Raw genomic sequence first — 144,179 nt, 5'->3', positions numbered from 1 at the left:
GAAGTAATTTTGAATTTCAACATCCAGTCTGTAGTCCATGGACCAAGGAGTAACTTTGACTTTCAAGCCTTATTTCAGAAATACATTTGGTAAAGGTCAAAGCTGCCAAAGATAGAGAATCTTCTGATAGATCAGGGCAAAGCAAATTAAAAACTTTCTGGAAAAGATGTACCATTTTAAATGCCATTAGGAATATTTGTGAGGGCTCCTGGGTGGCTCAATTGGTTAAGCATCTGCCTTCAATGCAGATTGTATTTTTAAACTATTTTTAAATTGAGCTTGCGTTGTTTTTTAGGCATGCTATTGCACAATTAATAGTCTGCCGTATAGTGTAAATATAACTTTTATATGCACTGGTAAGTCAAAAAAATTAATTTGACTCATTTTGTTGCAATATTTGCTTTATTGCAGTGTTCTGGAACCAAGTCAAGAATATCTCCAAGATATGCCTATATTTCTCTACTTACTTTTGTTCAGGTGTTCTGTACATTAATGTGAGTAGTGTATTGAGGTCTCCAACTACTATTGTGCAACTGTCTATTTTTCCCTACCATTTTGTCAGTTTTTCCTTCACATAGTTTGATGGACAGTCATTGGATACATAAATATTGATAACTGTTGAATCTTGTTGCTGTACTGAACCTCATATTTATATATAACATCCTTTTTTTTTTGGTCTTCTGTAAACTTTTGATTTCCAGTCTACTTTGATAAAAGTTTAGCCATTCCTTCTCTCTTTTGGTTACCACCTGCATGGAATATCCTTTTGCATCCTTTTACTTTCAACCTGTTTGTGTCTTTGAACCTAAAATGAGCCTGTTGTAGAAAGCTTATCACGTGTTTTTATCCATTCTGCCAATCTGTGTCTTTTGAATGGTGAGTTTACATATACATTTAAAGTAATTACTGATGAAGAGGGACTAAATTCTGTCATTGTACTATTTGTTTTCTATTTACCCTATAACATTTTTGTCCCTCGTTTTCTGTATTACCGTCTTTTTTGTTTAACTAATATTTAAATTCATTTCTCATTTTTTTGCTGTATATTCTATAGTTTTCTTTGTAGTTTTCAAGAACATTACATTAACATTCTAACACTTTAATTTGAATTTATACTAACTTAACTTCAATAACTTACAAAAACCTCTCCCTTACATCCACACCCTTTTCAGTTACTGATGTGACAAAATTACCTTTCTACATTGTGTGCCCCAAAACATAAACTGATTGTTTAAAATGCATCAGTCTCCTAAATTATTTTTTGAGCTTTATTTAAATTCCAGGGATGCCTGGGTGGCTCAGCCGGTTGAGCTTCTGCCTTTGCTCAGGTCATGATCCCAGGACCCTAGGATAGAGTCCCATGTCGGGCTCCTTACTGGGTGGGGAGTATGCTTCTCCCTCTGCCTGCACTTTCCCTGCTTGTATGCTTCCTCTCTCTGGCAAATAAATAAATAAAATCTTCTATAAAAATGGGAGCCTGGGTGACTCAATGGGTTAAGGCCTCCCTCTGCCTTCGGCTCAGGTCATGATTCCAGGGTCCTGGAATAGAGTCCTGCATCGGGCTCTCTGCTCAGTGGGGAGCCTGCTTCTCTGTCTCTCTCTGCCTGCCTCTCTGCCTACCTGTGATCTCTGTCTGTCAAATAAATAAATAAAATCTTTAAAAAAAATAAAGGGATATAGAGGGGACACATGGGTGGCTCAGTTGGTTAAGCCGCTGCCTTTGGCTCAGGTCATGATCCCAGGGTCCTAGGAGTGAGTCCCGCATGGGGCTCCTTGCTCAGCAGGGAGCCTGCTTCTTTCTCTGCCTCTGCCTGCCACTCTGCCTGCTTGTGCACTCGCTCGCTCTCTTTGAGAAATAAACTAATAAATAAAATCTTTTTAAGAAGGGGGGGTGTAGATATCAAAATTATCTTTTTAAAAAAAAAGAGTGTTTCTTGGTTTGCCTCTTTCTCCCCCCTTTGTTTATTTCTTTTGTTTTTTAAATTTCACATATGAGTGAAATCGTATGGTATTTGTCTTTCTCTGACTGTTTTGCTTAGCATAATGCTCTCTAGCTCCATCCATGTCATGGAAAGGTTTAATTTTTTTTATGACTGAGTAATACTACATTGTATATTTATACAACATCTTTTTTCTCCATTTGTCAATCAGTGGACACTGAGGCTGTTTCCATAATTTGGCTATTGTAGATAAAGCTGCTAAAAACATCGGGCTGCATGTATCCTTCGAATCAGTATCTTTTTATTCTTTGGGTAAATACCCAGTAGTGTTATTGCTGGATTGTAGGGTAGTCCCATTTTTAACTTTTTAAGGTAGCTCCATACTGTTTTCCATAGTGATTGTACCAGTTTGCATTCCCACCAACAGTGCAAGAGGGTTCCCCTTTCTCCACATCCTCAGTAACACCTGTTGTTTCTTTTGTTGTTGGTTTTAACTATTCTGACAGGTGTGAGGTGGTAGCTCACCATAGTTTTGCTCTGCATTTCCCTGATGATGAGTGATTTTAAGCATCTTTTCATATATCTGTTGCCTGTCTGGATGTCTTCTTTGGAGAAATGTCTGTTCATGACTTATGCCCATTTTTTTACTTGGATTATTCGTTTTTGGATGCTCAGTTTTATAAGTACTTTACATAATTTGGATACCAACCCTTTATCTAATATGTCATTTGCAAATATCATTTCCCATTCCATAGGCTGCCTTTTAGTTTTGTTGATTGTTTCCTTTGCTGTGCAGAGCTTTTTATTTTGGTGCAGTTCTAATAGTTTATTTTTGCTTTTGTTTTGCTTACCTTAGGAGATATATCCAGAAAGAAATTGCTACAGCCAATGTCTAAGAGGTTACTGTCTGTGTTTTTCTCTAGGATTTTTGTGGTTCCAGGTCTCTCATTTAAGTTTTTAATCCATTTTGAGTCTATTTTTGTGGATGGTGTAAGGAAATGGTCCAGTTTAATTCTTTTGCATATTGCTGTTGAGTTTTCCCAAAACATTTGTTGAAAAGACAGTCTTATTCCCATTGGGTATTTTTTCTGACTTTGGCGAAGATTAATTGCATATGGTTGTGGGTTCATTTCTGAGCTTCCTATTCTCTTCTATTGATCCATGTGTCTATTTCTGTGTCAATACCATACTATTTTGATTATTACATCTTTGTAAGTAACTTGAAGTCTGCAATTATGCTACCTCCAGCTTTGCTGTTCTTTTTCAAGATTCCTTTGGCTATTCATGGGTCTTTTTGATTCCATACAAATTTTAGGATTGTTTGTTTTAGATCTGTAAAAAAAATGTTGTTGGTATTTTGATAGGGATTGCATTAAATATGTAGATTGTTTTGGGTAGTATGGACATTTTAACAATATTTGTTCTTTTAGTCTATGTGAATGGAATGTATTTCCATAGTCCCCTAAATTATTTAGAAAACTACATTTAAAGTTACAGACCAAAATTCTAGTGATACCAGCATTTGCACTTGTAATTATTTATTTTCCTTGAAATTTATTAGTCTTTTAAATCATGTAGAAAACAAAACCATGGTTTGTATACAATAATACTAGCCTTTAAATCATCCATGTATGATCTTTTTTGAGAGCTTTATTTCTCCATACAGGTGTGAGTTATAGCCTAGTGCCTGCTTATTTCACAGTGAAGGACTCTGTTGAGCATTTCTTCCATGGCAGGTCTAGTGGTCATGAACTCTCAACTTTTGTTTATCTGGGACTTTCTTGATTTCTTTCTCACTTTTGAATGAATGTTTTTCCTGATATAGGATTCATGGTTGGCAGTTTTTTTTGTTTTTGCACTTTGACCATATCAGCCTACTTTTTTCTGGCTTCCAAAGATCCCACATATATGATGATATGCTTCTTGGCTGCTGCTTTCAGGAATCTTGTTCTGTGTTTGACTTTTAAAAGCTTAATTATAATGTGTCTCAGTTTAGGCCACTTTGAGTTCATTTCAGTTGTAGTTCATTGAACTTCTTTTCTATATTCATGCCTTCATCAAATTTGAGAAGCTCTCAGGCATTTTTTCTTCAAATACTTTCTCTGCCCCTTTCTTTCTTTTCCTTCTGGAACTCCCACAATGCATATGTCAGTATTTGATGATGTCCTATAGGTCCTTTAGGCTCTATTTGCTTTTTCTTAACCTTTCCTCTGTTTCTCAGCAGAATTCCATTGTCCTATCTTCAAGTTCACGGATTCTCCTCCAGCCTGCTCAGATTTGCCTTTGAATCCCTCTAGTGAAATTTTCAATTCCATTACTAAACATTTTATCTCCAGAATTTCTTTTGCTTTCTATTGAGATTGTGTCTTTATCAATATTTATATTATTGTTCACACAGTATTTTGTTGACTTTATGTCTTCCTTTAGTTTCTTGACCATCCTTAACATGATTGTTTTGAAGTTTTGTCTATGTAGCTGCTGTTATATCAACAGTTAATATTGACTTTTTTTTTCCTTTGGTCTATACTTTCCTCTTTCTTTGTATGCTTTGTAATTTTTTGTTGTACACTGGACATTTCAATCCAACCATGTGATAACTCTGGAAATCAGAGTCTCGCCCTTTGTGAGACTCAGGGTTCAGGTTCAGGGTTTACTGATTTTGTTATTGTTATTGCTTTTTATTTTTGTAGTCTGTCTGTGTGCCAAGAATCAACCTGAGGTGTACACTTAAGGTATTTTCATATTTTTTCTGAGCCTTCCCCTGGGCGTACATGGTCACTCTCTAAGTTTTTCAGATAAGCAGTTGTTTTTTAATATCTTAGTCTTTAATATCTAGTTTCTAAAAGAGTAGAAAGTGAAAAATGAATGGGTAGGGGAGAGTATGCTTGGATGTAACATAATTTTAAAAACTTGTTCCCTGTTCATTGAGATTTGGTTATTACCTTTTATTACTATTATTGTTGTTACTATTATTAACATATAACGTATTATTTGTTTTAGGGGTACAGGTCTGTGGTTTATCAGTCTTACACAACATGGCATTTACCATAACACATACCCTCCCCAATGTCCATCACTGAGCCCCTATCCCCCCACCCCCCCACCTCTAGCTACCCTCAGTGTTTCCTGAGATTAAGAGTCTCTTATGGTTTGTCTCCCTCTCTGGTTTCATCTTTTGTCATTTTTCCCTCCCTTCCCCTATGATCCTCTGCCTTGTTTCTTAAAGTCCACATATCAGTGAGATCATATGATAATTCTTTCTCTGATTGACTTATTTTGTCTAACATGATATTCTCTGGTTCCATCCACATCGTTGCAAATGGCAAGATTTCAAGTTTTTTTTTAAATATTTTATTTATTTGACAGAGAGAAATCACAACTAGGCAGAGAGGCAGGCAGAGAGAGAGGAGGAAGCGGGCTCTCTGCTCCACAGATGTGGGGCTCAATCCCAGGACCCTGGGATCATGACCTGAGCCGAAGGCAGAGGCTTTAACCCACTGAGCCACCCAGGCGCCCCAGCTTTTAATTATTATTAATTCAGATTATTAATTCCCAACTGGCTCAGTGGTACATGAAGAAAAAAATTCTTCATAAAATTAGATTTAATACAAAATTAATGCATATTATTGTAATACAAAAAATTATGATAACACAAAAAGAAAATATCTAGGGCACCTGGGTGGTACAGTCCATTAAACAAACAACTCTTGGTTTCAGTTCAGTCTCACAGTTGTGAGATCAAGTCCCAGGTGGGCTCCCTGCTCAGGGAAGAGTCTGCTTAAGGCTCTCCCTCTCTGTCTGCCCCAACCCCACACTTTCTCTCTTAAATAAAATCATAAATCTTTTCTTTAAAAAAGATTTAATGCTTGGAATCAGTACATAAAATGAAGAAGCTGGGAGAAAATACACTTGAAACCAAAATTTACTTTTGGAAAGTGGCTTAGTATTCTAAAATCATGATCCAACTATTACACAGTATATCATAACCACAGATTAAAACATTTGTAGGGGTGGAGGACCAGTGAGAAAAGAGACGGAGGGAATTAATGCTTATCTTAATAAACTATTTACAACAAAACAAAAATGTGTATTAGGCAATAAAATGAGGGAAACTGGGAAAGAAGGAAGAAAGATCGAAAAGCTTAAATGGCTGATTGGTTTTTCAGTCTTTTTCTCCACTCTCCTAATAATATTCAAGATGAATGCTGTGATTTCCTATAGAACTTTTTGTCATGAAATATTTTGTTATCTATGCTGTCCAATACAGCAGCTATTAAAACAGTTTAAGGAACTTATTGATAACGATAAAGGTTCAAAGACAGGCAATCTGGCTCCAGAAAACATACTCTTGGTCACAATGTCTATCTGCCTTTCCATGAGCAGTAGGTCTTTAATTATCAAAATATCCATAAGTAACATTGTCTTGTTATTTATCAGTGTCGCTATTTTAATTTGGACCTTACAACATCCTAAATTATTTAATTACAAAATAGCAAGTGAGGTTGAAATGAGGATTAGAATGAATCTCAATTTCTACTGGATTACATTGTGTAAGCGGCATCTAAAACCGTTCAACATCAGTTTTTACTGAGTAGATTAATTCATTAAAAACCTCATGTTCATCGTCATCGTGTAAAACTTTAAGTTGTAACCTCACACGTCTATTTATTAATAGGCAGCGGTGTTAGATAACCGTGGAATTGAGAGGTCTCATTTATCCATCCATTTCTTTCCCCAACACCATCAAGTGTAATGCCACTAACAACCGCTAGGGTGAGACGAGAGAAGCCTCACTTTCATCTTTACATGGAATCTTGGAAATTGCACAGCACCATGACGTGCGCCAAAGACGTAGGTGTAGACGATGAACAAAAGAGAAGCCCCATCGTCGATGTGGCTTTCCCCGGCACGCCCGCCCCGGGCCGCGCCGCAACACTCCGCACCTTCGCTCGCTCCCCGCAATCGGGCGGGCCCTGGTTGGGCGAAGCGATTGAGCTGACTGTGGAGTGGAGTCTCCATCAACCGTTGAGGACCAGGAGGTGGTGGAAGGCAGTGGAGAGGCTGGGTAGAGGCTGGGGGAGGGCAACCGAAAGAGGCTGCGGAGAGGACGACGGCAGCGCCGCAGGACACACCGAGGGGAGGCTCCAGCCCCTCCAACAGGCGGGAGCCCAGCTCCAGGGGAGCCAGCAGTTTCCTCCATCTTGGTTGATGGAGGCGGGGAGCGGCGTCTGGGTCTCTCCACCGTGGCACCCGTCCCCCAAGGGCCCCTCAGGCGCAGACGCTGGAATCAAGGGCTATCCCCTCGGACGAATGGCGGAGCCCAGTTGGGGCTTCGCGGGGCCAAGTTTCCCAGCCCCACGGGGTTTGGTTTTGAATTGGTCCCAAGTTCCCACAGCAGTCCCGACAAAATGGAGGACGTCGTCTCCTCCTGCAGCCATGACGGGAGGTGGGGGGACAATTCCCCACGGGGGTGAGGCGAGGGTGGAAGTGTTCCCACTCCCCTCGGCACATTCGGGAACTCCACTTCACGGGCTGCCCGACCTCCCACTTTGCCTCGCTCTAGCCCCTGCCCGGGCTCGCCCCTCACGGGGGGCTTCAGGCATTGGACAGGGAGGGCGTTGGGGACATCGAGGCCGCGTCGCTCCTCGGGCAGGGTCGTTGGGAGCGGCTCCAGAGGCCTGGGCGCCCAGGCCCGAGCTAGGGCAGGCGTTGGCCACGGCCTCCGTCCCTCGGGCTGTGCGGGGCTCTGGAGAGCACCCTGGGACCCCCAGATACCCAGCCGGTGGCCGGTGCAGCGGGCAGCAAAACTCGGGCTGCCTGACCCTGACGGACCTGGGGGTGAGGGCGGGGTGGGAGGCGGGGGAAAGGAGGGGAGGGGACGCGGCCAAAGGCCCAGAGCCGGCCGAGGGCGTTAGCGGAACGGTAATGTCGGGGGGTGTGGTCTGCGCCTGATGGACGGCCCTCCGGACCACCCCCTCGTGGGGGTTTCCTGAAAGAAGGCAGACGTAACAATGGACGTCCCCGAGGAGCCCCCGCCCGCCCTTCCAGCCAGCCAATGAGTGCGCGGAGGGCGGGGCCTTCCCCGGCTGGGCCGCACCACCTTCTCCACCGCCTCCTCCGTCTCCTCCTCCTCACCGGCGCTAAACCCGGGACTGGACCGAGCGGAGTTGTGCGTGTTGCCGGAGGAGGGGGTGCGCCGGGGGAGGGGAGGTTCGTTCCGCGGAGCCGCAGCCAGAACCGGGTGAGGCTTATCCCCGCTGTCTTTCCAGTCCAGGTCCGCCGATAGTGGGGGTGGCTGGGAGCAGCAAAGCCTCGGGAGGAGGAGGCGGAGGCGGAGGCGACTGGGGAGGCGGAGATGGGTGAGGGCAGCCTCCGGAGCCTCCCACCGACCCGGGATTAATACCCCGCGGCGCGGCCGCCGTTGCCGCTGCCGCGTCGGGGCCTCGGGGGCTGCTCCGGGCTCCGCTCATGTCACAGGCGTCTTCGCGTGCGGCCCGAAGGGCTGCGAGAGTGAGTGCGAGGCCGGGAGGGCTGGGTGAGGCGGACGCCAGAGGCGGGCGTCTCTCGGGTGGCGGGGGCTGCCCTGGCTGGGGCGCTGGGAGGTCGCGGGGTATTTTTCCTTTCTTTCTTGCCCCGGGGGGAGGGGGGTGGCGGCGGCGGCGGTGGTGGAAAGTGGGGGGAGGGGAGCTTCAGTTTGTTCTCCCGCTCTCGGGGCTGCGCTCCCACCGAGTCCGCGGTAGCCTGAGGTCCCCAGGGTTTTCCGGTCGCGGGTGCTGCGTCTTCCCCACCCGGTCCCCTCCGTCGCTCTTCCTTTCGTGGCATTTCGTGTCTAAATCGGGCAAGTTTCTAATGGCGGACGAGCTCGTAAGTCTCGGAGTCGTAGCAACTGCTTGGGACAATTGTAGAGATAGCCCGGCGGAGACTTGAGCTTTCCCCCATCTCTGAATTGGTGCGGGGAGGGACGGGAACGACGCTGGGTGTGCAAAGTTAGGAGTGAATTCAGTTCCCTTTTTGGCGTCAAGGTAACATTTGCCCTCCAACCACCCCGCGTGGCTCTTCTCTAGTTCAAGCTTGCTGCCCTCCGCTTTCCGTTTTGTAATTTGAAGAACGAGATGTAGCTTTGTGTAGTCGTTGAGGTCCTTATAGTTTTTTTGATTTTTTTTTTAACGTCGTCTCCCCACAGCATTGTGGGGTGGGGGAGGGTGGAGGAGCACGGAATACTCCTTGATTTCTTACTCTTTACTTCCTCCCTCTGGTAGTTAGGAGTTGGTGCTGCTTCCAAATTGGCTGTAACTAAATCATTTCTCATCCTTCTCTCCTGTCGTTCTAGGATCAGGAATCACCTTCAGACTTACCTGGTGAAACGTTGCCGGATATCAAGAGAAAACATACTCTTTGTGAGTAATGGTACCCTGATTTTTTACTTAATACACTTAGTGCTGCAGTTATGCGATTTATCTTTGCTATGTTGAAGGCAAAAAGCTAATTGCTTAGGTGGACCCTGTCCTCAGAGCCAAACCTGGGTAATCCCCAGGGAAAGCGCTGGTAATGCTTGCTGATAAAAACCACTGGCGTTTTCTAGAGTTCCAAAATTGGAGTTAAGTTCGTTTCATTTTTAATACTTTGAATTTAACTTTTTGTTCTTTCACAATGGATAAAACTGTTTTTTTTTTCTTTGCTGTTGGATTAAAGAAAAATGTACTGAATCTTATGTTGTATTAAGGTTGACAGAGAGTATTTTTTGTGTTTGTCTTACACTCGAGGAAGATTTAAGTACCCTAAGTGTCTTCCCAGTAAAAGTACATCAGGAACTATATAATGTAGTAGTTACACTAATGGGGTTCTAAGATTGATCACTGAACTGGTAGTGACAGCCTGAAGTTAATGCATCTTTTCCTTGTACCAGAAAGTAATCTATGTGATGTTTCATTTTGGTATAATAAAATGTCCAATTCTCTGTCAAATATTCAGTTAATGGTTTCTGAACACCAGTCCTTGTCTGAATAATGATTTTTGGGGGAGTCTGAATAAAAATTTTATCGGGAATCTGAAGATGGTGATTTGGAAAAATAAATCACTGATTTTATATCTGTTACCTGAGATTCAGTACAGTGTTAGATCCTGCCTATTTTGTCCTTTAAAGCTGATCCAACAATTTACAGTTGGTCATTGAAAAGAAACTTGAGATTAGAAGAACTCACATTATAGTATTCCTGCCTTCCCCTTGGCCTTGTTGCTCCTTACCAAACTTGACATTGCACTTAACTCTATTCTTCACAGTACACCATTTTAGTTAGTTAGACCTAGGACATGTGGTGTCACAATGTAGATCGCTATACCTAGCTTTTGGGAATGGAAGTTGTTTCAGTTAGGTAATTTTCTTAGGATCCTTGAAGTGCTGCTATTTCACATTCTATGGAGTTTTGTGAGCTGGTGGGATGTAGGTATGGTTCTAGAGCTGTGCTGGGCATTCACACAGAAAGGGAACTAGTGGGGACTAAGATTGGCAAGGTAACAAGTCACTGACTCAGTTATTATCACCTAGAAAAGCCATTTTTCTCAGAGTATTCTGAGGTATTTGCAGCATGATGTAGTACAAAAAAAACTAGGTTTTCGTATCAGCCAGAACGATGTTCAAATGTCTGCTATGTTGGGGCGCCTGGCCGGCTCAGTTGATACAGCATGCTACTCTTGACCTAGACATTTTTAATGATCTTTTACTCATCACCCGTCTAGAGTACTGATAATTTTGTGGTTTTTCATTTTATTGTTTTGTTGGATTATCTACTTGTTTTCTTTTTTCCTTCCTTGTAATTATCACTAGAAGCTTTCATCAGATGTTTATTAATTTTTGACTGGTCTTCTTGTCATTATGAATTTGGAAGTAGAAAGCAGGTTAGAAAAATGTGTGGGGCTTTCAATTTGTGAGCTTCCCTGTAGGATGATTTTTTTCACCAAGTGGTGGGTCATCTCTTAAGTCAATATCTTTAGGTCTTTCCTTTTTTGATGGTTCCTAATTCCACAGAGAAGAGTGTTTCTGAGAAAAAAGTTTTCCAGGGAAGAGGTACATGCCTAGAAGATCGTGATCTGGTTGCCAGCTGTATGGGAATCAAGTGGGAGGAGACATTTCACACACATGATATTGAACCATTTACCTATGCTTGGTGAACCCCAGACAGAAATCTTATGTTCAATCCAAAGAATAAAAGTCTAGAACTTGTGCCAGGGTAGGAAAAAACCTGTCATCCTCAACCTGGAGGGAAAGACTGGATCTGGGATCTCACAAACTCATTTTAGCTCCTCTTTCCCCTGTTTCAGGGATATCTGGAGCTACTGGTTTCTGAGCCTGTTGAAAATTCTACAGCATGAATCAGGATGTTCTCTCAGCTTTTCCACTCACTCTTTTAGAGTTGCTTTATCTCAGATAGGCTGAGATCTAACTACTCATTCATCCATTCACTATTAAGCTTGTAAAATTTTGTTGCTTTGTTTCTTTTTGTTGCTTCTTTCTTGTGCTTTCTTTCCCTGGGAGTAGGAACTTTACCTTTGTTTATGCCTGTTAAAAGGAAATGAAGGAAGGAAATGAAGTTAGTTATTTGTGATCGTTCTATCAACTTAATCCCTTCAAGCTATTGATTTCTAGATAGTAATTTTATTTCTGATTAAATGGGAATGATGCTTGTGGCAGATACTCACTAAATAGGAACTAAACATGAAGTTGGCTTTTGCGTTGAGATTATTTTCATGTAAATATGTAAATATTTTTATAGTAAGAAAGACCTGTCTGACAGTATAAGTCTGCAGAGATACAACAGGACTTATTTTAGGACTAATTAGTGATTAACAACAGTTTTTGTAACCTACCTCTTGATTATTTTTTATAGAGCTTACAGTTAGAAGTGCCCAAAAAATGACCGTTTAAAACAATCATTTTTTTATGGTGTGATTTTTTTTTTTTTAAGATTTTATTTTTAAGTAATCTATGCCCAACGTGGGCCTCAGACTCAAAACCCCAAGATCAAGTCACATGTTCTAGCAACTGAGCTAGCCAGGTACCTCAATAATTAAATATTTCTAAGTACTTTCCTGTTGGTTTTTAATTTTTGAAGGTTCATAAAGTAAGTTAGTTTACCTTTCTCATCATGTGCTAATCTTGTCATAATCTAAACATTTCTATTTGAGCTAATTTTTTTTTTAACAACAGGTTCTTGGGGTGCCTTGATGGCTCAGTTGGTTGAGCATCTGACTCTTGGTTTGGGCTCAGGTCATGATCTCAGTGTCCTGAGATCAAGCTGTCCCCCTCCCTGCCAGTTGGGCTTAGCACTCTGCGGAGAGTCTGCTTGAGATTCTCTCTCCCCTTGTGCCCCTCAGTGGCACAAATGCATGCATATGTGTGTGCGGGAGCGTGCTCCCTCTCTCTCTAAATCTTTTTTTAAACATCTAACAGATTTTTTTTCTAAATGTAGATTCTATATAATTGTATATGTAAACATAATTGAATATTGAATGGCTGATGAATTATTCAACTAATAAGTATTTAGCCAGAGGGGCACCTGGGTGGCTCAGTGGGTTAAGCCTCTGCCTTCAGCTCAGGTCATGGTCTCAGGGTCCTGGGATCAAGCCCTCCATTGCAGGAAGCCTGCTTCCCCCGCCCCCTCTGCCTGCTTCTCTGCCTACTTGTGATCTCTCTGTGTCAAATAAATAAATAAAACCTTAAAAAAAAAAAAAAGAGTTTAGCCAGAAACTTTTGCAAATTTTAAAAAACATATTCTCAGGGTGCCAGGGTGACTCAATCTGTTAACTGCCTTTGGCTTAGGTCATGATCTCAGGTCCTAGGATCAAGTCCTGCTTAGTGGGGAGTCTGCTTCTCCCTCTCTGGCCTCCCCCCTTGCTTATGCTCACTCTTTCTCTCAAATAAATAGATAAAACCTTCTTTAAAAATTTTTAAAAACTGACATTGAAAGTAGACTTAAAAATGGTTAAAATGGTAAGTTTTATGTTATATGTATTATGCCACAAATTTTTTTTTTTCAAGTAGGTTCCACACCCATTGTGGAGCCCAGTGTGCAGCTTGAACCCATGACTCTGAGGTTAAGACCTGAGCTGTAATCAAGAGTCAGCACTTGGGGTGCCTGGGTGGCTCAGTGGATTAAGCATCTGCCTTCAGCCCAGGTCATATCTCAGGGTCCTGGGATTGAGCCCCACATCAGGCTCTCTGCTCAGCGGGAAATCTGCTTCTCCCTCTCACTTTTCCCTCTGTGCTCTCTCTTAAATGGATGAGTGAAATATTTAAAAAAGAAAAAAAAAAGCACTTATCTGACTGAGATACCCAGACACCCCTATTTTGCCACAGTTTTTTAAAAAGATAAATATATCGGGGCTCCTGGGTGGCTCAGTGGGTTAAAGCCGCTGCCTTCGGCTCAGGTCATGATCCCAGGGTCCGGGGATCCAGCCCTGCATCGGGGCTCTCTGCTCAGCAGGGAACCTGCTTCCCTTTCTCTCTCTTTGCCTGCCTCTCTGCCTACTTGTGATCTCTGTCTGTCAAATAAATAAATAAAATAAAATTTAAAAAATACTAGTGAAATAAGGATTAGACTATATCATAGTTATTTTAGTAGATAAAAGTATAGTAATTATAGCTTGGAACCAGGATTATTGGTATTTGATAGGATTGTTTTGTTACTAATTCAAAGGAAGACTTGTTTTGTTTTTGTTTTTTTTATTGTAAAGGATAAGTAGGTTAAATTGAGTACTATGAGTAAATTTTTAAAGGACTACCACAAATTGGATGATCAATTTCCATCAAATTCTGAGGTAAGCATTAAATGGTTAGTGGGAGAGAAAAAACAAAATAAGTAATAATTTTTTTCCCTAAAAGTTAGGTAAAAGTCACGAGAATTTAAAATTTTCTTTGTGTTATTTCATTGTAATAAAACTCAGTACTCATACTAGTACTTTTTTTTTTTTTTAACTATTCTCTGTTTCCTACAGGTTCTTTGGCATGGATAAATGTTCAGTAAGAGGATTAGACTTGGATGAACAGACTCCTGTTTTATTAGAGCATAAAGCCATGGCAGCTAGTCTCATGGATATAGGAAATTCATTTGGTAACCCAGCTAGTCCTTTAGTTAACAGATGTAGAAATTCATCAGTAGAAGATGATGATGATGATGTCGTATTTATTGAATCTATACAACCTCCTTCGACTTCTACTCCAGCAATAGCTGATCAAAGAAATTTTATATTTGCTTCATCAAGAAATGAAAGGCTACAAGGAAACTATTCCATGATTCTTCCTTCCTCAAGAGATTTGCCTTCTCAGAAGGGAAATGTAAGTGAGACAATTGTTATCGATGATGAAGAGGACATAGAAATGAATGGAGGGGAAAAGAAAAATTCTTCCAATTTTATTGAATGGGGACTTCCTGGAACTAAAAATAGAACCAAAGATTTGGATTTCTCCACTTCCAGTCTTTCAAGAAGTAAGGTAAATGCAGGAATGGGTAATAATGTTATCCTACAGAATCGACTCTGAAATTCCTATTACTAATGTTACAACCTTAGAAACAGGTATAAGCTCTGTGAATGCTGGGCGAGATACGAACTTAATGATTACACATATAACATCACTATAAAATACCAACTTGGGAGATGTCGCTAAAGGACTTCAGTCAAGTAATTTTGGTGTTAATATACAAACATACACCCCATCTTTGACTTCACAGACCAAGACTGCAGTAGGACCTTTTAATCCTGGTAGAATGAATGTGGCAGGAGATGAATTTCAGAATGGAGGATACGCAACTCATCATAGTCCTGGTAAGAAGTAAGAGATTTTATTTACCTTCTATATATGAAATACTTTATTTCTCTTGACTTCCATATTAAGGATAAAATATATATATAAAATATTTTATACTTGCAATCTGCTTGGTCCCTGATTTTTCAGAAATTAAGTCTATTTTACCCAATGTGTTACACATCTGAAGTGTTTTGTTTTTTTTTAATAAAGATTTTATTTATTTATTTGACAGAGATCACAAGTAGGCAGAGAGGCAGGCAGAGAGAGAGGAAGGGAAGCAGGCTCCCTGCTACTAAGAGAGCCCGATGCGGGGCTGGATTCAAGGACCCTGGGATCATGACCTGAGCCGAAGGCAGAGGCTTTAACCCACTGAGCCACCCAGGCGCCCCAGAATTTTGGGAAATTCTAAAAAGTAGCTAAACATGAGAACCTCATTTACTCTTTTAATGGAATGCTAGAATTTTTTTCTTTCCTTTGTAAAATTAATCGTTTTCTGTAGTTATGAGAATACTATCTGATTATTACAGAACATTTGTAAGAAACATGGGTAGAAATAAGAAAATGGGGGCATCTGGCTGGCTCAGTGGGTTAAGCCTCTGCCTTTGGCTCAGGTCATGATCTCAGGGTCCTGGGATCGAGCCCCGCACTTTCTGCTCAGCAGGGTGCCTACTCCCCCCCCCCCCACTTTGTCTGCCTCTCTGCCTACTTGTGACTTCTCTCTCTGTCAAATAAATAAATAAAAAATCTTAAAAAAAAAAAAAAAAGAAAGAAAATGTTGGTCACTATATCCCACTAACTAGCAGGGACTACTGGTAAAATTTTGGTTTCTTTGCTTGAATACAGTTTTTGCCTTTGTGGTTCTAAAAAATAAATTCAGAGCATATTATATATAGTTTTGTATTCTGTTGGTTTACCTAATCTAAATTTTAATATGTCATTTTAGAAATAGAAGTTTCTGTGGGACGCCTGGGTGGCACAGTTGATTAGGTGTCCCACTCTTGGTTTCTGCTCAGGTCATGATCTTAGGTCTATTAGGTTGAGCCCCACCACTCAATCCATAATCAGCTCTGAGTCTGCTTGGGATGCTCTCTCCCTCTGCCCCTCCCACTCAATGCTCACACAGGTGCTCTCGAGCGCGTTCTCTCTCTCTCTCTCTCTCTCTCTCTGTCAAAAATAGAAAAGTAGGGGCATCTCGGTGGCTCAGTCAGTTAAGTGGCTGCCTTCGGCACAGATCAGGATCCCACAGTCCTGGATCAAGCCCTTTATCGGGCTTCCTGCTCAGTGGAGAGCCTGCTTCACCCTCTCTCCCTCTGCCTGCCACTCTGCCTACTTGGTGCTCTCTCTCTATCTCTCTGTCAAATAAATAAATAAAATCTTCAGAAAAAATTAAAAAAATAAATCTTTAAAAAACAGAAGTTTCTGTGTCTATAAAATACTTCTGTCTGAGATACCCATTCCTCTACTTTTTTTTTTTTTTTGGATTTGTTTTGGATTTGTTTGATTTCCCTTCCCCTCTCCGCCCCCCCCCCCCCAAGATTTATTCATTTGAAAGAGCATGAGTGACTGGGAGGGGCAGAGGGAGAAGCAGATCCCCTCTGAGCAGGGAGCCTGATGGGGGCTCAATTCCACAACCTTGAGTTCATGACCTGAGCCAAAGGCAGATGCTTAACCAGCTGAGCCACCTGGGTGTTCTGCGGTTTCCCATTTTTTACTGTTGAAACTGTACACTAAACTGTAATGAAATTACTTTCAAAATTTAGTGAACCGTGGCATTGTTTTACATTTCTGCAAATCTCTTTAAAGTCTGATCTTATAGAAGACAGCAAGTATATGGTATCTTCTCACATCTGTTTCTACATTGAATCTGTGCTATATCTTGTTTTAAGTGTAAAACAAAAATCTTCCCTCACATAGACATTTGGTTGTAGAAGAGAGCACTGTTCCAGATAATTATGGATAGTTGTGAGGTTTTTTGACACAGCACCAAAACTTGACAAGCAGCAGTTTCTTAAAATTTCTTAACAGTGTAGAATTTGAAACCATCTAGTGAGGTTTTCATACTTTATTATATTAAGATTCATTGATCTGTGAATGAATCTTTTACCTTTATATGTTTGGTAACATTGTGCTTTAGTCAATTAAAAAATGCATATATTTGGAAAATATTGATGCACTGAACTTATGAATGTTGACACCTTATTTTAAATGTTGATACTTTAGAAAGCTGTCAAGCTGACAGTAGTGGATACAGTTTTCAAAGACGCTAATTTTCACTTGAAAGCTCAAATTTTCTCAGCAACTAATACTGTCATTTTTCTTGAAGTGAGTTTTTCTTGATTTGTTTTCAAGAAAATGTCAATAGCCAGTTTGTCATTCTTTCAAGTAAAAATGGTATTTCATGAAAAAGTAGTTCAGCTTGCAATGTAACTATTTTACACATACTTTTCCATTTTTCCTTCAGACAGCCATTGTACTTTGGTATGAAACAGAGGTGGTTTATGTAAGCCTCCCTGCTTATACATGTTTCTCTGTCGTACAAAATATTAACATATAGTCGAAAGCTTAAACTTAGTAAAATTAATAATAATTTTTACTATTTCATCACAGACATGTATTGTATAATACATAAGTTTACTGGGTTTTGTGTCCTTAGTTCTTAGGAGAAAGACTAAATCCGTGGAATTTCCCTAGTATTGGGATTATGTTTTCTATTTATGAGCCCTTTGGATTACACTTGAATTTGGGCTAAGACTTAGGTGAAATGACGGAGGCTGAGGGAGGGTCACCAGAAAGACCAACCATATGATTATAGAGTGTTGGAGGTTTTAGCCAGCCAACCTCAAGGGAGGAGAGGGATGCTGGACATTGAGTTCAGTAACATGCAGTGAGGCACCAAAAAAACTGTAGACACCAAAGCTCAATGCAGCCTACTGGTTGGTGTATTCATCAATGTGCCAGGTGGGAAATGCTCCCTGATTCCATACAGAGTAGGCACAGAATCTCTGCATTTGGGGGCTTCTAGACCTTACCCTCCTTTGTCTCTTCATTTGGTTGGTCCTGATTTGAATCCTTAATATTAAAACTGTGATTGTAAGTATAGAGCTCTCCTAAGGTCCCCTCCGGGGGTGGGGGGAGGGGGTCTTGGGAACCTCCCAGATTTATAGCTAGTTGGCCAGAAGTGTGGGTGGCATCTGAAGTGACTGGCAGTCTTTTGGGGGATTATGCCTTTAAACCTGTGGGGTCCAATGTTAATTCCAAGTTAGTATCAGAATTGTATTCACCAGTTGGTGTTGCTGTAACAACCATAAGTACAGGTGACACTTTTTCTTTTCTGTAGGTGTGTGATAGTGAAGAAATACAATTTGGTTCAACTCCCAGCAGTTTTACCTGTCACTGCTTTTGCACCATTATTGTAAATGCCAACACAGTGAAAAATGCAAAGAATCTTAGTATTATCTTGGAAATAGTTTGGCCTCACAGATCCCTGTTTATTTCTTTTTCTAATACAGTATTGAATAGAACTGGTAAGAAGAGTATAAAAAGCCTTGCCTTGTTTTTGACCTGGAGTGAGGGAAGAGGAGTATTTGACATTTCATCATATTAGCTCTTGTCAAATAGAATTATCTTTTTTATATTTATATAATCATTTAATAGTTATTTGAAGTTGTTTCTAGTCTTGGCGATTATAAAGAGGTTTTTCATGAATATTTCTGCAAACTGGCACACTTTTCTTACTTTCTTGAAGAAAGTTTCTATAGGTGGAATTGCTAGGTCAGAGTGTCAACATGTTAAAAAAAGATAGTGTCAACATTTTTTTTAAAAGATTTTATGTATTTATTTTAGAGCACATGTGTGCATGCACGTGTGAGGAGGAAGAAGGAAAGGGAGAGGAGAGAATCCCAAGCAGATTCTGCACTGAGTGCAGACCCGGTCTTGGGGCTTGATCCCATGGCCCTAAGATCATGACTTGAGCCAAAACTAGGAGTGAGATGCCCAACTGACTGAGCCTGCCATACACCCCATGTCAACACATTTTTAAAACTTTAGATCGTCAATGCAAAATTACCCCCCACCAAAAAATGGTATTACTTTCCTTACAGCATTAATTTTTCTGTATTGTAAGTTTGAGGATAGGAGTATTATTTAATGTTTGCTAAACTGGTCCTTGGAAGGTGGTGCCATCTTAATTTAATTTACACATCACTGAAGTTTTAAAAATTTATTTGCAAACTTTCTGTTCATGTTTGTCATCTATTTATTACTATGTACATCTTTCATTTATTGAGTAAGAATTAAATCTGAGAAATCATGTCATAAAAACTTGTGATCTCTGTAACAAAGGGTGTGTGTTAAACTTAAAAGCAATTGAAGACTTGAAATAATGTCTGTTGACACTGTCCTTTTGGGGACGCCTAAGTGGCTCATTCAGGCTCTGGTCATGATCTCAGGGTCCTGGGATTGAGTCCCCCATCGGGCTCCTTGCTCAGTGGGGAACCTGCTTCTTCCTCTGCCTGCCGCTCTCTTGCTTTCTCTCTCTGGCAAATAAATAAAATCTTAAATTGTAGATGTTTACTTGTGTAAGCATGAATTCCATCTTTTGTACACATCAACTCTGGACTTAAAACCAGAAACTTTGCCACCTGTTTCTTAATGTTTGCTTTCACCATTTTTCACCTTCTAGAATAAGTTGATGAAGTTGTGAATTTATTGAAAAATGTGTATAAATAAGATGCTTTTCTTTTTTAAAGATTTTGTTTATTTGACAGAGTGAACACTGGGGGAGTGGGAGGGAGAGGAACAAGGGCGCTCCTGCTAAGCAGAGAGCCCGACATGGGGCTCGATCCCAGAACCCTGGGATTATGAATCTGAGCTGAAGGCAGACGCTTAACAGACTGAGTCACTCAGACACCCCAGAGATGATTTTCAGTGTAAAGCATAGCATGGGGGACTCATGCTCACAGGACGCCTGGGTGGCTCAGTCACTTGGGCATTTGACTCATGAGTTCAAGCCCTGCGTTGGGCTCCATGGAGCCTACTTTAAAAATAAGTAAATAAATAAAAGTATAGCATAGACTGATACTATGGAAAAGCATACTGTAGTTAGATGCTGTACTATCATTTCACTCAAATTGTGGGTGTAAATGAAACTTGAAAATGGTATTTAGAAGTAGTTTTGATTATTTTTGCCTTGATAACTCTCTATCTCACTAATTCAGAAGTGTATTTTACATTTCTATATTTTCTTATAATGTGAAGTATCAGTGATTTTTAAAATGTAACAGAAAAGAAGCACAGAATAGCTCCCTTGACATTCATCTAAATGGAGACATTTAAACTATTTTGTTTGATTCATGGCAACAAATTCCTATTATTTATGAAGTATGCATGAATTTACAACATTCCTGAGTTCTCTAAAATTCTATTTTGGGGGGCAAAAGTTACAGAAGTATATCCTTTAAATAATAACACTTAGTATGGAATTCTACAAAGAATGTTTACCAAGTTGTCAGGTGAAAAGTGATGCTGAAGTTCTTTTTAAAGCTTTCTTAAATGTTAAGTCAGCTATCAAAAGGACAGTCTCTGTCATTGTTGCTGATTTTCTCTAACTTCAATGTAGGGTAGTAAAAGCTATCTAATTTTAGTATTGGCCCTAGGTTTTATTTTTGCTTGCTGTTAGCATTAGTAAAACTAAATTCTCCCAGACTTGTAGAAGAAGATGGCACCAATTTTATTATTATTATTTTGTTACTTTGAGTCAGAGTGTCTAGTTTCTTTTTTTTTTTTTTTGTGGGTTTCTTATTTATTTAAATTCAATTAAGTAACATATAGTGTATTATTAGTTTCAGAGGTGGAGTTCAGCGATTCATCAGTTGCATAGAACACCCAGTGCTCATTCCATCAAGTGCCCCCCCTTAATGCCTGTCCCCCAGGTACCACATCCTCCCACCTACCTCCCTTCCAGCAGCCCACGGTTTGTTTCCTATGATTAAGAGTCTCTTACGGTTTGTCTCCCTCTCTGATTTCATCCTGTTTTATTTTTCCTGGGTTTGTTTCTTTTAGTAATTAGCCTCATGCTGTATGTGTTCTTTGATTGCCTGTTGGAGGTGTTCTCAGCCTGGTACAATCTTTTTATCCATGACATACGCCACAGAATTAGTGTCACTGTGTGGTATGCTTCATTCTGCTGTTATAATTATGCCCACTTTTGCACACAAACTTGAGCACAGGGGCTGAAATTTGAGGAGAAGAGTGTCAGTTTGAGTCCTCGTCAATCTGTGGTGAAGGTGTATTGACTTGGCAGGTGGCAGGCTGTGGCACGCCCACTCGGTCAGGAGGGCAGCTGGACTGTGAATTTAGGACCCACAGGCGGATGGCATCCTGGATGACAGGGACATCACTGGTTTTGCTTTTAACTTTTTTTTTTCTGGGAAACTCTACCTCTCCTTCTATTCTAAATGAAAGCCTTGCTGGATAGAGTATTCTTGGCTCTAGATTTTTTCCTTTTAGCCGTTGGAATTTATCATGCCACTTTCTTCTGACCTGCAGAGTTCCTGCTGAAAAAGCCACTGATAGCTGTTTGGGATTTCTCTTGTATGTCACTGCTTTCCTTTCTCTTGCTGCTTTTAAAATTCTCTCTTTATCACTACTTTTGACCATCTTAACTACTTTGTGTCTTGTTGCAGACCTCTTTGGGTTGATTTTGTTGGGGGGCTCTCTCTGCCTCCTGGATCTGGATTTCTCTTTCCTTCCCCAGATTCAGGAAGTTGTTAGCTATTCTTTCTTCAGACAAATCTGCCCCCTTTTCTTGCTCTTCTCCTTCTGGGATCCTTGTCATGCGACTGTTACATTTGACGGTGTCGCTGAGTTCCCTGGGTCTATTCTCATTTTGTGTATTTTTTTTTCCCCCTCTCATCTGCTCAGCTTGATTATTTTCCATAACTCTGTCCTCCAGGTGGCTGATCCATTCTTCTACTTCTTCTTGTTTGCTATTTATTCCAGGTGGTCTATTTTTATTTCTGACCAGTAGCTCTGATTCGTTTTTTAAGGCTGCTGTCTCGGTGGAGGGTCTCATGGAGGTTCTGCACTCCTTTCTCAATTCCAGCGATGATCTTTATGTATTTAAATTCAGTATCAGACATGTTTCTTTCGTTTTGGGGGTTTCTTTTCTTTTCTTTTTTTTTTTTTTTTTCAATTTTTATTTACTTATTTGACAGAGAGAGATCACAAGTAGGCAGAGAGGCAGGCGGGGGGCGTGGGGGAAGCAGGCTTCCCGTTGAGCAGAGAGCCAGATGTGGGGCTCGATCCCGGGACCCTGGGATCATGACCTGAGCCAAGGCAGAGGATTAACCCACTGAGCCACTCAGGTGTCCCTCAGACATATTTCTTATCTCCATTTTGCTTAGTTCTCTTGCTCATTTATTTCTGTTCTTTCATCTGGGACATATTCCTCTGTATCCTCATTCTGTCTATTGCTGTGTCTGTTTCTCAGTGTTAGGAAAGTGATGTCTCCCACACTTGAAATTAGTGGCTTTATGACAAAGAGGTCCCACAGGGCAATGTCCGCCGTTCCCAGAACCTGGTACTTCAGGGGTGTCTCCTGCGTGTGTTGCCCCAGGGGTGTCTTACTGTTGTGGTGGAGCTGTGTTTGCCTTTAGTGCTGCCTGTGATGGCTCTCTGCCTGTTGTGGGCACAGTCTGGTCCCCGTGGTGTTAGTGGGCCAGTCAGGGGCCGCCTTGGGCTTGAGTTGAGTCAGACCAGTTGTCCACCAGAGATGAAGTAGCCCCAACTGCAGGCACTTTCCCTGTGTTGTCCCCTGAGAAGCTTTTGGTGGTCGGAGGGGCCTGTAGGCAGATTGGCGTGTAGTTGTCCTCCACTCTCCTGGGGCAGGACTCTCTCTGGAGTTGTGCTGGCCCTCCTCTGGGGTGCTCACAAACTGTCAGGCTTGTGGCAGTGCTTTGATGGATCTTGCTGAGAGCAATCAGAGAGGGTGGATCTGTTTTGCTGTGGCCTCTTGTCTATGTCAGGCTGTGGAAAGTCCATTCTTCCCCCTTACTTTAGTTTCTATGTGCTTTCTACTTCTATAAGTAGAAGGATTTCCAAAACAGGGGGAAAAAAAATAAGAAAATGAAGGTTTCTGGAGTTGAATTACAAATAAATCTAGGGCTTACAGGTTCAAATTTCATCATACAGAATTATGGCTCTGCATAAAATACACATAAACCTTTGCATTTCATCTTATGAAAATAGGATGATATCCATTAGAATGGACCTTTGAGTTATTTAATCCTTTCATTAACTTCTAGCGTTGACTTTTTCAGCAGAAGTTTTCTACTCATCACAAATCTTTATATAAACAACAAAAAACTCATCACAGAAAATACCTTTATGTAGAAATCACTCTTGCATCTGTTTTATTTTTATTGTATTATAGTCATTTCTGGCTATTATTCTGATTCTAGGGCATTCTATTTCTGATAATAAAAGACTAAGTAATTCCAATCCCTCTTGCAGAAAGTTATTGGGGAGGAGGGGCAAAATATATAAAATATGCATCAAAAACATCACAGAGCATAAATACAGTGGGAAAATGAATATCCTAAGATCTAAGAGAAGGAGTCCCAGAGAAGTAATCTGTCATTTGAAGCCGCTTTTCTCTTACGGGTGCACAATTCTAGAAAAAACACAGAGAAAGGCTGTAAGAACTTTCAACAGATTCACGGGGATACTAGTAGAAAAAACAAACAACCCCCCCCCCCAAACCTACTTCCAACCTCTGGCTTGGGTTGCTTACATAATACAGAGCCTCAGCTTTTCATGTAAGCACAATAAAAAGCAATCAGGAACATTAGAAGACAAGGCCATATCACAGAAAATGAAATGGAAAAGACCTTAGAGGTGAACCTACAAGGGATCCAGATAATAGGATTATTAGATAAAGATTATAAGCAACTATGTTTTAACTGCAGGTTGGGCATAGCCGAAGAAGAGTTTAAGTGAATTGGAAGAAATAAGAAAAAGTCCAGATTGAATCATAGAAAGGTGGAAAACCAGAAAAGAATGTAAGATGTCTATAATTAATAAAAAGCCCCATGTGTTTAATGTTCCAGGAGGAGGAGGAGAGAAAAGAGACAGAAGAGGTACAATTGAGAATTTTCTAAAATGGCAAAAAAACACATTAGCCTACAAATTCAAGAACATTTACAAACCCCATGCAGGATAAATACCTTAAGAAACCATTAAAAGACGTGTATAGAAATCATAGTCAAAATTTGAACAATCAGATGTCCATCAACAGTAGGATTGATAAATAGTTCTAGCCACACAGTAGAATACTACTGCACGTAATGTGACTGAACCTTACAGACAAGATGTTAAGGGAATCAGCCACAAAATTTTACATACTGTATGATTTTTTTTAGTGTATCTGAATTTCAAAATAAGAGAAAACTAATCATTGAAGTCTTAATAGGGATGGCTTACAGGAAAAGAAGGAAATTATTGAGAAAAGACAAGGCTTCTGGGATATTGGACTTTTTCTGTTTGTTGATCTGGGTGGTGGTCAAGCAGATATATTCACTGTAAAAAGTTTAATTGAGCCGTGTGTCTGGGTGGCTCATTTGCTGAGCATCCAACTCTTGATATGGGTTTAGGTCAGGATCTCAGTCGAGATTGAGCCCGGTGTCAGGCTCTGCATTGGGTGTGGAGCCTGCTTCACCTTCTCTCTTTCCCTTTCCCCAGCTCTCTCTCTCAAAAAAAAAAAAAAAAAAAAAAAGACTTTAAAAAATTTAATTGAGCTCCACACATAAAGATTTATATACTTTTATGTATACATTATTCTTTAACAGTCAAAAAAAAAAAAAAAAAAAAAACGCCAAAAGTGGGTTTGGTGTCTCTTTATGGGAGACACCAAAAGAACTTTTCTCATTATAGCAGACCATTTCTACAATAGTAGAAATGCTGAAATATTTTTAAGCAGAAGGGTTTAGATGTGAGAACAAATTAATAACGTCTAAAAGTCAGTAGGGCTTTGGATAAATCATGTAACTTCTAGGGCTCAATTTTCCTTGTATATAACCAGGATTTGGACTAAGTAACCTACTAGGGTCCTTCTCCTCTTAAAACATTCTTACGCTAGGACATGGAAGAATTTGATAAAAAGGTTAAGTTTAAGCTGGAGATAAAAATTCCAAAAATAAAATGAAATTTAAAAATTGATGAAATAAGAAAATTTGAAATTTGGAGAAATAAAACAGTTGTGCTATGAACAAAGGAAACATTTGTTTTATTTATATAGTCACAGCTGCTGTGAAAAAGAAATTTCAGAATCTTGGGGCACCTGGCTGGCTTAGTTTGAAGAGCATTTGACTCTTAATCTCAGGGTTGTGAACTCAAACCCCATGTTAGATGTAGATTTTTAAAAATAAAATATTAAAAAAAATTTTCAGGGGGCGCCTGGGTGGCTCAGTCGTTAAACGTCTGCCTTCGGTTCAGGTCATGATCCCAGGGTCTTGGGATCAAGCCCCGCATCAGGCTCCCTGCTCAGCAGGAAGCCTGCTTCTCCCTCTCCCACTCCTCCTGCTTGTGTTCCCTCTCTCCCTCAGTCTTCTATCAAATAAATAAAGTCTTAAAAAATTTTTTTCAAAATCTAATTATTGTCCTAAGCTGTTTCACATTCCATAATTATATATATATGTAAAAATATGCTGCCTTTATGGATATGTCCACAAAATTTAAAAGCCCAGTATTTTTGCTTAGAGTTTTTATTTCTCCCGTATTTTTAAAAGATTTGTTTATTTTTATATTTTTAATATTTTTTTAAAGATTATTTATTTATTTATTTGACAGAGAGAGAGAGAGCACACAACAGGGGGAGTGACAGGCATAAGGAGAGGGAGAAGCAGGCTTTCTGTTGAGTGGGGAACCCTATGTGGGGCTTGATCCCAGGACCCTGGGATCATGACCTGAGCTGAAGGCAGCCGCTTAACTGACTGAGCTACCCAGGAGCACCTATTTATTTATTTTTAGAGAGAGAGGATGTGCACATGGGGGAAGGGCAGAGAGAATTTTTTTTTTCTTTAAGATTTTATTTATTTGAGAGAGAGAATGGGACAGAAAGAGGGCAAGAGTGGGGGGAGGGGCAGAGGGAGAAGCATACTCCCTACTGAGAAGGATCATGACCTGAGCCAGGCAGCTAGTTAACCATCTGAGTCACCCAGGCACCCCTAGTTCTCCCAGTTTAATGCTAATGACAAATCTTGTAATTGTTGCTATTTTTTATTCCTGTTATTTATTCAATCTAGTGTGGCATCTGGATGATATATAAAAAAGTGGTCCTAGAGTGCAACCTATGTTTGTTCTATAGATGAATCTGTAATTTTATTTTCTTTAGAGTGGTTCAGAAGTAGGAAAGTTCATCAGTAATGAAACTTAGCTCTAGGTGATTAAAAAAAAACTTTATTATACTACATTCCATACTTGCCAGCTTGTCATTCTATAGAATGAAAGAATTGTATTTGTTATCTGTTTTATTTTTGCTTGTAAGATGGCAGTAACTTGAGCACCTGGGTGGCTCAGTCGGTTAAGCATCTGCCTTTGGGGGGCACCTGGGTGGCTCAGTGGATTAAAGCCTCTACCTTCCGCTCAGGTCATGATCCCAGGGTTGTGGGATGGAGCCTCGAATCAGGCTCTCTGCTCACCGGGGGGCCTGCCTCTCTGCTTGCTTGTGATCTCTGTCAAATAAATAAGTAAAATCTTAAAAAAAAAAAAAAAAAAGGCATCTGCCTTTGGTTCACGTCATGATCCCAATGTCCTGAGATCAAGTCCTGTACCAGGCTCCCTGCTCAGCAGGGACTGGTGCACACACACTCTCTCTTGTCTCTCTCTTGCAAAAATAAATAAATCTTTTTAAAAAGATAAAGGTATCTTGAAATAGGACAAAGAAAATTAGAAGCAGTAGGTAGGAATTTAGGAATGAAAATAAAGTTCTCAGTATTATACTGTGAAAGGCCTTTGGGGGCAATAGATCTCTCACTAATGACAAAAGCTTTTTTTTTTTTCTTTTCTTCTTTTTTTTTAAGATTTATTTTTTATTTTAGAGAGTGCCTGATGGAGGGTGGATGGGGGCCGGAGGAGGGGAAGAGGCAGAGAACTTCCAAGCAAACTCCCAGCAGAGCTCAGAGCCTGACCTGGGGCTAGATCCTACCATGAGATCACAACCTGAGCTGAAATCAAGAGTTGGATGCTCAACCAACTGAACCACTGAGGCCCTCCTACAAAAACTGTTTTTGAAGATAGTGATAGAATAATTCAGTTCTCTGGGGCCTCAAAGCTTCACCATCATGCAGGAGTTAGAAATGGAGAACTTTACACCCTTCCCTAGACCTGTTGATTTTGAATGAATGGATTTATATTTATATAGATGTATGTGTATGAATATACATGTATATATGTGTGTGTATAAATGCATATTATATATATGATTTTATTTCTGAGTAATCTCTACATCCATCTTGGGGCTCAAGTTCACAAACCCAAGATCAAAAGTCACGTGCTCTACCAACAGACAGTCAGGCAACCCTAGAATCTCTGTTTAAAAAAGATTCCCAAGTGATCTCATGCATGTTAAGGTTTGAGAAACACTGTTACCTTTACATAATACTGTACCATTTTGAAGCTAACAATAATATATGATGGAGGAGTCCCTGTCGTGAAGTTAGGAAAACTGAGTCTTCCCAGATTAACCTATCACCCTTATTAATGATTATGGAATAATATTTAAAGGCTGAGAAGGAATTGTAGAAATAGTTGCTTTAAAAAGTGTTTGGAGTGGGGAGTGCCTGGATGGCTCAGTTGGTTAAACATCTGCCTTCAGCTTAGATCCTGGGGAATTGAACCCTGCATCAGGCTCCCTGCTCAGCAGGAAGCCTGCTTTTCCCTCTCCCACTCCCCCTGCCTGTGTTCCCTCTCCTGCTGTGTCTCTCTTTAAAAAAAAAAAAGAGAGAGATGCATTTTGAATTTGGGGTCTCTGACTTAAGTGATGATTACCGCATTACCTGATTCAAGGGTCAACACATACTACATTTTTCACAGTAGAGTATCATTCATTGTGGATACAAAGTGGAGGGGTACCTCCATGGCTCAGACGGTTAAGCATCCACTCTTGATTTTGGCTCGGGTCATGATATCAGGATCATGAGATCGAGTGTCCCATATCCATCCTCACCCCCATCAGGCTCCTCGCTGGGCTTGGAGCCTACTTAAGATTCTCTCTCACCAAAAATAAAAAAAAAGACCAAAGTGAAGCATTCCCCTGGGATTGTGCAACAGGGCTGCCTTGCTTATAGGGCTTGCTTATAGGGCTTCGTCATTATTCTGTTGAACTTGCACAAAATGAAAATTTAACATATTTTTCTGATGTGAATTTTGACTTGTTCTATGACTTTTTCTTGTGTGTTTTGTTTTTAAGATTCTTGGATCTCCCAGTCAGCATCATTTCCCCGTAATCAGAAACAGCCAGGTGTGGATTCTTTAGCACCAGTGGCCTCCCTTCCTAAACAGATTTTCCAGTCTTCAGTCCAACAGCAACTTACAAAACCAGCTAAAATCACTTGTGCACACTGCAGAAAACCTTTACAGAAGGGACAGACAGCTTATCAACGAAAAGGATCAGCTCACCTCTTTTGTTCTACCACCTGCCTTTCTGCTTTCTCTCATAAACGTACTCCAAAGAAACGCAATGTTATAAGTAAAAAGTAAGCTGTACTTTTCAACATGGCTTCATATAGTTGAATTCTGGCAGTATAGATGTATGTTGATTGTAATTGGAGAGCTGTACAAATTCATGGATACAATTGTTGCAAAGGTATCTTCAGGTACCTTTTGAGCTTGAGTTATCCTAAGGTGTATCAGAGCTATGGGTTCATTTGTACTGTCCTTATTCTTGGCAGGAAATGGAATGTAGATATAGAAATAAATTGACCCTCCCTGCCACTGTCTTTGCCTCATCCCTTCCCCATCTTTTACCTTACTTCTACCAAGTTGTTGCCACCCTTTTTGAATGCTTCAAAAAGTCATAGTAACCTGTGATAAGGTTCTTTGTTACAAAATATTTTTACCTCCAAATCATCTCTTGCCATATTAATTAGGAACGCTTGACAATGAAACCAAAAAAGTAGGTTTTATTAGATCCAAAAATTATAGTTGATTCCTAGGATTAAATCGTGAAAAAACAAAAAATGTTTATTGTTCATGTATTTGACTTTTATTAAAGTGCAGTATTCTTAGATTATGTCTGTATCTTTGGTTTCAGAGATGTACCTACAAAAAAGGCTACTGCTGTTCCTCAAGTTGAGTCAAGAGACTCCTCTCAAGAATTTTGTAGTACGTCTTTGCCTCCCTATGAAGACAACCAGAATCTTAGAAAAAGAATTAATAAATCAAGATGTATAATCTGTAGTAAACTAACAGAGGTCTGGATTTTTATATCTTATTTCAGTTATTATCTAGGTTAACAGGGATAATTTTAACTTTTCAGTGTTATTATATGCTCTGCCATCTACATAATAATGCCCTGGATGTTAAGGGGAAGGATAAGGATATGTTAGAACTAACTCCGTTAGGAACAGATACCCTATTTGTGTGCTATGGAAAGTACACTGCTGTTTCCATGAAATTGAATATGCTCCTAAACAAAGCAATAGTTCTGTGGTGAATTTTGTTCTTACTAGTCACTCTAAATAAAAGTATAGGTTCAGGATGTGAACGATGCAACCAGTCCTTGTACAAGAACATGTAGAACAAGTGGAGTGTAGGTGTGTTGATACCCTCACATTTCTTAAGTGGTATTGCCATCTTTCCAGTTGCTGAAAGAAGAAATAGTTACACAGGCAGTCTTCACTTAACACAGTCCTTGGTGACTAAATTTGGTGTTTCCCAGAGCCTTGCAAATTGAGGACACGATTTTATCTTAGTTACCACAGAACTGAGCAAAGCAAGAACCACCTTGCTTATGTATATACAGATACCATCCTGAATATGGTATGAATATTATTTCTTTAGCCCCTCCCATAAATTTTCTAGGGCAATGAAGTTTAATACCAGAAATTCCTAATCCATTTCTTTGAAGAAGGTCATATCAAAGTCTTCTAAACCAGTTCATTTCTTCTAGTTCTTAAGTGTCTTTGGAGAAGTTATTACTGATTTTATAGGTTTTTTTTGTTGTTGTTCTATGAATCTTTTTCTTTTGTAAAATCAGTTTTACAAAGAAATCAGAGATAAAAATGAAAGAATGACAAAATGTGCTTTTCAGTCTTTTCCCTGAATATTTCTTCCACTGAGAAATTACTAGAGGTTGGTTTTTTTGTTTTGAGGGTTTTTTTTGGAGTGGTGTGGGGGGGGGTTATTTTTGTCTCTGCTTACTGTGTTAATCTGACTCATTTATTTAATAAATTCTGGCTTTTCTTTTAGATTCGCCATGAAGTCAGCGTTAATAATGTAGTACATAAACTGTGCAGTAACCAGTGCTTTAATAAGTACAGGTTGGCCAATGGTCTGATAATGAATTGCTGTGAACAGTGTGGAGAGTACTTGCCCAGTAAAAGTGCTGGAAACAATGTCCTGATCATTGAAGGTCAGCAGATAAGATTTTGCTGCCAAGGTTGTGTCAATGAATATAAACAGGTAATTCTTTTCAGTGCATTTTAAATGATCAAGTATACAGTAGCTTCTTCCTGTTAGCTTACATTAACCAAATTTATCTTAGAATCTCATTTAGTTCCATTTTTGTCGATCTGTCATTCAGCTCCCATCTTGAATGAGTTTTGAAATCTGTTGGTTATTCTAAGGTAGTTTTCCTTCTCTTCTTAGAGAATAGGTATTAACTTTTCTTCTTTCTCTCTCTCTCTCTCTTTTTTTTTTTTTTTTTTGGTATTAACTTTTCTTAAATGTTTGGTAGAATTCACTTATGAAGCCATTCCTGGACTTTTGTTCAGAGTTTTTTGAATATTGGTTGAGTTTTGGAAGATTATATATTTCTAGGAATTTACCCATTTCTTCTAGGTTGTCTGTATGTTGGCATATAATTTTTTGTAATATCCTCTTAAAATCTTTTGTGTTTCTGTAGTGTCATTATTCTCCATTTCTGATTTTATTTGAGTTTTCTTTTTTTCTTGATAAGTGGCTCAGGCCTTATCAATTATTCTATTTTATCTTTTCAAATGGTCTTTTCTATTGTGTTTTTAATCTCTGAATTTATTTTTACTCGTTATTTTCTTCATTTTACTGGCTTTGGACTTGCTTTGTTCCTTTTTCTAGCTCTTTTAAGTTTATGATAGATTGTTCGAGATTTGTTTTGCTTTTTTTTTTTTTTAACATGTATCTTTATTTTTTTTTTTTTTTTTAAGATTTTATTTATTTATTTGACAGACAGCACAGGTAGGCAGAGAGGCAGGCAGCAAGAGAGAAGGGAAGCAGACTCCCTGCTGAGCAGAGAGCCTGATGCGGGGCTCCATTCCAGGACCCTGGGATCATGACCTGAGCCGAAGGCAGAGGCTTTAACCCACTGAGCCACCCAGGCACCCCTGTTTTGCTTTTTTAAAGTAGACCTGTGTTGCTATAAACCTTCCTCTTCCCAAAACTTTGGACCATCTTCATTTATAATTTTCATTTATCTCCACTTTCATTTATCTCCATATTTATTTTTATTTTCTCTTCATATCTTCATTGACCCATTCATTGATTTTTTAGTAGAATGTTTTTTAGCTTCTGTGTATTTGGTTTTTTCCCATTTTTTCTTACAATTGACATGTAGTTTCATACTCTTGTTCTCAGGAAAGATGCTTGATATGATTTCAGTCTTAAATTTATTGAGACTTATTTTGTGGCCTAACATGATCTGTCCAAGCAAGTGTTTTCTTGTGTACTTAAAAATAATGTATTCTGCTGATTGGGGATAGAATGTTCTGTATATGCCTGTTTCACCCATCCAGTCTAATGTGTTATTCAAAGCCATAGTTTCCTTGTTGATTTGTAGTCTAGATGATTTATCCATTGATGCAACTGAGGTGTTAATGTCCCCTCTAGTACTCTATTACTATCAATTTCTCTTTTATTTCTGTTAACGCTTATTTTATGTATTTATGTATCCTGTGTTTGGTGCATTGATATTTACAGTTGTATGTCCTTTCTTGCTGTCTTACCTTATGATTTGATGGATTTCCTTAATGTTATGCTTGAATTCCTTTCTCTTTATTTTTTGTGTATGACAAGTTTTTGATTTGTGGTTACCATTCAGTTCATATTTAACATCTTAAATGTATAGCAGTCTCTGTTAAGTTGATGGTTGCATTATTTCAAACACATTCTGAAGGCACTACATTTTTACTTCCTTTCCACATTTTATGTATATAATGTCATATTTTACTTACATCCTTTTATTTTGCATATTCCTGAACTAATTTTTGTAGATGCAATAGATTTTACTACTTTTGTGTTTTAACCTCCATACTGGCTTTATAAGTGATTAATCTACTACCTTTACTATATATTAGCTTATACCTGTGAATTTTTTTCTTTTCCTAATTTTCTGCAACTTATGACCTTTTCTTTCCAGTTAAAGAATTCCCTTTAACATTTATTGTGGGGCCCCTGGGTGGATTAGTCAGTTAAGTATCTGACTCTTGGTTTTGGCTCAGGTTGTGATCTCAGGGTCTTGGGATTGAGTTCTGCATCGGGCTCCATGCTCAACCAAGAGTCTGCTTCCCCTCTCTCTTTCCCTCTCCCCCTGCATTCCCCCAACATATACTCTCTAAAATAAATAAATCTTTAAAAGAAAGAATTCCTGGAGTGCTTGGGTGGCTCAGGCACTTAAGCTTTTACCTTTGGCTTAGGTCATGATCCCAGGGTCCTGGAATGGAGCCCCATGGGCAGTCTGCTTCTCCCTCTCCCTCTGCCCCTCCTCTCCACTCTTATGCTTTCTCTCTCGCTTGCTCTCTTTCTCTCAAAGAAATAAATAAAATCTTTATTTAAAAATTCCCTTTAGCATTTCTTGTAAGACTGGTTTAGTGGTGATGAACTCTAACTGTTGTATGTCTGGGAAACTCTCCTGTTTGAATGATGATCTTGTTGGGTGTAAAGTAGTCTTCGTTATAGGTTTCTTCTTTCAGCACTTTGAATATATCATACCACTTTCTTTTGGTCTGCAAAGTTTCTGATGAAAAATCAGCTGATAGCCTTAGGTTTCCCTTTTCTGTAACTATTTTCTTTTCTTTAAAAATTCTGTATTTATTATTACTTTTTGCCATTTTCATTATGTGTCTTGGCATGGACCTTCTCGGGTTCATCTTGTTAGGGGTTCTCTGTGCTTCCTAAACCTTTTTACTTCCCCAGATTAGGGAGGTTTTCAGCTATTGTTTTTGAAATAAGTTTCTTTCTGGCATCCTTACATTGCAAATGTTGTTATGCTTAATGATGTTACTAACCTTTTCTTGTTATTTTTTCTTTTTTCTTTCTGCTCTTTAGCTTGAATGATTGCCAGTACTCTTTCAGATTGCTGCTCTGTTCTTCTGCTTCTTCTAATCTGTTTCAGTTACTGAATTCTTAAGCTCTGACTGGTTCTTTTTTGGTATTTTCTGTCCCTTTGTTGAAGTTCTTACTGAGTTCATCTACTCTTTTCTCAAGTCCAGTGAGTATCTTTGTGAGCATTACTTTGACTTCTTTGTCAGACATATTGCTTATCTCCATTTCATTTAGCTTTTTTATTGTAATTTTGTCTGTTCTTTCATTTGGGCCATATTCCTCTGTCTCATTTTATCTAATTTTCTGTGTTTCTCCATACTAAGAAGGCCAGCTACATATCCTCGTCTTGAAAATGGTGGTGTTATGTAGAAGTCCTGTGGTGCCCTATAACAATTTCTCCTAGTCACCAGAACCAAATGCTCCAGGGGTGTCCCTTGTGTGGGCTGTGTGTACCCTCCTGTTGTAACTGAGCCACAATTGCCTTTAGTCCAACCACCTATAATGACCCACTTTATTTGCTGTGGGTGCACTGGGCAGGGTTTGCTCTGGGTGCTCTTGAGGAACCTGTCATGGCTGCTTCAGGCATCTATTGTGGTCTCATTGATGGGTGGGGCAGCCATCAGCCTAGCAGTCTGCAGTTTCCCTTTCTGTCACAGCTATAAGTGCATTAAAGGGCAGGTCTTGCTCCCTGTGCTGCCAGCTAAGATTCCCAGCTAGAAGAATTGTAGGCATGGTGGATGGGCTTATTTCCCCCAACTTTCCCAGGGTGGGAATAGCTTTAGAGTGGTGTCAGTCCCCGCCGAGGCTGCGTGGTTGGATGGGGCAGGGCACACCGTGCTAGCAAGGTAAATGGAGAATATTTGTGTTGGCCCTTGCAAATGACCAGTTATCTAAGTTAGGGGTGGGAGGGAATGGTACCCACCAGCACTTTTCTTTTTTTTTTTTTTTTTAAAGATTTTATTTATTTATTTGACAGAGAGAGAGATCACAAGTAGGCAGAGAGGCAGGCAGAGAGGAGGAAGCAGGCTCCCTGCAGAGCAGAGAGCCCGATGCGGGGCTCGATCCCAGGACCCTGAGATCATGACCTGAGCCGAAGGCAGCGGCTTAATCCACTGAGCCACCCAGGCGCCCCCACCAGCACTTTTCTTAGAGTAATCTGTAGATCCTGCCCCTCTGGCACACCTTCTCAGACAAGTCAGTAAATCTTCATGTGTACCTCAGATGCCTTTCAAACTGTTACTTCTCTTCTGTGTCTCAGGTCATTATTTGGTATGCTGCCTCTTTAAAGGTGGGGACTTAGTTTCCTATCACCCTCCAGCTGTCTGGAGTTAAGCCCACTGATTTTTTTAAAGCTTCCAGAGTTAAGCCGCACTGATTTATTTTTTCTTTTAAGGCAAAAGCATTACTTTTTTTCAAGCAGAGATGAGCCAGACACAACATGGTAGGAATATAGGGGGTCAGGGTCAGGATATAGGAGCACACCTTCACTCTGGCCAGACATCCCAAGAGGGTGCAGAGGGGGGATAGGGCTAATGAGCCCTAGCACAAAGACCACCACAGTCCCCTCCCCTGGGAGGAGTCTCTCCTAGGAGTCTCTCCCTACTCCTGTAGTGGTAGAGGGTGGAGTGCAAGGAAAGGGGCCTGTTCCTAAAGTGGTTCATATAAGCGCCACTGATTTTTAAAGCTTCTGGAGTTAACCCTGCTGGTTTTCAAAGCTATACATTACAGCAACTCATCTTCCCAGTGCAGATTCCCAGTGCCAAGGGTGCCCTGTGTGGGGTCTAAGCCTTTCTTCTCCACACTTGTGATGTCCCTCCTAGTTGTGGTTAGTTACACCAGGTATTGGGTTCCCAAGTACATCTCTTTTCAATGTGGGCTTCTGTGATGAGCCATGGAAGATGTGTTCTGCCAGTCTTTAGGTCATTTCCAGTTAGTTGTGTTGGGTATAGCTGTTCTCTTGTTGCATCCATGGAACAAGGTGAGCCCAAAACCCTCCTGCTCTGCTATCTTCCATCAATTGGTACCATATAATTTTAATGGGAAAAGTAAGATCTTTTTAACAAGGTTGGATGCATTTTTGGTTATTTGGAAATAAATGAGCTTTGACCCCATTTTTTTTCCCCATACAAAAAAAAATTTATTCAAGATGGGTCATAAATGTAAAACCAGGAATATTCGTAACCTGTATTTCACCGGATGAGGATATTAGTGGTTAGTTTAAGAGAAAAGTAACTCTGAAGTGGGCAAGACTTATTATAGAAGAAACAATAGGTGTCTGTAATTAACTTTTAAATTTTTAAAGGAAGACTTCTATATGTTGTTACCTTTATTATTTTCTTTATATATACCGTACCTCATTTTCAGTAAGGCTTTTGGATGTGGCTTATAGAAGAGAACAATGAACAGTTTAAAATAAGCAAAAATGGGGCACCTGGGTGGCTCAGATGGTTAAACGTCTGCTTTCGGGCTAGGTCGTGATCCCGGGATCCTGGGATCAAGTCCCGCATTGGGCTCCCTGCTCCTTGGAGAGCCTGCTTCTCCCTCTGTCTCTCTCTGTCTGTCTGTCATGAATGAATAAAAATCTTTAAAAACAAAATAGGCAAAAACGATTTAGCATAGATGTTATCTTTTCAGAAGAGTACATGGCAGGGCGCCTGGGTGGCTCAGTGAGTTAAAGCCTCTGCCTTCGGCTCCAGTCATGATCCCAGGATCGTGGGATCCAGCCCCACATCGGGCTCTCTGCTCACCGGGGAGCTGGCTTCCCACTCTCTCTCTCTCTGCCTACTTGTGATCTCTCTGTCTCTCTCAAATAAATAAATAAAATTTAAAAACAACGACAACAACAAAGGAGTGCATGGCAAAAATACAGTAAACTAATTTGGTAGTGAACCGGTATTTTTATAAGGTCATATATTTTTTACAAGTATTTTTTTAATGGATGATTTGCTTATATCTGCTTAGACCATGACTTTTTGTTAAAGGCAATGAGCTCATAAACTTTACACACATGTAATGTGTATCATCTGAAGAGCATGAAGCTTGCACATAGATGACCCACTTTTTACTCCTAAATGAAAACCAAAGGAAGTAAAAACAAGAAAATACACATAGTCAAAATAGGCAGCAATTATATATCCAGACTTTCTTGAATTACTATATTGTCTGCCACTCCCATCCCCAAGAGAAAGTCTCTCCATTCTGCTATGTATATCTCAGTGATGCAAAATACCTCATAAACAGTTGGCAAATACAAGAATATTTCCATAAAATATAGATGTTTTATAAATGATGTACCCCCCACCACATTAATGGTTAGTGACAGGCCTTTTCACAATAAAAAGTCTTAGTAATAGAAGAACACTTTAAGGAAAAACTGAAATCCTGCAGTCAGTGGTTTATCTGAGAATAGCATACACAGTTATGAATGTAAAGATTGAATCTTGATTTTACCAAATGACTTAACCAGGGGTCATTTTTTTCCCCTAAGAACATTTGGCAACATCTAAATATTTTTCACTATCCTAGTTGGCGTCCACTGGGTGGGGGTCAGGGATGCTGCTAAACATCCTGCAATGCACAGGACAGACCCTCACAATAAAGAATTTTCTGGCTCTAGTTGTCAATAGCATGACAGTTAAGAAATCCTGCAACAGAGGATAAATAGGTGGCTGGATGGTACACATGGTAAATACACTGAGGAAGAGGAAAACTAAATTTCTATCTTCCCCGTTGAAAAGCCAATTTGTGATGCCTGAAACTGAGAGGAAAAGCCAGTAAATAGTGATAAAACATATTACTTTGAGATTTGGACAAAAACACCAAGTGAATCAGCTAATAGTGGTAAAAATGATTAACTTCTGGGAAAGCAGAAATGGATAAAGGTGGAAGGGAAGAGCTGCTTAATTAACCAGATATAGCTAGGTGTTGATTTATATTAAATGTATATTCAGTTTTGATTGAATAAAACTTTTACAGTATGTTAAAGACACTGAAGTTCAGAGAAAGTATCTTACCCCAAGTAAGATTTGACTTCAGTCCAAAACCTTAGTTTGCTCTATTGCACCTGACGTGAATATTTAATTATACATGTGCCTTAATTGCCCTTAATAAGCGGTAGGTTCCCTGAAGCCAGGATCTATATCTCATTCAATTTAGTAATCTTCAGAATTAGTATACTGCCTTATATGTGGGGTGACTTAACCACCTAACTGCTGGGACACTTCTGAGAGTGAAGAGAGATTCTGTCAATAAATACAGTGCTCTTCATCTTGGTACCTTTCTTTTCAGTGTTTTAGTTAAACTGGTGCCTGCTCACCTGTTTTTACTTAGCCTCAGTTTTCATTCAGGTCATCAGTAAAAATTTTGGTTGTGAGAGATGTAGTACTGCACTAGGGTATTTTTGAACTTCACTTTCAGAGAATTTCAGTTGAATGTCTCCAGAAAGATGCCTGAAGACACAGATAGGAAAAGATGTAACCAATTTAATCTTGGAACCTAGAATAAGCAGAATACCCGTGAGAGTTTAGATGAGCCACCTTTGTCTTCTTATTATCAGTTCTTGATATTAGACCATATTCAGTAATTACAAAATGATCACAGGTATCATTGCTCGCGTTCATGCCAGTAATAACAGCTAACATAATTTTACTGTTGTGCCAGATACAGTTTTACATGTATTTCTGCATTTGATCATCTAAACAGTCTCCCTAGTTAGGTGCAATTGATGCCTTCATTTTATTGCCAAAGAAACTGAACCTTCATTGGTCAAGTAACTTGCCCAAGGTCAGACAGTTGGGACATCGCCCATCCATTGAGAATTACAGCTATAACAAGTTGAATATCTGTTCATTACTGGGAAACTCAGGAAGGAGAAACGACTAAACTTGAGTTTGGTTATATAAAAGATAACGCTAACTATAGTAATTGGCCTTCTTTTGGCCTTTTTATATGCCTTTTCAATACAGTTTCATCCAATCCCATAATTCAATGAATAGATTTTGGTGACTTCCAAAATATATCTGTAGGTGGTATTTCCTTTTTTCCTTTTTTTATTTTAATTTTTTCCATTTGTGTGTAGATAGATCTTTTTTCAATTATAGACTAATACATCCATCTGTAATCTCCATTTGAATGTTCCACAAATACCTCAAATTCCTTGTCTAAAACTGAAACTCCAGACCTGTTTTCGCTCTGTTTCCTCTATCAGTAAATGATCCCACCATTCAATCAGATGCCCAGGCAGAAACTTAGGGTCATTCTTTACTCCTTCCTCTTCCTTAGCCTCCAGAGCCACTCAGTTACCAATAATCCAGATATCTCTCAACTCTATCCTGTCTCTGTTCCTACAGCCCTAGATGTATAGCTACCATCATCTCTTGCCAGAATTAAACTACCATAGCTTCTGATTGTCTCTGTATCCTTGGTCTTCCTTACAGTTAGAAATCCATAGTATGGGCATCTGGGTGGCTCAGTCGATTAAGTGTCTGCTTTCGGCTTGGGTCATGATCCCAGGGTCCTGGGACTGAGCCCCCACATCGGGCTCCTTGCTCAGTGGAGGGCCTGCTACTCCGTTTCCTCCCCGCTTTTGCGCGCTCTCTCTCTCTCTGTCACTGTCTCTCTCAAATAAATAAATAAAATCTTCAAAAAAAAACAACCCAGGGGCGCCTGGGTGGCTCAATGGGTTAAGCCTCTGCCTTTGGCTCAGGTCATGATCTCAGGGTCCTGGGATCGAGCCCTGCATCGGGCTCTCTGCTCAGTAGGGAGCCTGCTTCCCTCTCTCTCTCTGCCTGCCTCTCTGGCTACTTGTGATCTCTGTCAAATAAATAAACAAAATCTTTAAAAAAAAAAAAATCCATAATACAATCAGAGCAACCTTTCTAAGTATGAATTTGATTATGTTGCTTCTGCTTTTTTTACTTCATGCTGCCAGTGTTGCTTTCAGGGTCAAATCAAAACAAAGCTTTTAGTTGGTTTGGTTTGTTTATAGAATTTATTTATTTTAGAGGTAGGAGGGGTAGATAGAATTTAAGCAGACTCTGCCCTGAGAACAAAGCCCGATGTGGGACTTGATCTTATAATCCTGAGATCATGACCTGAGCCAAAATCAAGAGTTGGACACTTAACCGACTGAGCCACCCAGGTACCCCCAAGGTTCTTAGTTTTTTAAACATTATCAAGTGCAGTGTTCAAGTTGTGCTGTATACAAAAATATTACAGCTAATAGGGTGCCATTCATGTTCCATACATTTTTGTTATTTTGATTTTTTTTAGATTTTATTGACTCTAAAATAAATTATGTGTTTTTATTAAATGGAATCACACAATATGTGATACTTTGTGACTGGCTTTTACATATCATACTGTCTTCAAGGGTCATCCATGTTGTAGCATATAACTTATTTTTATCACCAAATAGTATTCCATTGCATGGATAACACCCACATTTTGTATTTATCTATCAGTAATGGACATTTGAATTATTCCTACTTTTTGGCTATTATGATAATGTTGCTATGAATAATTTGTACAAATCTTTGTAGACCCGCATTTTCATTCTGGTATTGGTGGGTCATATGGTAACTAATTAAGAAATTGCCAGGAGGGGGCACCTGGGCGGCTCAGTGGGTTAAAGCCTCTGCCTTCAGCTCAGGTCTTGATTTTAGGGTCCTGAGATCTAGCGTCTCATTGGGCTCTCTGCTCAGTGGGGAGCCTGCTTCCCCCTCTCTCTGCCTGCCTCTCTGCGTACTTGTGATCTCTCTCTCTCAAATAAATAAATAAAATCTTTAAAAAAAAAAAATTGCCAGGCTATTTTACAAGGCACATGTACCATTCTACATCTGCACTAGGAAGGTTTCAGTTTTTTCACATCTTTTCCAGCACTTGTCATTATATATCCTTTTATTATAGCCGTCATAGTGGTTGTGAAGTGGTATGTGGTGGTTTCGATTGTAGTTCTTTGATGACAAATGATTAGCTTTTCATGTGCTTATTTGGCATTTGTGTATACATTAATTTTAAAGATCTTTTTATTTATTTATTTTGAGAGAGAAAGCGTAAGTGGAGGGGAGGGGCAAAGGGAGAAGCAGGCTCCCTTCTGGGAACCCAACGGGGTTCGATTTTAGGACTCTGAGATCATGACCTGAGCTGAGGGCAGATGCTTTACTGACTGAGTCACCCAGGTGTCCCTCCTTTCAACAAATCTAAGATAAAATTGTAATCTATTTCTCCCCAGATGATGGAAACAAAATCAAAAAATTTGTCAGCATCAGAAAGCAGAAAACGGAATGCTGTCCGAGAAGAAAATGAAAGAAAATTATATGGGCCATTGAATACTGTTTTAGAAAAAAAAGAGGGAATACCGAATAAAAAGGAAAAGACTCCAGAGCTACAGGTTCTGGCAGAATATAGCACAGATACATCACTGATCAAACAGAGTGTGAATTTAACTTCTTCAGTGTTAACCATAGCTGATAAATTTCAAGAGCCACTGGAAGAGAAAAAACCAGAAGACTGCATTGTATCAGTTGTACTTTCTACAGACCCAGGTACATGGCCCCGAGTTTTAAATACTAAACAACGGGACATTCTTGTTGAAAATGATCCTCCTCAAGTAAGAAACTTTAACTTTCCAAAAGACAGTACAGGGAGGAAATTTTCAGAAACTTACTACACACGAATTCTTCCAAATGGTGATAAAACCACTAGGTCCTGGTTACTTTATTCTACTTCAAAAGATTCTGTGTTTTGTTTGTATTGCAAACTTTTTGGGGAAGGGAAAAATCAACTGAAGAATGAGAATGGGTGCAAAGATTGGCAGCATTTATCACATATTCTTAGCAAACATGAGGAAAGTGAAATGCACATCAACAATAGTGTTAAGTATTCAAAATTAAAATCTGATTTGAAAAAAAATAAAACTGTGGAATCTGCAGGACATGGATTACATGAGAATGAGAAAAATGATGGTGTGCTGTTGTTGTACACATAATATACCTGATGTGGTTCTTGACGTAGTAGGGTCTTAAATTTCTTCAGAAAAGATCCGTACCCTAATGGTCAGTACCATTTTTGTTGGGAGGATCCTAGAACTCAGCAGTTTGTTAGCAATAAGTATAATAGCAAATAGTAAAGAGTGTTTCTGTTCCAAATTCTAAAACTAATTGGATTCAGTAGTAGTTAACGCAGATATGAATAAAGTCAGTTATTTTTTCATTCTGTCAATTCATACCTTTTAAAATTGGCATTTGAAGACTGACATTTAACATGTTTGGTTAATTTTCTGTTCTGATTACTTTGTAAGGAGAAAAAGGCTTCAATTTATCAGTACTAGTTTGAACAAGATACTGTGTGACTGTTCTCTTCATTATTATAGTAAAAACTTTCAGAAACAGTTTGAAAGTAGAATGGAGTCTGAAACTGCAGCTTTTTGCTATTAAACCAAATATCTGTGATTTATTTCTTTTGGGCAAAACATTTTTTTATTATTTGAGCAAAACAGCATTATTTGTTACATTATATGTTAAGGTGATTAGTCTGTATTTTATTGGTCTTAATTTATAAATGTCTTAGCTTCTATTGTATGAGAACTATTAAGAATAAAGAGTATATACTATTTTTATGTTAGTACAAATCTGAGAAATATTAAAAATAATATTAAGTCAACCTTTAGGTATTGTGGCAATTTTTTTTCCCTCTGAAGGAGACTACATGTTTTAATTTGAGAAATACACTAATGAAAATTAAGGATCCCTGGTTTTTTTTTTTTGTTTTTTTTTTCCAAAGAACACTGTTCCCATCACTATATTTAGTAATTCTCCCTTTGTATCTGATTTCGGATACCAGCTTTATCATATATTTAATTCTTACATACACTTGGGTTTTGTCTCAAAGCTGTGGAATAAAATGGCAGATGAGCAACGACTAGAGCAGAACAGGGTGCATTCTTTTCGTTGGGGTCACACTAGGAGTCCCTGTAGACTCTCTGTGACGGCAGTGGGTAAAATTAACTTTACCTAGGAAAATCATTCTCATTAATTTAGAACCATTTTGGTTTTTGATACTGGACCGTTTCAGTCTTTCAGAGTTGGATTTGAATGAAGCTTTGGGATGTTGCCAAAAATCCAGTTTACTCTTGGAGGCCTAAGAGGATACTCTAGAGAATGTAATATAACACAAGTTTTGAAGTTCCTTTCCTAATGATTAATGGGCTCATTATTTCATTAAAACTTAACAGTTAATTGAATGACATTATATTAGAAAGACCCTTGGTATCGGTGGTTATCTGAGTAAACTAAACTAATGAAATCAACTAGTGGCTACTTAAGATAGTTTGCTTAAAACGTTGAATTTATGCATCGAGAAAACAAATCATCTCCTTTTAATTCTCTCATTTCTGGGGCACCTGGGGTGCCTCAGGCAGCGAAGCATCTTCCTTCAGCTTGGGTCATGATTCCAGCCAGGGTCCTGGGGGCTCCAGTCCTGCATATCATGCTCCTTGCTCAGCGGGGAACCTGCTTCTCCCTCTGCCTGCTGCTCCCCCTACTTCTGCGTATGCACCCATGCTCTCTGACAAATTAATAAAATCTTTAAAAAATTGTTTCTTCAACATACTGCATACCTATAAGGCACAATAAGCTCTTCATATTGTAATGAAGTAAATATGAAAAATTCAAAAGATGTAGATGCTGGGTTTATCCATGTTCCCCATAAATTTAATTCAACTCTTTCGTATGTGAAATTTTTCATTATAAAATGTTGAGGGAAAAAAATAACTAAATTCAGAACATAATAAGAATATCTCTAGGGAGGGGAATAATGTTTTTTTCCATTATCATGTTTTTTAAATTATAAAATTACTATGTTGTTACTATAGAAGGAAGGAAGAAAACAGTTCAGTCTTGTTTATCATCTGCTTCCCCTGCTGAAGGACTTGTCATCAGTGATCTGGACTGCACGCAGGGTTTATTTTCATCTTTCTAATTTCATTGAGAAAAGGCATTAGGAAACATCTGCCATTAATTTAATATGAGAAATTAGGAAGTACAATTCAGAAAAACAGTCCCTAAGTAATGGCAGTTTATTGGTTTTCTCTTTTCACAGAGGACAAGTGAAATTCATAAATTTTTTATATGGACAATGTACCACTTGCTACATAGAATGTAAAAGTAAATAAGTGAAGTAAAGAGCTCAAGTTCTGTAGAAAAAAATAATGCTTTATCATTTCAGGTCATGTCACTCTTCTGATTCAAAGTTTTGAAGTTCCCCTTTGCTTTTAGTTTAAAACTCCCAACTCGGGGTGCCTGGGTGACTCAGGGGGTTAAGCATCTGCCTTTAGCTTAGGTCATGATCTCTGGGTTCTGGGATTGAGTCCCACATAGTGCTCCCAGCTCAGCAGAGAGTCTGCTGCTCACTCTTCCTCTGCCGCTCCCCTTGCTTGTGTTCTCTCTGTCTCTCTCTCTCAAATGAATAAATAAAATCTTTTTAAAAACTTCCCAACTCCTTGGCACATAAGTATCTGCAATCATGAGTGGCAGATAATAGGGAAAGAGTTTGTAGACAAAGATGACATGAAGTACAAAATTGTAGACGTGAATAGTGCTCTATAATTTTGAATTCTAAAGTGTGACCATGTTAGAATGAGATTAAGAATCTGAGAATTTAGGGGCGCCTTGGTGGCTCAACAGGTTGAGCATCTGCCTTTGGCTCAAGTCATGATCCCAGGTCCTGGGGTAGATCTTCACTGCAGGCTCCCTGCTCAGTGGGGACCCTGCGTCTCCCTTTCCCTTTGCCCTTCCCCTGCTCATGCTCACTCTTGAATAGATAACATCTTTTAAAAAATAATTTGAGAATTTAAGCTGAAAGAAAAGACAAAGCTAGTTAAGGAAAATAGTGTTGTAGTATTGTGGACAAGGTTTTCAGAAGCTAGTGATTTTAAATGTAGAGAGTAGATGATTATGAATAATGTTCTGTAAGTCACATCTAGAATGAAGAGCAGTTAATCAGTTTTTTTCTACACGTGAATAAAGCAAGGGGAAACCTAAAACCTGGGAAATCAGACTAACAGCCCACACATACGGACATTAAAAAGACTTTCATGGGGCTCTTGGCTGACTCGTGATTTCATGATTTTGCGTTCAAACTCCCTGTTTCAAGCTGACTTAAAAAAAAGACTTTCAGGGGCGCCTGGGTGGCTCAGTGGGTTAAAGCCTCTGCCTTCAGCTCAGGTCATGATCCCAGGGCCCAGGATCGAGCTCCACATTGGGCTCTCTGCTCAGCAGGGAGCCTGCTTCCCTTCCTCTCTCTCTGCCTGCTTCTCTGCCTCTCTGCCTACTTGTGATCTCTGTCAAATAAATAAATAAATAATCTAAAAAATAATAAAATAAAATTTTAAAAGGCTCATAAATTATATGCTTATAAATTAATAAAAAATCTAATAAATCCCTAGTAAAACAGATCAAGGAATTTTTTTTTTTAAGATTTTATTTATTTATTTGTCAGAGAGAGAGCGAGAGTGAGCACAGGCAGACAGAGTGGCAGGCAGAGACAGAGAAGCAGGCTCCCCGCTGGGCACGGAGCCGGATGTGGGACTTGATCCCAGGACGCTGGGATCATGACCTGAGCTGAAGGCAGCCGCTTAACCAACTGAGCCACCCAGGCGTACCCAGATCAAGGAAGTTTTAAAAATAACCAGTATCTAAAGAATTACTGGAGGGATCCCTGGCTGGCTGTCAGTAAGGCATGCGATGCTTGATCTCAGGGTGGTGATTTGAGCCCCATGTTGGATGTGGAAATTACTTCAAAAAAACAAAAAAACTGGAGATCCTATGGACATTAAAAACAAAAGGTTATGAACACCTTAGGTCAAAGAATTTGACAAATTTGACAAATTTGAGGTAGTACACAAATCCTTTGAAAACACAACTTACCAAATCTGTGCCAAGGGGGGCACCTGGCTGGCTCAGTCAGTTAGTTGTGTGTCCAATTTTTTTTTTTTTAAAAGATTTTATTTATTTATTTGACAGAAATCACAAGCAGACAGAGAGGCAGGCAGAGAGAGAGGAGGAAGCAGGCTCCCTGCCAAGCAGAGAGCCCGACGTGGGACTCGATCCCAGGACCCTGAGATCATGACCTGGGCAGAGGCTTAACCCACTGAGACACCCAGGTGCCCTGTGTGTCCAATTCTTGATCTGGACTTGAGTCTCTGATCTGGACTTGAGTCTCAGATCTCAGGGTCATGAGTTCAAGTCCTGTACTGGGCTCCACAGTCTCTGCACTGGGTGTGGAGCCTACTTCTAAAAAAAAAATCTGTCCCAAGGAAAAACAGAAAATCTCAATAGCCCTGTCTTTATTAAACAAATTGATTCCAGAGGCGCCTGGGTGGCTCAGTGAGTTAAAGCCTCTTCCCTCCGCTCAGGTCATGATCTCAGGGTCCTGGGATCAAAACCTGCATTGGACTCTCTGCTCAGCGGGGAGCCTGCTCCCCGCCCCCCCCACCCCCTTCTCTGCCTGCCTCTGCCTACTTGTGATCTCTGTCAAATTAAAGAAAAAAAAATTTGAAATTACAAGCTTTTCCACAAAGAAAACTGTAGGGTCAGATTCTATTTTCTGATGAAATCTTCCTTAAGGAAGAAATAATACCAATCTTAAAAATATACACTCCCAGAGAATATAAGGAAAGGGTATTTCCCAACTTGTCTTATAAGGCCAGAAATACCCTGATAAAAAAACCTGACAAGAATAATATAAGAAAAAAAAATTATAGACCATCACTTTTATACTACTGTCCTAACCAAAATATTCGAAATTGATTCCAGTAATAAAAGGGATGAAACATCGTAACTAAGTAGGGTTATTTCAGAAATAAAAGGCTAGTTTAACATTTAAAATAATTGATGCAATTTACCATACAGTAAGAGGAAAACAATACAAGCCATCTTGACAGTAAAAAAACATTTGATAAAACTCAACAGCCATTCATAGTAAAAACTCAGCAAACTTAAGAATAGAGGGAAATATTAGGAAAAGGGGACCCTCAAAAAACCTCTGCATTTAACATAATAGTGCAATAACAATTTTCTAAGTCAAGGGACAAGACCAAAATGTACACTATTACCACTTCTACTCAACGTTGCTTGAAGTTCTAGTCAGTTTAATAAGTCAGTTTAATAAGGCAACGTTGCTTGAAGTTCTAGTCAATTTAATAAATAAAGGTATAAAAATTGGAAAGGAAGAATAAAACTCATTTGCATTTGACATGCCTATCTATGGAGAAGGACTAAAAGAACCTGGCAAACTATTAGAGTTAATAAGAATTTAATAAGGAAATTAGTTGCAATGTCAATTTTTTTTTAAGATTTTATTTATTTATTTGACAGAGATCACAAGCAGGCAAAGAGGCAGGCAGAGAGAGAGGAAGGGAAGCAGGCTCCCTGCTGAGCAGAGAGCCTGATGTGGGGGGCTCGATGCGGGGCTCGATCCCAGGACCTTGGGATCATGACCTGAGCCGAAGGCAGAGGCTTCAACCCAATGAGCCACCCAGGCGCCCCACAATGTCAATATGTTTTTTAAACTGTACTTCTGAGGTGCCTGACAAGTTCAGTCAGTGGAGTATGCGAATCTTGATCTCAGGGTTATGAGTTCAAGCCCCAGATTGGGTGCAGAGCTTACTTGAAAAAAAATTTTAAATTTTTAAAATTAATCGTAGTCCTATATATTAACAATAAATGGTTAGAAAATAAACTAAGTGCTGTTTATAATAGCATCAAAAAATTACATACATGGAAATGTTATTATAAAATAGATGTATAAACTCCACACATTAGCCTATAAAACACTGAAGAAAACATGAATAACCATTTTCCTAGATTGGAAGACTTACATAAAATATGTCAGTTCTCCCAATGCTGATCTAGATTCATTACTGTCCCAGTCAAAATCTCAGTTTTTGTGGTTTGGTGGAAATTGATTAACTGATTCTAATGTTTATAGGAAATAAAAAGTCTTAGAATAAGAGCAAAAATATGGGTGTCCAGCTGGCTTGGTCAGTAGAGCATGTGACTCTTGATCTCAGGATGTAAGTTCAACCCCCACATTGGGTGTGGAGATTACCAAATAAAATCTAAAAAAAAAAAAAAAAAGCCCAAACATTCTCAAAACAAATTTGTGTAGGATCTACCTATCCTGCCCTATCAATATGTATTATAAAACTACTTAAGTCTGATTTTGTGGAAAGGACAGCAAATAGATCCATTAAGTACAGTGGAATAGAGAGCCCAGAAACAAAACTACACATGTATAAACACCTGGTCTACCCTTACAGTAAAGGTACTACTGCAATTCAATGAAGAAAGGATAATTGATGGTTTTGTCAAGAAATAGTGCTAGATAAATTGGATAGCCATATGAAAAAGTAAACCTTATCTCCTATCCACACCATGCACTAAATGTATTCAAGATTGATCACAGACTTGGGGCACCTGGGTGGCTCAGTGGGTTAAAGACCTCTGCCTTCGGCTCAGGTCATGATCCCAGGGTCCTGGGATCTAGCCCCGCATCGGGCTCTCTGCTCCACGGGGAGCCTGCTTCCTCCTCTCTTTCTGCCTGCCTCTCTGCCTGGTTGTGATTTCTCTCTGTCAAATAAATTAAAAAAAAAAAAAAGATTGATCACAGACTTAAATATGAAAAGTAAAACAATAAACATCTATAAGAAAACAGAGGAAAATATTTTCATGACCTCGGAAGACACAAATTTTTAATAAAGATTTTATTTATTTGACAGAGAGAGAGACAGAACGAGTCGGGGGAGGGACAAAGAGAGAAGCAGGCTCCTTGCTCTGCAGGGAGCATGGACTCCATCCTAGGCCCATGGGGTGGTAACCTGAGCCAAAGGCAGACCTTTGACTGATTGAGCCACCCAGGGGCCCAAGACACAAATTTCTTAAACAGTACTCAAAATGCAATGAGCATAAAAATAATGCCTGGGTGGCTCAGTCAGTTGAGTGTTGCCTTCACCCCGGGGTCATGATCTCAGGGTCCTGGAATAAAGCCCCACATCAGCCTCCCTGCTCAGTGGGAAGCCTGCTTTTCCCTCTCCCACTTCCTCTGCTTGTGTTCCTGCTCTCGCTATCTCTCTCTCTCTCTCTGACAAATGAATAAAATTAAAAAAAAAAAAGGCACGGATCACCTTTACAAATAAATAAAATAAAAACAGATTGGCAAATTGGTCTTCATTCAGAATTAAGATCTAAGAGATGGCAGCAGCCGTGGCAACGTAGTTTTTGGATTATCCCTAATCACCAGTAAAAACAGATAGCAAAACCAAAACCCCTTAAAATAAAACCATTTTTACTACAATAGATGACAGGGTGGTCTCACAAACGGGTGCCAGCCCTCTGAATGAGGAAAAGCAAAGCAAGAGGCATTTGATAGATCTGAGAATAGAAGAGCCTCAAGAGAGGCAACAAGTGTTAACTGGAAGATACAGCAGGCCGGTCCGAGAACTGACAATGGAGGGGGTTTTCCTGATTCAGTAACTGATGCATGTAAGGAGTCCATAGGAAGACCACATAAATTCCGGAAACTGAACAGTTAAGGGTCCCTCCAAGGACAAGGTCCCACACAGAGAAATCAAAATTAAGCAGATTAGGACCAATAGAGCCCAAGCAAAGAGAAGTCTGGGTGAAAGTGTAAAATGGGAACAGAGTCAAGTAATCCGAGAAAGCAGGCTGAAATCGTGTTTTTTTGTTTGTTTGTGTTTGTTTTTGTTTTGTTTTTTTATAAATTTATTTATTTTTTCAGCGTAACAGTATTCATTGTTTTTGCACAACACCCAGTGCTCCATGCAATACGTGCCCTCCCTATTACCCACCACCTGGTTCCCCCAACCTCCCACCCTCGCCCCTTCAAAACCCTCAGGTTGTTTTTGAAATCGTGTTTTAACACTGCACAAGGACAATAGATGAAAGCTCTCTGAAGTACAAAAGCTATCCTGAACTACATTTCCTAATAATTCGGGAAAACTAAATTCAACCTACAAAAAAACAACAAAAATATCAAAGCCAAACCCTAATAAAATTACTATAAAAGAGAATAAGGAACAGAAATCCGAAGAGATAATGAAAATATGCTAGAAATACATGCTCAGAAAACATCAAAACTGCAACATATTACTTAAAAACAAGATTCAAAAAGGAAGAAAATGAATTTGATAGAACCTTAATCAGAGAAAATCAGAGAAATCAGAGAAATGAAGGCACAGATGTCAAGAAAAAATTGGAAATAAAAGATGTCAGACATAAAGACTAAGATAGATGGAACACAAGAATGAACAAACACAACATATAGTGCATTAAAAGAGAAAGTGAAATCGAATTTTTAAAAATTTTTATTATTTTTAATTTTTTTTAAAGACTTTATTTGAGAGAGAGAAACTGTGAGTGAGAAGGAGCAAAGGGAAAGGGACAAGCAGACTCTGTGCTGAGCATGGAGCCTGACTTGGAGCTGAATCCCAGGACCCCAAGACCATTATCTGAGCTGAAATCAAGAGTTGGATGCTTAACAGACTGAGTCACCCAAGAACCCCTTATTTATTTTACTTTTAATTACGCTTTACACTGTTAAACTTGAACTCACAGCCCCAAGATCAAGAGTTTCATGCTTTACTGACTGAGCCAGCCAGGTGTCCCTAAATGGGGGATATTTTTAAGAATAAAAAAGAAATGCAGATCACACCCAGTGGCCCATCAACCCCATGCCCATGACTCATGAAGATAAAAGATTTTCCCACCCTTGGAGCCATGGTGGACCCATGGAGACACCCAGGGTATAGCTGCTATGAGAAACTACCTGAATAATGGAAGTTGAGGTGTGTTGAATCAGAATTTTGATTTGTCCCCAGGCTTCATATCCACTGATTCCTCACGACTGAGTGGGGGATGTACCCTCTTGCAACAGTGTTGAACCTTCAGATTTTGGGAACTAGTGTATCTTTGATATATATCAAGAACATTCTATTGTGGATCCAGAGGTAAAGAACATGGAATTAAAAAAAAAAAAAAAGCCATGCACACACACTCACAAATTCAGTGTCAGTTAATAAAAGGTGAGTATATGTTCCTCATCTAGAGAATCTTGGAATGACCATGCCGATACAAGAAGCTTTCATTACTGGGAAAGGAATTAGCGTACGGAGGCATATGGAAAAATTTAAAGACAAACACTATGTCATCCGGTGTGAAGAACGGCCAAGGTGCCTTGGAAGGGGTGACCAGCAGACCTAACTGCAGAGCAGGAGGACCTTGAGAGTCTATGAAACAGAACATGTTCAAAGGACCAAGAACATGGAAAACACAGAAGTTAAGAAACACAGTGTCGGGGCGCCTGGGTGGCTCAGTGGATTAAGCCGCTGCCTTCGGCTCGGGTCATGATCTCAGGGTCCTGGGATCAAGCCCTACATCGGGCCGCGGAGCCTGCTTCCTCCTCTCTCTCTGCCTGCCTCTCTGCCTACTTGTGATCTCTCTCTGTCAAATAAATAAATTAATTAAAAAAAGAAAAAGAAACACAGTGTCTACCACCTTAATTCTACATTTGGTCAGGAAACAAACAAACAAAAACCCAACAACAAAACAAACATGCCTGTAGAGAAACTGAGTTTATTCAGGAAAGGAATACTAGAACAAGGAATGAATTAGTTTATAGCTTGACCTTTTTTTTCTTTTTTGGGGGGGCGAGTAGGAAGAACTCTTTTCATTCCAAGAAACATCTTTTCTTTACTAAACAATAAATGAGGTTATATCTTTTATATTCCTTCCTAAAATCTCACAGTATTAAAGTGAAAACCATGACTTTCTTAGACTCTACAATCTCAGAACATTCAAATGAGTTTCTTGTGGGTTATCATCCTTAATTTGCTCTGACTAGAGACAAATATTTTCTATGGGTTTCTCAGAAAAACAGTTGTCTTCAGAGATTTGGAGAAGAGTTGTTAAACTTTAGGAAAGCTAAGAAAAACCTGGGAGCTTCTTTAAACTGCAAATGTCTGATGTGAGGCCCTGGGGCCTCTACTTTTACCATTCTGCAGGGCATTTTGGTGGAAGCTGCCACTGGGTCACACTTGAAGAAACTGGGCCGGGGGAACCGATTACTTGCAGCCGAATTTGGCATATATGTGCTTCCTCTTTTCTGTTTTTGCAGCTCCTTGTGACAACAAAATGCTACCTGCCACTTCTGTTTTTGTGTTCTACAAATGGCATAGCCGTTTTTCAACTAGGTCTGATTTATATACTGTGTTTTATTACATTCCACTCTCTGTAGGCTTTAAATTTAACTTAGGAGATGGATTTTTTTTTTTTTTTTAAGAGAGAACTAGCAGGACAGCAGAGGGAAAGGAAGAAGCAAACTCCCCACTGAGCAGGGAGCCTGACACCAGGCTCAGTCCTAGGACCCTGAGATGATGACTTGAGCCAATAGCAGATGCTTAACAGACTGAGCCACCAAGGTGCCCCAGGAGATAATTTTAATTAATGTATTTAACAAGTAACACAACCTATCCCTATTTCATTTTAGTTTCTGAATAGGAAGTGGAATGTATTTTTTTCCTAATTTATGTTGTAATCAAACTAACCAGTTTAGTTGTTTCAAAGGAGACCCGGTGTTTTATAGTTTTCAATGTACAAGTCTTTTGTCTCACCAATTAAGTTTACTCATATGTATTTCATAATTTTTGATGCTGGGATTGTCTTTTAAAAACAAATGTTTGTTTTTTTAAAGATTTATTTTGTCAGAGAGTACACACAAGCAGGGGAGCTGCAGGCAGAAGGAGAAGCAGGCTCTCCACTGAGCAGGGAGCCTCAAGCAGGACTCAATCCCAGGACCCTGGGATCATGACCTGAGCCTAAGGCAGGTAGGTGTTCAAGTACTGAGCCACCCAGGCATCATTAAAAACAAATGTTTATTATTGAGCTCCAATGTGCCAATGCCTTGAGCCAAACATTTTCATAATCTTGACTCAAAGTCCTAAAGCTAATAGGGTTGATTTAGTTCAGATGTCTGCTGGTTTATCCTTCAGTCTAATATGCCTCGGCTGCCTCTGTTCTAATTTTAATCCTAATTAAAATATTCAATGTATGCAGTTGACACTCTGTTGTTTTGCTCAATTTCTTGGCTTTTTTTTTTTTTTAAAGATTTTTATTTATTTGACAGAGAAACAGCAAGGGAGGAAACATAAGCAAGGGGAGTGGGAGAGGGAGAAACAGGCTTCCCGCTGAGCAGGGAGCTCAATGTGGGGTTCATATGTGGGGCTCTATCCTGGGACTCTGGGATCATGACCTGAGCCAAAGGCAGACGCCTAACCGACTAAGCCACCCAGGTGCCCCTGCCTATGTTTTCTTATAGAATATTTATACTTTCGAGTCTTTCATTTAGGTCCTTAATCCATTCTGAGTTTTTGCGTACAGCTGTCCAGTTTTTCCAACATCATGTATTAACACCATGTTCCCTATTATTTATTCTTGCCTCCTTTATTATAGGTTGATTGAACACATAACTGTGGATTTGTTTCGGGGCTCTGCCTTTTGTTCTATTGATCTGTGCATCTATTTTTGTGCCAGTACCATATTGTTTTGATTACTATAGCTTTGTAGTATAGTTTGAAATCTGTGAGTGTGATACATCCAGCTTTGTTGTTCTTTCAAAAGATTACTTTGGGTATTTGGAGTCTTTTTGGTTCCAAACAACTTTTAGGATTATTTGTTCTTGTTTTGTGTTTACTAGCATTGGTATTTTGATAGAGATTCCATAGAATCTATAGATTGCTTTGGGTAGTATGTACATATTAACAATTTTAATTCTTCCAGTCTGTGAGCATGGTACACCTCTCCATTTATTTGTGTCATCTTTAATATTTTTCATTAATGTCTTACAGTTTTCAAAGTATAGGTCTTTCACCCATCTAGTTAAATTTATTCCTAGGTATTTTACTCTTTTTGAGCAATTTTAAGTGGGATTATTTCCTTAATTTTTCTTTTTGCTAGTTCATTATTAATGTATAGAAACACGACAGATTTCTATATATTAATTTTGTATCCTACAAATATACTGAACTCATTTATTAGTTTTTGTATTTATTTATTTTTTTCAAAGATTTTATTTATTTGACAAACAGAGATAGTAGGCAGTATCACCTACATCTTGCAAGTAGGCAGAGAGGCAGGCAGAGAAAGGGGAGCAGAAGCAGGCTCCCTGCCAAGCAGAAAGCTGGATGCAGGACTCGATCCCAAGAGCGGAAGGCAGAGGCTTTAACCTACTGAGTCACCCAGGCACCCCTAGTTTTTGTATTTAAAAAAAATATTTAGGGTTCGTCCTTCCTTCCTTCCTTCCTTCCTTCCTTCCTTCCTTCTTTCCTTCTTCCCTCTGAGAGAGACAGAGAGCACTCATGTACATGAGCAGAGGGGGAGAGGAAGAGAGAGAATCTTAAGCAGGCTTCACTCCCAGTGTAGAGCCTAAGGTGGGACTTAATCTTATGACCCTGAGATCATGACCTGAGCTGAGATCCAGAGTCAGTTGCTTAACCGACTGAGCCACCCAGGTGTCCCTAAATATTTAGGATTTTCTGTATATAGAATGTCATCTTCAGATAGTGGCAGTTTTACTTCTTCCTTACCAATTTGGAATCTTTTTCTTCTCTGATACTTTGTCTAGGTCTTTCAGAGCTATCTTTAATAAAAGTGAGGAGAGTGAGGGGCACCTGGATGGCTTAGTCAGTTAAGCATCTGCCTTTGGATCAGGTCGTGATCCTAGAGTCCTGGGATTGAGCCCCGCATTGGGGTCCGTGCTCAGCAGGTAGCCTGCTTCTCCGTCTGCCTCCTGCTCCCCCTGCTTGTGCTCTCTCTGTCAAATGGATAAATAAAATCTTTAAAAAAAAAAAAAGAGTGATGAGAGTGAGCTTCCTTCTCTTATTCCCTAATCTTAGAGGAAATACTTTCACCTTTTCTCTGCTGAGTGTGTCAGCTTGGGTTTATTATATATGGCTGCAATTTTTTAAATATTTATTTGAGAGAGAGAGAACACAAGTGGGTAGAGGAACAGAGGGACGAGCCGACTCCCCACTGACTGAGGAACTTGATTCAGGGCTTAATCCTAGGGCTCTGAGATCATGACCTGACTCAAAGGCATTTGATTAACTGACTGAGCCATCTAGGTGCCCTTCATATATGGCCTCTATTATGTTGTGGTATGTTCCCTCTACATTCACTTTGTTGAGAATTTTTATCATGAATGGATGTTGAAATTTGTCAAATGCTTTTTTTCACCTGCTAAGATGATCATATGATTTTTTTATACTTCATTTTGTTTATATAATGAGTAACATTGACTGATTTTCTGATATTGACCCATGCTTGCATCCCTGGAATAAATTCCACCTGATCATGAGGAATGACCCTTTTCATGTATAGTTGAATTTGGTTTACTAATATTTTAGCATGTATTGTTGAGGATTTTTACATTTGTGTTCATCAGAGATACTGGCCTGTCGTTTTCTTTTTTGTAGAGTCTTTGTCTGGTTTTGGTATCAGAGTAAATCTTGTCTTGTAGAGTGGATTTGGAGGCATTCTTTCTTCTTCAATTTTTTGGAATAGTTTGAGAAGGATAGGTATCAACTCTTCTTTAAATGTTTGATAGAGTTCACCTAGGAAGCATTTATCTCTGGGCTTTTGCTGGTTGGGAGTTTTTTGATTACTGATTCAATTACACTACTAGTAATCAATCTGTTCAGATTTTGTATTTCTTTCAGATTCTTAGAAGACTGTATGTTTTTAGATATTTGTCTAATTTTTTTGTAGTTGTCTCCTATAATCCTTTGTATTTTCATGATGTTGGTTGTAACTCCTCTCTCATGTCTGATTATATTTATTTAGGCCCTTTATCTTTTTCTCTTGATGAGTTTGGCTAAAGGTTTATCAATTGTGTTTAGCTTTACAAAGAGCCAATTCTTAATTTTTTAAAAGATTTTATATATTTCTTTAAAAGAGAGAGAGAGAGCATGAGAGGGGAGAAGGTCAGAGGGAGAAGCAGACTCCCCATGGAGCTGGAGTGTGATTTGGGACTCGATCCTAGGACTCTAGGATCATGACCTGAGCTGAAGGCCTTTGCCCAACCAACTGAGCCACCCAGGCAACCCACAGTTCTTAATTTCTTTGAACTTTTCTATTTTTTTACTTTTATTCTTTATGTGATTTTTTTTCCAGTGTGATCTTCAGTATGCCTTCCTTATACTTTGGGCTTTGTTCTTCTTTATCTAGTTCCTGTAGGTGTAAGAATACATTATTTATTTGAGTTTCTCTTGTATCTTGAGGTAAACCTGTATTGCAATAAACTTTCCTCTTAGAACTACTTTTGCTGCATCTCGAAGATTTCTTGTTTTCCTGCATCCCAAAGATTTTGAAATGTGTTTCCATTGTCCTTTGTTTCCATGTATTTTTTACTACTTTGATTTCTTTGTTACTCCATTGGTTGTTTAGTAGCATGATGTTTTGCCTCCAAATGTTTGGGTTTTTTTCCCCATTTTTTTCTAGTTTTATATCATTTTGGTCAGAAAAGATGCTTGATATTATTTCAATCTTGTTAAATTTATTGAGACTAATTTTGTGGCCAACATATAGTCTATCCTGGAGAATGTTCCTTATGCACATCAAAAGAATAGTGTATATTGCTGGTTTGGGATGGAATGTTCCATATATATCTAAGTCCATATGGCCTAATATTCAAAGACATTGTTTCCTTATTTTTTGTCTGGCTGATCCATTGATGTAGGTGGGGTGTTAAAGTTCCCTACCATCATATTACTGTTGATTTGTACTTTTATGTCTGTTTATATTTATTTTATGTATTTAGGTGCTTTCACGTTCTGTTTATAGGAGGTTACACACAAAGAAAGACACAAAATTCTCTTATTGGATTGTATTCTCCTATTGGATTGATTCCTTTATCATTATACAATGCCCTTCTTTTTCTGTTGTTGTAGTCTTTGTTTTTTGTTTGTTTGTTTTTTTTTCTTTTTCAAATTTTTATTTAAATCCTAGTTAGTTAACATATAATGTAATATTGGTTTCAGGAGTAGAATTTAGTGATTCATCCCTTACATATAAGACCCAGTGCTCAACACAAGTGCCCTCCTTAATACCCATTACTCATTTGGACCATCCCCTGTCCACCTCCCCTCCATCAACGCTCAGTTTGTTCTCTACAGTTAAGAGTCTCTTATGTTGTGGTCCCTCTCTTTTTTTCCCCTTCCCATATGTTCATTTATTTTGTTTCTTAAATTCCATATATGAATGAAATCATATGGTATTTGTCTTTATCTTATTTTACTTAGCATAATACACTCTAGCTCCATCCATGTCATTCCAGATGGCAAGATTTCATTATATATATCTATATCTCTATATATATATCTCTCACATCTTCTTTATCCAGTCATTAGTCAGTGGACATTTGGGCTCATTCCATAATTTGGCTATTGTTGATAATGCTGCTATAAACGTATAAACATTGGGGGGCATGTGCTCCTTCAAATCAGTATTTTTGTATTCTTTGGGTAAAAACCTCATAGTGAAATTGCGGGATTGTAGGGTAGTTCTACTTTTAACTTTTTGAGAATCCTCCATACTGTTTTCCAGAGTGGCTACACCAGTTTGCATTTCTACCAACAATGTAAGAAGATTCCCCCTTCCCCACATCCTCGCCAGCCTCTATTGTTTCCTGTAGTGTTAATTTTAGCCATTCTGACAGATGTGAAGTGGTATCTCATCATGGTTTTGATTTGTATTTCCCGATGATGAGTGATGTTGAGCCTCTTTTCATGTGTCTGTCGGCCATCTGGATGTCTTATTTGGAAAAATGTCTATTCATGTCTTCTGCTCATTTCTTAAAAGGATTATTTGGTTTTTAAATGATGAGTTTGATACTTTTTTTTAAAAGATTTTATTTATTCATTTGACAGAGAGAAATCACAAGTAGGCAGAGAGGCAGGCAGAGAGAGAGAGGAGGAAGCAGGCTCCTGCCAAGCAGAGAGCCCAATGCGGGACTTGATCCCAAGATCCTGAGATCATGACCTGAGCTGAAGGCAGAGGCTTAACCCACTGAGCCACTCACGTCCCTTGATACTTTTTTAAAATAGATTTTGGGTACTAACCCTTTATCAGATATGTCATTTGCAAATATCTTCTCCCATTCCGTAGACTGCGTTTTGTTTTGTTGATTTTTTTTTTTCCTTCTCAGGATAGAAGCTTTTTGTCTTGATGAAGTCCCAATAGTTCATATTTGCTTTTGTTTCCCTTGCCTCCGGTGACGTGTCTACTGGGAAGTTGCTACAGCCAAGGTCAAAGAGGTTGCTGCCTGTATCGCTCTCTAAAATTTTGATGTATTTCTGTCTCACATTTAGGTCTTCCATTCATTTCGAATTTATTTTTGCATATGGTGTAAGAAAGTGGTCCAGTTTTTTTCTTCTGATGCCCAGTTGTTGCTGTCCAATTTTCCCAACACCATTTGTTGAAGAGACTGTTTTTTTTTCCATTGAATATTCTTTCCTGCTTTGTCAAAGATTAGTTGACCGTATAGTTGAGGGTCCATTTCTGGGTTTTCTGTTCCATTGATCTATGTGCCTGTTTTTGTGCCATTACCATACCATCTTGATGACTACACCTTTGTAATATAGCTTGAAGTCCAGAATTGTGATGCCTCCAGCTTCGTTTTTCTTTTTCAAAGTTGCTTTGGCTTTTGTGGTTCTATACAACTTTTAGAATTGTTTGTTTTGGTTCTTTCTGTGAAAAATACTGTTGGTGTTTTGATAAGGATTACATTAAAAGTGTAGGTTGCGTGCTCGCTTCGGCAGCACATATACTAAAAAAGTGTAGGTTGCTTTGGGTAGGATAAACATTTTAACAATGCTTGTTCGGCCAATCCATGAGTAGGGAATGTTTTCCCATTTCTTTGTGTCCTTTTCAATTTCTTTCATAAGTTTTCTATAGTTTTCGGAATACAGTTCATTTACCTCTTTGATTAGATTTCTTCCAAGGTATCTTACGGTTTTTTGATGCAATTATAAATGGAATTGATTCTTTGTTTTCTTTTTCTGTGGCTTCATTATTGCTGTATAGAAATGCAACAGATTTCTGTATATTGATTTTATATCCTGCGACTTTGCTAAATGCATGTATTAGTTCTAGCAAATTTTTGATAGAGTCTTTCTGGTTTTCTACATAGAGTATCATGTCATCTGCAAATAGTGAAAGTTTGACTTCTTCCTTGCTGATTTGGATGGCTTTTATTTTGATTGTTGAGGCTATAACTTCCAGTATTACGTTAAATAGCAATGGACGTCTTTGTTTTGTTCCTGACAGTGGAAGGAAAACTCTCAGTTTTTTCCCCATTGAGGATATTAGCTGTGGGTCTTTTATATATGACATTTATGACATTGAGGTATGGCCCTTCTATCCTTACTTTGTTGAGGGTTTTTGTCAACAATGGATGCTGTACTTGGTCAAATGCTTTTTCTGCATCTATTGAGAGAATCATATGGCTCTTTATTTTATTAATGTGGTATATCACATTGATTGATTTACAGATATTGAACCACCCCCACAGTCCAGGAATAAATCCCACTTGATCATGATGAATAATTCTTTAAATGTACTGTTGGATTCATTTTGCTAGTATCTTTTTGAGAATTTTTGCATCCATGTTCATCATGGATATTGGCCTATAATTCTTTTTAGTGGGGTCACCTTCTGGTTTTGGAATTAAGATAACGCTGGCCTCCTAGAAAGAGTTTGAAGTTTTCATTCCATTTCTATTTTTTGGAACAGTTTGATAAGAATAAGTATTTTTTTAAGATTTTATTTGTCAGAGAGAGAGAGCACAAGCAGGCAGAGTGGCAGGCAGAGGCAGAGAGAGAAGCAGACTCCCTGCTGGACAAGGAGCCCAATGTGGGACTTGATCCCAGGACGCCGGAATCATGACCTGAGCTGAAGGCAGAGACTTAACCCACTGAGCCACCCAGGCACCCTGGAACATATTTCTCTGTCTCCTCTTTTTGTATGACTCTGTGTTTGTTTCTGTGTATTAAGTAGGTCAACTATGTCTCCTGATCTTGAAAGTAGTGGCCTTATGTAGAAGGTACAATTTCCCCTGGCTACTAGAACCAGGCACTCCAGTGATGTTCCCTGTATGAGTTGCATGTACCCTAGTATTGTGATTGGGCCATAACTACAGCAGATGCAGTGGTCGGCAGGACTGACTGTGAGGTCTGGCCATGACTGGCATGGGTGTGCTGTTGGGCCAGGGTGGCCTTCCTTCTGTGAGAGCAGGAATTGCTTTGGAGGGGTGGTGTTCCCTGGTCATATGCTCACTGGGTGTGGCAAAGCAAAAACTGTTTTTTGAGGGGTGATCAGTGTTAGTATGTTAGACGTAACGTGTCAGAACTGGTGTTCATCAGCTTGAAGTCAAGTAGGCTGAAAGAGAGCAAGAAAAATGGCACCCATAAGCTTTCTGTTCCCAGAGAAAATTTCTACAGATCTCTGTGCCAGTGGCACATGCCCTAAAATTAGTTAATAAGTCTTCACTTTTGGCCCAGGCCCTTTTCACACTACTGCCTCTGTGTTGGGTCTTGGAGGGGGTGAGATTGTGTGCAAGACCTTTAAGAGTAGAGTCTTGGTTTCCTCTAGGCCTCTGGCTCTCCTGGAGTTGAGCCCTGTTCATTTTCATCGCCAGACATTATGGGAATTCATCTACCTGGTTCAGATCCCCCAGGGCAGGGAGTACCCAAAGTGAAGCTTGAACTCTCACTCCTCAGGGAGTACCCTTGTGCCAGTGACATACCTCCTGCTTATGGGTGCTATGTCAGAGTTTTGGTTCTTGATTAGACAGTGTGTTTGCCCCTCCAATGCTGTGTTTTTTCTTTATATCAGCTGTGGAAGAACTGTTCTGCTAGTTTTCAGGTTGTTCCCAGAGAGAGTTTCACTATATAGAGTCACAGCCCTGCTGTGTCCATGGGAGGAGGTGACCTCAGGATCTTACTACTCTGCCACCTCCCATTTTTCTTGGAATTCCATATTTATAAAGGGGTCATTTGCCCCAAGAAGACATAACAATCTTTAACTTTTAATATGCCTAACAACAGAGCATCAAAATACATGATGGATAGAACTCCATGGAGAACTGGATGAACCCGCAATTACAGTTGGAAATTTCAACAATTTATCAGGAGTGGATTTATCAGAAGTGGATGGATCCATGAGACAGAAAATCAATAAGGATGTAGTTGAACTTAATAATACCATCATTCACTGGATATAATTGACATCAGTAGACTACTCCATCCAACAATAGCAGAATATACATTCTTCTCAAGATCACATGGACTGTGGGGTGCCTAGGTGGCTCAAGTCAGTTGAGTATCCGACTCTTAATTTCAGTTCAGGTCATGATCTCAGGGTTGTGAGATCAAGCCATGTGTCAGGCTCTGTGCTAGGGGTGGAGCCTGTTTGGGATTCTTTTTCTCCCTCTTCTTCGTCCCTACCCCTTTCTGAAAAAAAAAAAGATCACATGAACCATTCACCAATATTGATCACATTGTTGGCCATAAAATATACTTAACAAATTTAAAAGAATAAAAGTTGTAGAGCCAGGCAGAGAGAGAGGAAGGGAAGCAGGCTCCCTGCTGAGCAGAGTGACCTGAGCCGAAGGCAGAGGCTTTAAGCCACTGAGCCACACAGGCACCCCTAAATTGTATACTTCTAAATAACACATGTGTGAAAGAAGAAATCTCAAGAGAAATTTAAAAATATTTTGAACTAAGGGAAAATGAAAATGCAACTTACCAAAATTTCTGGAATACAGTAAAAACAGTGCTTAGAGAAACATTTATAGTGTTGAACGCATAAATTTTAAAAATCTAAAATCAATCATCTAAGTTTCCATGTTAGAAAACTAGAAAGACAAAAGCAAATTAAATCCAAAGTTAGCAGAAGAAAAGAAATAAGAATTAGAGTAGAAATCAATTAAATTGAAAAGCAGGTATTAGAGAAAATGAATAAAACAAAAAATTAGTTCATTGAGAAGTTAAATCAAATCAATAAGCCTCTAGCTAAGCTAACTAAGAAAAAAGAGAAAGGACACAAATTACTAATATCACAAATGAAAGAGGGGACATCTTTACAGATCCTATGGATACTAAAAGGATAATGAAGATACACTGTGAACCCCTCTATGCCCACATATTTGATAGCCCAGATGAAATGAACTAATTCCTGGAAAGACACAGTCTGCCAAAAATCACAGAAACACTACTAGACAATCTGAATAGCCCTGTATCTTTTAAAAGAAATTTGATCATTAGTTAATAACCTTCCAAAACAAAGAGCACTGATCCCAGTTAGGTTCAGTGGTGAATTCTGCGATATATTTAAGGAATAAGTTACCTCAATTCTCTACAGTCTCTTTCAGAGAGTAGAAGCAGAGGAATTCTTCCTGACTCATTCTATGAGGCCTGCATTACCTTAATTCCCAAACTAGACAAAGACATTGCAAGGAGAAAAAAAAAAACACTACAAATCAATAATTCACAGGAACATAGCTGCAAACTTTCTCAACAAAATATAATCAAATTTAATCTAACAATATGTAAAGCAAGTGACACCGCAATCAAGTGGGTTTATTTCTTTTCAAGATTTTATTTATTTATTTATTTGACAGAGGGAGAGAGAGCATAAGCAGGGGGAGCAGCAGAGAGAGAAGCAGATTCCCTGCTGAGCAGGAAGCTACATGCCGGGCTCCATCCCACCCCTGGGACCACCACCCAAGCCAAAGGCAGATGCCCAACTGACTGAGCCACCCAGATGCCTGAATCAAGGGGGTTTATCTTAGGTATGCATGGTTGGGTAATATTCAAAAATCAATTAATGTAATTGATCACATCAAAAGTCCAAAGAAGAAAAATCACATGGTCTTATCAATAGATGCAGAAAAAGCTATTTGACAAAATCCAACACTCATTTATTATAAAAACTCTCAGTAAACTAGTAATTGATGGTAACCTCCTCATTATGATAAAAATATAAGAAACCTACAGCTAACATCATACTTTATGGTAAGAATCTCAAAGCTTTCCTAGTAAGGTCAGGAACAAGACAAGGATATCCTTTCTCTCCACTGCCATTCAACATTGTTCTAGAAGTCCTAAATAATGCAATAAGTTAGGAAAAGTAAATGCAAGATATGGAGATTGGGAAAGAAGAGATCAAACTGTCTTTGTATGCAGATAAAATGATTGTGTATGTAGAATATCTGAAAGAATTGACAAAAAACTAATAAATAATCATAGCAAGGTTGTAGGATATAAGGCTAACTTTCAAAAGCCCATTACTTTTTTATGTACCAGAATGATGAAGTGGAATTTGAAATAAAAAATACAATACTGGGAGCCTGGGTGGCTCAGTCAGTTGTGTGTCTGCCTTCGGATCAGCTTGTGGTTCTGGGGTCCTGGGATCAAGCCTCAAGTTGGGGGGGGGGACTGCTCAGAGGGGAATCTGCTTGTCTTCTCCCTCTGTCCTCCCTTGCCCCATTCATGCTCACTCTCCCTTTCTCACATGCTCGCACTCTCAGATAAATAAAATCTTTTAAAAAAATACAATACCAACAGCAAAGGCAGTCCTAAGGGGGAAATACATAGCCATCCAAGCCTCCCTCAAAAAAACTGAAAAATCCAGAATACACTGTCTGTCTTTACACCTTAAAGAACCGGAGAATCAACAACAAATTAAGCCAACTCCACACACAAAAAGGGAAATAATCAAGATTATAGCAGAGATCAGTGAGATAGAAACTAGAGATACAGTAGAACCCATCAATGAAACTAGAAGCTGGTTTTTTGAAAGAATCAGTAAGATCGATAAACCATTGGCCAAACTAATTCAAAAGAAAAGAGAGAAGACCCAAATTTATAAAATTATGAATGAAAAGGGAGAGATCACAACTAACACTAAGGAAATAGACACAATCATCAGAAATTATTATCAACAGTTATATGCCAATAAGTTAAGCAACCTAGATGAAATGGATGCATTCCTGGAAAACTATAAACTCCCAAAATTGAACCAGGAAGAAACTGACAACCTGAATAGACCAATATCTAGTAATGAGATTGAAGCAGTGATCAAAAACCTCCCAAAAAACAAAGAGCCCAGGACCTGATGGATTCCCTGGGGAATTCTACCAAACTTTCAAAGAAGAAATAACACCTATTCTCCTGAAGCTGTTTCAAAAAATTGAAGCAAAAGGAAAACTTCCAGACTCTTTTTATGAAGCCAGCATTACCCTGATCCTCAAACCAGGCAAAGACCCTACCAAAAAGGAGAATTTCTGACCAATATCCTGATGAATATGGATGCTAAGATTCTCAACAAGATCCTAGCTAATAGGATCCAACAATACATTAAAAAGATTATCCACCATGATCCAGGTGGGAATTATACCTGGGTTGCAAGGGTGGTTCAACATTCGAAAATCAATCAATGTGATAGGACAGATCAATAAGGGAAGAGAGAAGAACCACAGGGTCCTCTCGATTCATGCAGAAAAAACATTTGACAAAATCCAGCATCCGTTCCTGATTAAAACGCTTCCAAATATAGGGATAGGGGGAACATTCCTCAACTTCATCAAATCTATCTAGGAGAAATGCACAGCAAATATCATCCTCAATGGGAAAAAGCTGACAGCCTTCCCTTTGAGATCAGGAACACGACAAGGATGCCCACTCTCACCACTCTTGTTCAACATAGTAATAGAAGTCCTAACGACAGCAGTCAGACAACAAAGAGAAATAAAAGATATTCAAATTGTCAAAGAAGAAGTCAAACTCTCTCTCTTCGCAGATGACATGATACTTTATATGGAAACCTCAAAACACTCCACCCCGAAACTACTGGAACTCATACAGCGATTCAGTAATGTGGCAGGATACAAAATCAATGTACAGAAATCAGTGGCTTTCTTATACACTAACAATGAAAATACAGAAAGGGAAATTAGAGAATCGATTCTATTTACTATAGCTCCAAGAAGCATAAGATACCTGGGAATAAACCTAACCAAAGAGGTAAAGGATCTCTACTTGAGGAACTACAGAACACTCATGAAAGAAATCGAGGAAGACACAAAAAGATGGAAGACCATCCCATGCTCATGGATCAGAAGAAAAAACATTGTTAAAATGTCTATACTGCCTAGAGCAATCTGTACTTTTAATGCCATTCCGATCAAAATTCCACCAGCATTTTTCAAAGAGCTGGAGCAAACAATCCTAAAATTTGTATGGAATCAGAAGAGACCCCGAATTGTTAAGGAAATGTTGAAAAAGAAAAACAAAACTAGGGGCATCATGTTGCCTGATTTCAAGCTTTACTACAAAGCTGTGATCACCAAGACAGCATGGTACTGGCATCAAAACAGACCGTAGACCAGTGGAACAGAGTGGAGAGCCCTGATATGGACCCTCAACTCTATGGTCAAATAATCTTTGACAAAACAGGAAAAAATATACAGTGGAAAAAAGACAGTCTCTTCAATAAATAGTGTATTTTTGATATGTACAAACTGCTTCTTAAGTTTATAAGGAGAGAAAGAAGACCCAGAATAGCCAATACAATATTGAAGGAAAAGAACAAAGTTGGAGGACTAATGGTACCCAATTTTAAGACTTACTATAAAGTCACACTAATCAAAACAATACTGTATTAGAGAAAGAGTAGACAAATAGATCAATGAAACAGAATAGAGAGTCCAGAAATAGCCATCATAAATAAAGATCAACCGATCTTTGGCAAAGAACAAAGGCAATATATGGAACAAGACTGTCTTTTCAATAATGGTGCTGGAACAACTGGTCATTCACGTATTAAAAAGGAGGGAGAGAGAGAAGCTATACACCATACTTACAACCTTCATAGAAATTAACTCAAAATGGATCATACACCTAAATGTAAAACACAAAACTTTAAAAATCCTAGAACAAAAATTGAAGAAAATTTAAATGGCTTTTGGTTTGGTGATGACTTTTTATTATTTATTTTTAAAGATTTTATGTATTCATTTGATGGAGAGAGAGAGCAAGCACAAGCAAAGGGAGTGGCAGAGGGAGAGGGAGAACCAGGCTCCCTACCAACTAGGGAGCTTGATGTGAGACTTGACTCCAGGACTCTGGGATCATGTCCTGTGCCAAAGGCAGATGCTGAGTTGGCTGCGGCACCCAGGCAACCCATGGTGATGACTTCTTATATATAACACCATAGATATGATTTATGAGAGAAAGGACTGATAAGCTGAACTTCATTAAAATGAAAAACTTCTGCTCTGCAAAATACACTGTCATGAGAATAAAAAGACAAGCTCATAGGTTGCAAGAAAATATTTGCCAAAGACATCTGATAGAGGACTGTTACCAAAGTATACAAGCAACTCTTAAAACTCAACAATAACAATCTGATTAAGAAATGGGCCAATAGCTTTAACAGACACCTCAGAAAAGACATATAAATGGCAAATGAGCTTAAGAAAAGATGTTCCATATGGTATATTATCTGCAAGATGCAAACTAAAAAATGAGGTACCACTATACCCGTAACAGAATGGTCAGAATCTAGAACAGTGACAACTTCAAATGCTGGCAAATGTGTAGAGCAACAGAAACACTCATTCATTGCTGGTGGGAATACAGAGTGGTATAGCCACTTTGGAAGACAATTTGTCAGCTTCTTAAATGCTAAACACAATCTTACTGTAAAATCCAGCTATCTCGCTGCTAGCTATCTACCCAAAGGAGTTGAAAACTTGTATCCACACAAAACCCTGCACACAAATGTTTATAGCAGTTTCATTCATAACTGCCAAACTTGGAAACAACCAAGATGTCCTTCAGTAAGTGAATGGATAAATTGACTGTGGTACATCCAGACAATGGAATATTATTCAATATTACAAAGAAATGAGCTACTGAGCCATAAAAAGACAGAGGAATCTTAAATGCATGTTACTAAGTGAAAGAAGCAGTCTAAAAACGCTACACAATGTATGATTCCAATTATATGACATTCTAGAAAAGGTAAAACTACGGAGACAATAAAAACTTCAGTGATCTCCAGAGGTTGGTTAGGGAGAGGTATGAACAGGAGGTGCACAGAAGAGTTTTAGGGCAATGAAAGTACTTTCTATGGGGCGCCTGGGTGGCTCAGTCAGTTAAGTGTATGACTTTGTTCAGGTCATGATCTCAGGGTTCTGGTGTTGAGCCCTGACTGGGCTCCCTGCTCAGAGGGGAGTCTGCTTTCTCTCTTCTTCTCCCTTTGCCCCTCCCCCTGGTCCTGCTCTCTCTGTCTCTTCCAAATCAATTAAGAGAAAGCACTCTGTGCAATACTGTAATGGTGGATACGCATCTCCATAAATTTTTCCAGACCCATAGAATACACACTACTGAGTGAAACCTATTGGACTCTGTGTGATCATGATGTGTCAATATAGGTTCATCAGCTGTAACAGATGTATCATTTTTGTGGGTTATGTATATAATGGGGAAAACTGTGCATATGTAGGAGCAGGAAGTATATGGGAAATCTCTGTACCTTTTACTTTTGCTGTGAATCTAAAACTGCTCTAAAAAATGAAGTTTAGGGGCACCTGGGTGGCTCAGTGGGTTAAAGCCTCTACCTTTGGCTCAGGTCATGATCCCAGGGTCCTGGGATCGAGCCCACATCGAGCATCAGGCTCTCTGCTAGCCTGTTCCCCAACCCCCCCACTCCCCGTCTGCCTGCCTCTCTGTCTACTTGTGATCCCTGTCTGTCAAATAAATAAAATCTTTTAAAAAAAGTAAAAAATGAAGTTTAAAAGTGACAACAGTAGGGACTCCTGGGTAGCTCAGTCAGTTAGGATCTGTATTAGACTCAGGTCATGATCCCAGGGTCCTGGGATTGAATCCCAAGGAGTTCTCATCCGGCTCCTTGCTCAGTAGGGAGCCTGCTTTTCCCTTTGACTGCTTCCCCCTACCCTGCCCCCCCGCACAAGTAACTGTGCTCTCTCTCCGCCCTCTCTCTGACAGATAAATAAAATCTTAAAAAAATAAAAATAAAAGTGACAACAATAAGAAGATACTGTTATGAAGATTAATGAGTTAATAAGTGTAACACAATTGAAATAATGCCTGTCAGGTTTTGCTTTGTCACAGCTGGGAGTGGGGTGCTACGGGCATCTAGGTGGTGGAGCCAGTCACGCTTCTAAACATCCCCTCACAACAAATAATTATTTGGTACAAAATGCAAATAGTGTTGAGCTTTAGAAAAGATGCTCTAATGCTTCTGAGGTACCATGATGTGGATGGCCTGACCTAGGGAATGAATATAGCTAAAGAAAAGAGAAGGACTTCAAATTGTGGCTCTCTAACATACTAAAGATTCCTAAGGAGTCAGGATTGCCTGAGGAGTGGCCAGTGAGGTGTAAGAACACGAGGAGAATATGATAGTACAGAAGACAGAACAGTGGTTCTGGAAAGTATGAGAAAAGTGACCAATAACACTTAAGGTATCAGAATATTTTCCAAAGATTATACTGTAATTCATTTACTATGCACAATAACTCTGTTAAGTAGGTATTATTACCAAATTATACATGGTGAAACTCAGGCACGGGTCTACAATGTCAAATGCTGCTGAGAAGTCTGAGATTTGATGTTGCAACTGGTAAAGTAGAGGCTGTCACCATTGTGCCAAGAGAGATTTCAGAGGACTGGAATGTGGGACAGACATCTGATTAATGTGGCTTAAGGAGATATCAAATTAGCAAATAGTGACAAAATATAGACAATTCTTCTGCTTTCTCCGTTTCTTTCTAGTAAAGAAATAGCTAAAGGATAACATAGGTCTAGAAAGGGGTTTTTCGTTCCTTTTTTTTTTTAAGGTGACAGTTTTATCAGCAGTTTGTTTTATTTTGCAGATGGACACAGTTGAATACAGATCAAGTGACTGGTTACTTGGGAAGGTGACTAGATAACTGCAGAAGCAAAGTGCTTGGAAAGAAGATGCTATCCCATGGGTTGGCCTTCCAGGGGATCACTGGCAATTCATTCTTGTTGCAGGAAGGAAGGCTACGTATGAAATTAGGTTAGTTGATTTGGTGCTGATCGCGTGAGGCAATTTTATTCTGATTGTGCCTTTTTCTTCAGCAAAGTTAATAAAAATTGACAATATTGGCTATGCATTCATATGCATTCCTACCTCACATTTGTGGTTGTAAATTTAAAGAGTGGTGAAAGTTATTATGGGGGGGAAGGGGGAGTAAAGAAGAGGGAGAGCGGGAGAGGGAGCATAAGCTATGTTTATGTTGCCATGAGAATTTTGGAGCTGGGATTTTTGCTGAAGGAGAGGGGATATGTTCTCCAGCTTGCAAGGGATCATTGAGAATGTGCTTCATCCTTAAGTCTAGTGACACATGGGAGGTAGGAAAAAGGTACACTTTTAGGGAGGGCTGCTTGGGAAGCAATCTTCAGAGGAAAAACATATTCCAGTTAAAGCAGGAAGGTGAAGATGTTCAGAGAAAAAAATAAAAAATGGGGGATTTTCCTGATTACAGAGTGAGTTTCCAAGCACTCAATAGGTGGCTTTGGAGCAACTGAGAGGGGTATGGGGAATTGAGTCAGACTCAGGAATTTATAGACCTACACGGGGATTGGAGTCTGGGTGATTAGAATTTGGATGGTAACTAAGGTAAATAGGGATTAGTCTCGATGGTATTCTATTTTTAAATTTTTGAATAGTTAAAAATTTTTAAGGCATAATTTACATACAGTAATACTGACCCTTTTACTTTACCAAGTTTTGACAAACACATACAATTGTGTAGCCCCCACCTCATTCAGAATATAGTTTCATCATTCCAAAAATTTCCCTGTGTCCCTGTGTAATCACCCCCTACCTCCAGCTCCTGGCAACCACTGATCTGTGTTCTGTAGTGCATTCCTTTTTATTGCTGAGCATATTCCATTATATGAATGTCACGCTGTTTACCTATCACTAGTTTGGACATTTGGATTGTTTCAGTTCTTGTTGATTACAAATAAAGCCCCTATAAACAGTTGCATGTAGTTTTTTGTGTGAATACAATTTTCATTTCACTTGGATAATTAGGAGTGGGATTGCTCTTCTTAAGTGAGCATATGTTTAACCTCATGAGAAACTACTGAAATGTTTTGCAGAGAGTGAATTCATTTTTTTTTTTTTAACACTCACTGGAGTGCCTGCCCATGTCCCAGGAGATTTACTGAGCGGAACTGGGTAGTTTGGCAGACACTGCATGGCTCACAAATCTTAAAATATTTGCAGTCTGACCCTTTACAGAAAATATTTGCTGGCCCTTGTTATGGAGTATGGTCTATAGGAATTCAGAATTTCATAAACAATTTCATAGAGTCCTCCTCTGAGGCGAATAATCAATAATCAACTATCCGTTCTATAAAATAATTATTTTATAGAACAGATAGTTTTATCAGTAAATATAATAAAAATCTTGCTGTTGACGGACAGAAATAAATGTTTTGAGGTGTTTCAATCACCGAGAAATATCTTCTTATTCAATGCCATGCGTAAAATTTGCAAGTTTTTGTTTTTCCATAGTCATTGAGAATTGAGCTGGATATCTAAAAGAATATGGATATTCCCCAAATCATTGTGTTTTCACACACTGGTGCACATATAACAAGTTTTCTCATAAGTGCAACCCAACAGTCAGCTAATTTAGAAGGGTGGGAAACCGCATTTAGCGTAGCCTAGGAGGTGGTTTGGATCTGTAGCTCATTTAATATTGCGCTCCTGCGCATGTTGGTTATCATGCCGTTGGCGCCAATAATGCGCAGGCGCGTTGGCTCCGGCGCCGGCCTTTGCGGAGGGGCGGGACTTACAGCCGGCGTCTCTTCTTGTAACTGCGGCTGGTGGCAGCGCCATTTTGAACGTGCAGCTCCCGCGGCTGTGAGCCTGACCGGGCAGGGCAGCGCGCTAAGCGACCTGGTCGTCTTCTCTGACTTTTTCCTTCTATATTCCGTATTTGTAGGTATATATAGAGATACAGCTATAGCTCTAGGATTATATCCGGTCTCTGAATTGAACTCACTAAGATGATGTTAAGAGGAAACCTGAAGCAAGTACGCATTGAGAAAAACCCGGCCCGCCTTCGAGCTCTTGAGTCCGCCGCAGGCGAGAGCGAGCCATCGGCCGCCATGGCCCTCGCGCTGGCGGGGGAGCCGGCGCCACCTGCCCCGGGGCCTCCGGAGGACCACCCCGATGAAGAGATGGGATTCACCATTGACATCAAGAGCTTCCTCAAGCCGGGCGAAAAGACGTACACGCAGCGCTGCCGCCTCTTCGTGGGGAACCTGCCCACAGATATCACGGAAGAGGACTTCAAGAGGCTCTTCGAGCGCTACGGCGAGCCCAGCGAGGTCTTCATCAACCGGGACCGTGGCTTCGGCTTCATCCGTTTGGTGAGTGTAGTGCCTGGCTGGCCGGGGTGTGAGGGGAAGGGGGCGTGAAGGGAGGCCCCTATGAGGAGCTGGGCGCCGCGGGCAGACGTCCACGTTCTTCAGCCGCGGTGTCTGAGAAAGCTCTTGTCCTAGCTGCGGCCTTTGCTATGGCCTGTGAAAATCGCGGCACCTCGCGTCCTGTTTTTCCCGCGGCGCTGGATTGTCCTCTCACCCAGGGCAGCGTTTTAGCCTGGAATTTCCGATTAGTGGGCTTGGTTTGCCGTCGTTTCTTGGTTGCTGTTGCCAACGTTTTCTGCTCTGCGCGCGTCCGGCTTCGCTTGCCCGCGCTACGTAGGCTGCGGCTGACCCGGCCCAGTTTGGGGTTCTAGTTCTCTGATTCCCACAAGGGCCAGGAACGTTTTGGGGGGAGACTTCTTCCAGGCAGAATTGTGTTGTAAGCGAAATAGATAATGAATTTGGAACGGAAGCTTCGGTCTTAACCAGAAATTTCATTGGGCATGGAGGACCAACCAGCGGACTAGCTTCTTAAAAAAATTCCAAATCATTTACTTGGTTGCAACCAGACTTGGATGCGTTTAACGGTAAACCATGTTCTCACCTGACCTCAACGCAGCCCACCTTTGACTGCCTCGTTCTTAAACTCTGGAATATTGGGATGGTGTTGAATTGTTAACGTACCTAATGTAGGGTGCTCTCTTCCCAAACATTCTGGACGTTTCCACGTCTTGGTGGGGGGGTATAAATTATATACTATTTTATGTTTTACGTGCACATTTTAATGCTAAAAGAGCATGCATTTTACTTTATAGTTTAAGCCTTAAAACTTTTCCAATAACATGCAAAATTTGTGCCTCCCTTAGATTTTTTTTTTTTTTTTTTTTTTTTTTTTTTGGTAAACTCAGAGAGAGGGGCGTTTACTTTTGCAGGTCAAAATATCTACTTTATTTGGCTTTCCCATGTGCTTTGTGGTGAATTCCATCAGTGTCAGTTAAATAGCGTTACAGTAATTCGTATTTAGATGCTGGATTTTTTTTCCAACGAAATATTTTTCTTGGAGACATTTTTACACAAAGACTTCTTATGTTGTGTTGCCTTTCTAGTTTGACCCTCAAATTTTATGTGCATGGCAGTTTGTGGAAGCTTTATTACTGGAGTTTTAACATTGAAAATCGGGTTCTCTTCGGATTGGCAAAGTTTTAACATGTAGATAGAATTGATAGTAATTTAATGACATTGTATTTTTTAGGGAGAACATTTGAACTTTTTTTTTTTTTAAAGATTTTATTTATTTGTTTGACAGAGAGCTAGAGAGCACAAGTAGGCAGAGGGAGAGGGAGAAGCAGTCTCTCCGCTGCACAGGAAGTGCGAGCAGTTGAGCTGGAGCCCAGGACCCTGGGATCATGACCTGAGCCTAAAGCAGCTGCTTAACCGACTGAGCCACCCAGGTGCCCCTGAACATTTAAAATCTAAATGGCTTCAAGAGAAGGGTACATCTTCACAGGGCATTATTAATAAGACTGGGAAATTTACTTAAAATTGAAGCTAAGTAATCAGTGCATTTTAAGCATGAAATTATAAATAATTATCTTTTGGATATTAGAGAAACTGTCATTTGGTAAAATTATTTTTGATACAGTTACAAAAGTTATCTTAAAGGAATTTAGGTTTCTACAATGAAATATTTTAGGCAATTTTTAGTAAACTTTCCAAAAAGATGTTACTTAACATTTTCATAGTCTATTTAGCCTTTGGCACCCTGTTGGTCTGTTTTAAAGTTGACATTCTGGAGAAAGAACGGTAGGCCTGTATTTTGTTTTGGAAGCCTTACACTTAAAAAATAAGCCAGTTAGTAAACATTTTGACATGAAAAAATCTTCTGTCTTCAAAGCTACTAATAATCCTTTTTTTCCTTTAGTGTATTAGCCCTGTCGGATAGAACTATTGCAGTAATGAAATGCTACGTGTATGTGCTGTCCAATGTAGTAGTTACTAGCCACATGTGACTGTTGAGCACTTGAAATGTGGCAGTTGGGCTGGAGAATTTAAACTTTAAATTTTATTTATTCTTAAATAGCCCCATGTGGCTAATGGTTATTTGCTTTCAGTTTCTTTAAAAAGAATAAAAAGTCTATAGGATTATGCAATGGGGAGGTGAGGACTGCTCTTGCCTGCTCCTTTGGGATACGCTCCTCCAAACGTATCATGCGGTATTTTTGGTGTAGGCATGTTAAAAATAAGTCATTGGGAAATGAGAATTTAGCTTACAAGGTTTGACTTTATGAACTTTACTGTTTAATCTGAGCTTTATGATTAACAGGTACATTTAAAAGCCTTAAACATTTCTGAGCGATTATGTATCTTTTTCTACTTAGGGAAATCATAGTGTATACCTGATTTGAATGTAAGTAATGGTGTAGTGGCTCTAGTGTGTGGTGGTGGTGTAGTGGCCCTGTAATAGTGGTGTAATTTTATTTGATTTATATTTTTAGGTATACTTTTTTACTTGTTCAGCAATTAATCTTTAAAATTAAATAAATTTTCTTACATTGGTCGTTGTAGTTTTTTGGTTAGTTGATGAGGTGAGACAATATTTTGGAGATGGTGCAGGGTCAGCTTTGCTAGAATGTAACGGTGAGGAAAAAGAATTGAAGTGGCATTTCCTCATAAGGTCCTAATCCATATTATGAATCTATGGTACATTACGGTTGAAATTGTTTATTTTAGATACATTTTGTGGAATTTTAGACCCCAAAACTTCTTTTTTAGGATTTAACTGGTTATTGACATTAGATTGGCTAAACTAACTGAGAAGTTGTAGTGCATTTTAAAAAAAAATATGTTTATTTAAATGATCTCTACACCCAGTGAGGGGTTCGAACTGAGGACCCTGACTGAGATTAAGAGGCACATGGTTCTCAGACTGGCTCTGCCAGGAGTCCCAGTGGTGCATTTTATTTTATTTTTTTTTTAATTTTTTTTTAAAAGATTTTATTTATTTATTTGACAGAGAGAGAGAGATCACAAGTAGGCAGAGAGGCAGGCAGAGAGAGAGGAGGAAGCAGGCTCCCCGCGGAGCAGAGAGCCCGATGTGGGGCTCGATCCCAGGACCCCGAGATCATGACCCGAGCCGAAGGCAGAGGCTTTAACCTACTGAGCCACCCAGGCGCCCCCCCAGTGGTGCATTTTAAAGATAGTTTAATGTAGTTAAAACTGGTTATTAGTTTGACCTGAACTCTGTTTCTGCTTTTATCTCCTCCCTCCCCTACTTTTAGTTTAGTACTAAAACCAGATTTCTGGAGTGGTGATTCACAAAAGTGTGGGTCCTTTCCGGCAGATTCATCTCTCTCTCTAGTGCACTTACATTATTTTCCCTATCATTCATGCTAGCAATGCTGACCTTAGACCATCTCAAAAATCGTTAACTGGGATTTGTTAGAAATGAAAATTCTGAGACCCTACCCTAGATTAGATCTACTGAATCAAGTTGTGGGGTTGGGACCCAACAATCTTGTTTTTGTTTTCCTTTTAAATATTTTATTTATTTATTTATATGACAGAGATCACAAGTAGGCAGAGAGGCAGGCAGAGAGAGGGGGAAGCAGGCTCCCTGCTGAGCAGAGAGCCTGATGGGGGGATAAGGGGATGTATGGGTCTCTGTGGGTCTCAATCCCAAGACCCTGAGATCATGAACTGAGCTGAAGGCGAAGGCTTAATCCACTGAGCCACCCAGGTGCCCCAACAGTCTTGCGTTTTAACTAGCCCTCCATGTTATTCTTATGCTTGCTAAGATTTGGGAACCACTACTGTAAATAAAGAGTTAAAAATCTACTGAATTTACATTAATTTAACCACTGGGGACTAAACCCTCTCCCCTTGGGTTTTTTGTTTTTAATAATGAAATGCTGTGTGCATTTTACAGAATGTCAAATACTAGAGAAGATGTTGTAGAATCTCCTTAGTGGCCTGTCCAGCATATAATTTCAAGTGCTATTTTAGTTCAGGGAAGTTTTCTTATTACAGTTTCAATTCTAGTGAAAGGTTGTCCCCTAACACGTTAAATGTAATCACTGTTAAACTTTTTTATGATTTTTCCATATCAAACCATACTGTACACATTTTGTTGTGATTTGAGGTTTTCTTTCCTTTTTTTTTTTTTTAAAGATTTTATTTATTTGACAGAGAGATCACAAGTAGGCCGAGAGGCAGGCAGAGAGAGAGGGGGAAGCAGGCTTCCTGCTGAGCAGAGAGCCCGATGCGGGGCTCTATCCCATTACCCTGGGATCATGACCGGAGTCAAAGGCAGAGGCCTAAGCCACTGAGCCACCTAGGTGCCCCGATTTGAGGTTTTCATTTACTATCTCTTTGACATCTTCTCGTATCATTAGATTGATTTTTAATGACCATATTGTATTTCACAGTATGAGTGGACTGCCAGTTACCCAGCCAACTTTCTGTTGATTGACTTGAAGGCTGTTTCCATTTTGCATCAGTCGATTTCCTTGTACTTATTAATTTAGTACTGTTGCCAGTGGTCAATTTTAATCACTAGCAAACAATAAAAAGGTCTGGTGCTTTGCACAGAGCTTTTTGAAAGTGTCCAATGGACATCATGAGATCCTAATTCAAGCAATCTCTATCTTGGGGTAGTGAGTTTCTTGTTATTTTTTATATTCCTTTTAAGTTGAAAACCTGTAGTTTTACTTTTTATGCAGAGTGATGCAGGGACATTAGCTGGAAGGAGGAATTTATAGTGTATTGGTAGTATGAATTATGTATAGATCTGGGAGTGAGTTACTTCAACCTGTCTAGGCTTATTTCCCCATATGTGAAGAGGGGATATTAATGCACTTTGTAAGGTTGTTGATGAGCATAATGGAAGCTAATTGTGTGTGTGTATTTATATACATATATATGTATATTTATATGAAATAATGGCTAGCATATAGTACCTCCTTAGTAAAATTTACCTTGCTATCATTATTCTGCGGTATGAAGTAAAGAAATCTTTGGTTTCATTTCAAACACGTAATTTTAATTGATTTTACAGATAACTTTAGTACACATTTATAGCAGTGGTTCTTAAATGGGGTGGTTTTGTTTCCCGGGGGACATTTGACAGTGTCTGGAGACATTTTTCATTGTCAAAAGTGGGGGTTGTTCTGCTGGCTTAAACCTCCTGTAATGTACAGGACAGCTCCCCACAACAAGAATTATCTTGCCCATAATGTCAAGAGTGCTGAAGCTGAGAAATCCTGATGTAGAATTATTTAATGAAAAGTATAAATTTTGAAGAAGGATTATGGCTTTGAAAATTCATGACAGCATAAACATTTTATTTGGCCCAAAAGTAATTGAATTCATTGCTAACTGTAAAAAAAAATTACTTGATTTAACATAAAAATGGGGACTTCCTGCTTCTCTTGGGGAAATAATATATGAATATACTTGACTGAATATGAGCAGGAGATGCCCTCTGGAAGCACTTTTCAGTTTTATTTATTTCATTTATTTATTATTTTCTTCAGATTTTAAGTAATCTCTCCTCCCAGTGAGGGGGTTGAATTCACAATCCCAAGATCCAGAGTGACATACTCTACCAGCTGAGGCAGCCAGGTGCCCACCACTGTTCAGTTTTAGAAAGTCCTCATCAGGTTCTCTTTATCCTCCTATCCTTTAACATTTTATTATGAAAAAATTTCAAATATATAGTAATGAACATCCATTTATTCACCATCTAGATTCTCTAAGTTTTGTTATATATTTTTTTTTCACTTACCTATTCATCTTTCTGTACCCATCAGTTCTTTTTTTTTTTTTTTTTTTTTTTAAGATTTTATTTATTTGACAGGCAGAGATTATAAGTAGGCAGAGAGAGAGAGGTAGAAGCAGGCTCCTCGCTGAGCAGAGAGCCCGATGCGGGACCCTGAGACCATGACCTGAGCTGAAGGCAGAGGCGTAACCCACTGAGCCACCCAGGCGCCCCTACCCATCAGTTCTTGACTCTTTGAACACTCTAGCATGCTTATCATTAACTAGAGTCCAGTATTGTTTTTTTGAGGTATTTGAAACCTGCATACAGCGAAATGCACAAATTTTAAGTGTACAATTCAAACTCCTATCAAGATAGAGAACTTATCATCCATAAAATTTCCTCATGCCTCTTGCCATTCCCAATCATACTCAACAGTATTTTAAAATCTACCTCTTAAGAGTTGTTGGATTTTATGACATATTAGGTACAAAGTACCTATCCCTTGTTAGATATTTATGGAATGGTTGTTGGTACCTTTTTTTTTTTTTTTTAAGATTTTATTTTTTATTTTCAGAGGGAGATACAGTGAGAGGGAAAAACAAGTGGAGTGGGAGGGGGAGAAGCAGGCTTCCCGCTGAGCAGAGAGCCTGATGCTGGGCTCCACTGTAGGACTCTGGGATCATGACCTGTGCCAAAGGCAGATGCATAATGACTGAGCCACCCAGGTGCCCCTGTTTGTTGGTACTTTTAAGAGTAATTTAAATTAAAAAAAATTTTTAAGAGTAATTTCTATTTATTACTTTTGAAATTTTATTTATTTACTTTTTAATTATTTTTTTAAGTTTTTATTTATTTATTTGAGAGAGTAGTGGGGAGAGGAGCAGAGGGAGAGGGAGAAGCAGGCTGCCCACTGAGCAGGGAGCCTGTTGCTGGGCTTGATCCCAGGACATTGGGATCATGACTTGAGCCGAAGGCAGATTCTTAACTGACTGAGCCATCCAGGTGCCCCTGAAATTTTATTTTTAAGTAATCTCTATACCCAAGGTGGGGCTTGAACTTAAAACCTGGAGATCAAGTCACATGCCCTAGTGACTTAGCTGGTTAGGCCCCCCAAGAGTAATTTTTAGAAATAGCTATTTTGGAAATCTGTAAAAAGTTTAGATTCATTTGTCTTTGTAAAATTAGTTCTGTAGATAGATTTTTGCATAAATGCAATAATTTAAAGCTGTCATTAATATTTTCGGTATTGGATAAGGATCTATTGTGACGTTAAGACTTTTTTCACAAGACAATATATTTGTTCTCTTACAGATGCATTTAAAACTTCTTTTAGTTCTCTCTGGAGAGTTCTCACAACACAAAGAAAAAGAACGTACCTATACTGAACTTCCAGTTTGTTGATTATGTTTAGATGTCTATATTCTATACCAGCTTTGAATTCTTCAAGAAGGAAGTTCCCTAGAGGTTTCAGCAATGAATGTATTTTCTAGTTTATAAATGCATGTGCACTTGATTTTTCTCGATAATGGGGAGAACACATGGCCCATGAATGTGCGTGTTTGCTTCTCTCAATATAATGGAGAAATGTGTAGTCCATGAAAGTATTTCAGAGGTGATTATTAACATCTGATATGAGTTTTCATAGATGATATAAGAAAGAAAAAGGAAAGGGGATTTTCTGGCATTGGAGGGATGAGATGTTTTATTAAGATGTAAATACAAAAACATGGAGTGTGTGGGAAATTATTCTGTTTTCAGTAATAGCTTCCAGTAACTGGTGCTTGGTCTCAAAAAGTAATTATTTTCTTTTAATATATGTAGGAGATTTAAAAAAGATTGCTTCAAATATTTAATAGCTGGTAATTCTGAATCGATAATCTTTTAGTGATGACTTGGGACATTGGGGTATTTAAACATACTTATTTTTGAATAATTAGTACAATGCATGTGATACCAAAATCGAATGACACAAAAACAAAGTGACCCTATCCGCCATTTCCAAAAGCTACTCAGCTCTTCTCCCTAGAAACCGCTATTTAAAATTATTTGTGTTACTATCATCTTTAAAAAGTGATTTTTCCTCCTAAAAAGGAATCCAGAACACTGGCTGAAATTGCAAAAGCAGAGCTGGATGGCACCATTTTGAAGAGCAGACCTCTCCGAATTCGTTTTGCTACACATGGAGCAGCCCTAACTGTCAAGAACCTTTCGCCGGTTGTTTCCAATGAGCTGCTAGAGCAAGCATTTTCCCAGTTTGGTCCTGTAGAGAAAGCCGTTGTGGTTGTGGATGATCGTGGTAGAGCTACAGGAAAAGGTTTTGTAGAATTTGCAGCAAAACCTCCTGCACGAAAGGCTCTGGAAAGATGTGGTGATGGGGCGTTCTTGCTAACAACGTAAGTTTTAAACATCTCATCATCCTTCTGTGCAGTTGCAAATGGGCTTCTCTCTGTTCTGAACTTCTGTCTTTCCTTGTACAGTTCATACTGTTTTGGCATATGGGTAAGTAGGTATTGAATAAATATTCACTGAATATAAATAAGGAATTTTTGTGTATCTCCAGGAGGCAGGAGTCATACTTCAGACTTCAGTGTATTGATTCATACTTGAATCTTAGAAAAGTTTTCTATTACAATTTTTATTTAGCTGACTATGTCTATTATATGCAAAGGAAAATTTTATATTTAAATAATGGATGAATGACATTATAATCAACTTTTTAAGTGCTTTTTTTTTTTTAAGTTTTAGCGGAACTGTATTTGTTATGTATTATTAGGTTGTTTACAGAATTTTTGGAAATTCATGAGAATCGAGCTTTGATGCTATGCTTTCAGCAGAAATACACCTGAAAGTAATGCCCAGCCTCCTCATGAGATTGATAAATGCATAATTTCATGAATTAAAATGCACCCAATTTCATGTTATTTTATTATTTTTTTAAGACTTTATTTGACAGAGAGAACACAAGTAGGCAGAGGGGCAGGCAGAGGGAGAGGGAGAAGCAGGCTCTCTGCAGAGCAGGGAGCCTGACGTGGGGCTCGATCCCAGGATCCTGGGATCATGACCTGAGCTGAAGGCAGCTGTTTAACTGACTGAGCCACCCAGATGCCCCTGAATGCACCCAAAGATTTTATTTATTTATTAGGCAGAGAGACAGGCAGAGAGAGAGGAGGAGGCAGGCTCCCTGCTGAGCAGAGAGCCGGATGCGGGGCTCGATCCCAGGACCCTGGGATCATGACCTGAGCTGAAGGCAGAGGCTTGACCCACTGAGCCACCCAGGCGCCCCTGCACCCAATTTTAAATATAAAACGCAATGAGTTTCAACAAGTGAATGTACTGTGTAACTTAGAATCACAGTCAAATAGAGAACATTTTCATCATCCAAAAAAGTTCCTTTGTGTTCTTTTGCAGTTATTCTCCACCCCTTAACCCTGTCCTAGATAGCTACTCATGTTTCTGCACTCCTGTAAATTAGTTTTGTCTTTTCTAGTTATTTCATATAAATGAAATAGTACATATTCTTTTGTGTTCCTTCCTTCCTTCCTTTCTTTTTTTAAGATTTTATTTATTTATTTGGGAGAGAGAGCATGAGCAGGGCAAAAGGAGAGGGACAGGCAGACTCCTAGCTGAGCAGGTAGCCTGACTTGGGACTTGATCCCAGAACTCTGGGATCATGACCTGAGCTGAAGGCAGACACTTAATTGACTGAGCCACCAAGGCGCCACCTGTTTGATTTCTTTTGCTTAGCATAATATTTACGCGATTTCATCCATACTATTGCATCAGTATTTTGTTCCTTTTTATGGCTGAGTTTTATTCCATTATTTATTCCATTATGGACATGATCATAGTTTGGCCAGTGATCTAAGGGTTAGTCAATAATCAAGTTGTTTCTAACTGTTGGCAATTTTGAATAAAGGTTTACACAAATGAGCATTTGTGTAAAGGCTTCTTGTAAACATTATGTTTTCATGTGGCTTGGGTAATAATTAGGGGTAAATGGCTGAATTTTCAGCTTTATAAGAAACTGCCAAATTATGTTCCAAAATGGTTGTACCGTTTCACATTCCTATCAGCAATGAGAGGGAGAGAGTTCTAGGTTAGTTCCATACCTTCACCAACACTTGATATTTTTAGTCTTTTGGATATTCTAGTGAGTATGGGAACTTCTCATGGTTAGTTTAAACTTTTATTTTACTAACTACTAATGATTAGCAACTTTTCATGTGCTTTTAGGCTATTATATCTGTTATGAAGTGTCTGTTGAAATTTTTTGCCTATTTTTTAATTGGGAGGTTTCTCTTACTGAATTAAAACATCTGGATACAGGTCTGTTTTATTTATTTATTTATTTATTTGACAGATTGAGATCACAAGTAGGCAGAGAGGGGTTGGGAGGAAGCAGGCTCCCTGCTGAGCAGAGAGCCTGATGCGGGGCTTGATCCCAGGACCCTGCGATCATGACCTGAGCTGCTTAGCCTGAGCCACCCAAGCACCCCTACAGGTCTGTTTTATGATGATTTCTCCCATTCTGTGACTTGCTTTTAAATTTTCTTAATAGTGTTCTTCAGAAAGCAGAAGTGAAGTATAACTTATCATTTTTTTTTTTCTTTTCTGACTTGTGCTTTTTGGATCCTTATATGAAATTTCTGCCTCTCCCAAAGTAGCAAGTTTTTCTTGTGTTTTCTTGAGACATTTTATAGTTTCTTTTTAAAATTTATACCTGTGGTCCATTTTGAGTATGATATGAGATAACAATTCATTTTTTTTCCATACCCATTTGTTTAAGCACAAGTAATTGAAAAGATGATTTCTCCTTTTTTAATCTTTTATCTTTTTTTTTTTTTTAAGATTTATTTATTTATTTATTTGACAGACAGAGATCACAAGTAGGCAGAGAGGCAGGTAGAGAGAGAGAGGAGGAAGCAGGCTCCCCGCTGAGTGCCCGATGTGGGGCTCGATCCCAGGACCCTGGGATCATGACCTGAGCCGAAGGCAGAGGCTTTAACCCACTGAGCCACTTTATCAAAGATCTTGGGGGAAAAAATCTGCACTATTTTTTGTTTCATTGATCTGTGTGTCCATTATACCAGTACCTTTTTTTTTTTTTTAAGATTTTATTTTATTTTATTTTGGATTTTATTTATTAGAGAGAGTGAGCATATGAGAGCACGGTTGGGGGAGCTACTGAATAGAGAAGGAAAAGCAATCTCTTGGCTCATCAGGAAGCCCCTGAACCAAAGACAGATGCATAACTGACTGGGCTGCCCAGGCGCCCCTTAAAGATTTTATTTTTAAGTAATCTCTATACCCAACATTGGGCTTAAATTTATAACCCTGAGATCAAGAATTGCCTGCTCTACTGACTGAGCCAATCAGGTGTGCCCCACACCAATGCTCTACTTTCTTAATTACTTTGTGCTCGCTTCGGCAGCACATATACTTTCTTAATTACTTTATGCTAAAGTTTGAAATTAGGTAGTATCACCTAACTGGTTTCTTTTTTTTTTTAATTGTTCTGGGTATTGTTGTCTTGTATATCCTTATTTATTTTATCTATCCATCCGTTTATTTCTCAATTTTAGTATAGTAAATGTACAATGTTATATTAGTTTCAGATTATTTTTACTGATTTTAAAATCGACTTGTCAGTAAAAAAATAATTCTGCTGGGCTTTCGATTGAAATTGCCTTGAGTGTACAGGTCATTGGGGGGAATATTGACATCTTCACAATACTGACTTTTCTATTTCATGAATGTGGTATATCTCTCCATTTACTTAAAAATACTTGTCAATAATAGTCATGAAACCTCTTGCCATATTAACATGCTATTCCTTTCAGTTTTCCCACAGCAAAGTTCTTGATGTTCATCCTTAGTCTTTACACTGGATTTGTTTATAAGTTCCTTAGTTGATTATTGTATTGATTTCTTTTATCTCTGTTAGTAATAAAGTGTGTCCATTTACTGTATTATTGGTTGGGATCATGGAAATATTTTAGGGTTTGGGGAACTGGCTACAAAGACAATTTAAAACATTTGTTTTGGGCTCCACAGCTTAGTTGTGTATTTTTTTTTTTTTAAGATTTTTTAAGATTTTACGTCTTGTTCTATTTTATTCACCTTTTGCTAAGATGTTATCTTCTCAGAGAAGTAGTTTCTTCTTTTTTTCCCAAAGATTTTATTTATTTATTTGACAGAGATCACAAGTAAGCAGAGAGGCAGGCAGGGTGCGGGGGAAGCAGGCTCCCTGACAAGCAGAGAGCGCGATGGAGGGCTGGATCCCAGGACCCCAGGATCATGAGCAGAGGCTTAACCCACTGAGCCACCCTGGTGCCCCTCAGAGAAGTAGTTTTATCTTGATACAGTTATCCCCTCTGCAACATCATTTATAGTCTCTCTCAATTTATTTTTTTTTCATAGCATTTACTGTTTTTAATTTGTAGGTTTTTCTCTGCAGTAGAATTTGTAAGTTCCGTGAGGGCAGGGGTTTGTCTTGTTCAACATTATGTAATCCTAGCACCTATGTTTTTCTTTTTTTAAATTACATTTACTTTAATTCCAGTGTAGTTAACATACAGTGTTTTGTGTGTGCAGTATAGTCATTCAACAGTTGTGTATCTTACTCAGTGGTCATAAAAATAAGTGTGCTCTTACTAATCCCCTTCACCTATTTCACCCATTCATACCCCCCTCTCAATCATCTGTTTTCTGTAGTTAGAGTCTGTTTTTTGGTTTGTCTCTTTTTTTCCCTTTGTTTTTCTTAAATTCTGCATATGAGTGAAATCATATGGTATTTGTCTTTCTCTGATTTATTTTGCTTAGCATTACACTGTCTTAGCACCTGTAGTGTCATAATTCCTGGCCACAAATTAAGCTAATAATAGTTATTTAATGAAGGTAGGAAGGAAGGACCTAAAGCAATAGGCAAGGCATAAGATTAGTATTTCTTCCACTGCAGGCTTTGATTAATTGGTATTTTAAAGGTACATCCAGGCATTGGGAAATATTTAACTGTTTTTTACAGGTAGCTTTTGGAATCAGTTAAAAACAGTTTTGAGGGAATGGACAAATTGTTGAACACTGTACTGTCTGTCATATTTCATAATCATGATCATAGTCATAAGCATTTGGATTCGCATAGCACTATTATTCCATTTTTCAGGTGAGAAAACTGGCCAAGAGATGTTAAGTAATTTGGGTAAGATTGCACAACTGATAAATGGAGGATTTTAGCCTGACACTGTATCCCTTGCTTTTCATTTTGTGCTATAAGTGGAATTTTTTAAAAAAAGATTTTATTTATTTATTTGAGAGAGAGCACAAGAGGGGAGAAGGTTAGAGGGAGAAGCAGACTCCTTGCTGAGCAGGGAGACCGATGTGGGACTCGATCCTGGGTCTCCGGGATCATGACCTGAGCTGAAGGCAGTAGCCCAACCAACTGAGCCACCCAGGTGCCCTACAAGCAGAATTTTTTATAATCTATCCTTGCTGAGAACGTTGTTAGTTAAACCTTCTAAAGGAATTCGGGATGCTCTTTTCCCTGTTTGAGTGGCTAGAATCAACTGAAATGTAACCTCATGTAATTTTCTCACTGCCTTATCTAAAGTGGGCTCTCTATTAATTCTTTCTTGACAGCATTGTGTTTTTCCTTCTTAACTCTTAAAATTATTTGTTTACTCATTCCTTTTTGTTTTGGTTTCTTTTTCTTTTTTTTTTTTTTTAAAGATTTTATTTATTTATTTGACAGAGACATCACAAGTAGGCAGAGAGAGAGGAGGAAGCAGGCTCCCTGCAGAGCAGAGAGCCCCATGTGGGGCTTGATCCCAGGACCCTGAGATCATGACCCGAGCCAAAGGCAGCGGCGTAATCCACTGAGCCACCCAGGCGCCCCTTGTTTTGGTTTCTTAGAACACTTCAGGGATTGTATTATTTACCCTGATTCTCTAGCCAAGGTAGGGTTGTCTTGGTACATTTTTGGGTAATCAAGTATTTATTGACAGACTGACTCTCAGATGTCAAGAATAATACAAGTGATTTATAAGAGTGGTATCATAGGGATTTAATTTGTAAGTGTAGACTTCTTGTGTAATCAAAATTTCTAATTCTCTTGAAAATACTTTTATCTCTCTTTTTAAAAATTTATTCATTTGAGAGACAAAGAGAAAAGGGGGAGGGATAGAGGAAGAGGGACAAGCAGACTCTCCACTAAGTGCAAGCCTGATGCAGAGCTTGATTCCAGGACCCCCAAGAACATGACTTGAGCTGAAACCAAGAGTCGGATGCTTAACCTGTGGAGCTACCTAGGTGCCCTGAAATACTTTTAAATTGTTATAAGGTGCTGTATACTATATGCAGTTTTAGGTAAACAGTCTTGTACAGTATATGTAATGACCAATGCATATTATGCAAGCATATGTGTTAATTAAATATTTATGCTATTTTGAAATTACAAAAAAGATAGATGGCAGGAAAAAAAGAATTTAAAACCTTCATCCAGGGGCACCTGGGTGGCTCAGTGGGTTAAAGCCTCAGCCTTCAGCTCAGGTCATGATCCCAGGGTCCTGGGATTGAGCCCCGCATGGGGCTTTCTGCTCAGCGGGGAGCCTCCTTCCCTTCCTCTTTCTCTGCCTGCTTCTGCCTACTTGTGATCTGTCTGTCTGTCAAATAAATAAATAAAATCTTAAAAAAATAAATAAAACTTTCATCCATGATAATAATGGTGTGTTTATATCTTTAAACATTAGAATCACACTTAGAGCAGAGTTGCTCAGGCCCTAGAGCTACATAGGAATTGAGTAGGCATGATGCTAGCTGCTCATTAAAATTTCTCTCTTGGGGTGCCTGGGTGGCTCAGTGGGTTAAAGCCTCTGCCATTGGCTCAGGTCATGATCTCAGGGTCCTGGGATTGGGCCCTGCGTCGGGCTCTCTGCTCTGCAGGGAGCCTGCTTCTCCCCCTCTCTCTGCCTACTTGTGATCTCTGTCTGTCAAATAAATAAAATTTAAAAAAATACAATTTCTCTCTCTAGCTTTTGTTTTTGGTTTTTTTTCTTTAAAGATTTTTTTGTTTTTAATTATTTGACATGGGTTGTGGGGGGAAGAAGTCAAGTAGGGTGAGCAGCAGGCAGAGGGAAAAGCAGGCTCCCTGCTGAGCAAGGAGCCTAATATGGGGCTTGATCTCAGCATCCTGGGACCACGACCTGAGCTGAAGGCAGATCCCTAACCCAGTGAGCCACCCAGGTGCCCCTGTTCCATATTTTTTCCCCTTATGGACCATTACAGGTTAAATTAAATCAACATACAGTGTTGTTTTTACAACTTGCTAACTGATATCCTAAAAATGATGTTGTAGTTGTTCCCGTAGAAGCACTTGCTGCTTCACCCTGTATTTTTATATTGTAGAGATGGCTTCTTTTCTTAAACCTGATGACCTAGCCTTGGCTAGTTTCACACTTTTATTCTGCAGCTTCCTCACCTCTCTTAGGCTTTATAGAGTTGAAGAGAGTTAAGCACTTGCTCTAGGTTTTGGTGTAAGGGAATGTTGTGGCTAGCTAGTTTGATCTGTCAAGACCACTGAAACATCATATCAGCAGTAATTAGTAATTTTTTTAAAAAGATTTTATTTATTTATTTATTTGAGAGAGCGCAGGAGAGGGGGTAGAGCTAGAACCAGGTTTCCTGTCGAAGGGGAGCTCAGTCCCAGGACCCAAGGATCCTGACCTGAGCCAGACGCTTAACTGCTGAGCTACCTAGGCGCTCCTGTAATGTTTTGTTTCCATATTCATGTGTTCACTAGAATAGCACTTAAAGGACTTTTTCCTTTGCAGTCACAATGTGGCTCATGTTCTGTGCAAGAGGCCCTAGCTTTCATTCTGTCTGAGCTTTTGGCATACCTTCCTCACTACGTTTAATCATTAATTGCTTTTTATTTATAGTGAGAGGTACAAGTTTATCTTTGACTTGAACACTTAGAAGCCATTGAAGGGTAGTTTATTGGCCTAATTTCAATATTGTTGTGTCTCAGGGAGTAGGGGGACACCCATAGAGAGGGAAAGATAGGAGAACATCTGGTCATTGGAGCAGTCAGAACACACATAACATTTACTGGGTAAGTTTGCAGTCTTTTATGGGTGTGGTTCATGTCACACCTTAAAGAATTACAATATTGACATCAAAGATCACTGATAATGGATGACCATAACAAATGTAATGATGAAAAAATTTGATACTGTGACAATTATTAAGATGTGACACAGAGACATAAAGTGAGCAAATGCTATTGAAAAAAAATGATGCCAATAGACTTGCTCGATGCAGGGTTGCAAAAACCCCTGTATTTGTAAGAAATGCAGTATCTGTAAAACCCAGTAAAGCAAAGCACAATGAAGTGTGGTATATGTTACCTAATATACAGTCTATATTGAAATTTCTCCTGTTCCTTAGTAGTGTCCTTTATAACTTTGTAATCTATTCAGTCACTGATTGCACATTGAATTTGGTTTTTACAGCTGTAATTTCCTTTTATCTTAAGTTTCCAAATGACAAAAATGTCAGTGTCGTGATACTGACATTTTTGAAGAGTTTTTCAGAATTGCTTCATTTTGGATTTGTTTTCCTCTTAGACTTTTGAGGGTTTATACTGCTAAACTCTTACCTTTTCCGAGCAGATTCCAAGACATTTTATTTTAGACTCTTGCCTTTATATCACTAACCTACTTTGGGATTTATTTATTTATGATAAATGCAAGAATTTCTCCTGATTAGTAAGCATCTTTTTTTTTTTCTATGAAGTTTTCCTGACTCTTATATTTGAGTCTTTTTGATATTAAAAATGCACGGGGCACCTGGGTGGCTCAGTGGGTTAAATAAAGCCTCTGTCTTCGGCTCAGGTCATGATCCCAGGTCCTAGGATTGAGCCCGGCATCTAGCCCCGTAGCCCAGAATTGGGCTCTCTGCACAGCTGGAAGCCTGCTTCCTCCTCTGTCTCTGCCTGCCTCTCTGCCTGCTTGTGATCTCTGTCTGTCAAATAAATAAATAAAATCTTGGAAAAAAAAATGCATAGGAGCGCCTGGGTGGCTCAGTGGGTTAAAGCCTCTGCCTTCGGCTCAGGTCATGATTCCAGGGCCCTGGGATCGAGCCCCACATTGGGCACTCTGCTCCACAGGGAGCCTGCTTCCTCCTCTCTCTCTGTCTACCTCTCTGCCTACTACTTGTGATCTCTGTCTGTGAAATAAATAAAATCTTTTTAAAAATGCATAGCATTTCATTATAGCTATGCCAGACTTAATTACTCCTTTTTGGACACTAGACATTCCATTATTAGACATTTAGGTTGTTTTCCTTTTTTGCTGTAATAACTAACCTGTGGCAAACATTATGGACCATAGATGTTTGGTTGCTCTTTGTTTCGTGGGTACAGTTGTTTTTTTTTAAAGATTTTATTTATTCATTTGACAGAGATAGTAGAAGCAGGGGGAGCAGCAGGTAGAGGGAGAAGCAGGCTCTGTACCAAGCATGGAGCTGGATTTGGGACTCGATTCCAGGACCCCTGGATCATGACCTCAGTGGGAGGCAGACGCTTAAGTGGCTGAGCCACCCAGGCACCCTAGATTTTTTTCTTAAGTTTTGAAAAAAAATTTTAAGTAGTCTCTGGACTCAGTGTGGAGCTTGAACTCAGAACCCTGAAATCAAGAGTTGCATGCTCCATTGACTGAGCCAGTTAGGTGCCCCTTCTGGGTTTAGACTTCTATGGTGCAAATGTAGTCTGGAATTTCCATGGAAAAAGCTTAAGTAAATAGCTTAGTTTTTTTTTTTTTTAAAGTTTTATTTATTTAAGTGATCTCAGTATCCATCATGGCGATCGAACTCAAAGCCCCAAGTCTGAGAGTTATATTGTCCTCCAACTGATCCAGCCAAGTGTCTCTTAAATGGTTCCTTTTAAACCAGTTGAACTTGGTAACCCAAACTTTAATAGAAAATCAAAGATTCATGTGGGTAAGATTAATTGTAGAGAGTAACTTTGAAGGAAACCTCTTAATCTGTGTTATATGATGTAGCTGAAATCCTTGCTTTGTGTAGCATTACTTTATTTGCTATTTGTTGCTTTTATTTTTCTTTTTGAAAGGAAAAAAATGTTTTGCTTCCTATACCACTTCTCTTAAGAATCTCAAGTTACAGTTCTATGCTTTCTTTTTACTCATGAGGGAGACATTTTTTAGGGCTGACAGCTAGATATTTAAATAATCTTTTGTTGGTAATCAGAGACAAACTAAATCTTTTTACTTTATTATTATTATTTTTAATGTATTGACAAAGATTTAAAAATACCCAGTGAGTGAAAGTGAAGTTACATTGAGTATTTTATAACTCCTGGTACTGATGAAAATTGGTTACTCTGTTTCTGGGAGGGATTTAGTTACTGAGTAAAAAAACCTTAAGATTCTTTGACTGTTGGAGGTATATGTTAAGTAAATATTTTGACTCAAAGATTTGGTATATCACTTTACATGAGGTTTATCACTTTATTTCTAATAACAAAATATTGACTAAATCTGCATTTCTTAATAGAGAATTAAGTAGATCATATTTATAGTGGATTAATATATAGTTATTTTGTGAATATTTCATGACACCAGGAAATGCAACACTCCTGAAAAGAATATCTTTATTATAATTTTTTTTTAAGATTTAATTTATTTATTTGACAGAGATCACAAGTAGGCAGAGAGGCAGGCAGAGCGAGATGGGGGGAAGCAGGCTCCCTGCTGAGCGAGAGCCCGATGTGGGGCTGGATCCCAGGACCCTGGGATCATGACCAGAGTGGAAGACAGAGGCTTTAGCCCACTGAGCCACCCAGGTGCACCTATTATAATTTTTGAAATAGTTTTTATGGGGCTCCAACTCATGACCCTGAGGTCAAGAGTCATGTGCTCAAATGACTGAGTCAGTTACGCTCCCTGAAAAAAAGTTTTTAAAGGGCTTATATACCACAGTGGCAGTAGACTAGTAGTTGCCAGAGGTTCAGGGAAATGGGGAATTGATAGCAAATGAGTTTAGGGTTTCTTTCTGGGGTAATGAAAATGTTCTGGCGTTAGATCATAGTGATGGTCATATATACTAAAGCCCTCTGAACTCTACATTTTAAAATGGTGAATTCTATGGTGTGTGAATTATATTTCAATAAAAATACAGACTAAATTGCAAATCCCCTATTAATGGCAGAGCATTTGGCTATGCATCTATGCTGTGTAACAGCTGCTCAAAAATCTGTAAATAAATTCAGCATAGAAATAAATGTGTATATTTATTTTCTATAAATAAAATAGTGTAGCAAATTGTTACAAAACTCTTGTTACTTCCAGGAGTCATTTTCCAGTTGAGTAGCACAGGACTTGTCTTAATTCCTCCAGCAATTAGTTGAACCAGTGTTATCTACTAAGTAAAGTTTAATTGACCCAGTGGTGTGTGCAGAGGGTTGGTGGGATAGATGGTAAGAGTGTCAGTTTTGTAAGTTTCCTCTACCTGGCAAATACCAGAATCTAGGACTCCATGAAGGAAATAAACTTAGATGATTTATATTCAACATAAACCACATAGTTTTCACAGTTTTGATATAGAAAATCAGCTTTATCTTTTAGGGTGGTGGGATAGCTGTTTCAGGCCTGTTTTGTTAACTCTTTCTCTGCATACAGGGGATTGTTCCATTAATAATTTTTTAATACCTTTTCTGTTTTATACTCCTATTTCAAAAAAATTACTTTTCCATCATTTTATTTGCTTCATCACATCTTTCCATTAAATGGGATATAGATTCAGAAGAAATATTTCTTAATAAAAACAATATTATAGTACTGCTTTTGCTTATATAATAGGAAACACAAGTTACCAAGGCATACTTGCTGGTGGCACAAGTATAAATTGCCCCTTACCTTTCCAGAAAAGCACCCGTAAGCCTTATTATACTGTGTCAACTGGATCCAGTTTTAGTTTATACATTCTTTTTTGAAAAGTCTTAATTATTTGTAAAGATCAATATTTTATTATTTCTTAGAGGTCTTCATAAGAACAAAAAGAGTATTTAAACTTTTCTTTTTCCTTAAAATTTACTTTAAGGGTCCGCTGGTTCATTTTATAATCTAAGATAATATCCGGTCTAGTTGTTCTATTTTTCCTCTATCATAAAACAACTTATTTCAGGGGCGCCTGGGTGGCTCAGTGGTTTAAGCCGCTGCCTTCAGCTCAGGTCATGATCTCAGGGTCCTGGGATCGAGTCCCACGTCGGGCTCTCTGCACTGAAGGGAGCCTGCTTCCCTCTCACTCTCTCTGCCTGCCTCTCTGCCTACTTGTGATCTCTCTCTGTCAAATAAATAAATAAAATCTTTAAAAAAAAAAAAACATTTAAAACAACTTATTTCATCTTTCTAGGAATTATTTTATCATTATTCTCCAATTCGCAACTATATTAAAGACTAAAATTGAAAAAAATCCTGCAAAATGGTATATATCTACAAGGATTATTTAGTAGTGAAACAAGTTGTTATCCTTACACAATCACTTTTTAATTCCATACACAAAATGTTGCATCATCTTTTAAGCCATTATGGTTTTAGTACTTTATATATAACACCTTGTTCCCACCATTTTGCTTCTAAAGAGATATTTGAACAAGTGAGGAAAGATCAGTCACAAATATGTTAATCAGTATGTACCATTTCAGAAAACATGGAAACCTTAAATGTCCAGCAGTATATATGGTTAAAAAATTATGGTGCATGCATACATCTGAAATTGTGCCGTTTTTTATTGAGTGATAAAGGATGTCTGAGGAAAGCATGGATAGGTGATGCATTTTGTGTAAAATTATGTATATCTAGCAGAAAGGAAAATCTAAAGAGATGTTTATGAAACATCAGAGGTCCCTTCCAAATGATAGGATTTCACAGGACTGATTGATTTTATATAAAACTTGTTACGGACAGGTATTAGTATTACAACCAAATTAATGATTAGTTAATTTGGGGGCAAGGTGTGGAGAAGAAAACGTCTATAGATAACAACTCCAGATTTAACATTAATGGTTGACCACTTTGATTTGCTTACTTTTAGTCTTGTGTTCTATGAAATATTTTCCTGCATTTATAGAAAGAGTAACTGTATCTATACACAGAATTTAAGTTCGGTTGTAAAAATTATTTTTTTTTTAAATGTTTTATTTGACAGAGAGAAATCACAACTAGGCAGAGAGGCAGGCAGAGAGAGAGGAGGAAGCAGGCTCCCCGCTGAGCAGAGAGCCCAATGCGGGGCTCGATCCCAGGACTCTGGGATCATGACCCGAGCCGAAGGCAGAGGCCCCAACCCACTGAGCCACCCAGGCGCCCTCGGTTGTAAAAATTATTTTAGGGACACGTGGGTGGCTCAGTTGGTTAAGCATCCAACTCTTGATATCAGTTTAGGTCATGACTTCATGGGTTGTGAGACTGAGCCCTGCGTTGGGCTCCAGCTCCAAGCCCACTGGGGAGTCTGCTTGAGATTCTTTCTCTCTCCTTCTGCCCCTCCCTCACTCGCATTCGCTGTCTTTCTCAGATAAATAAATCTTAAAAAAAAAACAAACCCTTTTTTTTAAACACCAGAAAATCAAAGTGAAATAAACAAGATGTGTGAGATAATGGACAAGGGGGAGTTTTTACAGGGAGTAGTGCATACTGTGAAATCATAAATGTTCACATTGCTTTTGTTTATGTAAATAGGAAAACAAGAGTTACCTAGGCATACCTGCTGGTGGTGGAAGTATAAATTACTATATTCACATTTTAGCTTATAACCCAACAAAATAAATAAGAGAGTCCCTTAAGGACTTCTCTTGAACACTACATGTAGTCATTTTGTTTTACATAATATGAATGTGGTTGTGACTGATGGATCTTTGCTTACTTATTCATGTATCTCTTTAGAAATGGAATTCCAGGAACAAGGTATAAATACATACTTCGGTCAAGTTTTGTCTCAGAGGGCTGTATTCACCCCCATGTATTAGTGTGTCTGGTGGTCTTTATTCATATGTTGAAAATCGAAAAATTTATGGTTTAAAAACTCAACATTATTTGAGAGTATAGTAGAGATCTCATTATATTTTCTAATTTTGTTCATATTTCCTTGACTTCATAAAATTAATCTTATCAATTCTAAGTAATTCTCTCATGTTCTGAGTGTGAATGATTTGCTTAGTATGTTTTCCTTCTTGAGTCTCCTGATTTTTCTCTTGGGGGGTAGTGGCCTTCTGGTATTGAAGTGGGGTGGGGGTGAGTTTGTCTTTGTTGGCTTCTGCTGAAGTGTAGTTCTTACCTGGGTCTATTATTCTGATGTTTGTGGTCCTGCAATGGCTTCCAGTGGGTAAGTAGTCAATATAATGCATCTTCTTTTATTTGTCCTTAGGCCTCATTGGGTCCTCTTAGAAGTACCATGTCCTTCCATGGGTGTACGAACTCTTAGCTATTTTCTTCTACGTGATTGGGTTGCATGTGATCTTTGAGGCTGTATTTACTCATTCTTTATCACACTTCAATTTTTTACATGTTGTACCAATTGAGGCCTTTTTTTGGGGGTTTCTGCTCAGTTTATCTGAGGTTTCTATAATCCCATTGCGTCCATCACTCCAAGGTATTCCACATCTGCTTCTATTTCCTTTTCTCTCTAAAATGTCTTTACTAGCGGGGCACCTGGGTGACTCAGTCAGTCTGGGATCAAGCCCTCCGTCAGGCTCCATGCTCAGCTTTTCCTTTTTCCTCTGCCATTCACTCCATTTGTGCTCTCTGGCTCTCTCTTTCTGTCAAATTTAAAAAAAAAAATTTTTTTTTTAAATGTCTTTACTAGTCTAGGAGTCATTTTTTTTTTTTTTTTAAGATTTTATTTATTTGACACAGAGAGATCACCAGTAGGCAGAGAGGCAGGCAGGGAGAGAGAGGAGGAAGCAGGTTTCCTGCTGAGCCCCGATGTGGGGCTCGAACCCAGGACCCCGAGACCATGACCTGAGCCGAAGGCAGAGGCTTAACCCACTGAGCCACCCAGGCGCCCCTAGGAGTCATTTTTTAAAAATAAGTATTTTATTTTTAAGTAACCTCTATACCCAACATGGAGCTCATACTCAAAACCCTGAGATCAAGAGTTGCGTGCTATACCAACTGAGCCAGCCAGGTGCCCCCCAAGGAATCATTTTTTTTTTAAAGATTTTATTTATTTATTTGACAGAGATCACAAGTAGGCAGAGAGGCAGGCAGAGGGAGAGGGGGGGAAAAGCAGGCTCCCTGCAGAGCAGAGAGCCCAACACGGGGCTCGACCCCAGGATCATGACCAGAGTGGAAGGCAGAGGCTTTAACCCACCGAGCCACCCAGGTGCCCAGGAATCATTTTTTTTTTTTTTTTAAGATTTTATTTATTTATTTGACAGACAGAGATCACAAGCAGGCAGAGAGGCAGACAGAGAGAGAGGAGGAAGCAGGCTCCCTGCCAAGCAGAGAGCCCGATGCGGGGCTCGAACCCAGGATCCTGGGATCATGACCTGAGCTGAAGGCAGAGGCTTTAACCCACTGAGCCACCCAGGCGCCCCCCCCAGGAATCATTTTTAATGGCCACTTTTTTCCCCCTTTCTCTCTCTTTTTAAAAAAATATTTTATTTTATTAATTTGAGAGGGTGAGAGAACACGGGCAAGCAGGGAGGAGGAGCAGAGAAAGGAAGTAAGCATACTCCACGCTGAGCATGGAGCCTGTCATGGGATTCAGTCCCATGACCCCGAGGTTTTGACCTGAGCTGAATTCAAGAGTCCGATGCTTAGCTCACTGAGCCACCCAGGTGCCCCAGTAATCATATTTAGTGACAGTTTAGGATTTAAAATCTCTGCTATTCTTAGGATCTTCATTTATTTGTAAAGGGAAGCTTTTGGAATCTAGAAAACCCCTTCACCTCTTAGCCCTTGGGTTAATCCACAGATTTACTACTGCAATAAATTTACAGTTATTTTCATGGTAAGAGACTGGTAGCAAGGAAAAAAAAACTTTTAACATTGGCAAAGATCCTTTATTTTTGGTTAGCCTTACATAGTTTTAAAAAGTAGACAAAATTAACAAAACAACTGTTAGGAGGTGGTGCTCTGGTATCAGTAGAAGGCCCTAACCATAAGAAAGCTTGATGTGGATCTTCATACAGATGCCATTTTGAACCTTTCAAATGAATAAGCTGTATTCTGAGTGTGACAGTTGGGAGGCAGGAGCAAGAAGAACCAAAGCCTCTTCTAGACTGGATTAGGCAGCCATGCCCTCCAGGGGTATTACAGATGATGCGAAGATGATTGTGATGATAGCAATGACAACAATCCCAGCTATTACAATGAGGGTGTTATCACTAATAGTTTGACAGGATCTGTAAATCTTTAGGGTGCTTCTTTCTCATCCAGCTGATCATCCCTGACTCATTCTTTGGACAGGGCACAAAATCCTCTCACAAAAACTGAATCCAGTGCATTCTTTTATCACTGAAGACACACCAGTCCTAGTATTTGCTAATTTGAAAAAAAACGTTAAAAATATTTTTGCATCATTTTGGAAATGAGTCGAACCTAAGCTACAAGGGAGTATTATTAGAAAACACAACATGGATACTGTATTCAGTAGTTGTGGTTTTAAAATCCTGTGCTTGGCTATAAAAGCCTTATAAGCAAAGTTAATGAGTAATAGTGCGAAAATTTTAAAATAAGCATATCATCTGTTGATATCTATTTCATTTTCCTGTTTTGTCTTCCTCGGTGAGTTTTCCCATCCTTTTGTTTTACTTGGGAAAGTAGCAAAGAAGGAGGATTTTTAAGTCATATCTTTCATCATCCCACTGTTGCTTCCCCCTGTCCCCAGCCTCCACCTTGAACATGTCTGTGTCTTCTGGCTTCCCTCCTTCCCTTTTGCTTGCTGCTTGGCTCATGTATTTTAGATGTCACTTTAGGTTTTATTTTCATTTTTATTATTTTTAATATTTTATTTATTACCAGAGAGCACACACAAGCAGGGAGCAGGAGAAGCAGGCTCCTTGCTGAGCAGGGACCCCGATGTGTTTCTCAATCTCAGGACCCTGGGATTATGACCTAAGCTGAAGGCAGATGCTCAACCAACTGAGCTATCCAGGCATCCCTCATTTTAGGTTTTAGAAAGGCTTTTCTGAATAAGACTTGGTTAGGCACAGGGAGGCTGGGATTTGGGAATTTGAGGTGGTAGGATATGGGAGTGATGATTCCATAGAAAACATGAATTAGGTACTCATTCTTTTCTACCATAATTTGTAAAAGTTAACTGTAATGATTATGCAGGTTCAGAGATGTTGATTTACTCCTCTGTCTTGAGTGGGGTATGCTCTATAAAACATTCATCTTTGTCTGACTTAGATGTTTATTTGTATCTTTTTTTTTTTTTTCTTTTTTTTAAAGATTTATTTATTTGACAGATAGAGATTACAAGTAGGCAGAGAGGCAGGCAGAGAGAGAGAGAGGAGGAAGCAGGCTCCCAGCCAAGCAGAGAGCCCGATGCGGGGCTCGATCCCAGGACCCTGGGATCATGACCTGAGCTGAAGGCAGAGGCTTTAACCCGCTGAGCCACCCAGGCGCCCCTGTTTATTTGTATCTTGATGCTACTGATTTTAAGAGTATGTGACATTTTTCATAAGAGAGAAATTTCCCACATATATATTTTAGAATTATTATAAAGAATTTCTAGGGGGATGTTCATTCCAGACGCCGTATTAACTCTTACACTTTTACCTACCCAGGACCCCTCGTCCAGTCATTGTGGAGCCTATGGAGCAGTTTGATGATGAAGATGGCTTGCCAGAGAAGCTAATGCAGAAAACCCAACAATATCATAAGTAAGATTTTATTAATAAAGATATTTTATATATTTGCCATCAAAGATATTTATTACATCACATCTGTTATCAAGTATTGTTGGATTATAAGGTGTTCTCTTCAGTCATATAATCTAGTTAGTAGAGTGTCCTGGTCTACTAGGGATTTTATTCTTCTTTTGTATGTGGGTAGAACATTAACTTAGAAAAGTCTACTTTTATAATTGAGGCAGGTGTGGGTAGGTAGATGGAGGCTATCACTAATTATATCAGGGAAACTATATAATTTAGACACTTCTTTAATTAGTATATTTTTAAAATATTTTTAAATTAGTATATTTTAGGTGTACTGTTTCTTTAATTGGTATATTTAGGTATACTGTAAGTTAAAGGGAGACTTTTGGTGGGGGTAAAGCCTGGGAGATCCTAGTTATTTACCTAGGGTAAGCCCATGGTAAGCAAAAAGAAAAGTAGCCTTTTTTTGGAATGTGCATTATTCTTTTACCAGTTGCTTTTTGCTCAGTAATTGAGAAATATTTTTTATAAAATGCCATATTTTGTTGTTTTAACCAGTTACGTGTTCATTATGCTAAATAAAACTAATATATTTGCATGCACGAATTCAACAAATACTGGAGAGCTTTTGTGCTAGGCACTGATCCACGTGCTGTCTCTGCAACTTTGAACTGTTTTTTGCCTTCCTGATGCTTATATTTCTGGTGGTGGAGATACAAGAAATAGGAACCAAAAATTATAAAACTTGTATTAAATTGTGAGAATTACTATTTAAAAAACTAAGGTGTAAAAACAAAGTGTGTGTATATTTAAAGTTGATTAATACTGGCAAATGGTTTTCCAGAAATATACCAATTTTTTTCTCTCCTTGGTGTATGTATAAAGGTATTTTTCTTCATTATGATAAAAAGATGAATGTATGATTTTAAGATTGATGGCGGATGTTCAAAATGATATTTTATGTACATTATTTTAATTAGCATTTTTTTTTAGTGCAGTTGAATGTTTATCTTTGTAGTTGATTTAAATGAGTAATATGAATGCTTGTTATATGCCTGGTGCAGGAGATGTATCAGTGAACAAAATAGGCCAAAAATTCATGCTGTTTGGGGGTGGTAAGGAGGGTAAAGAATAAAATTAGTAAAACAGATATGGCAGAAAGATGGGAATGTGGATTCTGTGGAGCAGAGTAGTGTGCTGCTTTGTATGGGTGGTTGGGGAAGCCCACCTGAGAGGGTAACCTTTGATTAGGATCTTGAAGGAGTGGGGAGGAAGAAGCCAGCTATGTAGGGTCAGAAGTGGGATGAAGTAGAATGGTGATCTCAGCGGAGGAAATAACTATAAAGGCCTTGAGGGAGGACTCTGGCAAGTTCTAGGAACAGTAGGAAGGCCAGTTTAGCTGGATAATAGTGATTAAGGAGGGGAAATAGTAGGGAGGAGGTAGAGATATGATCTTGAGAAGAGTGCATATTGTTGTGCCTTACTGACTTGTATTTTATGAGAAAGGAAGGAACAGTGTAGTGACAATCTTAACAGTAGCTTTTTGGGCTCCGTTTTAAGAATAGATTTGTAAAGAACTAAGAGTGGAATTGGGATGGTAAATTAGGAGCCTGCTGAAATGGGAGGTTATAGGGGTGATGGTGAAAAGTGGTCAGAATCTAGATATAGTTTGAAAATAGACTTTGGATTTTGCTGATGAATGTGGGAGAAAGAGAGTTAAAAGCATGATTACATGGTTTTTGGCAGAAGAACCAGGAATATGGAAATTGCTAATGATTGATCTAGAGAATCTTGTAGAAGAAGCAGTTTTGGGGGAGGAAGTTCAGGAACCTTGTTTTAGACATGGAAAGTTTGACATGGTTTCCAACACCCAAATGGAGATGTCCAGTAAGTAGTTGGATTTGCATCTGGAATTTAGATGAGCTTTCTGAGGTACAGTTACCGCATGTGATATGTAACTATGTCAAAGGATTGAGCCCTGGAATACTCCAGTATATAGAAGTTGGGAAGCATAAAAGGAATTAGCAAAGAAAAGAGTGGGAACAGTCATTGCTGTAGAGGAAAATCAACCAGCAGTGTGTCCTGGAAGCAAGGGAAGAAAATATTTTAGGGGAGAAGGATCAGTAGTATAATCATTAATAATTCAGAACCATTTTAATATCTCATATAACGCTGTTTTTCAAAGACTTACTATGATTTCCTAGTCACTTGACTTTTTTTCTGGTTATAGTTTACCATTACAAATTTGAACTAGAGCACACTTTGGGATTCAAGAATCAGAAAACTGGAATTATAAGGGTGTTACAGAAAGTGGAATTTATATGCATATAGGAATATTTATTTATATAATGATTTAATTACCCAGCAAACCTTACAAGATCTCATTATATTTCCAGTTTTGCTACTAAAGAGTTACGCTCAGAAGGGAATGTTCACAAAGCCCAAGCAACATGATTCAAAATTTAATTCTAAATCCTCAAATCCATATTGGAGAAAATTAAGATTTTTTAATATTTGTGATTATAGTCAAAGTCTGATTTAGGAACTACTGACAGATAATTCTTTGAGAAAAATTAGTAAATGGTTGATCCCCCACCCCCTATTCCTTTGCCTTTTCCAGTCAGTGTTTTCTAAGGAAAAAGTCCAAGTCGGTTTCAATACCAGGTCACGGTTAACTTAGATTTTCCTTATGTGCCTCTGAAAATCTTTAAAGCTGTTTCTTGTTATTATATCTTTTCTTCTGTGACAGCCTCTCTTTTTATCTCCCAAATTTGTCTCGCCTACACATTTTCCCCAAAATAGAAGTTAAAATTTAGGATTATAAGGCATCTATACTTTTACTGGTGGGATAGGGATTATGTTTTTATTAATATTTCTTAATAGAAGCTGTGATAGGCAAGAATAATTAAAAATTCTTTGAATTTCAGGTACCTTCATAAATCTTTTTTTTCTTAATTTTTGGTCATTTCTTTGCTGATCTTTTTTATTCGTTCAAGAAATAAATGTTAATTGTATATAATGTGCCAGATACTGTGTTAAAGTTAATTGAGGTACAACAATTAACAGACATATTTATAAGTGAAGCCTTTATTTTTTGGCATTGCCTATTAATCTAGCATGTAATACTCAACCATCTGCTTTTATTACTATTCCTAAAAGCTAATACTTCTAGAAAAAAAATTTGATCTAGACTATTCAGGGCATATTTGTTTCATGTGTTGCAGATTGCCTTATGTAAAATTATTTGTTGATTGAAAATCAGAAAGCCTTATTAAAGGTGATAATTAGGGGAGTGCAGCTTGTAGTATCAGATTGCGTAGGTTTGAGTCCTGGTTCTCTTCTTATTAGCTGCGTTCTTGGGCAGTTTCTTAAACTCATGGTTGTTAAAACATGTATTATAGTATTGACCATGAGGTAAATCATGTAGAGTACTTACTTGCCTGACACAGTGCCATGAACATTATAACTGCTTAGTGAATGGTAGTCCTTATTATTCTTACTTGTTTTGTAAACTTAGGGAAAGAGAACAGCCACCACGTTTTGCTCAACCTGGAACCTTTGAATTCGAGTATGCATCTCGATGGAAGGCTCTTGATGAAATGGAAAAGCAGCAGCGTGAGCAGGTTGATAGAAACATCAGAGAAGCCAAAGAGAAACTGGAAGCAGAAATGGAAGCAGCTAGGCACGAACACCAATTAATGTTAATGAGGCAAGGTAAAAATGGGTTTTCATGTAGATATGGTATGATTTTTTTTTTAAGGCTTGTTTATATTTCCCAGGGATACCTGTTATTTAAGTTGCCTGTTATGAGTTTTGAGCTAGTTGGAACTTCCACTGTGTTAGAAACAAAAGTCTCCCTTTTCCAAGAGAACTTCCTTTACAAAAAAAAACAGAAAAGCAAAAGTATCTTATTAAAATAAGTTTTTGGGTGCCTGGGTGGCCCGGTTGGTTAAGTATCTGATTCTTTTTTGTTTGTTTGTTTTCTTTTTAAAAGATTTTATTTATTTGACAGAGAGAGAGAGAGAACACACAAGCAGGGAGTGGGAGAGGGAGAAGCAGGCTTCCCACTGAGCAGGGAGCCCGATGTGGGGCTTGATCCCAGGACCCCGGGATCATGACCTGAGCTGAAAGCAGATGTCCAATGACTGAGCCACCTAGGCGCCCCACAGTGTCTTAATGTTGTTCTCAACTCAGGTCTTGATCACAGGGTTGTGAGTTCAAGCCCCGTGTTTAAAAAGAAAAAGGGCACCTCAGGGTGTGTAGATTTGGCATAAAGTCACATATCAAGATTTTATTTTCGTGTATACCTGACACTAATTTAACACTGTATGTTAACTAACTGGAATTAAAAAGCTTAAAAATTAAGATTTTGTTTATTGGAAAGAAGAATTATGACAAATCTGGCTATTTAAGATTGTACTGTGGGTCAGAAGATTACAGATGGATATTCTTTGGCAGGGGTGAAAAAGATTCATGTGTGCTGATAAATATGGGGATTCATGCAGACTGAATTCTTTGTAGTTGGCAAGAATATTTGAAATATTTGAAACAGAGCTCCCTGAACCTTTAAGAGCAGTCTTACTGGGTGATCCTCTGTTCTCATATTCACTGGTCAAATATCTAACATGACAAGCTGCTTAAATGTATCTAGAAGCTCACTTATCCCCTGTCTTCTTGGTGGTTTCTATGCCTATCTTTCTTTATTGTTTATCTCTTCTCTTCTTTTCTGTTCTTTAGTTCTCCAAATAATTTCTTCTGGTTATTCCTGTCACTCATTTTTCAACTATCCATAATAGGTTTTATATTTCTTAAAATAAGCATTTGATTGCTATTTGGCTGTTAATTTTTTTTTTTTAAATTTAGCATTTCAGTGTACCTACTTTCTCTTGGCTACCCGTAGAGATAAAGGCACCAGGATGCCTAGATTTATTTAGTAACCTTCTTACTAGACTGTCATTTAATCCTGGTCTCCTCTGAACTATTCTTTATACTAGAGCCAGTATTTCTTTAAAAGGTGAAAAATACAATCATTCATCTTTCAGTCCTTTTGTAAGATTCTTGTTTCCTAAAATTCTGGGGTTTATTTATTTTTTTTCTGATCAGTAAATATTTATTGAATATATGATCAACTCACTCAATAACTGCTGAAACTATAGAAACTAGTCAGACATTTCTGGTTTCACTTGGATGCTAAACTTAGCAGTTCTGTAAGTTAACCCTTGTAAGAAAATTGAACTCATTTATATTACATAAGTCTCTTATCTAGCAGAAAATTTTAAATTGTTTTATAAGGTTACAGAATCATTGACTGCTTAGAGATGGAAGAGAGATCTTCAAGGTTATCTGGTCTGGTGGTTTTGTGGTTTTAAAATTTGGTTATACATCACAATCAACTGGGAAATTTTTAAAAATTTAATTTCCTGAGCCCCATGATTACTCTAGTACTTCTGTTCAATATGAATTGTTTTCTACTCATAGCCTGCTGGGCACTTTGCCACTATCTAAGGTCATGTTACAGTTAGGACATAACATTGATTAATTATGGAAGCATTTGTACTATAAGATATTTGTTGCTTGATGATGACAGACAATATTGTAATAGTCATTACTTCACATATTTTTTAATATCAGTTGTAGAAGACAGTGAGATATTTGAGGATATAGTGATGACAAAGAGCCTCATAAAGGCTCCTTTTGGCCTCATAAAGCTCTTCTGAGCTCTTAGATTTGCCTCATCCCTAAGGCTTAACTTTTGAAGCAGAATAATTTTGCAGAGTTATTTTCCGTGAACTTTTCTTTTTTCCATTGCTTTTTGTGTGTTTCTTTATAACCCCTGTTAACAGTATTTTGGTTTACAGTATTAGAAAAGCACATTGTGTAGTGTAGCCTACTCCTTCTGGGTTTACTTCTGCTGAAGTACATCTTGTATTTTGGCAAAAGTCTGCAGGTGATAAATTTTAGTGTTTGTGTAAAATTTTAAAAAAAATTTATACTTTTGTTCTACAATTTTATATTTCATACAGCATTTCTAAGGATTTGTTCAGGTTGAGGAGGAACTTTAGGTAATCGTTCTGTTGCTGTGCAGAAACAGAAACAGCTCTTTAGTTCACCTATCATGAAATAGGAAACTCAAATAGTATAGAAAAAGTGTCTCCTCCCCTTCCTTCCTCCACTTTCTACTTTCTTGTAGGAATCATAGATTCTTTTGTACTTTGCAGTTTCTTTTGTATATCCCTTAATGAAAACTTGAGTATGTCAGTAGATATGTATATGTATTTATAACCAAAAAAATCCCCTATTTGTCTTTTTCTGTACCTTGCTATTGTACTTTCTACAGAAGATCTGCTTCATTTTTTAAATGGGTGCATGATACTGTTAAATGGATATAATTAATTTAACTCATCCTCTGTTGATTGATACCTGGTTCTTTTTCCAGTTAGTAAAAACAGTGCTTCAGTGGATATTTATGTATGGACCTTAGCAAAATTTTATAAAATTTTTTTTTTAATTTTGTAAATCTTAATTCTTAATAGATACACCAATATGTTTTAATAATTGTACTTTTGTACCTTGCTGACGTTTGTTTAATCCTTTCTAGATCTAAATTCCATTATACTATTATAGGTTATTTTTTTCCTTCTCCCTGTTTTTGATTATCAGCATAGGAAGCATTTCAAGTTTTCTTCATGGTTATTTTTGTATTATCTTTGTTCCTATAGTTTATAAACTTTCAGTAGATGAGATTAACTGCCATACATTTGTTATTACTCTCTCCTCTTCCACCACTGGAATTTTAGGATTGTATTATCGCTGTTAATGTATGCCCTCGTACTGATAAATCAAGTAGAGGCAGTAAATTGCCTTTAAGTGTCTTTTGATCCTAATTACTGAAGGGAAAAAAAACCAAGGAAATACACAGAATTTATTTCTCCTTCATTTTCTTTTCCTCTCAAATTTTATTTTGCATCTGATTTGTCTACATTTATGACATTGTTTTTTCTTTTTATTTTTTATTTTTTTAAGATTTTATTTATTTATTTGACAGAGATCACAAGTAGGCAGAGAGGCAGGCAGAAAGTGAGAGGGAAGCAGGCTCCCCGCTGAGCAGAGTGCCCGACGCGGGGCTCAATCCCAGGACCCCGGGATCATGACCTGAGTCGAAAGCAGAGGCTTTAAACCCACTGAGCCACCCAGGCACCCCAAGTTTTTTCTTTTTAGTGTAAAAGCTGATTTTGTTTATTTTTCTGGTGTTGCAGAACATTCAGTTTTTACTTAGTAGTTTTCAATTACACAATACAGTATTATCAACTGTAGTCACTACATTGTATGTTGCATTTGCAGGCCTTATTATTACAGGTGAAAGTTTTTACCTTTATATCAACCTTTCCCTATTTACCCCACTTTCCAGCCTTTGACAGCCACTTTTTTACTTCTTTGTTTCTGTGAGTTTTTCAGATTCCATATGTAAGTTCTCGGCAATATTTGTTTTTCTTTGGCATATTTCACTGAGCTGTAATGCCCTCAGGGTTCATCCATGTTTTTGGAAACGTAGGGTTTCATTTTTCTTGTGGCTGAATAATACTCCGTTCTGTGTGTGTGTGTGTATGTATATTGTGTGTATGTACATATGTATATTATACATATGTATGTACGTATACACACCACATCTCTATCCATTAACTCGTTGATGGACATTTAGGTTGTTTCCATACATTCACTGCTGTGGATAATGCTAGAGGGAACAGGGAAGTGCACATAACTCTTCAATATCCTGTTTTCATTTCAGCTTAATGTTCTTTCATGATAATCCTCACATGTTGAAATCTTTTTTTTTTTTTTTTTTTTTTAAAGATTTTATTTATTTATTTGACAGACAGAGATCACAAGTAGGCAGAGAGGCAGGCAGAGAGAGAGGAGGAAGCAGGCTCCCCACGGAGCAGAGAGCCTGATGCGGGGCTCGATCCCAGGACCCTGAGATCATGACCTGAGCCGAAGGCAGCGGCTTAATCCACTGAGCCACCCAGGCGCCCCCACATGTTGAAATCTTAACCCTACTTTAAATAGATGAGCCCTGACTTTTCTGTTCATTTGATTGAGGTTTATCCTTGTGATTTAAGGAAGGGTTCATAAAAACAACATTTCCTTGTAGTCTGTGTCTTCTAAAATATTATCTATGATCCTTATATTTTAAACTGGTGCTTGAAACTCATGGATCTTTTTCTCTCTTCCTTTCTTAAGTACTTGATAGCATGTTTCATTATCTTCTAACATTGAATGTTTCTGTGGGGATGTTTCTCTGAAGTAAGCCTGAATTTTTTTCTGTCTCATAAGTGACTTGATCTGGATTCTTCTTTTTATATTTTATTTTTTATTTCTTATTATTTATTTTGTTCTTTATCGACATATAATACATTATTTGTTTCAGGGGTGCATGTCTGTAATTCATCAGTATTACACAATTCACAGCGCTCACCACAGCACAGACCCTCCCCAGCATCTATCACCCAGCACCCCCATCCCTCCCACCATCCTCCACTCCAGCAGCCCTCAGTTTGTTTCCTGAGATTAAGAGTCTCTTACGGTTTGTCTCCCTCTTTGGTTTTGTCTTTTTTCATTTTTCCCTCCCTTCCCCTATGATCCTCTGTCTTGTTTCTCAAATTCCTCATATCAGTGAGAGCATGTGATAATTGTCTTTCTCTGACTTATTTCACTTAGCATAATATCCTCTAGTTCCATGTCATTGCAAATGGCAAGATTTCTTTTTTTTGATGACTTGATAATATTTCATTGAGTGTGTGTGTGTATATTATATATATATATATATATATCTCCCCATCTTCTTTATCCATTCAAGTGTTGATGGACATCTAGGTTCTTTCCATAGTTTGGCTATTGTGGACATTGCTGCTATAAACATTGGGGTGTACGTGTGGATTCCTTCTTAAGTCCAGTAATTTAACCCAGGATATGTTCCCTGCCCCCCACACTGCCCCTGACATTTTGTTAATTTTTTTTCCTTTTCTTTTTTTCTTTTTAAGTAAGCTCCACATCCAGAATGGATGGAGCCCAACACAGGGCCTGAACTCAAAACCCCAAGATCAAGACTTGAGCCAAGATCAGGAGTCAAATGCTTAACTGAGCCACCCAGGCATCCCTTGTTAAGAGAAATTTTAAACATAATGTTGAAGGAATTTTAAGGTGTTTACTACTTAGATTTTGTTGCTAACATTTTATTATACTTTATTATATTTTTCCGTCTTTTCATTCTAGTAATTAAGATACATCTTGTTGTAATAGCATAGAAAAGTTTCAGCTTTTCTTTGGGACTAAATACGCCCTTAAAATCTATAGATTCAGTGCCTATATTTCTGGAAAATAGACTCTTAGATCAGAGAGTATATATGAGTTGAGAAAACCCAGTCCAGATCAAACTTTAAATTTGTCTTTATTTCCGTATATTCCTATATATTTATTATATTGAAATTATAGATGTAATTTTATGTTGTCATTAAATTAGGAAAGCATTTTCACATATATTTTGGCCTAGTAATAAGTAGTGCTGCAGCTGATGTCTTTATGTGTATGGATGGATGCCTTTGGATTTTTTTTTTTTTTTTTTTAAGAAAAATCCTCATGACTGTGATTTACTGCATCAAAGATTGAAAACACCTCAGCTATATATGTGTGTGTGTGTATATATATTTTTTTTTTTTTGGTAACTTATTCCCCCATTTGGCACTGTACAAATATGTAAGCTTTATTGAAATTTCAGGAACTTCAGATATTAGCAACTTAAAAGAAATAATTTACTAAATGTAAATGGTAGTTTTGCTTTAAGTTGATAGTGCTCTTAAATTGGATAATGTGCTTTTATGAAAACTTTATTCTTGGATTCTTTGAGGTATATTATATCAGTATTAACGGATGAGGAAATACTACCTGAGAGGTTAAAGCAGTTTTCTCAACTGGCATAGCTTAGAAGAAAGTCCAGTTGTCAGAAAACAAATGTTTATGTTTTTTTCTTACTCCTGGAAGAAACTGTAATGCATATTTTTACATTATTATATATGGTAATTTGTCCCTGATTTAAGAGCAGCTAACCTGCAGAACCATGACAAAATTGTTAACAGGATATACTGGATAGGCTTTTCTTTGATAATTAATGAACATAGTATACTTTCTGCCTTTTGGCTTATTGGAGCATTTCCCCTTAGGAATATAAGCAGATTATATATTTTTGGTGTCTACTAGCTTTCTCCAGCTAAAGCAATTATCTAATAGTTTTATGGTTCTCAATGTTTGTACAGTGGAGTCAGCTCTGGTCCTTCAAAAAAAACACTGATGTCTCCATCACAAGAGACTGATTTAACTGGTCTGGTTAAAAGGTACTTAGATAGTTCTAATAAGCAATTAAGGTTGACAACTAATGGTCTCAATGTTTGAAATCATTGTCGTAGTTTTTGATGGTTTTTAAGGTAGCTAAGTGTTTTGAGGCATCTTGTTGGAATCCCCTGGTCACTACCTTACCCTAGCTGGATGGTTATAATACATTGATAAATCTGTATCTTTTTTCTTTGACATAAGTAATATATAATTCAGTCTGTTTTCAGTCATTAAAATGGGGAAGATAATGTTTACCTTGTTAGGGTTATGATGTCTGCTTTGTTATGGTTATATTATTAGGGCTATTGGCACGTAGAATAACTAACTGTTAGTATTTTGTTATAGAAATTTTTGATATAGTGATTTATTAAAAAATGCTTAATTGAGGTAATTTATGTTCACATTAGAAATTTCAGATAATGTGATAAGAGGAAAGGGAAGTAAAAGCAACCAATAATTGTGCCACCCAGAGTATTTCAATATTTTTTATCCATGTGTGTATGCACACATAGTTTGGTAAGATATTCCAAAGATTTTTAGCACATGGGCAAAACAAATGTACTTTTTCTAATCTTACACTACTCTGGAACCCCTGTTCTTGATGATATGGCAGGGATTGGTGACTGGGGGAATGTTCATCTTGTTTATTTAAAAATTTTTTTTTTTAAAGATTTTATTTATTTATTTGACAGAGAGATCACAAGTAGGCAGAGAGGCAGGCAGAGAGAGAGGGAGAATCAGGCTTCCCGCTGAGCAGAGAGCCTGATGGGGGGCTTGATCCCAAGATCCTGGGGTCATGACCTGAGCCAAAGGCAGAGGCTTTTTTTTTTTAAAGATTTTATTTATTTATTTGACAGAGAGAAATCACAAGTAGGCAGAGAGGCAGGCAGAGAGAGAGAGGGGGAAGCAGGCTCCCCGCCGAGCAGAGAGCTGGATGCGGGGCTCGATCCCAGGACGCTGAGATCATGACCTGAGCCGAAGGCAGAGGTTTAAACCACTGAGCCACCCAGGTGCCCCAAAGGCAGAGGCTTTAACGCACTGAGCTATCCAGGTGTCCCTGTTCATCTTGTTTAAAATAATCTTGTTAATATCAGAATTCAGCCCTTCCCCACTTATAAGAATTCTCTCATTGCCTTTTTTCATAAGAAATTGACTTCGTGTGGGAGGAATCTTATGCTAATTTTATTGGCAGAGATACTCTTTGGAAGTTAAACAGTATCCCATTATTCTTACTGTTTGTTCTTAGGTGCCCTCTGCTCATGTCTCCCAAGGCATCTTTTTGGGCCCTATATTCGCAGCTGAATATATGAAAATATAGCTACCATTTATTCTGTTTTTAGTATGTTCCAGGCTTTACATTAAAACAGTTACTACCCATTTTAATTTCTTCACATAAGGATAAATTTTATTGTTTTTATACATATGAAGAAACAGCTCCAGAAGAGATACTTATTTGATTAATTACACAGCTTATAATCTTCCATTATAAAATAATATACAAAAAAGCTAGGTGTATGAGTATGAATAAGTTACTAAATGTATTGCCAGCAATAGAGAATCTGTGTGATTACTGATTTAAAAAATATAGAAAGGGAAGGTAAAAATATTAATGTGTAATCAATATTTTATAGATCTCATGAGGCGTCAGGAAGAACTCAGACGCTTGGAAGAACTCAGAAACCAAGAGTTACAAAAACGGAAGCAAATACAACTGAGGTAAGAGAACATCATTGTAATATATATGTGAATATATGTAGTTTTCATTGTGTTTTTAATAAAATTCCCTACTGCTTACTATAAACAAGTTGTACAAGTTGGAAAATACAGAAAAAAATAACAAAATGTGTCTATATTTTGACTGTACCCTGGGAATCACTCTATAAATTAGCATAATTTTTTGGTACTATGATTTTTTTAAGCTGGTTGTGGACATTTGATTGCATTCACTGTGAACTTACATAAGGGGCTTAGATATTGCATATAATTTGTTGTAAGAATGTACTGTGATTTACTGGATCATTTTTCTAGAGATGGACATTTTAGTTTCAGTTTCTGGTTTTTCCATGTGTATAATACTGTTGTGAATGCTTTTATATATCTTTGTGCTTCTGATAATTTGCTTAAGAAAAGATTTGTGGGAGTGGAATACATGATAAGGGATATGGGTATTTAAAGTCTCAGTGTAAAATGGGCAACTGTGATGGTCAATTTAAAATCTTCTAGGTTAAATAAGGACTTTGAGGAATGGTTGATTCAAGATGTATAAAAAAAATTAACAGCTTTGCTTGTACTAGCAGTATTTAAGTGTGGAATATGATGAGTTAAATGTTACTCTTAAAAGTAACTCTTTTTTAAGTTACTCTTAAAAATCAAAATAGTTAGGAAATGTTATGAACAGAGCTATGATAGATTAAAGAAAACTTAAAGTTTTGTTTTTTTGTTTAAACGAACTTTTTTATTTCTAAAGATTTTATTTATTTATTTGACAGAGAGAGAGATCACAAGTAGGCAGAGAAGCAGGCAGAGACAGAGAGGGAAGCAGGCTCCCCGCTGAGCAGAGGGCCAGTGTGGGGCTCGATCCCACGACCCTGAGATCATGACCTGAGCCGAAGGCAAAGGCTTAACCCACTGAGCCACTCAGGTGCTCCTTAAAAAAACTTTTAAAAAGTATTTATTTGACAGAGAGAGAGAGGGAACACAAGCAGGGGGTGTTGGAGAGGGAGGAGCAGGCTCCCTGTTGAGCAGGGAGCGTGATATGGGCTCAGTCCCAGAATTCTGGGATCATGACCTGAGTTGAAGGCAGATGCTTAACTGACTGAGCCACCCAGGCACCCATAAGACTTTTTAAAAAATAATTTTAGAGAGAGAGAAAGAGCAAGTGTGGGGTGGAGGGTCAGAGGGAGAGAAGGAATCTCAAGCAGACTCCCCTCTGAGTATGGAGCCTGACATAGGGCCGAATCTCAGGACCCAGAGGTCATGACCTGGCTGAAACCAACAGTCGGATGTTCAACTAACTGTTCCACCTGGATGCCCCAGAGTTTTTTGTGCTTTATTTTATTTATTTATTTTTATAATTTTTATTTATTTGATAGAAAACACAAGCAGGAGAAGTAGCAGGCAGAGGGAGAGGGACAGAGAAGCAGACTCTCCGCTGAGCAGAGAGCCAGATGTGGGCCTCCATCCCAGAACCCTGGTGGGAACATGACCCGAGCCGAAGGCACTCGCTTAACCATCTGAGCCATCTAGGCACCCTTGTTTTATTTTTTAAAGATTTTATTTATTCATTTGAGGCAGAGAGAAAGAGCATGAACAGGGAGAGAGGCAGAGGAAGAGGGAAAGACAGACCCCCTCTGAGCTGGGAGCCTGGCTTAACCATCTGATCTGCCCAGGTACCCCTCAAAGTTTAGTTTTTTAAAGTGTTATAAAAGTAGTAAGTGCTTGTGGTAGAAAGTAAGATGCTTATGGCAAATAAATAAAAAAGAATGCAAAGAGCCTTGAATAGATGTCAAGTGTCTTTATGGTCTGGAGATAGGTAGTATTCAGTATATTTTAATGTATTTTTTCTAATTTTGTACCTGCTTTTATCAGTGTATATATGTTTCTGTCTTGCGGTTACTCTGCTCTTTACTCTAAATTACTTATTCTCAAATTATGATATTTAGGCAGACAATGTCAGCATTCTGATTATAAGCCCCCACATACCCCAGCTTGTGAATCAGAAATTGTAAGGGTAGAGCCCCACCACCTGTGCTTAGTATTCCAGGTGATTGGTGTGCATCATTAAGTTTAAGGACCGCTATTATATAAAATTCCCCATATAGTCTTCTTACACAAGGGACATGTTTCCAATTTCTTCATCTTTTTTTTTCCTTTTTATGTTAAAAGTTGTAAGTATGTTATGTAAGTATGTTAAAGTGTGTTCTACTTGTACAAAGGAAAAGAAGCCTTCCCTTCCAAATAGAAAACTCTGACTCCATATTTCCCTTATATTTATATTTGACAATCAGGCTTTTAGAATTAATAATCTTAACCCTTCACTTGCCAAAAAAAAATTATTTAACCAGACAATGAGGGAGAATCATAAGAAGCCATTAAAACAATCCACACAAATGGGGGTACCTGGTTAGCTCAGTCAGTAGGGCATGCAACTCAGTCTTGGAGTCAGTTTGAGCCCCACATTGCGTGTAGAGATTACTTAAAAATAAAGTCTTTAAAAAACAAACAAACGAATAATTGCAATTGCAAGTAAATAATATTGCATTGCAAATAAATAACATTAACACTCTGAAAAGGGTTGGGGAAGATAAGAAACCTCCATAACTTTTGAAAACACTATCTTGACTGGACACTATAGGCCAATTAGAAGAAAAGCAATATATTTGGTAATCTGGTTAATGTGTTTCTCACAGGAATATGGGTTAGCAGTTCTGAAACTATTTTTTGTATGTACTTTTTTCCCACTTTGATCAGGTCTTTAGTGAAAAGAAAGTATATACTTTTTTTTTTTAATATTTTATTTTATTTTGACAGAGAGAAACCACAAGTAGGCAGAGAGGCAGGCAGAGAGAGAGGAGGAAGCAGGCTCCCTGTGGAGCAGAGAGCCCGATGTGGGGCTCGATCCCAGGACCCTGAGATCATGACCTGAGCCGAAGGCAGAGGCTTTAACCCACTGAGCCACCCAGGCACCCCAAGAAAGTATATACTTTTTTGAGCGAACAGATCAGTAAATATAGATAAGGAAACATAGGTTTCTCATTGTTGGAGAAAGAAAAAAGAGAGAAAGGCTAAAACTAAAATGAATCCTGTGATGTTGAATTGGGATCAAGGTTATCAGTAGAACTCAGTGGTATTTAACTTGGAGAAGTACAGATGTGTGTATATATATAGTTTCACATACATGCATACATAAATACATATATACATTCCATAACTCCTGTCTACCTAGAAGCAATGATGGGATGCCTCAGTAACAGCACACATAGAGGGCCCAGATTCTTGTTCCAAACACGGTTCTCTAATAAAAGGAGCTAGGGTTTTGTGGAGAAGTAGTTGATTGTTGGACTAAAAAGTCCAGCATCAGCCTGGAATGTTGTACCCGGTAATAAGGGAGTACAGGTGTACCTCTCATATACTGCAGGTTCAGTACCAGACCACTGGAGTAAAGCAAATATTGCAGTAAGGTATATCAAATGCATTTTTTTGCCTTCCCAGTGAATGTAAAAGTTATGTTTACACTATACTGTAGTGTAACAAGTGTGTAAAAGCATTAGGTCTAAAAAAATATACACACCTTAATGAAAAAACACTTTAATTGATAAAATGTGCTGTCATCTGAGCTTTCAGTGAATTGTAATCTTTTTGATGGTGGAAGGTCTTTCCTTGATGTTGATGGGCTTCTGCCTGATGAGGGTGGTGGTTGCTGAAGGTTGGGAAGGCTATGGTGGTTTTTGACTTTATTCCACAAACGATTTCTCTAGTGTGTGATGCTGTTTCATAGCATTTTACCCACAGTACAACGTCTTTCAGAATAGGAATCCTCTCAAACCTCTCTTATAGACATACCTTGGAGATAACTGCGGATTCAGCTCTAGACCAGTGCTGTAGAGTGAATATCACAATGAAGTGTGTCACATGAATTCTTTGGTTTCCCAGCACGTTAATATGTACACCTATAAACTGTAGTTTATGAAGTGTGAAACAGCATTATGTTTTTAAAAAGTGCATGCCTTAATTAAAATACTAATCAGGTTGGTGAAGGTTGGGTGGTTTGGTAATTTCTTAAAATAAGATGATATTGAAATTTGCTTCATGAATAGTCTTCCTTTCAGAAAGGATTTTTCTGTAGCATGTGTTGCTGTTTAGTACCATTTTATCCACGGTAGAACTTCTTTCAAAATCAGGAGTCCGTCCTCTCAAACCCTGTTGATGGGTTTTACTACATTTATGTAATGTGCTTAAGTTCTTTGTTGTCATTTCAACAGTCTTCACGGCATCTTCATCAGGAGTAGATTCCATCTCAAGAAACCACTTTCTTTGCACATCCATAGAAGCAGCTCCTCATTTGTTTAAAGTTTTATCATGTGATCGCGGCAATGTGCTCCCATCTTCAGGCCCCACTTCTAGTTTGCTTGCTATTTCCACCACATCTGCAGTTACTTCCCTCACTGATGTCTTGAACCCCTCAGCGTGAAAGGCATCCAGAGGGTTAGGTTGGAATGAGTTTCTTCCAAACTCTTGTATGTTGATAGACTTCTTCCTGTGAAACACAGATGTTCTTAATGGCATCTAGAATGGTGAATCCTTTCTAGAAGTTTCTCATTTTACTTTGCCCAGGTCCATCAGAGGAATCATTGTCTACGGCAGCTATAGCCTTATGAAATGTATTTATTAAATGTATTTATACATTTATAATATGTATTTATTAAATAATAAAACTTGAAAGTTGCATTTGCTTCTTGATCTGTGGGCTGCAGAATGGATGTTGTGTCAGCAGGCATGAAACCAGCATTAATCTTGTAGTCTATCACCATCAGACCTCTTGGGTGACCAGGCTCATTGTCAGTGAGCAGCAGTATTTTGAAAAGGATCTTTTTTTCCTGATCAGTAGATGTCAGCGGTGGGCTTAAAATATCCAGTAAACCACGTTGTAAGTAGATGTGCTGTCATCCAGGCTTCGTTGTTCTATGTATAGAGCACAGGCAGAGTGGATTGAGCGTAATTCTTAAGGGCCCTAGGATTTTCAGAATGGTGGGTGGGCATTGGCTTCATCTTCAGGTCACCAAGCAGTGTTAAGACAATCAGCCTATCTTTTGAATCCAGGCATTGACTTCTCCTCTATGGCTATGAACATCCTAGATGGCATCTTCTTCTAGTATAAGGTTATTTAATCTATACTGAAAATCGTTGTTTAGTGTACCCACTTTCATTAATTATCTAAGCTAGGGGCGCCTGGGTGGCTCAGTGGGTTAAGCCGCTGCCTTCGGCTCAGGTCATGATCTCAGGGTCCTGGGATCGAGTCCCGCATCGGGCTCTCTGCTCAGCAGGGAGCCTGCTTCCCTCCCTCTCTCTCTCTCTCTCTGCCTGCCTCTCTATCTACTTGTGATCTCTGTCTGTCAAATAAATAAATAAAATCTTTAAAAAAAAAAAAAATTATCTAAGCTAGATCTTCTGGATAACTTGATGGCAGCTTCTGGATCTCTGCTAGCTTCAGACTTTTTTCCTGCAGCTTCCTCACTTTTTTCACCTTTTTACAATTGAATAGCATTAGGGCCTTGGTCTGGATTAAGTCTTGGCTTAAGGAATTATTGTGGCTGGTTTGATCTTCTGTGCAGCTACTTAGAAGTCCTCCATTTCAACAAAAAGGCTGTTTTGTTTTCTTATCCTTTGTATGTTCACTGGAGTGGCACTTTCAGTTTCTCTGAAGAACTTTGCATTTGCATTCACAGCTTAGCTGTTTGCTGTAGGAGACCCAGCTTTTGGCCTTTCTCGGCTTTGGGCAAGACTTCTTCACTAAGCTTAACCGTTTCTGGCTTTTGATTTAAAGTGAGAGACATGCAGCTCTTTACTTGAACACTCAGACCATTCTAGGTCTAGGCATCAGCCTTATTTCCATATTGTTGTGTCTCAGAGAGTAGGGAGGCCCACAGAGAAGGAGACAGATGAGAGGGAGAGAGATGGGGGAACGGCTTGTTAATGGAGCAGTTAGAACACATGTAGTATTTATTGATAATGTTTGGTCTTATATGGGTATAGTTTGTGGTGTCTCAAAACAATTACAGTAGTAAACAACTTCAAAGATCACACATCACCATTACAAATATAATTATAATAATGAAATATTGTGATAATTACCTACCAAAATGTGATACAGAGACCCACAAAGTGAACAAATGCTTTTGGAAAAAATGGGGCCAGTAGACTTGCTTGATGTAGAGTTGCCCCAAACCTTCAATTTGTAAAACAACAACAACAACAACAACAAAAACAGAAGAAAAACCTCACCGTATCTGTAGTGCACAGTAAAGCAAAATTGAATAAAATGAATAAATTGAATAAAATGAAGTAGGCCTGATAAAACATGGGGCATATTGAAACTACACAGGAGGCAAACTGAAGGTACTCCTAAATGGCCAAAATTGGAACAGTTTCAGCAACAAAATAAAAAATTGTAGTAGTAGATTTTAAACTGTAGAATAAAGCATATAACCATGAATCCATACTGATAGAAGTAAATAATTAAATGAATAAATAAATGTAAGAGAATGAACAACTCTTTTTATAGTAGAATTCCAGTTAATCAGGATGGAAAGAATGAGAGAAAAACCAGCAGTGGGACAAACACTGTAATAATAATTAGAGACATAAATAATAAAAAATTACAGACAAGCTTTATTGACCAATGTTCAAGTTTCTCCTGAAACTTGAGAAACACAACTTTGTACTTAATACTCATTTGTATTAGGTACAAATGGAAAAACAGTAAATGTAAAGTGGAGAAGCGATAGACAGCACCATTACCATGTGTTAAGGTTCATATCACCTGCAGTAAGACATCAATACCAGGAACTGCTTGATATGATTAGTCAGAGAGATACATTGTCATTTCTGTGGGAGTTTTTGGCAAAAAATTTATAACCTCAGGCTAGTCCATGAGGAAATATAACATGAATCCAGATTAATGACATTGTGCAAAATTATCAGTTCTCTTTAAAAAAGTGTCAAGTTCACTCTGAGGCGAGTGGGGAGGAAGGTGTTTTGCGCACCCAGGCTGGAGACCGTGGCCTGGCTCTGTGTACATGGTAGACTTCTCCTGCAAGGCTAGGAAGTCAGGGTGGCAAGTGCTAGACACCTGACTATGGCACCACCTGGGTGGACTTCAGCCTCAGCTGGGGCATGGTACACCCTGAGAAACTGCTGCCTTACAGGTCCAGTACAAGTTCTAATAGTCAGTGACAGAGCAGGGCTCCCATGGCCCAAGTACCCCTAACAGCGTCATGCCTGCATTCCTGGAATGCCCCCAAGCTTTGCAGTGCCATCGCCTGGGTTTTGCAATGGCACATGATGGAGCTAGGAATGTGGTCTGCTGTGGATGAGGATCCTGTTCTAACCCAGCCCAGCTCAATGAAACCTCACTGCCACTAGAGAAAAAAAAAAAAAAAAAGTCAAGTTCATGAAAGACCAAGAAAGTTCAAGAAAGACCAAGTAAGTCTAGGAACTTACACTAATAATTGTCAGATATATCCTGTACTTGTAAGACAAAGCAAATAAAATTATAGCAGTTAAACTGAAGAAATCTAGCTGAATGAGGCTACTGCTGTACAAGACTGCTTTAATTGTTAACAAGCCAGGAGTGTGGACTCTCCTTTTTTGTTTGACCTTAGAACATTGACAAAACTGGCTTAAGAAAGTATATTTTGAGAGAAATAATTTATTTGGAGTATGCAGTTTTCCTCTCAGTGCTACAAATAAATTACTAGGTTTCTCATAGGTCACTTAATTTTTCAGAGGCCGTGGCAGTGAAGGAATACTAGGACAAGGGATGATGAGCTAGTTCAAGCTGTGGCTTGACCACTTAATAGTTCATTTATTTCTTCATTCTCTTACCACCCTTCTGCTCATTTATGCCATTTGTTATAAGTATCTTCTGTACTGAGTCCTTGAATAGGTGTGGAGAGCATAGTGCTAAAACAAAGAGGAGCAGGACATTGTTGTCCATTAGTTATATCATAGCTTACTTTCTAGATCAAAATCCTAGAAAAATATATGAGACGTGAAAATAATTAGTGGGTTCAAATTAAATTGTAAAATTGAGGTTTTATCTATTTCCAATTAGTTAAAACATGAAGGATGTTAAAATTTGTCATACTTTTTTAGTTCCATTTGTGAATGTTATCTAGGAAGTTATCTATCCTTCACCTGAAGAGACATTAAATATACATATAAAATATTAATTAAAGCATTTGTGAAATAGAAAAAATAAAAATGTGTATGTGTATATATATAAGGAATATGTGAATATTATCTGTAAGTTCTGATTATAGAATTGTTAGTGTGGCATCAACTTATCTCAAAACAAAATAGAAATTCTTGAATTTATGGACAGAGGACTGGAAGGAAAAAAATAACTGTTTTAATTGATTTTACCTTTTTACTCCTGATTTGTAAATCTGTTTTCACGTTTTATCAGAAAAAAGTTGCTTTAACAATGGGAGAAGTACATTACAAATTTTGTTTAAAATGCTTCATTTTTTAAAATTTCATGGAAATACATATATAAAACAAAACTCAGTGATATATATGTAAAGTAAATGGTCCTGTTTCTCAGATTATTCCCAGTATGATGTAAACTTTTTCTACCTCTCTCTGTGCTCATAGAAGTGATTTTTAAAATCAGTAATAGGAGTGCTGTTTTTTTATTTACGTTTTTCTGTGACAGCTATATTTTAGATACTGTTTTGTTTCAGTAAATGCAAATGTGCCTTTGTAACAGTTATTTTGTGTTCCTTGGCATCAATGAGCCATACTTGTTTCCCATTTATAATTGATCATGTCTTCAACTTCTTGCTTTAATGCCACAGTGTATATCTATGTGTACATATATTCTTGCACGTTTATGTAGATAGTTCTTTTTAGTTTATTGGAAATGGACTTGCCCATTTAAAATTCTAATACATGTCTTAAGTTATCCCTGAATAAGTTTGTTGTTGTAATTCTGAAACCAAAAAAACTTTGAAAACTAAAAAGCTTTTTCATGTATTATTTAGTGGCAGGATCTGATAGGAGGACCTGCATTTATGTTGGGGTCTTGCCAGACCTTTATTATTTTCAGAAAAGTGAATGTTCAGATTGCTGGGTCCTGTCCCAGATCCTGTTAGTAATATAATAATTGTATATGGACCCTTTTTGAAATCAGAAAAAAACAGTTTCAAAACATATGTAGTAGTGGCATTTGGGGATGGCGGATTTTTACCTCTACCTATGCATGTTTTTAGCTGTGTGAATATGAAAATATTTCTTTACCATAAAATTTATGAGTGTGTTAATGTCTAAGAAGTAGATTACCCACTTTATTTGAAATTCAGTTTACCTGAATAGAAATGTGTATTGGGGACTTAGAGAAAAATCCCAAAATAGTCTAGATTTTGTTTAAAATCCCTTAGGAACATTTTTGCTTTGTGGTCTGACCCAAACTCCTCTAACAGCTGGGTTTTCTGTTGTCTGTGGGAAATACCACTTTTTTTTTTTTTAAAGTTCATGGACTTGGTTTTGGGGACACATTCTACAGGAAACAACAGTATCTTGAAATTCGAGTCTTAGTGTAGGAAGGTACTTACAAAAGCAATGTAGAAAATGAGACAATGAGAGGACATCAGTATTATATAGTCTTTCACTCTTGAAATTGTTTTTTGAGTAGAGGGTATATATACTTGTATTTGCATTGACATAAATGCCAATATAATGTGAGTCTATTCGGTATTATTTTGTAGGTTTTTTCTCAGTCATAACTAATTACTGACTTATTTATAATTCTGAACATATATAGTTCAATATTTTTTTCTTCCACATACCTCTAAGGCTGAGGTTGGCATCCTTTTTCTGGGAAAGGGCTAAGGGCTAAATAGTAAATATTTTAGGTTTTGCAGGTCATACAGTCTTTGTCTCAACTACTCAGCACGGCTCTGGCCCAAAGGTAGTTATAGACGTTAAGTAAATGATTGTCTTCTAAAACTTAATTTATAACAACAGATGGTAGGCTGACACCTGTTCCAGAAGTTTTCCTCAGTGGGTTGATAAAATGGGGGAGAGAGGGTTTGTTAAGGGTTCCTTTGACACACACAGATTTTTTTGACTAGGCAGTTTTATTCTTTGTAGTGGTCTCTATCAGGATTGGTTCTGAGTGCCGTTAAGAACTCTATTATGCCAGCAATAGATTGCAGGCTTTTCGCTTTATACAGTAATAGAATACATGTTTGAGCTCTTGGACTCCTGATTTCTTGACTATAAATATATTAACCATCTTAGTTACATGTTATTACTCTGTTTTTTGATTTATCCTAGTTATTTTATTTCTTTGGGTTATTTGATTTAAAAGGTTTAGAGCAAACTAGAAGAAGGAAAGTAAATATAAAGTGAATATAGCAAGTCAATCATCATTTACAGATTTTGTATCAAGTAACTTGTATAAATGATTTTGTTTTACCTGGAATAAAATACCTGATCATAGCTTACATGTCAGCTCTGCTGAAATTTTTATTTGAAAATCTTTCAGACATGAGGAAGAGCATCGACGCCGTGAGGAAGAAATGATCCGACACAGAGAACAGGAGGAACTGAGGCGACAACAAGAGGGCTTTAAGCCAAATTATATGGAAAATGTAAGTAAAATACTAGTTAACTGAAATTATTTTATATTGTCAGGTGAACAAGGCATATTTAGAATTCTTTGGATATTGGTTTATATATTTTTAAATCTTTACGAATTTGTCATGTTTATATTAAACTAATGATTTTCTTAACCTCTTACAGGCAATAGCTTAAAAGTTTCTGAAGATATTTTATAAAAAAGATGTTAAATTTTTCTCAATTTTTATCTTTTTTTAATATATGGTTCTAATATGGTTCTATATTAGAACTCTTGGTAAATCTATCATCTCTACTTGATTGAATTTCAATATTCATTGATAATTCTTTTGGGGCACTTGGCTGGCTCAGTCAGAAGAGCATGAAGCTCTTGGTCTTGGGGTCCTGAGTTCAAACCCCATATTGGGTGTAGAGATGATTTAAATAAATAAACTTAATGGAATGACATAAATAAAAATTCCTTATATTGGAAGATACTAGACAAATACAAATGTAGGCCAGTATGTTCTCATCACCCAACCATGGCAGTTATCGCTACATAGCTGATCTTTTCATCTACCCACCCTTCCTGAATTATTTTTTATTAAATCCCTGACTTTATATGGTTTTGTTAATGTGTGTTTCAGTGTGTATCCCTAGAAAATAAGGACTCTTTTTAAAAATATCTTTGTCATATCTTAAAAATTGTCACTTCTTTAATATTAGCTAGTAAAAGCCCACATTTGCCCAGGTTTTATAAAGGTTTTTATCTTGTTTACAACTGGTTCAAGTTGGCTGACAAATCCAGTGTTTTTAGTCTGTAGGTGTTCTCTTCACCTTTTAAATTTTTTCCTTAATTTTTTAAGAAACCAGACCCTTGTTGTTTCTCACATCCTGGATTTTGTCGAATTTATCCTTGCAGTGATGTTTAACAAGTTTCTCTATCCCTGAATTTCTTTTAAATTGAGCTCTGAGGATTTGGTCTGACTCAAGTTTTTTTGGGAAGGCAAAATGGTAGGGCAAACAAGGATACTTCAGATATGTTAAAATCCCCATGTTCTTAATGTGAACTAACAAGAAGTCTTACTATTCACCTTAGATGAATGCCATTTTAACAGTCATTGTTCTGAAAACTATTTACTGGCGTTTTCTTCCCTAGCTATTCAAAAGTCATGTTTCTTTAATAAAGTTTCTGAGGCTAAAAGTATTAATTCAAGTCACTGACTCTTTTACAGACCTTCTGCCCCCATTCTTCTGTCCCTAGAAAATTTTAAACTTCTTTTCTAAAAAAGAATACACACAGTAAAATACATGCTAACTTGTAACAACCTAACAACAGGAAATTTTTATCTTGGTTACATCAGGTAAATATCCTTTGACTAAAAATTACGTGGCATTTAAATTCAATTAGAGGAGTTTTGTACTATTTATAAATTATACTAAAGGTTTAATTTAATTGATTTTTAAATTCCATTACCAAGTTAGTTGAGTTTTCAAGCATCGCACATTTTCTAATTTCTAGCATTTCCAGCGTCATTTTGCAGTTCTCTTTTTCCTACTTGGATACATAGTCTTTGCTTATGATGTATTTTAAATGTGGTCTTAGGTCTTTTGGTTGTTAAATGGGAACATAAATCTGTTGGATTTATCAATGTGAGGATATTTAATGATGTTATAAAAAGTATGTGGAATTAAAATTTTTTGGTCCATATTTTGAAAACTAGTGACTAAGTTTTTATTTTCAAATTTAATCAAGATATAAACCACATATAATACATTTCCTAGGAAAACTTTATTTTGTTCCATTGAGGATTAGGAAATTCTTCCTTGTCCTTTTATGTACCTGAACATTTCTTTTCCTAAAGTGCTTGCTTATAGTCAGATTTGGTGGAATTATCTTTCTTACTTTTTTTTTGGCATAAATTTTGCATTCTTGCAGCATATGTGTAGCTATTTGTAATGTCATATACATAAATAATTTTAGGGGACTAAAAGTAAATGATTAAGTAAAATGTATTCTCCTGTTACATTTAAGTTGGCTATATCATAAATTTGTTTGTAGACTCTTGATTCTTTGAAATTATTTCATAATTTTTTAAAAACATACCAGTGTTTTTTATATTTGTTCAGTGGCATTTAATATAGGTATAATTAATGAAGGACAGATTTAATTTTACTTTTCTATTCAAAAATTATTTGGAAATGTTGCTATAATTTAAAATTGAAATACTGCAAATTCTTGTTTTAATTTTAAAACATTTGTATGTTTAAAATTAATTTTTTGGTGGGTAGAATTTTACAAATTACCGATGAACTTTGAGACTAGATGAATTACATATTTAAAATATTCATGGTGGGTTTATTAAAGCATTTCAAAAATAGATCATTTATTGTTTCACCAGATTATACTCTTAGAAAATGTAGATGATATATTTTAATATTAAGATATCTTTGTTTTCAGGTAGTTAAAGTATAAGTTGTATATTTGAAGCATTGTAAGATTAATTTGGCTGGAGCAGAAGTCAGCAAACTATAGCCTAGGACCAGTGCCCAGTTTCTACCACTCTACCACAGAGCTAAGAATGGTGTTTACATTTTAGAGAGTGATGGATAAGGAAAATAAGACAATATTAGATTATCTGTGACTCAAAAACCCCAAGGTACTTACTCTTTGACCCTGTACAGAAGAAGCTTGCTAAACCCTGGGCTGGAGAGTTGGTGCTAGGTTTTTTTGTTTTGTTTGTGTTTCTGTTTTTAATTAATATTCTTATTAGGCCACAAAGTTACTATATTCTTAATTTTCTGAAGAGGAACCATACTTAAAATAGTATGTAACAAAGGAATTAAATTTTTAGGGGAAATATAGTCTTTGCCAGATTTTGATTTTTTGATATTAGAAATTATGGATAGACTAAAGTTTTTCATCATTTTGGTATCAGTTTTATTTGGTTCCTAGCTTCATAATGCTTGTTACTATAAGCTAATGAAGCACTATAGAAATGTTAACAAAAGTTCTTTATAGGTCTTGACCGTTTTGTGTTAATAGAAGAAACATTGAGGTAATTGTTGTATCAGTTATTCTTTATTTACTTTGAAAACTGTCTTTGCAAAAAATTGTTAAATTTAATGTTTGTTTTTGTTTCTAAAAGCTTTGAAATTAGGCCTTCTTATGTGCTTTCTCTTTTTTCACTGTTCAGTTTAAAGGGAGGAATCAAATGGTAAGTGTTCAGCTTGCCCAGGTAGTAAGAGTAATTAGTATAAAGCAGATTTACTTGGTTTAAGATGCCACCTCTCATTTCTTTCTAATATTCCTATTAGGAATATTCCAACAAAATAATAGTATGGACTTTGAAGTAGAAAATAAGAACTGATTTCCATATTTTGTGTCTTGAAAAGTAATTTTTTTAAATGTAATAAAATATGAAGGAAAACATACATCATGTCTGCTCATGGTTTTCTTTGTTAGCCTTCAACTTTATCATAATTTAATGACATGGATATATTTTTAAGTGTTTTAAGGATATGTCAGCACCGCATCAACTAGAAGTCATTTTATTTCATACCTTATTTCTTAGAAGTCAAGCTCTTTGATAGCTCTGGTAATTATAAATAAAACATGTTAATTTTCACTTGTAGCATAATGTGTTTTTGACAGCCATAACAATGTATATATTTTTATGCTGTGTCTTAAATACATTTAAGTTTATCTTTACTTTTACCATACTGTAGAGTGTAATATTGAACCATTTTCTTGATAGTACTTATTGGGTTGAAATTTTCTATTTACCGCAATTTTAAAGCTTTTGGACACATCACAGTAAGTTACAGTGTTAGTGTAAAAATGTATGAGATTATCTCTTATGAATGTTTGTGATTTTTTTATTAAGTTGCTCCACTTACTCTAGATGAAGTAGTTTAAACATTTTAGTGCTGCAGTATACCAGTCTTTCTGTGGATTCAGTTTGCATTGGAGTAAAGTGGAGATTTTAATTTTTTTTAAAGCAGTTTCTTAGAGTAAGCTTTGCTTTCTTGGGAAAAATGATGATTTTATAACAACATCTAAATCTCATTCTAGCTTTAGCAGTTGCATCGAGTAGTTATAAAATACTTTGTTTAGGTAAATTGGGGCAGTGTTTATATGGGATGCTGTTTTATTTTAAAATTTCAGGAGTTTCCTTTTTTTTTTTTAGAAGTTTGAATTTGATAATGTTTGCTTTTTAGTGAATAAAAGAATAGCCCTTCAGATCTGTTTCAAAACATATACATGAATTGATACTGAAGAATTTTTACTTTTGTTTGAGTAGGTGGGAATAGCCCTGGATGCTTAAACACATGTGCATAATAAACCTGGAAATAAATGTATATTATATGCTAGGGCAGTAATTTGATTCAGTTATGTTTCTTTGTCAGAGTAGTTCCATTGTAGCTATCCAGTATATTATATAGTGAGGCCAAGACCATTAAGGCGAAGCAGCCAGAGGCTAAGGGTGTAATGCCTCTTCCAAGGTAGTGTTTTTCAAATAGTGCATAATAAACCCTCAGGGAGGTTTTTAAAAACATAGGTTGTTCACCTGAGGTCTCCAACCTACAAACTGATTCATTTCATGATTACAGGAGAATCTGATACATTCTCCATTGATCACATTTTTGGCTAAATTTAGTAATTTTCAACCTGTGTAGCACATCTTTTTGAACTTGAAAAATGTCTGAGTTCAATTCATCAAATATTTTTGATGCAGTGGTTCTGAGTTGGAGCCATAGAATCTGCATTTTTTTTTTTTAATTAAAGATTTTATTTTTTTGTCAGAGAGAGAGCGAGAGGTAGCACAGGCAGACAGAGAGGCAGGCAGAGACAGAGAGAGAAGCAGGCTCCCTGCCAAGCACGGAGCCCGATGTGGGACTCGATCCCAGGACACTGGGATCATGACCTGAGCCGAAGGCATCCGCTTAACCAACTGAGCCACCCAGGCGTCCCTAGAATCTGCATTTTAAGCAACTCTTCAGTCTTGTTATTTTCATTAGCAAAATAGAAGACAATTGGCTGTATCTTGAAATGAGACATAGTTGAAATCTTGAAATAAGAATATTAATAGTTGAATTTTTTATGGAACCTGGGAGTTTGAAGGGAGGGCTCAGAGCCAGTCAACATGGAGGATAGGATTCATACACTTAATGGAAGTACCCCAACATTTTATGTGAATAGTGCTGTGTGGGATTTTGGTGTGACAACTTTTAGTTCAGCTTTCAGCCTATATGTGGAGGAGGTATTGTCTCAAATGATGGATTAACTTTTTGTTTTTTAAGTATTTCATCTAGACTGGGGGTTGACGGACCAGGATAAGCCAGGCCAAATCTGAACGTTGCCTGTTTTTGGAAAGTTTTATTGGAACACAGTTGTGTTTTGTTTTGATTATGGCTGCTTTGTCCAAAAGTGGTAGATTGACTAGTCATGACACAACTGTATGAGACTATATCAAGACTCTTTGGCCTGCTAAGCCTGAAATACATACTCCGTTTCTTTGCCAAAAAAGTTTGCCCACCCCTGGTCTAGGTCCAGTCTGAGAGTTGGGAGTAATCTATAAAAAGTGACTCATGTTAACCAAACTCCAAAGAGTTTGTGAATTAAAATGCAAATTTATTGATTAATATGTTTTTTTTCCAGTGTTTTTAGAAGGCTTATTGAACAGAGCACCTCATATCCTAGAATCAAGGTCCCTGAAGAATCCAAATTAGTGTCCTGAAGGTTTATTGGTAGTCGTGGTTATAAATCAGAGCAAAAGTTAATGGAAGAACTGATAAAGCATCACTGCCCCATAGCTGATTATCTTAAGAGTTTTCAGATATTTTCTTAGTAGAGACATAAAGCATTGTTCTTTCATTTGTTACCCTTTCTTAATCAGTACTGCCAAATTTGGCCTGTTTAATCAGTCTTTTCTTTGTTAGTCTTCTTTCCTGCTTCTTGAGTGGGCATTGTTTCTTTTCTCTGGTTTGATTATAACCCAGTTTTCCCTGATGTGCCATGTACAAAACTCAAAACAGAAACTCTAGGCAGTAATAAAATTTCATTAATAGGTGCTGACACAGAGAACTAACCATAATCATTAATTACTATCGAGTAGGTACAAATATATTTTCTGAAATGATTTTTGAATTTTTGAGAGAAGTTGCCATTTTGTGGTTTCCACCTGGCGATTACTCCTCTTTATATAAATTATTTAGTTCTAACAAATGATTTGATTGTATTGCAGAAGAAGATTGTTTTTTGGAAGTCTAAACACCTGAAGCATTCAAACAAAAGACATACTTCACAAGGAGTTTTTATGGCATCTTTATTATTCTGTGGATATAACCAAAGAATTATTTGCTTTAGGGTTTGGTGTCAGATTTAGGTTTGACTTGCTGGGTAGCTGAGTATACCTCTTGCTGTTCATAATTCTGATATAACCAGAATTGATTATATCAGTTATATTGCAGTGAGTTCCCATATAATGCTCTAGTTGTAACCAGGTTTTTATTAATGTTTTCATTTATTTATTTACTAAAATAATTTAATGTGTTTCTTACAGTGAGCCAGGAACTTTTCTGGATATTTGGGATGGAGCATAATTGGAATTAGACTTGTAGTCAAGTGAGAACAAAAATCTGTAGATGCTTACATTTGTAATGTTTAAATGTACTTTGGAAGTGATCTTTAGGGATTTTGACAACTGAGAGTATTTGAATTGAAGATATGTATCGATTTTAACCAGCTATGGAAATCTTTGATCCTTTCATTTCACTTTGAAACTTCTCAGGACTTTTTTTTTTAAAGACTTTATTTGTTTATTAGAGATCACAAGTAGGCAGAGAGGCAGGCAGAGAGAGAGGAGGAAGCAGGCTCCCCGCAGAGCAGAGAGCCTGATGCGGGGCTTGATCCCTGGATGCTGGGATCATGACCTGAGAGAAGGCAGAGGCTTAACCCACTGAGCCACCCAGGCGCCCTTTCTCAGGATTTTTTAATAGGATTTTTTAATAGGGGAAAACACAATTTTTATTCAGATTGGGACAACTGAATATGGGTACTATTTAAATATGAGCACAATAAATTGCCCAACTATGAATCATACGTAAAAGGTAGTAATAATGTAGCAACTAAATATTGATTTAATCAACTGTGGAAGAACTACACTCAGAAGATGGAAAGAGAAAAATGGGGAGTGGGTGCATATAAGAGAGCTAATTTCTTCAGCTAAATATTTAGATATCTAAAGTAAAAATGTTTTATAAGAACAGTAAAATTGTATCATTTAAAATATGGAAACAAAGTCTATAAAGAGCAGAAAGTATTTTCCTCTGGGAGAAGGAATCAGGAGTAGATGGGAGTGTGACTGAGGACAGATTTTTTTAAAATTACATCTTAACTTTTAAACTATGAGTGTGTGCCTATAAAATTTTAATTAGTTTAGTTACCTTTTTTTTTTATAGCAGGCAGAAAAATGGGCTGGCTCAGGCAAAGCAGGATGGATGGTTGTCCCAATCATATTATAGATAATAGTTTTTTCATTCATATTTAGAAGATTTCCAAATAATTCCAAAGGCAAATGCTTATTGAGCCTGCCTTAAACTCTATACACACTTTATGAGAAGTCACTTTATTGTACTTAATTATTTCTGTGTCCAGTTAATGATTAGTGTCCTTTTTTGTCTTACCTTCCATTAGACTTTCAGAGAGGCTTATAATCAGAAAAATTTCTGTATCTCTTTCCTCCTGGAGAATGTACTCAGTGTATGCATAACCTTCTCTGACTACACACCTCAGCTGTATCATTTTCAGTATTCTTTTTTAATGCTTACAACATTTCATTATAATTATTTTCTGACTTTGTTATCAACTAATTTGCCTCTTTTAATTTTTTGAGTTTTAGAGTCCTGTATTTGTCATATTGTAGTTACTTAGACACAAATAGGGAGAATTAAATAGTTGTTCGATGTCCTGTTTTTCAAATACCAGTCCTGCTCAGTCATATGATTTTCACTCTTTTTTTGGGTCACCGTACTTTGGTATTTATTGAATACTAATGTCTCAGATATTAAGCCTTTGTAGTTTTGAAACATAGGTGGTGTTAAGACTATTGATATTTTTGTAGACTTCATAATGGAATCACGTAACAGTAAATTTTTCAAAAATGGTCAAATAACAATTTTTTTGTTTGGTTTTCAGCACACCTAACTTCATTATTTGGATCCCACTTGAATATCCCATAAGAGTGTTAGACTTACAGGAAGATTTAGAGGTTTCCATTTAGTAAGAAAATTTGGTCACTGTTTTAGTGTTTCGGAACAGAGTGCTGGGTACCTTGGAGGATATAGAAATGAATCAAGCTCAGGGTCAGGTCTTTGAGGATTAGGTGCAGAGTATCTATGTAAAGTATACAGAGATACAGCTATAAAATTTTGAGAGTTTAGAGAAAGATTATCTGCTAGGGAATGTGAAGAGTGCATTGAGTAGCCTCGGCACTGTTGTAGAACTTATTTTGGATTTTTTTTTTTAAAATATGAATGGTTTATTATTCCACTGTGTTGTAGGTATACATCATGTCTTTTCGTTTGAAATGGTAAGTTTTTCTAATCTTTGTTCAGAATGATAAGATCTTTCAGCTCATGTTTACCTTTCTGGAGGGGTTGAGAAGAGGAAAGTCAAGATTGGCAAATAGGAATGTTCAACTAAAGTAAACACTTTTTGAGATGTCATATATAAATGTGATATACATAATGTGAATTTTTAGGTATTAAATTGAATTAAAAAGATTGTAGGAAGACATAAAAATTCAACGTGTTATTTCTGCTTTGTGAATTAACATTATATTTAGAGCCACCCTGAAACAGGAGTTGTTCTATAAGGTGATGATGTAAAAAAAATTTTTTTTAGGTCAGCCTCCATCTAGTATCTTTTGAACTTTGTATTGAGGACATAAAGTTCTGTAGTATCACCTGAAATGCCAGAGTTTTATATCAAATCTGACTAAATAAATGTGAATGTTAATATCTCTCTGTAGTTATTATCTAACTATTAGTGATGGGGTAGGAACTTGGGTTTGTGAGCATGCTCTGCTGATGAAATGTTTTTCTGTTTAAAATTTCAAGCAGTTGAAAGTATATGGGTAAGTCTGCCTATACTTTGTCTTATGATATCCTGCACTATATTGTACATCTTGTTTCATGTTCTCTGTTATCTGGTTGTAAATTTACCAGGTTTCTCACAAAGTAACTTCTTCATTTGGCCAATTGCTTCTTCTTAAAATTCTGCTTTTAAAAATTGATATGCTTATTATAGTAGTTTCTCATAATTGTGTATCTTAAATACTTGGATTTTATTTAGTTACCACTTAAATATTTTTAGAATTATTATAAATGTACCTGTAGCTTTGAGATATCTACTTAGGAAAAACATATAATTTGTTAAAATTTCAAAGTTTCTGGCATACTGCTAAAATAATGTAATACCTAATGTCATTAACAGAAAGATTCCCCATTAAATATATACTTTAATTCTTTATACATCAGAACACATGTGCTTTTGTTTGCTCCTTCCACTGCTTTCTTCTGTTGATGGGGCTAATTTGGCATTTCTTCTTATACAGTTTATATTAGTCCTTTTGTTTCATCTTTCATATCTTAGTCTGACCAGTCATGATAGTTGTTTTGACTTTGGTAAGGAAATGTACTGGTTAAGAGGTTATGGGTGAAGAAATGCAAACCAGTTACCAGTATTATGTGAGCTTTTTGATAGGGTACTATTTAAAATACTGTGTTTGTGGCTGTAGCTAATACCATCGTGGCTGATTTCTTTAAGAGTTTAGGATAAAATAAGTAAATCTGAATAAATATTTCTAATCAGCTTCAATTTTTAAAAGCATCTCTTTAAAGTTTGCCATAACAATTGAAAAGTGATGGTGATAATGATAATTTTGAAAATGTCCCTTGGGTATATGATTAAAAATACTCTTAGTTGAATATGAATTTGTTTAAAAAATTAATTTATTTATTCCCTTCTGTCTCTTGATACATGGTGATTATATATAATTATATTTAATGAATCTTCAGTTAGAAAACCACCCTAGTTACTAAAAAGCTGCAGTTGACAGTGACACCAGCATAATCTTTTAAAGGTACCCAAGCCAGGCTTTAAAAATACATTGAGTGAATATAGATTAAGAGCTACTTGTCTTGAGGTTAATGAATATAGTGAGCTAAGATGTACGTCTCCCTACTTACATTTGTTTCCTCTTACTTCTCATTTTAAATTTAACAAGTAACAAATCTTTATTATTTGTGACTAAAAGAAACATTAAAAATTTTTAATAGGATGCCTGGATGACTCAGTTGGTTTAGCATCTGCCTTCGTCTCAGGTCATGATCCCAGGGTCCTGGGATCGAGTTCCACGTTGGGCTCTGTGCTCACCGCGGAGCCTGCTTCTCCCTCTGCCTGCTGCTCCTCCTGCTTGTGCATGCGCGTGCTCTCTGTCTCTCTCTCTGACAGATAAATAAAATTCTTAATAGACTAATTTTTAGTTTTAGATTCATAGCAGAATTGAGCCGAAGATAGAGATTTCCTATATACCTCCTTCCGCCAACATGTATCCAGAGTCCTTCACTATCAGAATGGCACATCATTATCACCAGAAGAAAACAGTTTATGTTAGGGTTCACTCTTGGTATTGGTCAATCAGTGGACTTTCGACAAATGTATCATGACATGTACCCGTTGTTATAGTATACACAGTAGTTTCACTGCCTTAAAAATCCTCTGCCCTCTGTCTCTTCATCCCTCTTTCCTTCCTAATCCTGGGCAACCACTGATTTCTGCTACTTTCGTTATAGTTTTGCCTTTTCCAGAATGTCTTGTAGTTGGAATCCTATGACACCTGAGGAGAAGCAGGGACACCAAGGGATGGTGAGGATTTCAGCCCTTCCCTCTGTCTCCCCTGTTTAAAGCTGCTGGGATGCTGTGGGTCCAGGAGTTCTGATACAACATTCTGCTTCTCCTGCTTTTTAGGTTTGCATCTGATAAGCAGGGTCGGGCCTGGTTAGTACTTGGATGGGAGGTTTGCATCTGATTGTCACAGACAACTGTGTAAGGGGGCTTCAACCCTGCAAGAAACTCCCAAAGGGAGGCCCGGGGCTCTGCCTTTCAGAATCAGCCTGCATCTGTGCAGGATTCCTGTTAAGTCCCCCCTTCAGTATATATTAGTAGGGACAGACCTGAATTGCTCCACAATCTTCTGTCAGAAATACCTCTAGCTTCATCGGAGCCCCTACCATACAAGCAGAGTTTATTTCTTATGATGGACAGCTACAAGGTAGCACTAGCTTGAGCAGATGAGGGGCATTTATTGTAATGATAAAAGGATGTCTCCACAAATGTGAATCCCACTGGGTCCTAGGAAGGGTCTTGAGGTGGGAGCTGGAAAACCTTCAGGATTTCTCTATGACTCTATAATATATAGCTTTTTCATACCGACTTTTTGGTAATAAGCATTTTAAGGTTACTCTCTGTCTTTTCATGGCTTGGTAGCTTGTTTATTTTTAGTGCTAAATAATGTCTCATTGTCTGGATGTACCAGTTTGTTTATCCATTCACCTACTGAAGGACGTCTTGATTGTTTCCAAGTTTTGGCAATTATGAAAAAGCTGCAGTAAACATCCATGTGCAGGTTTTTGTGTGGTCATAAGTTTTCAACTCCTTTGTGTAAATACCAAGGAGTATAGTTGCTGGATTGTATGTATGTAAGAGTATCTTTAGTTTTGTAAGAAACTGTTAAATTGTCTTCCAAAATGAATATGCCATTTATAATTCCTATCATCAGTGAATGAGAATTCGTATTTCTCTACATCCTTGTCAGCACTATGTGTTGTCAGTGTTTAGGATTTTGGTCATTCTAATTGGTGTGTTGTGGTATCTCATTGTTATCTTAATTTGCAATTCCCTAATGATACATGGTGTAAAATTTCATTTTAACAGTTATAAAACTGAGGAACATTTCCCCAGTACTCAAGGGTGCAGATATCATGGAATGTATATATTCAAATTGAGGGTAAAAAAACCATTACAGATTGTATTTATTGAAAGATTGTCTTAGGTTGCTTAAAACATATTCCCCCCTGCCCTGAGATCTAGTAGTGAATAGTACGTTTTGGAAATTGTTCTTTTTAATTACTTGAAGTAAAAATGTTAAGCATTTTTGCTTAACATTCTCAAGCATTCTCTGTTGATTATGTTTGAAAGTTTGCATGCTATTATTTGTATTAGTGGGAACATGTCTTCCCTTTTTAGTGTAAAATTACTTCATTTCTGTTAAGAAAAGATTACTTTGTTGATGCATATACCCTTCATTATTAGAACTTTTTAAATGAGTGAATAATTTCTTGGCAAAGAGGCCTACCTTTTATTTTGAATTTTTTTCTTTATACCCATTTTCTTAATATTTCATGTAATTGATTTTCTTTCATTTTTTACTCCCAAATACCCTGTTTGTTAGATAGTATTTCAGCTGCTAATTAATTTCTCTCTTGAAAGTTAGATTAGCTATCTAATAATCTTTATTCTTTTATGTAAACTTTTCTAGTGAAGGAAAGATATATTTTCAGGTACTAAATATAATTTATTTTTAGAAATTCTTAATTATAAAAAGGTTGAGTCTTGTTACTTCCCAGAACTTAAAACATTTCTTTAGAATTATACTTCCCTTAGTAGATTTAAATGTTCTCTATCAGTGTTTTTATATCAGGAATTTTGGCATTTTCTTTATCAAGACACTGAACCTAGATGGTATGTGGTGATCCTTTAACAATCCCTTGGAGGCTTTTTCAGAAATGTATGTGAAAGATCTTTACAAATTAAAGAATATAATGATCATGGTCATTAAGACTGCATTCATTCAAACAGGAATTTACATTACTCAGTGTCAGATGAATATATCTTTATCATTGATTGCAAAATGTTTCAGTTGATATGTTAAATCATTATGTAGTGCACTTTTCTAAACCTTAGGCATTCATATTATACTTTATTTTAGACTCACCTTTGTGTGTACCATGTGAATCCTTTAAATTTGGTTATCTAAAAAAAAGAAACTACAGTATCTTTAAGTTCACAGGTTGATATTTTGAGTATGATACTAGTATTAAAGGAAAATAACCTATTCTACACAAAATAATGTGAAGTTCTTCGCTGGTTTAGTTACTTTACATTAGTGCAGATTTTCTGCTTTTATTTCCATGAATGAATACTGACTAGAACTTAAAAGCATTGGTTCTTGAACTTCTTGGTTTTGAAATTTTTTTACACTATTAAAAATTATTGAAGACCTCTTAAGAGCTTTTGTTTTGTTTTGTTACACCAGTATTTACCTTATTAGATAAGAGAGAAAGTTGAAAGAAAATGGGTAGTAGTGGGAACACTGGCTTCACTTTACATGTTTGCAGATTTCCATGACGTTCCATTTTAACGTAGTGGGAAGAGTGGTATTGCTTTGTTGTTTTGTAAATTTGCTTAATGTTTGGCTTTATAGAAATGGCTGGCTTCCCATATTTGCTTTTGCATTCCATCTTTTGCAGAATGCTCTTTTGATTAAGGTGCATGAAGAAAAACCAGCTTTACTTAGATAAGTAATTAGTAAAATGGAGACGAGTATCTTTTGACCTTTTCAGAGAATTGTACCTATTTTTGTCTTCATTGCATTACAATCTCTTGTGCTACCTTGAATGGATTTTTTTTTTACCCATATACGATTTTTGTGATGTCATATACCAAACATTAGAAAAATACTGATCCATCGAGTTATGTGCATCTTCTAAATTTTAATATAGTTTATTACACAGTATTAAAAACAAATCACATTTCTTAATATCAGCCACTAATCTTGTCAGAAAATGTCTGCCAAATGCTGTCCCAAAGTGTAACATTCCTCTGATACCTTTTGTAAGCCAAAATGGCATAAAATGAAGAAACAACTACCGTTAATGTTCATGTGAAAAAATTTTGGAGAGTTTCTAAACCCAAATTACAACTCTTAGACCTCTCTGATAGCTTAGTATACATCTTGCTACTGATCCACAAAATAAATCTAGATAAAGCACATATGTTCACACACAGTTCAAAGCTATGACAGCTTGATGATGAGAGGCTAAGTATAGTTCCCAGGGAAGGTGCTTGGTAGCACTTTTTGCTGCTCTAGATTTGTGCTGCCTCTAAAATTGCTTGCTACAAAACACACTGAACTTTATATGTTCACTTTTTGCCTTTTTCCATAGAAGAAAGAATCCCTTTTTGGTTTGCAAAAGCAGGTACTACAAATGTAGGTCTTTCATAAAAGCCAAGTGGCATGATACACCTTTAGAAAAACAAGGGATACCTGTACACAAGTCAGTAATCATAGTTTGTCAGATGCTGTCTTACTTAGTTTACAACCCAATCATATGAATGTTTTTCTTGAAGAACCATTCTTGAAGAATGGAGCAGAAGTGATTTATGTATATATCCTGTTTTGCATAGATTATTAAAAAGACATGTAGGGATTCAATAAAAATAATTCTAACTGCTTCATCTACATATTCTAGTTGAAATTTTAAAATTAGTTCTTTGGGCAGACAACCTCTGCTGTCCCGCCCGCTGCTCCCTTGCAACAATGATAGTTACTAGTAAAAATTGAATATAAGTGCCTTAATTTTTGCTCAAATACCAAGATTTTTGCCTCCCAGTTGCTTGTACACCATCCCTACATATGTTGATAGACTGAAAAGCCCAATTAGATCATAATTTTATAATTGTGTTCTAATGTTTAGTAAGACATGAAACAGTTTTGAATTTGTGCACTTCCCGAAAGGGTCTTGTGGACTCAGTACTCTGCCAGCCACACTCTGAGATCCATTGTTTTAATGAAATGCTGCTTTGATATGTGGTTCTGGAAATCAGTCATACTTTCATTGCTTTTTTGGTCAGGTGTGAATTGAAGCATACTTCAGTGACAAGCTGAGGAATACATATATATAATTCTTTTAATGGAAAGGCACAAGTTGTGAATGAAAATAACTAAAAACCTTGCCTTTTGTTAGGTTTTGTTAGAATCCTTGAAAAAAATGAAGGTGTTTTGTGAAGGTAAAAACTTAAATGAACTCTATTTTGGCAGAATTTTTATGTCAGTTCAACCTTGAGTAAGTTATTTAACAGTGCTTGTACCTCAGTTTTATGATCTCTAAAATAGGGTAACAGAAGACCTACTTTATAGAGTTGCTGTGAAGAATAATTGAATTAATTGAATCATTTAAACCAAGTTTTCAGTTTTAATCATAGCTTTGTTATCTTATTGCAGTGTAGTCTTATCAAGATTTTGTTTACATTTAAGTTGTTTCATGTCAAATCGTGACTCTTAATATTTGGTAAAGTAGTAAAGCATTAAAATTCGTATTCCAAAAATACCATGTATTTTATGCACCAGTTCTAATTTCAGATATTAGAATTCATTGAAGTGAGGGTCTTGTATAATGCCGTGTATTGCTTTTTGGGTGGGTACACAGTTAATAGTGAACTTTCTCCTTACCATTTCTCCTAACTGATACTTGATAAATAAAGTTAAATGAGAAGTACTGTCTTAATTTTCATTGCTAACCAGTACCATTAAATATAATCTCTGACCTTTGCATTTTACTAGAAGTATGTAGCAGTGGATTTTTAGAAAATGACAGTAATCTTAAGATACAGCTAGAAAGTTGAAAAATTCTTTTGCTCCTTCTAAAATAGTTTTAAAAAATCTATCATCTAATTATACCATCTCTTTTTCTTAATCTTAATGTGTGAAGCTATATAAAACAGTACTCAGTAATTTTCTTTAAGGAAACATCAGTATTAAAGAAATTGAGCGTATATGTATCTAATGAAAAATGCTGTATTATATAATATGTGTTTTAATGCAGTGATGTGGTACATTAGCATGGATTTTGTAAGACATTCTGATTATTTCATTTAAAGACATTTTAGAACTGGAAAACCAGTTGTTTCTTTTTTTAAGATTTTTATTTTTAAGTGATTTCTACACCCAACGTGGGGCTCAAACCCACAACCCCGAGATGCAAGAGATGCATGCTCTTCTGATGCCCCTGGAACCAGTTTCTAATAGAGCTTCAGAAAGGAAATGTAATGGCCATTGTTGAATAGTCGATTTAAAAAACCTAAGTCTTGGGGTGCCTGACCGGCTCAGTCAGTAGAGCATGTGACTTTTGATCTTGGGGTCATAAGTTAGAGCCCCATGCTGGGTGTAGAGATTACTTAATAAATAAAAGCTTTTAAAAAAAAAATCCATAAATGTATTTGGCATATTAATCTCTTCAGAATTCTATTAATGAAGAAAATAGAGTAATAGAATAGTTTCTTTTTTAAAGTACTAAACTTCGTGAATAATAAAGCTAAACATTGTTATTCTGGAAAATTGTAGGTGCAGATGAAATTATCAGGAGATAATAAAAACATCAGATCCCTTTTTGTTCCTACCAGTGAATCACAGGCATGCATCCATCTCCTTTCTTTGTTCCCAGCAGTGAATCCCAGGCATCCAGTTAGGATGTCAGAATATTTAAGGGGGATTTGAAAATTGAAGTCTCAATTGAAAACTGAAGTCTCAAACAATAAGATTATCATAATTACCTTTTGTTAGTGGTTAGATACTGCATCCTTCTTTCATTGTTAAGGCAAATCCAAAAGTAAAAGTTAAACCCTTGTTTACCATGGTCGAAAAATCGTGTATTTTACTGTGGTGCTGAAATGGAACCAGCTTTTCCATAACAAGTATCTGCTATAAATAATACCTGGAAGGTTTTGGACATGCTGAAGCAGTCTGCATTTTATCAGGTACTGGTGATGAGGAAATGACAGCTTGGTTTGATTTATTGATGGTAGTGTCAAGTTTGATGATAAAATAGTATTTTCCATATGACTTTATCAGAAATCCATCCTATGAAATAGTCTAGTTGTTTTGCTAGTTAGTATCCATCACTAACCAAATGTTTTATGAGAAGAGACAAATTTTAGTTTTAGGAAAGTTTAAAAAAAATAGCTTTGAGAAAATTTGGTATTTATGTTTTTTACATAATTGACAAACATTTCTTCCTGATGTTATGTGATTTATTTATTTTTTTTAACCACAGCTTCATTAAAGGTTACATTTTGAGGCATGCCCATTAGCTTAGATATGGGCAGTAGATATGGGTTTAGTGGCATTTATCTACCATATACCATAGACTTCTACTTCCTCTTTTTCCCAGTGTTTTACACTGGTATTTTATATTCTTAAGTGGAATTTTAAGCACATTTTAATAAAATTGCTTTCAAAAGAAAAATACCTTTTTAAGATTTAGACATTTCTACTTTGTGTCAAAATGTGTTTTATGATTGCTGCGTTTAACACACTGGTCTGATAATGGAAGAGATCATAAAAGTGCAAGTTTGAATTACAGAATGTGGGGTAATTTCACCTAGAGATTTCATTGAAGTCAATTCTGTATAACTACTGTTAATAAATGAGTTTTTAGAAGGAGTTGAATTTTACTGAAATTTAAAAGTTTGTCATTTGCATGACCTTTTGTATCACAGTTAACCTCAAGAGCATTTTGTTTCAGAACTTGCTGACTGTAATAACACTTTTATTTAGATTTCAAAGTAAAACCCTTGTTCAAATAAAGGAAGCAGTGTTATGTTGAACTTTTAATAATTGTGTGTTGTGGAGACTTTTCATGGCAAATCTTTAGGTCCTGGGTGAAAAACAGTGCTCAAGTATTTGAATAAAAATGCAAAGGTGGTGCTCGCTTTGGCAGCACATATACTAAAAAAATATGCAAAGGTGTATTAACAGTGAAAATTGTCTATATAACTTTATTTTTGGCATACTACCCCATAGCTGTTTGTTTTGGATGTTTGAATACATTTGAATGTAAAAGGGGTAGTGGTCATTTTTGTTTTAAGACAAAATTTCCTCGTGGAAGGAAAAAAATAATTGGCCCTGGTGGTTATTAATACTAGATTTTTCCTTTTTGGAGTCTAAGCATATGTCTTTGCTCTATTGAATATTAAACACATTCTGTGGTAGATTTTATGTAATTTGACACATTGATAATCTAGTAGTATAAACTGAGTGCTCTAAGCACTGTGGCATATCAGACCTGGAAGACTGAAGTTTCTTTTCAGTGTTCTTACTAAGTAAGTCATGTTGGAAAATTTTAATTTTTTAATGGAAAGTGATGTCCCAATTTATTCTTTTCTTTTTGATTTTTTAGATGGGAAATGTAAAGTCATAAGATCGATAGGTTGACTGTGACAACTATGCTTACTTACAGAGAGAACAGGAAATGAGAATGGGTGATATGGGTCCCCGTGGAGCAATAAACATGGGAGGTAGGGATTTGAAGCAAAAGCCTTCTGTAACTTGTAATTCTTTGGGGAATTGTACATGCTGTTTGTGGTATCTGCATATCAGTAACAAACTAAAATTTGGAACCAACACTTGTAATGATGAAATTTCTTAAATTAAGTTGAAAAAATACAAGTATATTGAAAATAATATGCTAAGGAAGAATTTTGTTTCATTGAAGGCTAAAAGGTATATTATGTTTTAATAGACTTAATGAAAGGAACCTGTAACCAGGTTTTGATAAAACCTGAAACCTGTTCAGTCATTCCATGGTGTAATGCATCTATTTTGCATTTTTAAAAAATCAAATTTCATGCTTTCAAATTGGCTCTTTTTACCTTTCTTAGAAATTTTGATAGTTTCTGAATTTGTAGGGGTTTTAAACTTCTTGAGAGTATTTTACAAATTTTTATTGCTAAGGTAACGTTTTGTGTAATTAGTTATTTTTATTTATTTTACTGAATGTTTAGCTTATTTTGCCCTCACCTACCATATTGTGCACAAAAGTGCACTGTTGGGAGGCATCTATGACATGTCAAGAAAATTAGATGCGTCTTATGCATCTGGGCTAATGCATATCTTTAGAGTTTATGTAAAGTTTTGAAGAAAGTACCTACATTAGCTTCTCCTCTATTGAGGGAAACAGTAAATTTGAAATGTCATACACTTAAAAATTAGATAAATTTTTAAAATATTTGTTCCATATTGTCCCACAGAAGCTGTCACAAAATTGAAATCTTTACATAACTCAAAGTGTACGTATTGTAAAGATTACATTACCATTAGCATGTAGTACTTGGAATATATAGTGTATGGAGTAAAAAAAAGTAATATGTGGGATGAACATTTTCTGTGATCTACCTTTTTTCCTCCAATTTCTCATGCAATTTATTTGCTACTTCCAATCAGATCATCTAAAATTGTTTATTGCCATTTATTTTGTCATTTTTCTTACCTGCCAGTTAATAAGCATCTCTGGTATACAAAGGAAGCATGATACATGACCCTTACCTATAAAGATCTTAATTTGAAATTAGTTATGGATACATAAATTAATTGGTGAACAAAGAATACATAAGTTCTGTAGGTACAGTTGTAGGACATAGGTTATAGAGACACAGTTGAATATATGTTAATGTACAAGTACTTCAGTTTTATTATGTCTTTTAAAAATAAGTTGTAGAATAGTGTATAATATACAGATGGTTTATTTAAGCGTTATAAATGTGAGGTTATGGATTGTAGGTACTTTGAAATGCCATTATAATTATTAGATTGTCATTAACATTAGAAGCAGATGAAATATTTCTGATGTTGCCGAGACCTTGGAAACATTCTAACTGACTTTTAGTTAGCAACTTTATCAGAAGAATAATGAGAGTATACCTTTAGGTTTCTTAATTAGTTAGGAATTTAAGAGAACTAAAAATTTTTATGGCATTTTATTTCATCAGAGAACCATATTACAATTGAGCACTTTCTCAACTCACCTTAAGTCCAGTCCATTTAATTTTCTCCAATATACATTTTATTCAATCCGAGACCTTGTCCTGATGGCTTGCTAGAGTTATGAATCATTACCATGCAGTTGAATGCCACTGTTGAATCAGTAAATTGTCATATTCTATCAAGTTACATTGCTAGAATGTGGCAGTAGATCTTCTGGTGTATCACCAGTGTACTGCCGAGTAAAACATAGATTATAAAACTGTTTGCAGGGGGCCAGATAATTCTAACATTTCTTAGATCTTTAAATTTAGTTTAATTATAGCTGTGTGATAGAAATCTTAAATTACTAGAAATAAGACTCTACTGATAGTTGGAAATGTTATTTTGATTTATTATACCCATATTTGTATAGTTAAATTTGAATCTTGCAAGTGTAAAAATTATATTTTATTAAAAAGAGAAGAAAAGCCTAATCCTTGATCTGTTCTTTTTAGGGAAAGTTAAGATTCCTTATTGATAGTGTCTCCGTTCTTCCTCATTTCCATGTGGGACATGTCATGGAATTCTAGTAAAAAGTTTTATTTATAGCTATGCTAAGGGAATGAAATATTCTTCGATAGTTACAATGTTCAGTTTGTTAGCAAGAACATTTTGGGGTTAAGGGAAATACTTTCTTCCCATGAAGTGGCTAAATTCCCGAGGATTGGGCTGAGAAAGTATGGTAGGCTGTATATTGCCAGGGACTGGTAGGGCAGTAAGACTTTTTCCTCCCAGTTGTTCCCTGGGTCTTATGGGTCAGTCTTATGTAGAAGTCAGCTGCATTTGGTACTGTATAGAGTTCTGAGTTTGAATGAAATTATCATCTCCTGTTATAATGTGTTTTTGAGAAAATGAGTTCTGAGGGTTATAAAATTGACCTATAGAATGAAACACTAGAAGAGAACTCTTAAGTTGGAGTTTGTCTGTTACGAATTTTTAATGAAATAAAGTATGAGTATTTTAAAAATAAAAAAAGTTCAAAGAAGATTCGTTAAAATGTTGTATTTGAAGTCATTATAAATACAATATTTCAGTTCAAACGTTATTGGAATTAACATGAGGTTGGGTGGATATCTTTGATGAAAAAATTTGAAGTAAATATGATTATCCCCATTTCTAGAATTTTTACTATGTCGAAAAAATTCAGATAGCTCTGTTAATGTTTATATTTGCTTTTAAAAAATAAGCTTTGTCATGATGGCTCTTTTCAGTTGTTCTGCTTAGATTGCCTATTGCTGTAATGTTTCAAGTTAAAAAATAGTACCTCCTACAATTTTGGAGTATGTTCAGTAACTTACATTAAAGTCAAGAGGTTAGTTTTAGTGAACTTTATATACATACTTATAGTTTCCAAGTGCTAATCCTTTGCTGTTAATTTAAGCTGGTAGAATATAGTTACCATTGTAAGAGAGTAGTTTGTTAAAAAGCAGACTATAGCAAATAATACTCATGTTTTAAAAAAACTTTGAAGCTTTGACAGTCTCTCATATCCTACAATAACTGACAGTTCTCTCATTTGTTTTATATACATTTGGTTTGGGGTTGAAAATTCTATAGTGTAGGTAATGCTCTATTATGGAGTAGATAAAATTAGGTGCCCTGCTCTCAAAGAAGGAAGTGATTTTGATAATAGTCTTGTTATATAGTTTGCATAAGTATTGTTAAGTTTTTAATGTTTACTAAACTAAGATAGGACAGCTCTAAGTATAGATTGTTTTGCGTAGATGCATTTAGCCCAGCACCTGCTGGTAACCAAGGTCCTCCTCCAATGATGGGTATGAATATGAACAACAGAGGAACTATACCTGGCCCACCAATGGGTCCTGGTCCTGCCATGGGACCAGAAGGAGCTGCAAATATGGGAACTCCAATGATGCCAGATAATGGAGCAGTGGTAATGTATCATAAACATTATTTTGATTATATTCAGTAATATATACTTTTCTGCCCCAAAGGTAACTTCACACTTAACATAATTTGGCATCATTTGTTTTGGCAGTAAAGGTCAATATGCAGTGAAGAAAACGTAATTTTGTGAAGTTATATATTGACTTATGAGAGGCAATTTTTATGTATAACAAGAGTTAATTTACCATTCATGGTGTGCTTTTGTACTCAAGTATATGGCAGATACATATTAATTACAGTTATTTTTATATTGCTTTTAGTGTGTATCCACCTCTTAGTATTCACTGTAAAGGCCAAGTATTTTAAGATTGTGTTCTTTTCCTGTGTGGACTCCTTACCTTTGGTGGGGAATGAAACTCCAGAATGTGTGAAAACAGGTTTTAATAAACACTTTTAATGAAAAGATCACTTATGATTAATTTCAGGGAACTTTTTTTTAACTATAAAATGTACATTAAAATTTTAACGTGTATTTTCAGTTTACATTTTGCAGTCTTACAGAATTACTCATTTTATATTTGTTACAAAATTTAAAAGCATACAGTTTATGTTGTCTTGGTTTGACAGTGTGAAGATATCTTTGTGTGGGTTAAATAATTATAAAAGCAAAATTTGTCAGTACTTATTTTTTTTGAATATCAGTTGCAAGACTGGTAACTTCTCTCATTTTCCTTGAAGTCTATCACTATTTAAATGAGGCTCTTGGCAGAACATTTTCTCATTTGGTTTTTGTTAATGGTTGTTCTAAATAATATTTAGAAAAGGAAGATTGGTTATTTGTATGTTTTGAAAAGGCAGTTTAGTTTTGGAATTACCACAACAGGTGTTAAGGCGCCATTGCTGCTAAGAAAGAAAAAGCACTGCCAATTAAATTCAGACATGCCATGAACTATAAATCCATACTGTTTCAGAGGTGTTAAAAGTGAATGTGCATCTTAGAATTGATACAGTGTTTCATCATTTTAAAAGTTATTTACTTTAATGTAGTCTTTTTTAAAAATTTGGAAAAATTAGACATGGCAGCAGTTTTTTTTTTTTTTAAATCAGTGTTTGTGTACAGAGATAAAAAGGCAGTGCCATAGTATCTACTATGATTAGATGGCACATGATATAATTAGTGTACTTGTTTCCTTCTTTGGAGGCTTTATTTTATAGTAAAATGTCTGAAAGCTAAGTAAAAACTTTTACTACTTTGGTTAAGTTTTTCTGTAGCATATAATCAATTATCTGTAGTAACTTAAGAGTAATATTATCTGGCCCATTTTCCCACACCTCCCCCTGAAATTGTAACCTTTATTTGAATATCACTCTTGGTCTTTTTCACAGTGACATTTTACTACTGCATGTAGGGAGTTCTGGTCATCCTTTGAGATTAACATATGTTGTTATTGTAAAGTTTTCCAAAGGATAAGTTTCAGATATTTATTTAATTGTGCTATTAGTAGTACATATTAGTAAACTGTCAGTTTTTAAAAACTGTATCCGTTTTCCCATTAATAGTCTTTCTGGAAAAACACCTCAATGGTTTTAATGCTGAAATTTAACTTTTTGTACTAGTACTTTTTTTGTTACAAGCATTACTGTTGAAATTTTTAAAATGTTTATTTTTTCAATGTGATGCTGCTCCCCAGTTTTACCTCTTTGATTTTCAAAAAAAATATTCTTTATTACACAGCACAGTATAATCTTTTAAAAAGAGAGATCAGAACAGTATTGTAATACTGATTAGGTTTAAATGGCACTCGCTTACTTCTTAAAATCAGTCCTTTTTTTCATGAAATTGGGGCATAGCATTAGCAATTGTAACTCTTCAGATGCTTTTTTTTTTTTTTTAAACGTAGTAACTAATTAAATTGCTCCTTTCTTCCTTCTATGTGTGATCCTGATTCTGCTGGACTTTCTGCTGAACTTCATGACACCACCACTTGGGATTTTGCCAATTTTTCTTGTCACTTACATTTGGCGTGTTCCAAATGGACTTCGTATTTATTATGTGATATTATAGCACAATGATAGATTTCCTCAAGGACCATCATCTCAGATGGGATCACCTATGGGGAGTAGAACAGGTTCTGAAACCCCTCAAGCACCAATGAGTGGTGTAGGTCCTGTTAGTGGTGGTCCTGGTGGTTTTGGTAGAGGAAGCCAAGGGGGCAACTTTGAAGGCCCTAATAAGCGTCGTAGATATTAAACATTATTTCATTCCTGGCTACTAAGAGAAAGAAAAACCTCAGTGGTATGCCTTTACACTTTTACTTGTTACCTGGAAGAAATGGTTTTATTGTTAATGTATGTAGACTTTAAAGTTTTTCTTTTGTAAAACTTGAGGTTTTTGTATTTTTCTTTATTCATACATAAGCTTTGTAGATTAGAATGGTAATGATGATGCTCATCATTGTGAATGTTAAAATGTGTTTGTGACTTTAGCTAAATATAAGTATGCCATAGAACTGTGAAGTCTATGTAGTTACTTAATCTCAATAAAGAAATCATTTTGGATAATTTACAAATGTTATTAGTAGTATTCTCTCATAGTTTTACTAAACTTCGCTGTAACGGTAATCCTTTGGTTGCTTTAATTAATCCCAACGATTTAAAAATGAAAATGATTTTCTGCGTTTTAGTTTTTGCAAGTAGCACTGAAGATAGAAGCTTAGTGAAAGCTAATGTCAGTAAGGGGTGGATAAAAATAGTACATTGGGGAGGGATGTGGGAATGGGTTTACATTTGTATAAAACCATGATGTTCTTTCTGTGAAATCATTTGCTGTCTACATTTCATATAGATTCTGAATATTCAAATATTCTGAGAAGGAATACTAAGGATATCTTTGTCCTGTGCTGATTTTTTCAAATAAACCTTTTGAATCTTGGAAAAAAATGTTTGGAGGCACATCTCTTTTGCTTTTAAAATTATGTCTATTTTTAATCTTACCTGCCATTATTTGGTGTCAGTATCTAGATCTTACCCTTTTAATTTTCTTTTAAAATCAAAAAATACTGTTAGGTTGGACGTTAAAAGAGGATTTGGTGCGATTTAGAATTGGGTATTTCTTGAGAATATTTACAGAAGTATTAAAGATGGATTAACTTTGTAGTGTTGTAAATGTCTTCCTATAGTTAGGTAAGTCCAGTAAACTTGTCTGACAGGCTAGTTGTGTTT

General features: G+C 37.4%; 2 protein-coding genes across 9 annotated transcripts; both read left to right on the top strand.

Moving 5' to 3' along the window:
* The first annotated feature begins 8,055 nt into the window (after positions 1–8,055).
* Positions 8,056–42,072, top strand: ZMYM5 (zinc finger MYM-type containing 5). 8 transcript variants are annotated; one of them, XM_045978559.1, is made up of 8 exons: positions 8,056–8,181; positions 9,271–9,337; positions 13,932–14,427; positions 14,666–14,759; positions 28,208–28,493; positions 29,051–29,210; positions 30,208–30,420; positions 40,487–42,072. In XM_045978559.1, exons 3-8 carry the CDS (start codon positions 13,942–13,944, stop codon positions 41,240–41,242), a joined length of 1,995 nt encoding a protein of 664 aa, XP_045834515.1. In that variant the 5' UTR covers positions 8,056–8,181; positions 9,271–9,337; positions 13,932–13,941; the 3' UTR covers positions 41,243–42,072. The 8 variants fall into 8 exon arrangements, with proteins under 8 accessions (XP_045834515.1, XP_045834516.1, XP_045834518.1 ...); XM_045978560.1 differs by having other exon boundaries at positions 8,075–8,186; XM_045978562.1 differs by lacking the exon at positions 8,056–8,181 and adding an exon at positions 8,278–8,299.
* Positions 42,073–70,284: 28,212 nt separating this feature from the next.
* PSPC1 (paraspeckle component 1) lies at positions 70,285–143,897 on the top strand. Its single transcript, XM_046028190.1, has 9 exons — positions 70,285–70,822; positions 78,666–78,967; positions 96,373–96,468; positions 99,980–100,176; positions 108,477–108,561; positions 119,114–119,219; positions 137,548–137,605; positions 140,834–141,003; positions 143,023–143,897. Exons 1-9 carry the CDS (start codon positions 70,457–70,459, stop codon positions 143,206–143,208), a joined length of 1,566 nt encoding a protein of 521 aa, XP_045884146.1. The 5' UTR covers positions 70,285–70,456; the 3' UTR covers positions 143,209–143,897.
* Positions 143,898–144,179: the final 282 nt, after the last annotated feature.

Source organism: Meles meles, chromosome 14 (assembly GCF_922984935.1).
Source record: "Meles meles chromosome 14, mMelMel3.1 paternal haplotype, whole genome shotgun sequence".
In the NCBI taxonomy this organism is placed as follows: domain Eukaryota; kingdom Metazoa; phylum Chordata; class Mammalia; order Carnivora; family Mustelidae; genus Meles; species Meles meles.
The sequence above is the reverse complement of the archived record's forward strand: the minus strand, read 5'-3'. Positions and strand labels throughout refer to the sequence as shown.

Excerpts from the sequence above, each read along its gene's own strand:
- ZMYM5 (XM_045978559.1), top strand. The coding sequence starts at position 13,942 with ATGGATAAATGTTCAGTAAGAGGATTAGACTTGGATGAACAGACTCCT. Across the intron at positions 14,760-28,207 it reads CGCAACTCATCATAGTCCTG|ATTCTTGGATCTCCCAGTCA; the intron begins GTAAGAAGTAAG and ends TTTGTTTTTAAG. Across the intron at positions 30,421-40,486 it reads GTGTCAATGAATATAAACAG|ATGATGGAAACAAAATCAAA; the intron begins GTAATTCTTTTC and ends ATTTCTCCCCAG.
- PSPC1 (XM_046028190.1), top strand. The coding sequence starts at position 70,457 with ATGATGTTAAGAGGAAACCTGAAGCAAGTACGCATTGAGAAAAACCCG. Across the intron at positions 100,177-108,476 it reads ATTAATGTTAATGAGGCAAG|ATCTCATGAGGCGTCAGGAA; the intron begins GTAAAAATGGGT and ends AATATTTTATAG. Across the intron at positions 108,562-119,113 it reads CGGAAGCAAATACAACTGAG|ACATGAGGAAGAGCATCGAC; the intron begins GTAAGAGAACAT and ends AAAATCTTTCAG.